This window comes from Cyprinodon tularosa, unplaced genomic scaffold (genome assembly GCF_016077235.1).
Source record: "Cyprinodon tularosa strain WSP-4 unplaced genomic scaffold, ASM1607723v1 ctg1000, whole genome shotgun sequence".
Taxonomy (NCBI): domain Eukaryota; kingdom Metazoa; phylum Chordata; class Actinopteri; order Cyprinodontiformes; family Cyprinodontidae; genus Cyprinodon; species Cyprinodon tularosa.
In genome coordinates, this window is record NW_024037784.1 from 179,250 (window position 1) to 321,367 (window position 142,118).

At 37.3% G+C, this 142,118-nt stretch overlaps 1 protein-coding gene and 1 long non-coding RNA gene across 2 annotated transcripts; one reads left to right on the top strand and one right to left on the bottom strand.

Annotated features, from left to right (window-relative positions):
• Window positions 1–24,829: 24,829 nt before the first annotated feature.
• On the bottom strand, window positions 24,830–101,397 carry glceb (glucuronic acid epimerase b). The gene is made up of 6 exons (XM_038275513.1): window positions 101,213–101,397; window positions 61,428–61,542; window positions 44,623–45,140; window positions 37,065–37,310; window positions 26,422–26,714; window positions 24,830–25,714 (listed from the first exon to the last, which is right to left on the bottom strand). The coding sequence occupies exons 3-6, from the start codon at window positions 45,125–45,127 to the stop codon at window positions 24,983–24,985; spliced, it is 1,776 nt and encodes a 591-aa protein (XP_038131441.1). The 5' UTR covers window positions 45,128–45,140; window positions 61,428–61,542; window positions 101,213–101,397; the 3' UTR covers window positions 24,830–24,982.
• A 29,436-nt stretch (window positions 101,398–130,833) lies between these two features.
• On the top strand, window positions 130,834–137,058 carry LOC119776200. Its single transcript, XR_005279754.1, has 3 exons — window positions 130,834–130,990; window positions 131,072–131,186; window positions 137,045–137,058. It is a non-coding gene; the product is annotated as an uncharacterized LOC119776200 (long non-coding RNA).
• Window positions 137,059–142,118: the final 5,060 nt, after the last annotated feature.

A 142,118-nucleotide genomic window follows, 5' to 3' on the forward strand; every position in this document is an offset into this window, starting at 1 on the left:
GGCTTCTAAGCAGTGTATTAACCTGCATTATGCATTGGGATCTTATTCCAGCCTCTTTCCTATTTGTGTAATATAGACCACAGGTGAGACAGAGCAGGCATGCTCCTTGCAGCTTATCATTATCTCACAATACAAAATAATTTCTTAAACAATTCCTAAAGATCACCACCAAAATTTTATGTGTTTTAAGTTGGGCTAAAATATTTCAGAGTGATCTATTTAGCTTTCTTCCGTAATCTCATTTCAAATATAGATCAAACACAGAATACAGCAGCAGGAGCATAAGACTGCTGTCTAATTAGCTGACACTTGGAAATAGGAGTCACAACCAGATGAAATTAGATCTCTGATAAAATGTACCTTTCTCGTTACATTTTGTTATTCTGTAAAAGAGCACTGTGGTTTCTGCACAGCTGCTGGTGAAAGTAAACTTGCACTTAAGGTTATTGACCTGAACTTATCTACACAGATTGAACAATTATGTCCTGTTTGAATATTAACCCTCAAATATCAATTTTATTGTCTATTACTTTTATATAACTGGATTTTTGGAGATATAACTAGTCAAAGTACTAGGTGTGACATAATACCTACATCAAAGATAGATTAGTTTCACAAATATGAAAGAAAATTGACCTTTCAGGCTGAATTAATGTACCATGTCTCAGTAGAACTGTTTAACTTTTAGTTTAACCTTATCAAATTGTCGAACTGCATCCTTGAGCGGATGCAAACAGGCTGTATTCAGGATTCAGAGGGTGGTCATTGTTAGAGATGATGCTATTAAATGATCTCATCCAACTATTTATGATTTTTTTCCAATGATCGGTCTTCAGTATTTTCATGTAATGAAGCAATTCAGATTTTTCAGCAATAGGCCAGGCTTTTATACTGTTTGGTATTTAAGTAATGCAAAACACTCATCACTGAGGCATTAAGAATGTGAAGGAATTTCATTACAATGTTTCGTGAAAATATTTATCATCAGATAAGATAGAAAAAGTATGCTGCAAGATGATACAACTAATTTGTTATCAAGAGGCAATGTGGTGAAATGCTGTGAAGTTTGTGCATTTAAATAGATTTTTAATTTTTTTTTGTTAGCCTGATTCAGAGAGCTTAGAGGAGGAATAGACATCAGGAGTTTAACCCAGCACAGAAATAGTACAACTTCTACAGTTTCCCTTTTCTACTTTTGGGCCTGATGGATCTTTGCTGTGCATCGCACACCATTAGGTGCACAAATCCTTGACACAATGTAGGATAACCTGTTTATTTCTCGGTCATTCCTGGAGTTGCTAAAAGCACGTGTTTTTTTTGCTTTTATGGGTTTTTAAGGAGTAGACTTCATTTTCTTTTGCATTGCTTCCTGCAGCCAAACAACATCAGCAGAAACATGCCAGCTTTTTTTGTTTATCTTCTACCGTTTTCTTTATCTTCCAAACTTGCTTGGTCACAAACAACATTGCTTATGATGGCTTAATTATTAGTGCGTGATACTAATGAGTTTGTCACTGAAAAAAATTCCTTATTCCCCACACACACCGTCCTGTATATGGGGGAGATCAGTGTTGGATGATCGATTATTTGTCGTCAAACTCATCATATCGGAGTCACAGGGCAATGTGAAATCATTTTTTACCTAAAACCTTTTCTTCCTCAGTTTTAAGCAAAAATTTGGGTGCTTAAATTCAATAATTTTTAGAATCTACTTTTATTTAGGTTTAATAAAAGCCATTTTATTTCCACATTTTACCTTTGGAAATGGTCCCTGCTGAAATATAATTACAAATATTTAATGGATTTGCACCATAATGGCAGAGCCTAGAGCAAAGTATTCTCTAACAGGGTTTAAAAAAAAAACAACAGAAAACTATCATTGAAATGAAGCCAAGAGGAAAGCATTTTTGAAATTGTTAAAGTGTTAAAGTCAAAGTGATGAAGACTCATTCATAGCTAGCTGCATAGTTTCAGGAGTTGGTATGTACTTCCTAAGTTAGGAAATCACTTTACTAGTTTAGTTTCAGTTTCATTTCAGTTGGCATGACTGAAAGCACTCCTACTGTTTATGCCAAATCTATCCCTTTCATATAAAACATAAAGGGATAACAAAGAAGGTAAAAATCTGCCTTATGTTTTTAATTATGTAAGTAATTTTCTAAAAATTGTATATTTTATCCACAAAAGGGCTATCGCTCTAAATAATATAATAATCCTATATCTATAAATTGTTTTTGTTTTTTCTTTATTCAGAGTTTATCTGGATAAAAGCCTAAATAATTTGATATAATCTGCAACCTCCCCCCACTACTTTTTTAGTATCCTTTATGTATCTGATACCAGTGTTATTCTGATACCAGTGTTATATACCAGTGATTCCTCTCTAATAGAAATAAACAGAAAGTAGATTTTAAGCCTTTCATAGCTGATGTTGAACTTTAAATGTTAAAACTTAAAAATTTTAAATTAAAAGACCTATTGAGAACAGGAAAAAATAAACTTTCAGACCAAATTAATGTGTAAATCCGTTGTTTGATGTGTCAAAAAATGTTTTCAATATGCCAAAGCTGAGTTACAGTTTGACCAACAACCAGATTAATTGAAGAAGCTAGAAATATTAAACTAATGGAATCTCGGTGTAGTATCCCATTTCACCACCAGATGTCAGTGTTTTCTAATGGATGCTTCCCATTGAGCAGCTGCTTGTAGAATTATGCAAAACTAACTATCCAGTTTAACATCATTTCTGACTAAAATACTTTCATCTCTCCTAACTTGGTGGTTTATTTAAAATAATATTACGGTAAATGTAGCTTATATTTATCTCTTATCTTCAAACTGGTGTTAGATAAGTTTGTGAAATAAGTAAAAAGCCTCGAAAGACTAATGATAATACTTTTAAAAAATTACCCCCCAAAAGGCTCCTTTTATTAAACGTTAATAAGACAATGTTTGCTTCAGGGAAACACTCACTCCATCTTCCAGTGGAAAACAAAATGAGTCTCATGAAGGGGGCTTCTAAATGTTCGTGTAATATCAGCACATCGAGGAAGCTTCTTGCATTAAGTATTTATCTAGTTGTTGCAGATGTTGTTTTCTGGGAAGGGGTTTTGTATTGCAGTTTTTGTTCTTGCAGCACAGTTGTCAGCATCAACCTCTTAAGGAGTTAAAACGCTACACAGTAAATGCATGTAAGTGTGCACTGATTTGCACTTATGGATTCATGCAAAAATATTTATGTGCAGATTGAACTATGAAAATAAGAGATTTATTATTAACTGAACATAATACTTGAATTTTTTTAAACATTTAATTATTAACTTTGTTTTTCATGACCAAGAGCACACACATTAGGAATGAAGAAAAACTAACAGTTTATTTTCACTATTTATGAAATATTCTTAATGATATTGCATTGATGAATATTAACAAATATGTTGAAATAAATTGTTTTTAATACAAATAAATGGGAATAAATCACAATGAACAAGACGCTATGTATCAATAGTGAAGAAAAATCAAATATAAACACTGAAAGATGAGGTGCTAAATGATTAATAATTGTTCAGTTACTCGTTTTTTAATAGCAGTTCTGCTGATGTTCTGCTGACTGCATGTCGTGTCTTTATGGGACTGAACAGGCTGCTGTGCTGCAGCTGCTCAAAGTCTTTGTGACTCCCTGGTGTTTTAGCTGATGAGGTGTAGTTGGTGTCTCCAAATGAGGAGCACGCGTGCTAGTCGGCCCCCTGATACATTATTAATAGTCGCTAGACTCCAGGCACTGCTGTTTTTCCTCCACTGAATTTCAGCCTTTCACGTTTTTTTCTTTTCTTTTTTATCTCCTGTGCTCATCTGCAAACGCCTCCACCGCAGACTTGCTTTGTCTCCCATACAGCTCTGTTTTATGTTTACTCTAACTCCCGCTGCTGCTCTGTCTCCTTGTTGTTCTCCTGCAGTACCATCATCATACCTGGTTTAGTGATTAGGTGACTGGTGAAGACTTTTGCTCTCTCCTTCCTTTAAAGTGCCAGCTGCTGCTCATAAATGAACACAAACCTGGTTTGGAAACTGGAACAATAAATCACTGTCTTTCATTTTAGTGCAGATATTGTTTTGCTGTCTCTGGCGTTCATTCACATGACAGGGTTGTCTATTCAGCAGCATAAAGGAAGAAAGAATGAGCTAAAAAATATTTTTGGCTGAGCAGGATGAGAAGCAGATTCTGTGATGGCAGATAGCTGCTAATGAGGTTGGATTTTCAAAAGAGTTCCTGAATGCAAGAACAGGCTCTACATCACTTTCTTGGAGGGACGAAATTGATACTTTCCTCATATCTGTCAGTTAAATGCAAATCGGCAGTGTCATCTGCTCCTCAAAGATTCAAAATTACACATACGTCTCGACAAATATTTGGTTAAATATCCTTTGACAATCTGCAGCGAAACCTTTGAGTGTCCATCCGGAATAAATCGGTCAGGTTATCTGTTGGAAATCCTGATTTACACAGTCAGACACATAAACAGAAAATCTATACAGATTATACAGCAATGCCTACATTTAACCTATCCATATTATTGTTGTTTTTTTTGCACATACTTGGCTTTTCGGCATTATCCAAAGTCTAGGGTTAAGGTAATGGTAACTTTAAAAGGTAAATATTAACCTGCTATATTCTTTCCAGAGCCAGTGCGTTTATTCAGGATCATTGTCCTGTTGTTGTTCCCCCTATAGAACAAGGTTCATTCTTTCAGCGGATTTCATTTTATGTTGAAGAATTTGCAGGTAATAATTTATCTTTCCCCCTATAATTCTGTATAATTCTATAATAATTCTATAGTAATTCTATAATAGTCCAATAATTTATCTTTCTGCTATCCCCCAATCTTAATCTGGGGATTTAAAGTTGGATGTCAGTCTTTCAGGTGATTTTCTCCCCCTAGATGCTGGAATACCTCACCTCATTCAAGACTGAGTCCAGCCACCCTCTGGAGGAACCTCAATCCAGTTTCTCGTTCTTTCAGCCATGATCTATATCTTATGACTAAAGGTGAGGGTCAGAGCATAGATAGACGAGTAAAGTTAAAGCTTTGCTTTTTGGCTAAATGTATCATACCAACACTTTTGAGAAAGACACTGAGATAATTAAACTTCTCCATTTGAGGCTGATACCTACCCTTAAACAAGAGGGTGCAATCCACCTTTCTCAGGTTTAGGAGCATGCCCTCAGATGTAAATCTTAACATGTATGGACAAAAAGCAGAGGAAAGCCATTACGGTTGACATAGCAATACCAAGCGACTGCAACATCAGGAAAACGGAACATGTAAAACTAGAGAAATACCAGGGGCTCAGAAAAGAGCTGGAGAAAACCTGGAAGGTCAAGGCATCAGTGGTACCCGTGGTCATTGGGGCACTCGGGGCAGTGACCCCCAAACTGGAGGAGTGGTTACAGCAGATCCCTGGAAATACATCAAACATCTCAGTCCAGCTAGGAACAGCAAAGATACTGAGCAGAACCCTCAAGCTCCCAGGCCTCTGGTCCGAGGACCCGAGCTTGGAGGAAAAAGACGGAAAGACCACCCGCGATGGGTGAGGAAGAGTTTTTTATTTTTTTGTACTACTATAGCCTTTAGCTACTGGAGGACATAGGGTTCGCTTTTCATCAATCTGCTTCATTCTACTCCTGTTCTCCAATTCCTCAGAATTTGTCAGTCCAAGCCTTCATTTTATGCTTTCTCTGCATTTTATTATCCTTGTAGCTCCATCTGGCCAGGTTCAGTTTGACTGAGACTCCACATTCTCCACACCCTAGAATGAGGCATTAGTTGGGCTGCTGTCTTCAATTTCTCTAATAGATGATTATGTTGAACCTTGCCCAGTGCTTAGTCCTGGTCCCTCCTAGACATAGCAATGTGCTCAGCTTTTACAGAGACTTACTTTAGCCACATATGGAGCAAGTTAACCACTATCTACCATATTTCTACCATAGAGAGTATTAATGGATCAGTACTTCGATGTTCCTTTTTCACATCTCCTTGAACCCCAGTCAGGCTCAAAGCAAAGCAGAGTTTTTTCTCTCCATTGTCGCTGCATGCATGCTGGGTGAGGGACTCCTATAGAGTCAATGACACAATGCAAGCGAATACTGTCAGCAAATACTAATCCGGGAGGAGCGAATCCTGAAAAGTTAATAACACTCAGCTGGGTTACCTTTGATAAAAAAAAAAAACTTTTTTTTATCAGTCTGACTGCAAGACTCAAATTGTCTTTGTGAAAAGCAGACTCTTCTCGATGTCTGATTTGTTTTAAGTGCCTTAAGATGACAGGTGTTGTGAACTGGTGCTATATAAATAAACAGAATTAAAACTGAATAGAATTTTAGGGCAAGGTTCTGAAAATACAACTTAGTAAAGGACTGATTCATAAATAAAGTTTTGCCCCAGTTGACAAATACCCACCACTGACTTCTCTTAAGGAACACAAAATAATGTTGCTGCCAACATTAAGAGTTTAATTAATATTTAACTCTAGGTGGGAATTCTGAAGCTCCATTTCAAATTCTTTAATGTTCTCGATGAAGGGGGAAGTTTGAGTCTTGTCTTTAGTGAATATAACTTTTAATTATAAATAAACTCCCTAAACTTGCATGGACTTTTAAACCCACTCATTAAGCTTCAGTTCATTAATGAGGATCAGTTTGGACTCATTCCTTCTCCAATCCTCTGTGGCAAAAATGGGCTTTCCTTTTATCTCTTCTGCTCTCTAATGATGCAAAATAATGTGACCCTCAACATCCCCATGTCTGCTCTCATTACTCTCTTTTTATTTCAATCAATGCAGATTCCTGTCTGAAGTCTTGTTGAAAGTTTGGTCTCCATGGCTTCTCGGATAGTTTGCCAAGTTCCCACTTATATCTTCTTTCTCTGTGCAGCATAAAAAAAAAATATCTTAAGTTTTAGTGTAACTGAACCAAATGTAAAACCCATTTCCCAGAGAAATTCTCTGATGGTCAGGGCTAATGGTAGATTCAAACTGATATGTAATTTGAGCATCAAGTCAAATTGTGTTCAACCAATCAGCTCAGTTCAGCTTTGCAGTGTAGTGACTGAAGGTGACCTTTACCTGTACTGGACGACTACATCCTCTTGTTCTAGTCAGCTTTCTTGATTGCATCTGCATGGCACACATGGGGCCGGTTCAAGAAAAGAACCAAGAGTACCTTCTCCCAACATATATCTGTAGACAGTTTGCATCTAGACTGATTTTAAAGCTCAATATTAAGCTCATCCATCCAATACGCTTAATCGTGAGGGGTGCTTGTGCCCATCTCCAGCTGTCAATGGGCGAGAGGCGGGGTACACCCTGGACAGGTCACCAGTCCATCGCAGTAGGGCAACACAGAGACAAATAGGACAAACAACCACTCATGCACACCTAAGGAGAATTTAGAGAAGCCAATTAACCTAACAGTCATGTTTTTGGACTGTGGGAGGAAGCCAGAGTACCCAGAGAGAACCCACACATGCTCAGGGAGAACATGCAACCTCCATGCAGAAGGACCCTGGGTCAGGAAACGAACCCAGAACCTTCTTGCTGCAAGGCAGCAGTGCTACCCACTGAGCAGCCCTCAACATTAAGCTCTTAAAACATTAAAAGCAAGTTCTATTTTAAAATGGATGTGTTTTATTTCATTGAGTACTGTTTATGAAGCAACCCTCTGATATACAATACAGGTGTACTCTAAAGAGTTGTATACATTTTACAGTAATAATCTCAGGCTTAAAGGAGCAAAGAGCAACAATACATTATTTTAGATATAAAGAAGCATAAAATAGGAATTTGAGGAACTAAAAAGGTATTTTTAAAAAGGATATGGAGTGATGTCAAACACCATCTCTATGCTGTTCTCCAGTCTCACGTTTACAAGCCAGTCTGGCCACGCTACATCAATGTTATTAGCTGCCACTCAAGGCTTAACCCCTCCCTAACTAAAGAGGACTGTGTAGCATCGGAGTAAAATGGCAGAGAGCTTTTCCAGCTGATCAAAACGTTCACCTGAATATTATTTTCCAAAATTAAGTCCTCAATGCAAACAACATTAAAAAGTTATGAGTTTCTTCTTTACTACACATGCTCCTTCGCAAAGTCTGTGTCGGACGTGTATTAAGCGGTGTCACGAGGTCCTACGGCACTTTTGAGTCATTTTGTAATTCCAGCATGAGACATAGCACACTGTGAGCTTTCAAAATTTGATGTACCTCAAGAATTTTCAAAGCAGGAGATGCTCGAACTGGAAAATTTGGTGATTCCAAGCGACATTTCACCTGCCCTTATGTGGGAGTCTACTACTTAGAACAGCTACAGTTTTTAAAAGTAGGATCACAATCCTGATAAACTGATAGATAAATTACATTTTGATGGGTCCTTTTTCCTCTTAAAACTCAAGGACATCAAAAACACACCTGACATGTGTCTGACTAGCATGCACAAGCGACCAAGATGAGGGAACGGACAGCAAATACGTTATGACATTAAAAAAAAACACGCAGTTGGCAGTGTTAATAGCTAGACCAGCGGACAGGAGTCTAAGGGGAACCCCACTAGGTTTTTCCATTCAATCGATAAAATCAACTGACTTCACCAAGGCAAGGCAAGGCAAATTTATTCGTATAGCACAATTCACTACGAAGACAATGGAAAGTGCTTTACATGATTAAAATATAGGAAAATAAAACAGAATCAAAGCAAGTAGGAAAAAATAAAAAATGCAAAAACAAAAAAAGCATTAAAAAGAGCATTAAAAACAGTTGGACTAAAGAAAATAAAAAGGTTGAACTAATGATGTTTCAGTCAGATATGATTTCTAAGTCTGTTAGATGTTTGTCAGAGGGATAAAATCTGAGGACTTTTATGGGTAAACCCCACCGATCCTCAAAAGCCAACATGCAAGACAAATAAGTAGAACTCTCACAGGAGTATAACACTGAGAGTCTTAGAACAAGCTTGGAGGGAATTGGAAACAAATATGATTATCAAATTATACCTGCTTGTGTCATGAAACGGGGACAGATGGACCCAGTATTCAAGGTGAGACAATCAGTAGGAAAGTTCAAAACGTTTATTAAATAAACAAAACAAAAGTGGAGCTGTGGCTCGCGGACACTGCAGGATGGGGAGCGGGGCACCGCCCAATCACAGACACTCTGCAGTGGGAGAAACACAGGTAAGTGACCACGATCATTTAACAGAAGATTATCTGAGTTGGTCACTTACCTGGTTTAACAGTCCAGACCAAGAATGTCCCCAGTGCTGCAGTCCCAGAGGTCATGCTGGAAGCCGATCCTGGTGAAGGATCCAGAACAGACAGGAACAGACAGAAACAGGCAGGATCCAGATCAGGCAGGAACAGAAACAGGTGGCAGGATCCAGACTTCCAGGCATCCACAGGCTCCCAGGAGGGTTCAGAGTCTGACTGGGACCGGAACTTGAAGCTGGACTTTAAACAGGTCTCCTCCCTGGAGCCAGGCTTACTGGGTAAAAACTGAACCTCCCCACATAATGAGCCAAAAACCCAGAGGACTCCGCGGTGGAGGAACAGTGGACGATCAGGAGACGACACAAACACAAAAACCCTCTTTCCACTGGCTGCACTGAACTGAATATAAACTAGAGGAAACAGGTGAAAGGAATAAATTATAATTGAGGCAGGGAGGGAAAACAACAGGTGAAAGGGATTACTAATTAAGGAGCAAACAGGCCAGATCATGACAGCTTGATGCTTTTCACATCCAGCTTCTTGTCCCTAACATCTTCTTTTACCTCAAGGGTTTAAGGAACTTGCATTTCTGGAAAGTTTGTACATTTATGTCCAAGATGAACTTAAAAGTATTTGTACACCAGACCAACATTTTCCTGAAATCCCACAGCATCTAACTGATAATAATTTGAGTTGGTATAAACACAAAGCCAAGCTTTCAGGTTCATGCAGGGCTGATTAGAAGACGCAGAAAGATACTTGCAGGCCGGATGGACTGGGACATCATTAAGACAAGACAATGAATGTGATGTGTGTTTGTGGCAAAAGAAAAAGATACCTGGATGGTAATTATGCCAGAAGGTAATGAAAAATGCAAGCATGTTGCAGAGGACAAAGTCCTTCTCGGGTGTCCATGCCCTTCACTGGATCAGGACGGCCTAATTAGGATAAATTATTTATCAGGATTGCTTTTCTTCTCAGCAGTTTTGAAAAGAGAATGTTCATTGCAAATAAGTTGAATGCCTCGCTCCTAGAGGAAACAATTTAAAGATGGGCAGAAAGATCTATCACTAAAACTACCTCTAAAGTAAACCAGCCTAAATAGATTCATGAAGAAGCAGCTGTCCAAAGACAGATTAAAAATAAAGGCATTTCTAGCCTTGCAGACATTTATTGGTCTGTGAGTATGGCAGCTCTGAGATTGGTTGTTTGTATAAAGCAGCACAAACAGGTTTAGTTTGATAGCTCTCTTCAGATTGAGCCCCTCTGGAAAAATGGGAGAGAAAACCCTGTTTAGAAACCATGAGGCTCAACTGAAATACTCTTCTGTCCATATAAAAAAATGAATGATTCCTGGAGAAAGGGTTTATACTTGAAAGTTACACAGACTGAGCCCTTTGGACACAGTGATGGAAAGAAATGTATGTGTTGTTATAAGACTGTCAAAACAGAAAAAAGACTCTACAGAATGATATGCATGGTGATGGAAACAGCATGACGTGGGGCCATTATACAGCTGCATCTGCAAAAGTTAGATGGAACTATGAAGAAGCTGACATTCCTCAACTTGAAATCAAAACCTGTGTAACATTGAAACCACAACTGGGTAATCCCCAACAAACATTAAAACTGTTTTTGGAACTGAGGAAAAATCTGCAAAGAAGATTAACAAATATCCATATTATATTGGTGGCTACAAAGGGGGTATAAAGCTGCTTAGGGACAGTTCTAGGGACTGACAATTCTTAGAAATACCAACACGTAGAGACAATGGCTTCAGAAAATGGATGAAAACATAAGAGTGAGCATGCATCATTTGTTTACCCATTTTAATAAGAGAATATCAACTTACATTAAAATCGGTGCACACACATTTCTGATACCTAATGGCAACCTAAGCTGTTTGTTTCTAAGCAGGACAACACAAGTTTATTTACTTACATGCATCCTTCAGATGTTTCTGCTCCTTCATTGGAGTCCAGCTGTGTTTAATTAAACTGATTTGACTTGATTAGGGAAGACACACCCTCCTGTCTATATAAGACTTTACTAGGGATTTTGCTCTAGAGAACTTACTGTCATAACTGTAACATTGTATCTAACTTTGGATAAATGCATCTTCTAAATGCATAAACATGAACCTTATAGCTCACAGTGCATGTCTTAACAAACGAGAATCATGAGGTTGAAGGAACTGCCCAAGATTGATTGAGAGACAGAATTGTGGCAGAGCACAGATCTGGCCAAGGTTACAAAATAATTTTTGCAGCACTCAAGGTTCCTAAGAGCACGGTGGCCTTCATAATCTTTAAATGAAAGAAGTTTGGGATGACAAGACCTCTTCCTAGACCTGACCATCCAACTAAACTGAACAATCATGGGAGAAGAGCCTTGGTGAGAGAGGTAAAGAAAAACCCAAAGATCATTGTGACTGAGCTCCAGAGATGCAGTAGGGAGATGAGGGAAAGTTTCACAAAGTAAACCAGCACTGCGGCCCTCCATCAGTCAGGGCTTTGTGGCAGAGTGGCCTGACGGAAGCTTCTCCTCTGTGCAAGACATATGAAAGTAAAAACATGAAGGACTCCCATAATATGAGAAACAGATTCTCTGGTGTGATGAGACCAAGATTGAACTTTCTGGCGTTAATTTTAAGTAGTATGTTTGGAGAAAACCAGGCACTGCTCATCACCTGCCCAATACAATCCCAATAGTGAAACATGGTGGTGGCAGCAGCATGCTTTGGGGATGTTTTTCAGCTGCAGGGACAAGAAAACTGGTTGCAAATGAAGGAAAGATGAATTTGGGCAAATACAAAGATATCCTGGAAGAAAACCTCTTCCAAAGTTCTCAGGACCTCAGACTGGGCCAAAGGTTCAACTTACAACAAGACACACAGCTTAAATAACAAAGACGTGGCTTGGGAACAACTCTGTGACCATTCTTGACTGACCCAATCAGAGCCCTGACCTAACCCAATGGAGCATCTCTGGAGAGACCTGAAAATGGCGGTCCAGCAACGCTCACCATCCAACCTGGCAGAACTGGAGAGGATCTGCAAGTAAGAATGGCAGCTCAAAAGGGGCTTCTCTCAATAATGAGCAAAGGGTCTGAATACGATGTGATATATCAGTTTTTCTTTTTTAATAAATTTGCAAAAAAAATATTTTTGTTTTTTCCTTTCAAGATGGGGTGCTGAGTGTTCATTAATGAGAAATAAAATGAACTTTATTGATTTTAGCAAATGGCTGATATGAAACAAGGAGTGAAAAATTTAGAGGGGTCTGAATACTATCCGTACCCATGGTACTGCATATTGCAGATTTCAAAAGCAAGTACAATTTTTTTTAAATCTTTTTTTAATATAATCGACATATTTCAATTATTTGTAATTAATTAAGATCGGTTCTTCCTTGCCCCTTACTGACTCTGCTTTTGATCGGATCCAGTGGGCCAAAATCTTGACCAAACTTGAGCTGTGCAACACGTACCTTTTGATTCGCATCAGCGAGGGAGACAAATATGAATAGCTTGTCATTCCATTCGCACTAACCAACGCTTCGGCGGTTTACCAAAAAAAGACCAAAGATGTTCTAGGAGGCATGGTAGGACAATATGTATTTGTGTATCGTGATGACATAATTGTTTACTCCAAAGACTTAAAAACACACCAGCACCACGTTAGATCAGTCCTGCTTATGTTATATCAGAATCAGCTATATGTTAAGGCAGAAAAGTGTGACTTCAATGTTTCCACCACTTAATTTCTTAGCTTCATTATGTCCCCGAACCAGATTAAAACGGATCCTGCCATGGATAAAGCAGTTTCAGAATGGCCTGAACCCTCTGACCGCAAACAGCTACAAAGATTTCTTGGATTCGTCAATTTCAACAGATGCTTTATCAGGAACTACAGTCAGGTTGCTGCTCCCTTACATCCTCTCACGTCATCAAAAATCATGTTTCTCTGGAGCGACCAAGCAGAGAAGGCATTCCGTGAACTATAAACTTTTACCATTTTATATACTGAAAGTATGTAAAGGATTAATAAATCCAACACCCCTGATGGCTGTGCCCACCATGGAAGCAGCGGAGGACCTGCTCCTGTAAAAACTATGGCAACACCACCTGCTCAACCTCCCGTAGGTTTGATTTTGGCTTTGGTGGGGATACTATTGGTTTCATTGGTCCTTTGCAAAAATATACATTGTTTTATGCTTGACATGAGCATCAGGGTGCATTTCACTGAAAGAGAAAAGCAGCATTTCTTGTCACATTTATACAGATTTTATAAGCACTACACACACTAGCTGCTGTTTATCAATGCTTTGAGCATAAATGGCTCTAATTAATGTGGAAATAGGACTTTTATCCACTTTGAAAAGGGTTGCATTTGAACTCACCAGAGACTAAGACAGAAGGTAAATACCCGCCTATTTAACCAAATATAGTCTAAATATGTCTGTTAGATTTATCCTGTATTTTCTTTTCAATATATAGAATTGTGCATTGGTAAACAGAGGTAAAACTCACTCTTATCTTTTTTATTCTCTCTTAGTATCATGAAACATAGCAAAATAATACATTCAAGGGACGGCAATCTATTGTATCTACATGTGCACAGGAACTAGAAGAGGAACTTATCCTGAGCATTTGAAATATAAATTTCACTAGACAAGTTGTACATCTCGGCTGTAGTTACTCTGTGTAGCCCATTTCATGTATTTTATCTAGGGCTGAAACAATTAATGGGATTAATCGTGATCGTAATTGTAATCTATTGTTGAATTAATGTCAACAAAGTTAGTTATCGATTCTTTGTTAACTGGAGCATAGAAACTCTAAAATATGCCTTTAGCTGACAGAGCAACCAACATAGAGCAGGAATTAAACCAAGATTGTAAAAAAAAATATATTAACATTTTAGATAAAGAGTTTTTTTTGTCTATCAATAGTGGAAACATTTAGGCTTCATCTGGTTAAATTTGTAAAAAATCTTCTCAAAGGAAGCTTACAGATTACAAAAAGTTATCAACAGATTAATTGATCTGCTAAATAATTATTAGTTGCAGCCCTAATTTTATGTTAACATTGCGAACACAATTCTTACATAATACATTTGTAGTGGCGATAACAGCCAACCAACGAACAAGGTATCAGGCAAACTATGCTGTAATTCATGTGGCATCATTTGTGAGCGCTAACAGAGACCACAGAATCCAATTACTGAACAATATTAAACTCTCACCTGAAGCCCCGAAGGTTCAGACACTTCTCTCTCTAACTGTGCTGCAACATCACCACTCATTGTTTGAGTTCCCTAAATTCAGCCATATCAAATAGAAATTTATATTTATATTGTATATAAATCAAAAGGTTGCTCCTTAATTTGTAATTAAAATCATTTAGACATCACCTGAAGCACTGAAGGGCCAGCTGCATCATTATTACTGGATATCTGTGTTTCCTTTAATCATATAATGTTACTATTATACAAGTGTGTCTTAATATTAAAGGATAAAATGTAACACAACTTTTTATATTATCCTATGTTACTTACTGTCTGACTGTAGCTCCATTCTTTTAAAATAGCTCTTTTCTTTTTTGCTGGCATAATCTACAAAGCACAACACTTAGAATGAGCCTAAGTTTATCCAAATAAAAAAAGAACTTTTAACAATTATAAAAGAAAATTTAACACTATCTTATCTGTAATGTAATAATATCCAAAATAAACAGCATGATTCAAGCATTTTTACCAGACTAATATTTGTATTAATCTACTTATGGACAGTGTGGAAATCTATGTAAAATAAAATTAATGTAAATAGTGTTCCTCTATTTTTACTTGTGTTTATCCTATTTTTAGAATTAGAAATAGTCAATTAAATAGCACTATTATTATGTGTAACCCTACTTATGCTTTCTGAACAAAAGATGTTGATGTTTAGGTGCCAACTTATGTTGTTATATTCTATAAAAGAAATAAAACCGGCTTATCTGGCTATTTATACCTGAACTGCCTCAAAGGGTCAACAAAAAAAGAAAGCAGTAATAGCTAAAAAGTATTGGTAAAAAGAAAATCCTCGTTTTTTCAGTCAGCTGTGGCTAAGAATCAGAATTTCTGACAGCTTACAGTCTTTGCTTGCCTATTTTTCCACCAATCTTCAGAACTCCTGTCTGACTCACCAAATTTAGCTTTATAAAAGAAAAATAAAGCTTTTGTTGATAAAATTTATTATACTTCAGAATTCAATACTATTTTGAGACACTAACATTGGTTCCCCAAATCAAAACACTCTCTCCTGCTTCTTTATAGAACAGCAAACTGCAGCTTTACTTGTTTTAGGGTAGATATAGCTTTTTAATTAGGACTAGTTTTGTACCCTTATATTATTGTAGTAACCGCAGTATTCTTGCAGATATAAAATTTTAATTTTGCACTCCAAGCATGCACACACATACGGACTAGAAACAGCCAGGAAGAGAGAAGGCACAATTTAAAGCAGAAAAAACAATGAGAGAGGAGTTAAACAGCGCAGCACAGTACTGACTTTAAGGGAAAGGAAAGACCAGGTATAACACTGCTCCGTCTGAGTGCCTGCACGGTGCATAACAGCAGCAGCAGCTACCAGGAGAGGAAAAGAAGTGACTGGTGCAACAACGCTATATTGTGAATTATAAACATGTTATTCACATAGAGTTATTGGTAGGGACAAGTAGGTTGGTCCAAAAAGTTTGGTAGGGACATGTCCCTATGCTAATCTATGCTCATGCTGCTGCCATCCCGTTGGTGGACACAACAAAAAGTATTGAGTTTCTCTGCCTGAGTCGGCCCCTCTAAAGAATAAATTCTCTGGTGCTTTTAGTAACTGCCTTCCCTTAGCATTTGGCATAATTCTCTTCTTCCAATTCTTCAAAAAACTACCTATGGTGAAATCCTGAGACGCTACATAGAGAGGCATAGAGAGATCAACCATATCTAGACCAGGGAATGCACTCACTTCTGCCTGGACTTCTGCCCTTTCACTCTCCAAAGGTAGATTGAGGCGGGACAGAACATCTGCATTTGGATTTTGAGAGCCAGGGCTGTACTTAATTTCTGCATCAAATGAAGCTAGTTCTGAAGTCCATCTCTATTCAGCTGCACCTAGTTTTGCTGTTTTCCAATGGCCTAGAGGGTATTTGTCTGTACAGATCCCTGAACTTGTCAGTAACAGTCCATTTAAAGGCGACCAGCTCAAGCGTCATTGATGTTTAGTTATTCGAATCATGCTCTGCAGGTTTAAAGGAAAAGTCCAATCAGCAAGGAATAACCAATGGATTATTATTTATACCTAAAACTAATACATTTGCTGTGATATAATGAATTTAGCGTTAATCAGTAAAAAAAGAAAAATAATAATTTTCGTTTCGATCACAAAGTCTGGGACCGGCCATTTTTGTCCATATACAGTAACACCTCACTCCTGACATCTTCCAGCAGTGATGTCACGGTGCGGTAAGCCTAGCGCCATTCTCCCCGCTTTACAAGCAAAATCAATGGGATCTACTAGACACATCTGCAATCAGCAACAATTATTGAAGATTTCCAGAGGACTTCACCATTGAAATTCACCAGAGCTATAGTTAAACTGACAATGCCCACATGCATGGCAGTTGGATGTTGGAATACATCGGGTAAAAGTGAAAAAAAAAATTTGTTATTTAACCTTTCCGATACATGATCCTCCACGGACGGGTTCGTCGTCGGATTGCCAACTTAAAGAGGGAGGATTTGCCATCGAACTTCTGGCCAGAGAAAAAACACGGAATATGTAGTCATCATTTGGAAGAAGAATGTTTTCAAGATGACTTGGATAATAGCGCGTTGTGACAAACACCAGATACAGCATTGGGACTTGATCAACAGCCGATACCGCACCATGACGTCACAAACCGGTAGGAGGCAGTAGTGTTCTTTGACAAACATGGATGCCTCCAGTGAAGCACATTTTAATAAAAATTACTCTTAATCAAAAACACTTATCATTTATTGAACAGTATGTAATAATATCATATTTAAAGTAATTTCAGAATTTTGAATTCTGAATTGACAGGACTTTTCCTTTAAAACTGCTGCTTGCGAAAGCAATGGTCTCAACTTACCCACTTGCTCTTGGAATAGAACTAAACACAAACCGCGATGGCTTGCGTACAGCTCCAAAGCAAACGGTTTCTGAAAGTCTTCATAAGCAAGAACAGGAGAGGTTATAAGAGCTGTTTTCAGTTTGACAAATCTTTCTCCACACTCTACACCGCAAAACTTAAGTAAAGGTTTCTTTTTGGGTTTTACCCATCCTACCAGGCGGCAAAAGCTTGGTAAGTAAGAAGCAAACCCTAAATATGATCTCAACTCAGCCAGTTCTTCAGTTTCCTTCCACTCTTTCACTCCAGAAACTTTATCTGGATCAGTGGAAAAACCTTCAGCTGAGATTACATGACCCAGGTACCTGAAACTTTTATGGGAAAAATACATTTGGAGAGCTTAACTTTTAATTCTTGGGCTTCTAGTCAAAAAAAGATTTAATCTTGTCTTTGCAGATGTTGCTACACACTAGAGGAAAAAAACAATCACATCTTCTAGCTATAGCAGAAAAGAGTGGCGGCGGCAATCCCCCAAAATATGCTCCATAAGCCGCTGAAATGCTCGGCATGTTACACAAACCAAAAGACATATGGTTTAACTCAAATAAACCAAAAGGATGCAAAATCCTGTCCTTGCCTTGTATTTTTCTGACATTTCAACTTGGATATAGCCACTTGCTAAATCTAATGTAGAGAACCACTGAGCTTCAGCCAAATCATCCAAAACTCTTCTATTCTGGGAAGAGGTTATGCATCTTTTTTGGTTTTAAAAACAACAACAAAAATATTTAAGTTTAGTTTGATCTAACCAAGGTAAGGGATATCTAGACCATCAGCAATGTTAGGACCCAACCACCCACAATCTCTTGAAACAGCTGTCAGGTTTAGTTTTACTTTTTTAGTTGTACTTTTAGGACCTTTTAAGAGCATACATTCCATTTAGGTTCAGCTAGGATTGCATATTTTTTCTAAATGTCGAAATAATGAAGGAGGGAAAAATATTCAGGTATTTCTAATTTGGAATTTTTTACTCCAAAACTTTCTATAGGACTGCAATGTGTGACCACCTGAGGCACTGACATTTGGGCCTCTTTTTTATCCAATTACTTCTGCCAAGGACATTATGTTTTTAGGAGAGCTTGTGTGTCTGTCTGTGTGCAGAATAACTTGAAAAATTATGGATGGATTTGAATGAATTTTTTTTTTATCAGGTGTCCCTCCTGCCAAGTACATACAAGACAATGTAACATTTTTGGTTTGTTAGCACGATCAATTGAAAACTTATGAATGGATCTTGTGGATTTTATTTATTTTTTTATTACCAGAGATGTGCATCATGTCAAGGAATTATTCATCTAAATATGGTGACTTTCAGATAATGTGCCAGTTTTAACTATAGCTGTAAGTCACAATTTAGAGGCAAATTAGCTACTGGGTGGAGGTCTGTGCTTTCTGAGAGCTTATCTAGTTTGTCTACAATTTTAGGCTCATCAATTTAGAAAATCCATTTGTGCCCAAGCTTCAATTTTCTGTTTAGCTTCAGGTGTTGCCTAAATATCACTGGATAAGGCTCTTCCCCTTTGATGACATCTATTTTGTGACATGCACAAAAAACCAAAATCATGATACTGCCACATCATATTTCTAAATCTGCATACAATGTCTCCAATAACCATAGCTGTAGTGCATTAATCTGTTAAAAGATAAAAACCTGACGTACTTTTCCAAATTTTCCAATTTTTTTTTAAAGGCATAGTAATCGTACTGGATATACTTCCAAATTTGAACAAAGTAAAAAAAAAAAACTGCTGTTTACTTTGGCTTTTAGTTCAATTTTCATATATCTAACCAAATAAAAGAAACCGATTGATTTCAGAAGGATTGTATTATTGTTGAACTAAATAAGAAATCCTTCTTTTGTGATTGGGTAAAATAGTCTTTGGATGATTTTTTAAGACCAAAATCAAGGAATATAGTTTATTTTTTTCCCCTTACATTTATTTATAGTTTAAAACACAACACCTTAGCCAAAATAAGGCTGCACAAAAATCCTGATCAACTATGAACCAGAAACTTAGATGAAAGTCACAATTGAAGACTTGGAAAAAAGAAAAATCACCAAAACATCAATTTAAGAAAAAGTTATTTTATTAATATTTTTACACCTTTAGAAAGCAACATTTTAAAGCACAAAGATTTACTTTGTATATAAACACCTCTTACCTGGACTAAAAAAAGGGAGCATTTGCACATTGTGCTTTGATAGCAAAGTCTGTACAACCGCTCTGGGTCTGTGGTGGAGCCACTAGTCCCAGTAAACACCTTATTGCATAAATCACACTGACCTTAAAAGGCCATTTGTTGACAATTTCTGTTAAATCAGAGTTTCTACTGAAGTAAGAAGAAAAGAAGTTCTCATACCCATTTGTACACAGTGAACAACAATAGCAGCTTCGTGAAGCCGTTGCACAATGTCCTTAAAAAAGAAAAATCAAAAAGAAATACAACAAATCAGGTGAAAATAACCTGCATTTGTGCTTTTATTAACCAAAGAAAAACTTGACCCACCGTTTATGATCCAACAAAGGCAAACCTTCGCCTCTCAGCTCGTTTCCCTCTAAAACCGGAGCAGACTAGACTCTAAAAACCACTAGTTGCACAAACCCTTGTTACTATAAGCAACTTCAGTTTGAGTTGTTCTTTTATTCATTTGCTATAATCTACTTAATTTACACCTAAAATCCAAAGGCAGTATGTCCCTCAGAATATTTTTCAAGGAGACACCAAACTCTGAAAGAAAGTCTGTTTAAAAAAAAATAGAGAAAAATAAATAAGTGACTTTGGTACAAAAAAAAAAAGTTCTGTTCATGTTTTGAAGAAGTAAACTTTGCGTTTCCTACTGAGAAGTGTAAATATGTAGAAAAAGAAGAACAAACGAGAAGCTGAATGCGTATAAGCTGATCCATATGCTTCTAGTGACCTCTGGTTATTTTAAAGAATATCTCATAATATCAAACAACCAGATAATAAAGTAAAAATACACAGGAACAGCTCGTTTTTCTGGCTTTTCTTAGTGATATTGTTGAAGTAAAACATGACATTTTGTGCAGGACAGACTAAACAGATTGAGCTGTCTTTGCTTGAAAATATCAAACCAATCCAATGCTGCAACAACAGCAACAAAGAGGAATCGGTCTTCTTTGATTTTGTAAGTTTAGGTGGCATTTAAATTTGAAAGCCGACTGTGGGAAAATTATCTGATCTCCGATTACACAATTTTAAAAAAAGAAAATCCCCTTCAGCTCCTTCAGAGGGATGAATCACCCTGAATGTCCAGGAGTTAATCTATAAAGCAGATCGATCAGAGCTTCATTGATGCTGAGGAGCTCCGCTTTGCTTAGAGAGGGCGCTGACTCATCCGCGACTACGGACTGCAACTGCGTGCGGCTCTCCACCCAATTAGTCCGGTGACTTTTGAGAGGGGGGGGGGGTGAGAGGGAGCAAAAAGAGTAAACAGCCGTGTCCACATTCAAGAATTTACTTCCAGCTGCTGCTAGCATTGTCTGGATCTAGACGCTACGGACTGACATGACAGCTGTGGCTCTGCTGCCCACGTCCATCTACACCACCTACATGTGTTCATGGTAATAACCAGACTCCAGTGAGACAAAGGAAATGCCTTTAAGATGGAAAAGGCCACAGAACACTCCTCAAGGTAAACGCAATTGTTTCAATTGTTAAAAATGTAATGAGATAATCTACCGGATTAAAAAAAAATTCCTGGATAAACATCAATATGTGATGGGAGCACTGTTTCCATCTGCAGTCAAATCCAATCTAGGTTCTACCTGCACCCTTAAAAAAACAAAAAGGTATCACACATTTTAGATTTAGATTAGATCTGTGCTTTTCCTGAGTTAAATCCCTCACACATTTAGAGACACCCCTAGTAAACACACACATAAAACATCCAAAATGAATCCCTCCTTATCTGCATGTTGCATAAATTCACACTGAAATTTTTAGGAGTAATCCAACCGTTATTTTGAGCCCATAGAATCAAGAAGATTTGCAATTTCTGGAATCCCTAGCAATAGAAAAACCATCTTTACTTTTTTTTTTAAGTTTAAACATATTTTAACATATTTAAACTTTAAATTAGAACATTATTACAATATTCTATTTGCTTCTCTACCAAACTGGAATCATTTAGTCCAGACCTACTGTATCTGTAAAATGTTCAACTTTACTGCAGCTGTGATGAAATGAAGGCAGAGATCATCTTGCAACCAAGCAAAGGGAGGAGGATGGAAAGAATGTATCACATATTTCTTCATTTCATTTGGTACAATCATTTTTGATACCATTAACAGAAAAATAACAGCTTAGAAAGACTGCCAAGAATAAACACTGCAGTCATTTTGTCTTAAAATGAGTTCAATTTTTTCCATGAATTGAGGAGGTAAGTGAGACACTTTGCCATGAAAACAAGACATTTTACATTTCAAATAAGAAAAAGCAACTGAATTATCTAATTATCTTATTTTAAGAGTTAAAAAATATAATTTCATTGGTTAATAATCTCATCTACTTGCTCAAATTAAGAGTAAATGCACTTTATTTAAGACATTTTTACTCATTTGTAGATTGTTTTTGCAGTGAACTTATTACAATTATTTTACCAAGTTAATAAAACTCCTTTAATGTAACTGTTTAGAAATTTTAGCTTTTAAAACAAAAAGGATAAAACCCAGACATCAATCAGTGACACAGGCTGTAATCATAGACTGTTATGTAAATTAAAATATTGTAAATGTCATGTCATCAGTAATAAATAAAGTTATATTGCAAGATCATAATGTTGAATAATTGTCCAACCCTACTAAAGGCCGATTTTAGGAAGATTTTTTAACACAAATTTAGTCGGTAAAAAAAAAAAAGCAGAAAAAGAATGGGATTATAAATGTAGAGCGGACAAATTTAAATGACTGCTTTTTTAGCCGGGGTGTATATAAAAGCGGAGGGTGCTGCGGTGCTCATTGATTGAAAAATGTTTCTTTCATATTTTTCCTCCTGATTTGTGATTAGTTGCAATCACATCGGTGCTCAAACTGATTCAGCACAGAGTCATTTAACTTTCCAAGGTAAACTCAAATTGATGCAGAGGGTGTTTTTTTTTTTTTTGTCTGCAATCTGGTTTGCCGTTTTTGTGGCATATTAAAACCAGGAAAAGCAGCTAAGAATGGTTTCCTGGTAACAACAGTGTCTACAAGCATGATTGAAGCTTGATGCATTTATCTCCAAGAAACCAGGCACACTTCTGCTGCCTCCATTGTCTTTAAGTGAGCTTCAACTCGATTATTAGAAGTCTATTCCATATCTTTATAAAAAAATAAAAAAATAATAATAAAAAAGAAAAATTGGGGAAAGAATATTGGAGATAATCCTTCCGTGGGATTGTTTATCATAATTGTGAAAAGCAGGTGAAATAATTCATGAGCAAACACAGATGCAGTGATTTTTAAGCGCCATCTTTTTTATGATGAACCTCTTTCAGCAAAACCTTTTTTTAGTTTATAACACTCTCAGATTTTCACAGTTTACTTCCGTAAACTTATCATAATGAAAGAAAAGTAGATGAATCAAAGCAAGTCAAAAACGTTCCTTTTCTGCGTATATCTTATATGAAAACACCCTTCACACTCTCGCACTGAAACTAGGTCTGTAATAATAATTACAGAGACGCAGAAACAGTTGAGCAGCAGTCAACATAGCAGAAAATGTCAAACCTGCAACAGTGCGCATAAAGTACAGGTGCTGGTCATAAAATTAGAATATCATGAAAAAGTAGATTGATTTCAGTAATTCCATTTAAAAAGTGAAACTTGTATATTATATTCATACATTACATACAAACTCATATATTTCAGATGTTTATTTTGTTTAATTTTGATGATTACAAATGACAACAAATGAAAATCTCAAATTCATCATATCAGAAAATTAGAATATTGTGAAAAGGTTCAAAATTGATGGCCCCTGGTGCCACACTCTAATCAGCTAATTAACTCAAACCACCTGCAAAAGCCTTTAAATGGTCTTTCAGTCTAGTTCTATAGGCTACACAATCATGGGGAAGACTGCTGACTTGACAGTTGTCCAAAAGACGACCATCGACACCTTGCACAAGGAGGGCAAGACACAAAAGGTCATCGCTAAAGAGGCTGGCTGTTCACAGAGCTCAGTGTCCAAGCACATTAATAGAGAGGCGAACGGAAGGAAAAGATGTGGTCGAAAAAAGTGTACAAGCAAGAGAGATAACCGCACCCTGGAGAGGATTGTGAAACAAAACCCATTCAAAAATGTGGGGGAGATTCACAAAGAGTGGACTGCAGCTGGAGTGAGTGCTTCAAGAACCACCACACACAGACGTATGAAAGACATGGGTTTCTGCTGTCGCATTCCTTGTGTCAAGCCACTCTTGAACCACAGACAGCGTCAGAAGCGTCTTGCCTGGGCTAAAGAGAAACAGGACTGGACTGCTGGTGAGTGGTCCAAAGTCATGTTCTCTGATGAAAGTAAATATTGCATTTCCTTTGGAAATCAAGGTCCCAGAGTCTGGAGGAAAAGAAGAGAGGCACTTCATCCACGTTGCTTGAAGTCCAGGGTAAAGTTTCCACAGTCAGTGATGGTTTGGGGTGCCATGTCATCTGCTGGTGTTGGTCCATTGTGTTTTCTGAGGTCCAGGGTCAACGCAGCCACATACCAGGAAGTTTTAGAGCACTTCATGCTTCCTGCAGCTGACCAACTTTTTGGAGATGCAGATTTCATTTTCCAACAGGACTTGGCACCTGCACACAGTGCCAAAGCTACCAGTACCTGGTTGAAGGACCATGGTATCCCTGTTCTTAATTGGCCAGCAAACTCTCCTGACCTTAACCCCATAGAAAATCTATGGGGTATTGTGAAGAAGAAGATGCAATACACCAGACCCAACAATTCAGAAGAGCTAAAAGCCACTATTAGAGCAACCTGGGCTATCATAACACCTGAGCAGTGCCACAGACTGATCGACTCCATGCCACGCCGCATTGCTGCAGTAATACAGGCCAAAGGAGGCCCAACTAAATACTGTGCTGTACATGCTCATACTTTTCATGTTCATACTTTTCAGTTGGCCAACATTTCTATAAATCCTTTGTTTTTATTGGTCTTCAGTAATATTCTAATTTTCTGATATGATGAATTTGAGATTTTCATTTGTTGTCATTTGTAATCATCAAAATTAAACAAAATAAACATCTGAAATATATGAGTTTGTATGTAATGTATGAATATAATATACAAGTTTCACTTTTTAAATGGAATTACTGAAATCAATCTACTTTTTCATGATATTCTAATTTTATGACCAGCACCTGTATAGCAACTCATCTTTCAGGCCGTCAAACAGTAGTGATTCACTCATACACACACTCACACTCACACACACACACACACACACACGTGTGCACGCGCCTCTTTATGAAATCTTCTGATTTGTTCTTACTTTCTAAACACTGATTCTCTTCTAAACACGGAGGTAAAATCTGCTGACTTCCACTAGTTGTGCTTGGCACGAATCCCTTTTAAGTAGTTTTTCCAGCGCTTCACCACATCCCTGAAGATGGGAGCGTTGTCTATGGATGCCAGCAGCTGCAGCTGGTTAATGTGCGTGGTGTGATAGTCCCAGCGGGCCAGGTTGGGCGCCGTGCCCAACATGAAGTGACGCAGATCGTAGATGCTCCCGGACCCCGTGTCAAAGAGGGGCAGCATGGCCTTTAGAGACTCCATGCCGCGGCTGAACAGCTGACCTGCCTCTCTGCCCAGAATCTCCCCTGCTGTCTCAGCGACGTCGTAAAGCCCCAACAGGGAGTAGATGAAGCCGTTGAGGACGAACGAGCTGGGGGTGGTGGGGTACTCTTCATACCAGTCGTACTTGTTCATGAACACCGCTTTGACTCCGTGCTGCGCTGAAGGCACCTTATATGGTCCTACTGCCTTGAGGGCAGCGTTGAGGTAAGCATGGTTCTTGGTGAGGAGGTAGGCTCTCACCAGGGTGGACATGGCCTGGCCCTGAGCCATGGCCGAGTACCAGCCAGGTTCCAGGGGCCGGAAGCCCTCGCCCAGTTTTCGGGTGACCATGATGGGCCAGCCGCCTCGCTCGTCCTGGTTGCGCACCAGCCAGTCGCTGGCAGCGAAGAAGGCAGCCATGTGGGCAGTGGTGGAGATGGTAACGTTGTCGACAAAGCCCCGTCCATGCAGGACTAACCGCAACACCCGTCTGGGCATGATCTGAGAGGAAAAGCAGACAAAAAGTCATGAAAGAGTCAAGTGCTAATTTAATCATCCTATCCTGCATCTCTTATATATATAAAATAGGTGTAAACAACTTCATTATTTATAACTGTACTATTATCAAAGTCAAATTAGAAATTAATGCTTAGTAAAAACTAATTTTATTAACAACACATGTTCACTGAGTTTTTTCTTTTATAGTATCCTTCAAAGAAAGAAGGGATTTCTTTACATTTTTAGAAAAGAAAAGGAGAAAATCGCAGTTGACTTTATTATCATTATTAATAATATTTACTCTCTGACAAATTAGGTAATCCATACTTATAAAAAAACATTCAACTTTATTTTCCCATTATTACATTTAAACTAAAAGCTGTTTTAGAAAAAAATTATAATTTCTCTGACTTAACTGAGACCTGCTTTTGTTTACTGTCCCATTGTTTTCTTATTTAATGTACTCAATACTCAGACTTTGTTGCTACAAATTCACAAATAAGGGCTTCCTACAATGTAAAATATTATGCATATATTCCACACTTTAAAGTTTTGAAAACTTACATTCATTCATACTTTTGTATTCTGTAAGTTATTAAAAAATACTTATACAACAAAGTTTCTCTTTTTGTAAAACAAAAGATTGTGGATTATAATAATAACTTAAGTTTTCATCATTTAAGTGATGAAGTTTGGGTAAAAAAAACAACCTTTGTAGCTCTGACAGCCTTAGTGTTTGACAATCCGACTCCCTTCCTGAGATCGGTCATCAGGTCTCTGGTCAACGTGCTCCAGGAGGAGCGAGGCCCGATGCCGTAGGTAATGTCATGGTCTTTAAAGGCGATGAGCTGCGTACTGGTCTGGTAGTGGATGGTGTAGGGCGGCCCCTTCTCTGTGGTTTCTAGGACGACGGACACGCTGCCATTGGAGGTGAACTTTAAGTCCAGGCTGAGGATGAAGTCTTTCAAGTTGCCCAGCTGCAGAGAAATGCCCTCTGAGGACTCTGTGAGAAGTGTTGGGGAGTGATACAGAAAGGGTGTCAAAGACAGACAGAATTAGCTGAGATTTTACTAAACACACACACACTAACCTCACTTGACTTATGTAAAAAGGCTTCTAACAAATTCTAAAAGGCTATTTTCAGCAGACTGACTCCAAGCTCTTTTATCTGCATCTTTTAATGCACTCTCCTTTCTTGGTTTATTTATATGATCTTTCTTCTAGTGGAGCAAATACTCCTCCCACTAGCAGAAGATAAAAAAAGAAATTCAGCAGGTTTAGAAATAATTTATGGTCAAAACCTTTCCGTCTTTACCAGCAGGTGTCTTGTACTATTATCCCCCATATCAAGTGCTTTGCTGTGTGTGTGGGACATAAAAGGAGGTAAAGCCCAGCGTGCACACGCACGCAGACAAGCTTCTTAAGGGATATGAACTACAGATGTGTCCCTGCACACTGAGATCAATTAAGAGTATGTGAGAAAAAGGGCTGAAGAGCAAAAAAGAAACACATAAAATCTGCTGGAGTGAATGCGAGGCAGTGTTGTAACTTTTCCAGCTGCATTTTTACATTTCTTCCCTGCAGAGCCCACAGTTCAGTTTTCATGCTCATGCTCCGGCTCTGCGCCGAGCGAATTGCTTTAAAGTCGGTTTAGTTCAGGCGGATAAGTTGGCGCCAACTTCCCTTCAAGCCCCTAAAGCTCAAACTTTTTCTAGAGGCAGCCCTCTGTTGGCCGAGCTCCTTGGTCTTCAAGGAGAAAATGAAAAAGATTCTTCTGCCTAATCAGGGCTCCCCAGACGATAAAAGATGAGAGGATTCAAAAGTGAAGGAGAAGGAGGCTAATGGAATGATGGGTCACACAAACACTGCTGAAGCCAGCCAAAGTCTGGAGAAGGTGAAAATGAGGCAACAGAGAGCAGACAATTGGGAATCAGAAGACAGAGGGATCTCGCATGACAGAAGCTGGGAGGGCAGAAGCTTATGAGTCCGACCGAGACACAAAGACAGTCGATCAGCAAGAGAATGAGCACAGAGACAGTCTGGCAGGGGCCTCTGGATGACTACGGCTCTTTAATGCACTCATAAATCCATTACTTAAGGCAAAGCAGAGGGTAAGTGGATTTGTACTCTGGCCCTGTGATTACTCTGCCATCAATAAAGGATGGGCAGGGAATACAGACGAGATTCCACCTCCACCGCTCAGCTCTGTGGCTGTTTAGCAATCAGTTGGGAAACAGAAATGACACGCTGCTGGGAATACGTCAGCGCAAACTGGGCAGGGGTACGTTGGTGATAAAGAGATCTTAAAACATACGCAGAGTTAGGACCGGCTGTGCACATCACGTGGCCAAAAAGCGTGATAAATAAACTGGTGATGAAAACGTTCATGTGATCATTTATTCACGACCTCTGCTTTTTTCACATCTTCACAGTTCTTAGAAATTCTTCATCAAAGAAATGATCTTTTATCCTTTTATTTTTAAGGTTTCAATCTGTCTTTTGGTTTAAGTATTTTCTAGGACGTTACATGAGACTGCTTGTTTTCTACAGATAATCCAAGTGTTATTTCATTTGTTGCATTATTTCAATCAGTTCAAAGCAACAATGAGTACTTGAAATAGTTTCTTTTATTTTATTTAGAGTAAATACAAATATCTGTTCAACTAGTGACATGTCAAGGATATACTCTTTTTCTGCCTCTTACCCTTAAACCAATGGAGATGGTTGGTACAGAAAATAATCTACCAATGGAATGAAAACTTTTTTCCTCTTAAAAGAAGATAATTAGATATTGCACATTTAACATAAGATGATGGGACACCCTACTCATAACAGACGAAGAATAGAAGCAGATCTGTAAATTAGAGTGGAGAAGCACCAAATCCAACACTTGGAGAAAATATTGTTGGAAAAATGTCAAAAATGCCCAAAAAGTTCAAAAATATTGGAAAGAGATTATTTAAGTAATGCTATTAGGTTTTAAAACCCCAATTTTGCTTGATTTAAAAATTTAAATTATGCATTTAGGATACAAAACTTTCATAACTTTAACAAATAAATGGGATACTTGTGGAATATTACGACAGAGTACTAGGACCGGGCTTTTTCTTTTTAATTTGCAAATTGAAATCGCTACGAGAATAAAGACTTAAAATTACGAGAATAAAGTCGTAAAATTATGAGAATAGAGTCGTAATATTATGAGAATACAGTTGTAAAATCATGAGAGTAATATTAAAATTATATTACGTTTATTACATCATCGTAAAATGCTTTTCATGTTAAGTTATACATTGGCATTGTTTTGACAAATAGGGAAATCTTTCAGCACCAGCATCAAATTGGGCAGTATGTCAAAGTGAACTCAGGTTGCTGTTTGGTGGTGATGGTCAGCCATGATATGCTGGTTGATTCTCACCGCTTTCCTTCTGAATTGGGTTGCGGTATGATGACTTTATTCTCTTAGTTTTTCAACTTTATTCTCATAATTTTATGACTTTATTCTCGTAATTTTAGGACTTTATTCTCGTAATGTTACGATTTTATTCTTGTAATATTACAACCATATTCTCATAATGTTAAGACTTTATTCTCGCTTTAAAAAAAAAATTCTCTAGCCTGCCCATAATACTCGGTTTTAGAATATACTACTGTCAGTAGTGAGGAAAACTATCCTAAACAAGGAAGATGAAGCATGAACTGACCGTTAAGGAGTTGAATAAGATGAGCACAGATGGAAGATGAAAAAACTGATTATGATTGTAGATGGGTGTATTATTTAAACACTGGTAGAATGGGAAAAATATGCTAGAGCTAAGAGAGTCTAAAGTATTTTTTACTATTTCTAAAATCCATTAATCTGTCTCAACTTTAGCTATTAAGTAATTCTACATGTGTTGCCTATCTGTTTTCTACGGTGGCCCAGAGGTGTAAGGTCAAAAACACAAGCCCCAACACAAAAACTTAAGCAACAAAGGACGTCCCACAACCTGCAACAGAAGTAACAGTGCCTGCTGTTCATCTTGTAATTAAGGATCTAAAGATCATACTTGTTAGCAGCGTTATGAATGGTTAGCCCCACTCCGGTGTCTGAATCAGTGGTCCGGACCATAATCATGTATATAAATAAATCCCACACTGACAGGATACAGTGACACAATCTTGGGGCGGTTGACCGCTCCCCTCAGTGTAATTATATACGGTAGGATCAATGAAGTATCAAAGTATTTAATCCAGTGGTTCTCAAAGTGTGGGGCGCGCCCCCAATGCCATTGCAGGGGTGGCGCGGGAAGCGGTATGGATGAGTGAAGAAAAAAAAAAAACAGTGCTTGCTTGACTGAGCATAATGGACAGTTGTGACACTGAAACCCAGATTTGAGAAGATCTGCAGCAACAAGCAGGCTCACTACAGCCACTGAAAAGATGGGAGGATTAAAGTACAAAGAAAAAACTCTCAGGGAGCTGTTCAATGTTTTCACTCCATTTTGGACAGAGGCTTTTTTAATGTATTGATGATAGCAAAGTTAAATATTGTTACAAATAAAAAACAAACAAATATGTTTAAAATAACACAGACAACAAAGAATCCTCTTCTAATCTACAGTATAGAACTATGAAAAAAATACAGTTACACAAAAGTGTTCCACTGTAAAGATGGTGTGTAGTTTGTTTTGTTGCAACCTGAAGTGTGAAATGAACTTCAGTGGAGTTTGAAAACAAAATATGTATATAGGTTTATTATATCTGGTTGAACGATGTGTGTGCCCAGTTGATTTTTTTTTTTTTTTTTGGGGGGCGTGGACATTGTATTGTAATCCAAAGGGGGGCCCAGAAGAAAATCTTTGGGAACCACTGATTTAATCAATCGTAACTCGCTGAATACCATCCATCACGCATTTGTGTTACAAATCTTATAAATACGGCTCTTAAAGCATGGTCCAGTGTATTTTTATATTTTACTGGAGTTAATAATAAAATATTATATGATGTATATATTTTGCAGAACACTCACCATATTTGTAATATTTGTAACATGAAATATCTGGTCTACCTGGAAAGGGGAGTTTTTGACTTGCTCCCATTGCTTTGTCTCCGGCAACAAACGTCCAATTGTGCATGCAACAACAACAGGGTTCAGTTTGTCCTGTATCTGTGAACCATTCACAAACTCAAAGCCCAAGTAGTACAAGAAGCCATAGGGAAGATTGTCTCCCATTGACAAGTTACAGCAGGTTGCCATGGAAACTCTGGATCCAGGCTGTTGGGAGAAACCCTGCTGACCATTTCTTAGGCAATTCCCCCGTTCTACTTTGGAGTCAAGCAATGAATCCAGTTTTATTTGATCTCATTACATTGCAACAAAGATAAAACTTCACTGATGTCACACAGGAGAAAATCACATTTTTATAGTATTTTATAGCATATCAAATTATAGGACAAAAATAAAAATACTTGATTTTGCAGTTAAAAACTTAAAGCCCATTAATCAAATGGTGTATAAGTTATCTCAAAGGGGAAAGAAAAGAGTATTGTGATCTGAATCAAATCAAGAGCATTTGTTAGTAGAGTGTTGGTTCAGCAGCTTTGATTAAATTCCCCTTATGTTTCCTATTCGGGGCCAAACAACAACACTTTTTTTGCTGCTTTGGCAAATAGATAAAAAATTTTAACTCCATCTCTTTCCTATAAAGCTCGTATTTTCCCACAGTGATTTAATGTTTATTGATAGCGGCAGCCTGCATCATTCCTGTGCTGGATTCAGATTGCTTAATGACGCACAAGGGATCTGATACACGCATGTAACCCAGTATTACAGTTTTTGATGTCATCTTCACTGTAAACTGTTCATCCAGCTACAGAGCTGTCAGGGTTGTATAAACAAACTGTTTTTACACCCGCTGCCTCACATTTAGCGGTCCACCAAGTGGGACAAAGCAGGGTTTAGTACTGAGAAGCACACAAACCTACCATTGTACTTAGAATATCCGTAAAAGTTTGTCAACATAAGCCATAAGACCCCTTTGAAAAATTGTATCTGTTTTAGATTAGTCAATTTTCTATGCACAGCCATAAACCAGAAAATTAGTAAGGCAGATTTTCCTTTGTTAATGCATAAACCTTAGAATAAGATCATCCATGAACCAAAGAGTTCAGACCGTAGGGCTAAAGTGGTGTTAAGAGTGAGTAGCTATTCAAAACTGGGCCACACCAGCCAAAGCCGTTGGTAGATTAGCAGCATATTCCTGTATTTAACTGATCGCTGCTCTGAAGACCTGGATGCTGCACCTGCTTTCTGGGACTTTATTTGGCCCAGAGCAGATTTTTTCTATATTCCGGACAGAAATGAACAATAATGCAGAGTTTGCAAGCAGCATGGACATACTGGTAGAGTACCTTCATACACAAGCAGGGGTAAAAGCTGTTTTTCTGCAACTGTATGAATACACTTGATCAAGATTGGCACAAAATGTTACTCTGAAGCATCAACCAAGCACACTGGGTGAGAAAATAAGAGGGGCTCAATGGTAGAGAGCATTTGTGAAGGAATGTGTGGATGGTAGATGGCAGGTTATTATCAGGGGACAGACAATTGATCCACTTGTCAGAGGCTTTGAGAGATTGTTCAACAGCCGTGTCCTAGATACAGCGAAGAGGAAAGAAAAAAAAAGGACTCAAATTGGAAAGGGAGGGAGGTGAAGGGACTGAAAGAAAAACTGACGGCACAGGAAGAAAACCAGAAAGTTTTGACGAAGGAGGAGAAAAGGGCATCAGTATGATTCGATGAAGTAAAAGGGTACAGAGGGACGGTAAGTGGGTGGAAATGCGTAAACAGCAGAGGAAGACTGACAGAAATCTGGGGTAGATGGGGAAGATTAATGACGAACGGGGGGAGGATGTGGGGGGCGAGCTGAGAAGTGATGAAAACAAGATGATCTTGAGGAAAGAATGCCACGAGGACGACTTGACCTGAGAGGGGAACTGGGGCGGGGGGGGGAGGTGAGGTGAGGAGATACTGAGTGGTGAAATGAAAAGAAAGTGGTGATGATGAGCAGCCGAAATCTCGAGAATAAGGACAAGGGAGGGAATATAATAGAGATGGCAGCTCAACAGAAAGAGAGAGCGAGAGAGAGAGCGTGTCCTGGAAATATCAGCAGGAGATAAGAGGAGAATAAAGCCTGCTCACAGTCAGCTCTGGGTAAAAAGATTTTGACTTTCTCCCACTTCCAGAAATAACTCTGTCTCATGGCTTTGGTCACGTTACAGCTGTAAAACTGAGCTACACTCCAAATCTCTACAGTAAATAGCCAGTCAAGTCCTATTTATTGATAGCAAGCCCAACCAGGGATAAACCAGACATTGTAGACTTTATTTGTGACAACATAATAACTGAATAGTGTATGACTGGAGGCAAGAGGAAAAACGATTAATTGAATTGTTGGGGTGGAAGAATCTATTATCATAGATGCATACTTAACTTAATTTTAGTCCAAGAATTAAAAAGGAATACAAAATATAAATATTTCATAATGTAGTATATCAAATTAAAATCCAGGCTAACATATTGAACAATGTCATGAGTTAGGCAATAGCCATAGCGCCATAAATGATTACTAGTGACCAAAGATAAGTCCTAATCTGTATCGTTTTCCTTTTTATTGAGGATGGAACATGCAGTTTTTTTTGTTCTGTCAAAAGTCAAACCGATGTAAAAATGTACTTAAAATGTGAAGGAGAAAAGAATAGTTTTTTGGCAAAACAATTTTCTTTTTTTTTTAAAGATTTTAAATTTCAACTAAATATTTTAATATTCTTTTGTAGGTAATTTTTTTCTTTTGAATAAATAGTTTCAATTCCCAAATACATTGCTTAAGCCGGTCATACACTGTATGATTCTTTGCCCTTTTTGGGGCGATTTTCCGATCGTACGGAAATTTTTTGATCTTTAACTTTCAGCCTGATTGTGCGTTGTGTAGTATACAAAGGGTAAGAGGGGTGATCCGCCTCTCACAACTTCCTCCCGATCAGGAATCGTGAGGTCGGCAAAAAAATCAAACATGTCTTAAATTCAGTCGGCATTTGTGGGCAAACAGCTGTGGGCATGCACAAACAAGCATTCTTCTTCCTCTCAGACATGGCGGGGGTTTGAATGAAATGGAGTTCTTTCTGTATAATTGACAGACCGTAGTAGTCACATTTACTCAGCCATGTTTTCGTCCAAATACGTCGTCGCCTTTTCTTTTTAGGGCTTTCAGCACAAAATTGCACAAATTGCCGAGGCAGCACGTTTCACTCTAGTGAGCTTGATATTCCTACTACTCATTTGGCTCCCGGATAGAGGAATCTAAGTAGCTCCATCTCACTGCGGAGCTGAGTCCGACGTGGTTTTTAGACGTACAGTGTGAGCAGGTAGATCGCATCAGAGTGTCGGGTCGCACAGTGTGAGAACATACATAGTGAACTGTGAACTTTTAAACCCTGCGGTTTCGTCGTACAGTGTGAGCTGTAACTGCGTGCAGCTATTGAAAATATTGCAGTGTATGCCCGGCTTAAAGGAGGCTGTAATGACCCAAGTCTCAATGTAATACACATGAACAACATATTGATAATCCCTTTATCAGTTTATAATCTCAGCTAAAACCACAAATGCAGCATAAACAAAGGTGTTCCAATTAGTCCCTAAGAAGGATTTTTTGGTAAATGTACAGTGTTGGATGTTGTAACAGTAAAGTACAGTCTAAGCCCTTTTATCGGCATGGTATTCAGATATTTATACTAGTCTGAATCTCTATTAGGCAGGTTTAAACTCCTAAAAGTCTAGCTTTGCAACATTCAAATTTCAACATCGATTCAGAAAGCTGTGTAGTGAAAGTTAGAAGACACCCTACAACAAAGAAAATAGTCTGCCAGAGGCTTAGCGCCCAGGTTAGTCAGTTCCATATGAGCCATGATGTGAAGAAAAGCTGCTGAATTATATTAGATTCCTCAGGGTTGAAACATTCTGAAATGGCTTCAAGGATGATGCAATGCTCCGGTCAGTTTTATTATAAGAGATGAAACTTTCCTTCTTCTAAAAGTGCATTACTGCTGTACTTAGGGAGAGACACTATTATATACTTTTTAATATTCATTGCCCAGGAAGATGTTTTAAAGCTCAAGCAGGAATAGTCAAGCATTTTATTTATAACTGCTGTGCTGGCCTTAAAGTGGCTATGAAGCGGAAACTTAGATCCCATTAGATGAGATGTTATTTAATTTTCAGAAAACAAATTCCTCTGAAGCTTAAGATACCAACTGAGCCACAGACTAAAGTAATTGAAAAACTTCAATTTAGTTATTTTTGTCATTTATTTTAATTTTTCTATTTAGTTATATATCCATTCTATGATTAAAAAAATAACACCATTTCCATTAAGTACATGTATAGGCTGGTAACCAGCATCAAGATATAGGTTGATTTAAAAAAACTAAAATTGTTCAAATTTCAGACTAACACACTTTTCTCATGATCTATATATATATATTTTTTTCCATGCCATTAACGGCCTTTTCAAAAGCTAATTAAGAACACATTTGTCAAGTAAGGCTATGAATGTTTCATATCACATTCTTTTTTAACTAATTTATCGTTTGATGTTTGAATGTTTTTATAATTCTATTACATGCTTTGGTTTCCTTATTCTTCTATTTATTGGCTTCCTGTAGGACCATTGATAGATTTTAAAATCCTCCTTCTCACATTTAATGCCTAAAATTACAAAGCTTTATCTTATATTAGAGATCCGGTTATTTCTTATATTCCTAACAGACGACCTCACTTTCAATCTGCAGGTTTACTAGTGGTTCCTAAAATTTCTAAAAGTAGAATGGGAGGCAGATCTTTTAGTTATCAGGCTCCTTTTCTGTGGAACCAACTACCAGTTTTAGTTCGTGAGGCAGACACCCTGTCTACTTTTAAGGGTAGGCTTAAAACTCTTTTTGATAATGCTTATAGTTAGAGAGGCTCAGGTTATCTCTCTAGTTATGCTTCTATAGGCTTAGGCTGCTGGAGGACAGGAAACCCTTTTGCCTCCTTCTGCTTAATTCTAGCTCTATTCTGCCATTCTGTAGTATTTGAAAATCAACCATTAACAATGTTCTTTCAGCTCTTCCCATCATAGTTGCTTCATAAGGTACACCATCCTGGAGAGAAATAACAGCTGGGGTCCTTCATCTACACCTTAGATTATAGATGATAGAGTTGGGTCTGTTTTCAGTGCTTGGTCATATTTCTCCCCTGTGCAAAGCTCAGCTTCTACTGTGACTAACTGTATGGGCTCCCTTTCGTCCCGTTGACATGAAAACTGGTTCAGAGCTCATCAGCTCAACCGTTTCTCTCCCAGACAGAGCCCACTATTTTACCATTAACTTTTCCAACATAAAAAGGATTCATAGTTCAGTGGTTTTATATTAGATTTGCATGTCTTCATCTGTCTACTTTTGTCTCCTCTGTAAAGTGCCTTGAGATGACATGTTTTGAAGGGGCTCTATATAAGTGAACTATCCCTAAATATAAATAAACTGAATTGAAATTGAACTGAAGATGGTCGCTCACATTGATCCTGGTTCTGCTGGAGGTTTCTTCCTGTTAAAAGGGAGTTTTTCCTCTCCACTGTCTCTTCAAGCATGCTTAGTGTGAGGGATTGCTTTTGAGTCGATGAAATCAACTGGTTTTCCTCGATAGAAAACTTTGTATCAATCTGACTGTATGATCTGGTGAACTGTAAAGTGCCTTGAGATGATATGTGTTGTGAATTGGCGCTATATAAATAAACTGAATTGAACTGAATTGGATATGAAAGAAGCTGTAATTAACATAAGTTTGCTTGAAATATTAAAATTCGCAACAACTATTATACTTTAAAAAAAAACTAAAATAACATTTTTAAAAATCGTTAAAAATCATGTTGCAGCATTGCCCTCATATATTGGCAGTTTTATTCATCTAGCTTCTGGAGCCCTAATTTCAGCCACTTATATTCATGTATTCATGCTCTGATTGAACAATGTTAACTAGAGGTATTACAGCCTGTCCCATCAGGTGGATATTTCCCTCTGATTAAGTGAACAAAGCATGATTAATATGTGAAATAGAGCCTGCTGATGATTAAATCATTAAAGATTCTAGGAATGTCATTATGCAGCAGCTCTTCTGTCAACCATAACAGGCAGAGTTCTCCCACTATGGCCATTGTTCACTGCAGAGCATCAGTCTATCCTAAGGGTACAGTTGCAAATCGAGCGGACTGCAGCCACAGTTAACCAGAGATAAGCTGCTTGCCCTGAGGCCATCTTGTCAAATAGATGGATGACATACCTGGAGCGCTGAACTGACGCACAGAGGTAGATCTTGTCTTGTCATGAACACGACTCAGGCTGCAACCTTTGGGCACACCCCAGGACGCTGTGCTGACCCTGCTGTCCTTCTCCTCGGCTGTGTCATAGACCTCCACGTGGGGAGCACGCTCGGTCAGGTTTTTGCTGTAATGGCTCAAACCGTACTGGGCAATCTGGATGGCATAGAAGTAACCCTGAGGGCCCCACTGAGTGGAGAGAGGCACACCTGTGTGGAAAATTAGGAAGCATGAAAGGATTGTTTTAAAACTGAGCCTGAGAATGTAGCTTAAAAAAAGAAATCCCTTTTAAAAATCCTACGTTTTATTTCAGTTCATTTGAAAACATTCAAATTGTTCTTAGATAAATTTATAAACACAATTAAAAAAACTACCCCATCAATAATGCATTCTAAAAGAGAAAAAGAAAGCACTAAATAGGAAAGCATAAAAAAAGCAATAAAATGACACACCAGTGATGGCAAACTATTGGATAATGCTGTGAAATTTCAGCTAATCTGCACTATTTCTCTGCAGGCTGTCCCCCAGCAAAGTGAAATAGCTCAAGCAGGAGAATTACTGATGAACAGATAGCTCTCTAAAACCTTATGACAAGCGGGATGCATGTTCCCCATAAAATCCATCCATTTAAGAAGAAGATAATAAACTTCGCCTGAAAATGTGCCACCTCTTTTAGAGCAAATGAAAACTACACTGATCATTGATTGTATCATATCGCTATATTTATAAAAACAAAACAGAAAAAAACAGATGTCGCAACTCATGCACTATATTACATATTTTCCTTAAAAACGCGATGCTAATGCTGATTAAAAAAACAACCCAAAACATTCACCTGTTAAGATAATTATCATTGATGATGTGTGAGTTTATTACACCCTAATATTAGCTGCATGCTGCATGTCAGAAGTAATGTTTTCCCCAGTAGTTTATCTAATTAGGACAGGTCCTCTGTCTGGATATACAGTTATCATCTTCATTTTCTACGTGGCAAAAATTGGGAATGGAATGAGAGCAGTGTCCTTCAGCCAAGAACAAAGTGTAATATTGTGATAAGGCTGGAGCCTTGGAGGTCTCCTCATCTGCAAACTTGTATGATGTAATGATGTGATGATGTGGCAGACTGGAGTTGTATAAAATGCTTCTTTAACTGTTTATCTGAGCTGCTTCCCGAGAAGTGAGCCCGGTTGGTAAGCAGCTGCCTTCTGTAACTCTAAGCAACTTCTCTGATCTGTGATGGATTACAATTTCTATCAAAATCAGTTGTCATGTCTCATAAATAACTCTTCATATACATTATTAAGTGTTATTTAAAGAGTCTGTCCTGAGTGATCTCTTTTCAGGAAAAAGAACCAGAGAGAGAAAGCTTCAAGGTGTAAACACAGAGCTTACCTTTAACATACTTTTTAAGCTTTCTGGTGACTAACGCAGAAAAAACAAACAAATTTAAATTAAACTTTAGAATATTCAGTTTGGGCTATGCTTGTTTAGATTAATTATAAAACAAAAAGGAGGAAAAAAAAACAAAAAAACCCCCCTAAAGTTAAAATAACCTGCAAAATGTACTGCCTGCAATAAAACAGATAATTATTATGAACTCTGGGGTGAAACGTAAGTGAGATGTTCTGAATCAGTTCCTTAAATGCAAACAGTCAGCAGCATTTTAAAGCAGCATTGAATGAGTCCACACAGTTTTCTGCTGCTTTCAGCTGCCTTTCTGTTTCTGACCTCTATTCACATTTCCTTCAATCCAAATAACTAGTTATGTGCAGGAAAATGTTTTCTTTGGTCCTTTTAATAGTCATAATGATATTTCTGTCAAACTGTTACATCAGCTGTATATCATCAGATCAGATGGAGCGACATCGTTCCACTGCACCACTCAGTTATACTGCTTCCTGAATAATCCATCTGTGTTTTCACATTTATGAAGAAAGAAAATTAAAATTAAATTGATATAATATGATACATTTATGCCTTTCTGCAGTATGAGCTTTGTTACTTAGCATACATTGATTGTAACCTTACTTTTAAACACAAACACACATCAGACACCAATGCAGCACATCAGAAGTGAACATTCTGGTGTAAATTTTCTGTAGTGAAGTTATCTGAAACCTGACTGAGTATTTCTTCATTTGAGCGATGCTGACAAGAAAGAGGATAAACTCATATGCATGCAGATCCACAAACATTTATTTCAATGCTCCTGGAAGACTTTTCTCTCCGCCTGTCTTGTTACTTGCATCTCCCTCAACAATTTAAGTTGTGGCTGTCATATTCCAACACGGCGGCAAAGCAGAGCTGCACTGAAGTAAAGTAATACATGTTAAACTGACTACAAAGTCTGCAGATATTCTCCTGTCTTTTTGGAAAATAAGCTGACATTAGGATTAAGGTGGGATTAATGTAGCAGCAAAGTCTCAATGTAGTGTCTTAACCAAATGTGAGTAGCAGAAACTTATGTACTCAAGAGTATCATTACTTCATCGTATTTTTACTCAAGTAAGAGTAAAAAGTAGCCACTGAAGACATTACTCAAGTATTTGGTGAAAAGGCTACTCAAGTAGTAAGTAACTCATCAAAAGGCTGATATTAGAGATCGTGTAATAAAGACAGAACAAAATGTAAAGCTATGTGCAAATTCTGGTATTTAAAAAAATATTAAAATTATTTTAATAACTAAAAAATAAGTCAATGCAGGGAGAAAAAAAATCTAAACCAGTCCTTTTTTTTTTTTAACATAAAACATATAAAACCTATTACCTCCAAAAGCAATATTTACTTCTTGCTGTATATGTCCTTGACCTTTAAATGTCAAGGTAGGTTCAAGTAAGCTTGTGTATTGAAAAAAAAAAAAAAAAAAAACTTTGTGTTTGGAGCCCCTTTTTTTTTTAACATGCTTCAGTCAAGTTATTCACAATAGACAGTGTAGCCCAATATTTTAATCAAGAGTAGAGATATTCTATAAAGGTATCGCTAAACCAAAAATAAAAAGTCTGGTTCAGTAGAATTAGTCCTAAAAGTGTATTTTTTTTTTCAAAAAGTCACTCAAGTAAATCTGACTAAGTAAATGTAACTAGATACTGCCCACTTCTGTTCTTAACTAGTCAACATTTTTTTTGTCATTTTGTCAACCTTAAGTAAGGTAGGAAACTCAGTTCTGCAGAAAATTAAAATATGAAAAAACCTATGTAAAAACCCTTCAATAAAGAAATCATCTGTTAGGGTCTGCAAAAATATGTTAAAGACAGCTGACTCAAGAGTTGTCCAGCAAACAGACACCAGCAGCCTGCAAAAGAAAGATAAGCCGCAAAAGGTCATTACTAAGGAATGTGGTTGTTCACAGAGTGCTGTATCCAAGCATGTTAATGAAAAGTGGAGAAGAAAAAGGTAGACGAGCTTAAGGGATCATACACGAACAAAGAATAAAAGGACTAAATTGCTGCTTAGTGGTATATAGTTAACTTCATGGATTTAAAAAAAAATAATAGCATTTTATTTTATAATGTTTCTACAGCAAGCCTGAAGTTGGTGCAGCCATCTACCAGGAACAGAGGACTCCAAGCTCTTGCATTAGTTGTTAAGCCTCATTGAGATGCTAATTGTATTTTTCTATAAGACCTTCACACCTGCCATTCTGGCCAAAAGTGCCAAAACCTGGTTTCCACACCACAATATCACTATGCTTAATTATCCTACTAAGTCATATCCCCTGACCTCCACAGAGAATTTATGCAAATGACCTACATACTGCTATTCAATCAACCATGGCTTCATCAACACCTCGATGGAATCGTCTGTGGGCCACATCGTATTGATGCAACAATTGATGCAAAATAAGCCCAGATCAAGAATTAAATGCATATCTTGTACAGTGGCCATACTTTTCAGCAATCTGAATTATTTTTTCTCATAAAAAATACATTGTTCTTACAGGATGTTTTGACAGATGTTATCAAACTGACAACAAATGTTGTTTTAAGAGAATTTTAACAGCTTTGATAATAAAGCTTTAAATCACCTAAAAATACTCTATTTCTACATTTATTATGATTATCAGTATATAATTCATAGAAAAATAAAAAAGAACTGCTGAGAACATTCTAAAACATTAAATGAAATATAATTTAATTTTAATTACTTAAGCTTGAAATATTTATACCATCTGGGAGAATATCCAGTGCCAGATGCTGACTGGTCATTACAATAATTAATGTGTCTGGCTGAAGGTTTTGTTAAATAACTTTTCAGGAAGTTGTGAAGCACATTGGGGGAAAAAAAACTCCCTTGACCTTCATTAAGCCCTGTGGTACCTCTGTGACAAGTTAATTAATAGACTGCTCTTTCCACCTCTAAAATTAAACTAAGTTAGGAAGAAGTGTGTACACCTGAACATTTGAACGTTAAACAGAAAATCAGCCTTAGGCACTGTTTATAGATATTGAAACAGATATATTATAGAAATACAAATGTGTCTCCTCTATTTCAAACGGGTGAAATAATAGGGAAAAGGGATTCAACGTTGAACCCAGAGATTTGCTTTAATTCCTCTTTGACCCATTTTCCATCATACACACACATGTTCTCATCTTCCTGCAGGAAAGGAAAGGGTTTACTAATTTTTTCCAGAAAAAAGCTATGTAGTGCAACTCTGGTAAAAATGCAGGAAGTTTTATAACAGACCAATAGCAAATCTGTTAAAAGTATGCAACGTTATCTGCTAAGCTAACAAACACCTCTTGCTTATCTGAACTACACATTCACAATTAACACTTTTTCTCTAAATTCTCTACATCAATTAGGAAATTTGCTAAAAAGTCAGTGACTCAATATTTTTATGTATAGAAACACTTTTACCAATTTGGATTTAAATAAAAAATAAATAAAAATTCATTGTTTTCTAACTAGCAATATATTGGAAAGTGTGTGAGTTAATTATTCTGTCTATACAATTAGACTGAACTTAAATTATATTTCTCAGATTTTTGTGGATCACTTAATTTTGTAAAATTTCTTAAGAGATTGTTATGAATCATAGCTCTCATTGCATCCACTGAATGCAGAGGCTAGCATTAGCTCAAAAACTGCAAAGAGACGCCAGTTAAAAGTTGTTAGTACCATTTCTTATGCTACGTTCACACCTAAAGCAGCAGGCGCAGCAGAAGTAGCTAGTTTACATGCAAAGTCAATGGTTGACGCGCATCAAGGCGGAGCAAAAGGTCCTGCAGCCTATTTTGAGCATCTGAAGCAGTGAAGCATCAGCTGCTGTAGTTAGAAAAATTTAACTTTAGGTGCACGATATGCTACCTCAATCAGAGAAGCTGATCTGGGAGCTGGCAGGGAGACTGACACAGCACTGCTGATGCAGATTGATATAAGCACTCCTCTGAAACAGTTTATGAATGCCTAAATTAACTTAAAATTTCAAAACCTGCCGACAAAATATGTTCAATCTTAATATTCTGGTGCCTGCAGTTTGGATTACGAAAATGAAAAACGCCTTCCAGCCGCAGCAAACAGTAGTGGAAAACTGCAAAGAGGCGACCAGGCCAGAGGCTGCAGTTGAAGGGGATTTCAAGTGACAGAGCACTGCTGGTGTATGGGGGGTCTGAGAGGCTCTGACAGTGAAATAACATTCAAAGGCAGGATCATAATCTTGATAAACTGATTGCAGAGATAAGGTTTTCAGGTGGACTTTCTCACTTAAAAACATATTAAAACTACCTTTTACCCACTTATGACAGCAAATATAGCTGCCATTGTTACAGGCAAAGAAAGGATAGGGTAGCTCCGCCCAACGCGCATCAGAGCCACTTTTCGACCACGCAGCTAGAGCAGCAAAGATGCTTCAGCCGCGCATCAGAACTAAACTTGACAAGCATCAAAAATGAAGCAACACAAGCATTTTTGCTGCTCCTGCTGCGTGCGGTCTGAACGTAGCATTATGCTGACTACAACTGGGATTCATAACTGCTAACTTTAGCTAAACCGTTGATTTTATATAAGAGATGAATGGAAAACAACTTTATTGCTAGTATTGGTTAGTATACTTTAACTGCCTAACAAGCTACTATTGGCAAACCAAACAAATTTGCTGTCAATATCTTATCTTGCTATAATATATATATATATATATATATATATATATATATATATATATATATATATATATATATATATATATATATATATATATATATATATATAAAATATATTTAGATTATACAATATAATAAATGTCTTTAAGACCAACTGTTTCCACATGTTCTGGCTCTTTCATCACAAAAAACATTGATGATCAGAGGTCAAAAAAACCGTCCCAGAATTTCAGCCTCAGTGGTTTGTCAGATATTTGTGAAAAGGTGACCCTAAAATGACTCATTTAGAAACTGCATGTTGATTCTTTAAGTAGCTCATAAAAACGGGAGGGACATACTGTTGGATGCAAGTTTAGCAGCATTTAATTTCATCCCTGTGTGCAGACCTCTATGAAAATAGTTCTTTTTGATGGCTTCAGTGTCATCCACTGTCTAATTCCACTGTGCCAGCAGTTAAAAGAATAAAGCCAAGGAAAAAGAATAATGCATCTCAGGAGAATTAAAAACCCATTCAGGAAAGTTAAATAGCTTAAAAAGAAACCAAATACAGTTTGTAGTGAAAGAAACCTTTAGCATTTTTTTAATTAAACAAAAGCGTATATTTTCTCCAACTACAAACTTCAAAAATGTAGCATGTATGAGGCTGTAGTTCAACATTGTGTCTATCTTCAGTTGCTTCACTGATCTTAAGATAAAAGAATAATAATGAATAACTGTTTTGCACCTAAGTTATTGGGCCACTTATTTATACAAGCAAGAAGCAGAGCTATATTGATGACCGTATAGCTTCAACTAGCCTTTGAAAATGAGTTATTGATCCTTCCTGGCAATTATTTCAGATGGAAACTTAGAAAAAAACAACACTTCTCTGATAAGAAACTGAGGGCATTCTCACAGGCTTACACACAGGTGTTTGTCAGAAGATAAAAACAGATAGAGTACAGATAATGAAAATTTTGAATGGATTTGAACTCATTTCTATTTGGCAATTTTGAGGTTTTTCAATTTAAAAAAAAAGAGCTACAAAGGTAAAACAAAGGTAATCACCAAGGTAAAACTTGATTAGAGAATGTAAAGTTTGTAAATCTTGTAATAGATTAGACAACATAAAGTTTGTAAATCTTGTAATAGTTTAGACAACATAAAGTTTGTAAATCTTGTAATAGATTAGACAACATAAAGTTTGTAAATCTTGTAATAGATTAGACAACATAAAGTTTGTAAATCTTGTAATAGATTAGACAACATAAAGTTTGTAAATCTTGTAATAGATTAGACAACATAAAGTTTGTAAATCTTGTAATAGATTAGACAACATAAAGTTTGTAAATCTTGTAATAGATTAGACAACATAAAGTTTGTAAATCTTGTATATCAAAGAGAGAAACAGATCAGGACCAGGTAATTAAAATCTCCGTACCCTCTACTCCACTGATGCACTTTACACGGTCGCGGACCTCGACATTGTATCCTTCGAAAGACATGAAGACTCCTTCTGGGTGGTAGGGCTCCCGCTGGGCATAGACCTTGGAGTAGCTGTGCTGGAACTCAAAGCGATCGTAGCCATCATACTGCACAATCTTTCCGTATACTTCAAAGTATTTCTCCACCCAGCTGAAGGGAAGGTAGACCTCCGCTCCTTCTCGTCTGCCTTTGATGGTGGATTCATCGTTGATCAGGCAGTCGATTTCTTCATATTTGATTCCACCAACCACGCCAACAACAGGTGGGGGCTCTGGAGGCTGTGGCGGTTGTTGCTGGCTGCTACTGATCTTTGCACTCGGAGCCACAAATGCCGCCCGAGGGAGGAACCGAAGGGAGATGTCACTGGAGCAGCGGTTCCATAACAGCACCGTTATGAGTGTGAAGAGGGCACATATAACTATGAGGGTCTTGTAGTTCACCCGAGCAGCCAGGCAGCGCATTGTCACAACCAGCCTACAAAACATAAGCAAAACATCAGAAGCATGCAAAATGTACATTCACTCAAGTCTGCATTAGGAGAGGTAAACTTTCTTGTGACCTGTAGAGAAAAGCAGAACTTTTTGGGTGAAATTAGTAAGAGTTTTAAAATGCAGGTCATTAAAACTTAACAGTAAACACAAGAAAGTGGATGCATAAGTTTGAATTTACTGTGGGTAAAAAAAAAATTACCAAAAGAAAATAAAACATACAAGGAGACTGAAGAAAAATGCCTTCTATGCAAACATTTTAAGGTCAGATCAAAGAAAAGAATCAAACCGTTTGGCCACAATACAATTTAGGTATGCTTCCAGGGTCATGTTGTTGCTTTCCAACAAAAGACAGCCTTGGGATGTTTGACTTGTTCTGTTTGATAGCTTATCCTTTCCTAGATTTTTAATGTGGATTGATTCCAGGAAGAAGAGCTGGGAGGGTCATAGATGCAAAGTCTGTTCTATAAATAATATTTTAATCTAGCAAAATGTATTTATTTTCTTTTTTACCTGGCAGTGTGCTTAATGTCACATGACAGCATCTGAATGATAAGCATCTCTTGGTTTTACAAAACCTTCAGAATTCCCTGCTTGGTCTCTTTAATTTTGCAAGCCATGGATTTTAAGCATCACACCACAGCCACCCTGTTTGACTGTTGATTCGATCCTGCTTTATATATATATATATATATATATATATATATATATATATATATATATATATATATATATATATATATAAAAAACGACATTTGTTTATTTTAGTGCTGTCAATCGATTTAATTTTTTTAATCGCGATTAATCGCATCAATGCCTGAGTTAACTCGCGATTAATCGCATTTTAATCGCAAATTTTTTTTCAGATTGAAAATCATTTAAATACTCTCGATGACATACAAAAAATACATACAGGCTAGGTTTGTGCCAATGTTCTTTTTTTAAAATGAGAACAGGTCACAGACACTGATTTATGCCATAGAAACATATGGCAAGAAGATGGGGAGGCATATAGCAAAAAATAACAAATATGTAGGCAAAAAAAAAGGCCCTGAAAACAGGCTGATGTAAAAGACAGTCTTTACAGTTAATACAGTCTTTTGAACAAAGACAAGCATTTTACCCTACTGCTATAAAATGTAGTACAGTTAACATTAGATGTTAATTAACCAAGATAATAATGAACAATTTTCAATCAATACATCAAAATCAATAGACCGACATCACTAGATGGAGGTAGTCTATGCTCTAGAAAGTTACTTTTCAGCCTCTTAACAAAAATGAGAACACACACACACCCACTCACCCACACACAGACACACCCACCCACACGCACACACACACACACACCCACCCACACGCACACACACACACACACACACACACACACACACACACACGATACCGACCTGTGGCGAGCACAGACAGCAAGAGTGCCGTAGCAGATTCCATTTCACCTCAGTAATCAGTTTTCTCAGCGTATTTCAGGTTGCTACTAGTTACCAGACACTCAACTTGTTTGTTGGTGGTGGGGCTTAAAGAAAAGGCACTAGCATCACCCAGTGTATGAGCGTCTTTTTTCCTTGAGGAGCTCCGCTCTAGAAGCCTATGAAAAATGCATACACTGGGGGGAAATAGCCCCGCCTTCCCGCAGGCTGCAGCGGGATGTACTTGGAAAATTGTACCATAAAACCACATAGCGTTAATCTCACGTTAAAAAAATTATCGCCGTTAAAATGGCCTCGTGTTAACGCGATAATAACGCGATAATTTTGACAGCACTAGTTTATTTAATGCAATCATCTCAGATAGCAATTAAATGTTTATATTTACAAATAGAGATCTTTCCAGTTTTTATTTTATGAAATATGCGGCACATTTAGCTTTCCATATGCCCCAGTCACATTTGATCCCATTTATAGATTTTTACTTGTGTGATTTCTACTTGTCACACGTTTAAATTAGACTACAAAATGCTCTGTTCAAAATCTTTCCTAAGCAGTTAAGGCTGTACAGTAGGATGGTCAATTTATTCACTTCCACTGCAGCCTTTTTTCAGCAGTGGACGCGCCCTCATTGGTCTGTTCTTAATTATAACTTAATCTAGCAAAGATTGGGAACAAAACCTCGACAGAAAAGGCTGAGTTGTTCCATCAGAGCGCTTTAAGCAATGACCGCCTTCTCGGGCTTCTGCAGGTGAGGTCTTTCTAAAGTTCTGTTTGATCTAAAGCTGATCCTGCGGCTTGAGGCGGCTTCTTCAGGTGAGAACCGCTGTACCTTTCCATTTAAAGTGATGGAGCAACTGACTGGCCATGTACAGAGGGGGAGATTAAGGTTTGTATTTTCTTGTCTCCTCCTGCAGCGCAGCCAGCCTTATGTATGTATAGCAGCTTCACAAACTTCAGAGAAACTGCGTCGACAGCATAACCAGTTAGAAGGAATGGATGGTGGGGGTCTTCCCCAATACCGCAGTAGGTAATCAATAGAAAGTATTTATAGAAAAGGCTAAATTAAAGCTTCAATTTCCTTGCAAACATCTTTAAAAAATAATATTTGTGGCAAAAGATGTAGGAGGCTGATTCAGCCCCCCCCCCGCCGCCCCCCCCCCCCTACCCTGGGCAACTAATCTGGTTGCCCCCCCTGTCGGCAGTTGTGGATGGAATATCATTAATGTTCCCCACAATAGGGAAATTCATGCGTATCAACAACAAAGTAAAAACCAAAAACAGCAACTAGTTTCACACATTTCACTAAGAAACTATAAAATGTTTCACACCTAAAAAAAAGAAACAAAAATCTGAATTAAAAACAGGAATTAAAAATTAGAACAGACTGGAAATGTGCATTACAACAAAAACCTGGTTCAGTATCCAAAGGGATACTGGGTTACTTGGATTATATTAAGTGGACAACATAGCCTGGTGACTGAAACCCATAAATGGTGCATCTTTAGTCAGCATGAGAAAAAGAACCATTCATCCCCCCAAAATAGAAAACTTTTCAAATATTAACACAGCTACAGATATATATATATATATATATTTTTTTTTTTATCTTATTGGCGTTCACTTTTCTATAGTTATCCGTCTCCTACTCCGCTTACCGAGTCAGGCCTTAATCCAAGGACAATGTAGCCTTCCTAATGAGTTTGTCTAAAGTCACTCCCTCTCTGCTATGGATAACCTGCTGCTATAACAAGCTAGTTTATAAATGGCTGATGCCACAAGCGCAGTTTTAACAACTTGAAAATATATATATTAGTCTCTGTCTCCAGGATCAAATTATTTACAGTCAGTTTAAAAATGAGAAACAACTTTTAAGCTTGTATTTCACAGCAATTAGTGTGCTAATAGGGACACCTTTTAAACTGTAAAACTATTTCCACAGAGAGTTAATCATTATGGTTTAGATTGCTATATAAATTTCCCAAATGGACTCTGATGTGAACTGGTGATATATTTTTATTCTAAGGTTGTCGTTTAACTTTAGAGCACTACGCCTCCGACCTGGTCACTTGATACTGCACCTGCAGATCAAACTGAGTCTAAACTCAATTACCCTTTCTAAAAGGTTTACCCCATCACTCATGTCTTGCAATGACAGTTTTGAGTCCACCCATAAGACTTTATTTCAAATGAGCTGCATTAATGTCGCCACTGGGCTATCATTAGTATTGTCTATCCTATATCCACTGCTTAATAAAAAGACCATGCAAAGGTTTTCTTTTCGCAATTATTCAGCGGGTTACCATTTTCTATTGAAAAAGCTTTAATTGCACCACATAAAGCAGACATTTTTCTTCCCCTATTGTGAGTCAGGATTCATGTTTTTCTTTGACATTTCCACCAAGCAAACAAGAAATCAATGCACAACCTTTAGCTTCCTCCTCCACACTAATTACAGCTTACTGCCCACAGAATTTACTGCTAAAGTGAAGACCGAGCAGGGAGAGGGGAAAATCATTACTATCCAAGTTTATTTCACTACCTCATCCTAAATGGGCCCAAGCTAAAAGTAGGAGTGATTAATGTACAATAATTTCAGTGATAGTAATCTACTTCTACAATGCAAAGTCAAATCATTGAGCAAGAGGCATCCAGAACATTGCTGATCTATCAAATAGTTCCAATCAACAAGGATGGTGTACTAAGTGCTTTGAACGGCAAACTTGGAAAGAATGCAAATCATACAATAAGTCATATCGGATTATACTTGCACAATTTGCTGCCCTGTACCGCAGTGTAACATCACAGTCTGATCAATCACTGGGACACTCTTTACCGATATCAGGAGATACGACAGACCAGTAAGGGGATGCAACACCAAACTGACTGAAGCTCCAACTATTGTAGAAAGAAATGCAAGTAATAAAATAAAAATCCCACAGACTGCCCCCTGAAAGATAAGTAGGACTGGTCCTGACAAGGAACTCGGTATAAATGATTGTCTCTTTTTATAGCTCAGTCCTGCTGCTGTTGAGCTTATAGCCTCAGTTGATATACATGGAGGCTTAGGTACAAAAGCATAAACCAATGCCCTCTTTCACAAATGCAACATAGATGTTTTCTTTAGAAAATTAAAAATCTATATATTTTATCACTGCAATTGTGTGAAGTATTTTTTAAAACTTAAAAATTCATATATTGTCTCAAAAAAAAAAAAAAAAGAAATTAAGCATTGGAATAAAAACTTGCAGACTAAGGGCTAGAAGAACACCTTGCACCCAGGTGTTCATGATATCAGCCGCTTAATAATTTTAGGTAGTATGTGGAAAAATGTTAACCTACCAGCAAAAAAAGGGGAAAAAAATAAAAAATAAAACTTCTGATAACACACCGGGGTCAAAGAAAAAACAAAACATAAACAGACGTCCCTTAATCTTCTTTTAAACTGCCAACGACCCTGAATAAGTTGACCTAAAACTCTAAATTCAGCAATTCACTGCCCTCATGGTCAGTCAGGCTGAAGAGCTGCTAAACATTTATCAGAAGACGACTGGGTCAAGAGCAGAGACACGGATTCAAGGTGAAGATGGAAGCAGTAAGACCATGAGGATACACCTAAAGTCAGAGATTACAGAGTTTTTGAGATAGATTAAATAAGAGAGACACCTTGACTGAGTAAACGACCGTACCTGAGTGTGCAGGGTCACCAACACAGGAAAAGACTAAAAAGAGCTTGAGATGTGTGGGTGATGTACTGGTGTGAGCTTGTTTTGATGAGTTAGACCATTTTTAAACGTGGATGAGCTGAAAACATTGCTTAAGCCGTTTCTAAAAGACGTCTGTTAAAACTGCATTTTTCACTTGGAACGTACTAACATATCTGACAGATCCTTGAATCCATCGGACATACAACGATTTCCACAACATATCAGAAGTCAGATTTATTTTTGGAGAATTATTTGTCTTGTTGTGCTTTACAATGTGCAGGATCTTCATTTTAATTCTGACATAGTGTTGTCAATATGGCCAAGGACTGTTATGATCACTATATTTTATGACCAATTTATTCCCAATTTTATGATATTTAGGATTTGTGTAGCAAAATAATGCATTTTTTTATGGAGCCTTCCAAGCATTGATGCTAGAGGATGTTTGGTTCAAAAATATTAAAGATCAATGAAAGTATAACATGCAAAGTAAACATGCTGATTTATTGCATCAAATATCCAATATTCAACTGTAAGGTCTCCATTGCATGATTTCCTAATGCCATGCAACCTTTGGGGAAAGCCTGGAACAAATAATGTAGTTTCTGTAGTTGAATTCTCTCCATGTACCATTTAACAAAATTTTTTGTAAAACAATACAAGAGAGGATGATGGATTTACAGAGTGTTTGCAGTGCTGCAATACATTGGATAGAGATGAGATGGTACTGGTTTTAGTTTCTTACAGTTTGGGTTAGAACTGCTAAACCAGAGGAGCTGATGCTAAGTATAAAACAGAGCGGGTTTGGCACCAGAATCCTTTATTGTAACTTCTGGCACCCCCAGCCAGCCCTCCGTCCTGCTATGTGAATCCTTCCTGAAGCTGATCTAGGTCATCTCTGCCTTTAAATAAGTGCTGACCTCATATTGGCAAGTTAAATCCAGCTTAAACTGGGATTCTCACAGCTACTTTGATGCCATTTACAGCAAAGTAAAAGGCTTATTAGGCTTTGGGAAGGTATGTTTCCGTTGTATTAAGGGTGTTTAATGTGTGATAATAACATTTTAAAAGATGATAAACACAATTAACAAATTGCTTCATGCCTGGGAAAATTACAGACCCTGATATTTTGGCACAAATCCCATACATTTGTTTGTGATTCAAAAGGATTAATTCTAAGTAATTTGTCAAAACCAAAGCTGTCTACTGCATTGCAACACAAGATTGTGTTTAAATACTTATCGCTAAGAGGAAAATTTAATTTTCCCAAAAGACTAAAAACTGAAAAATGTGTGTTGCTTTACAGCATACATATAACAAACTGTTCTATTATTAATGTCCTCTAGATTCAATTTTCACAAATTAAGTCATTTGTAAATCACATTTGCTGCTGAGTAGTAGTTAATTACAAAGCAAACAGCATTTGTGCAGCTTGTTACACACAGTGCTGCATTGTCCCTGATGTATTTTGACCCAGATTTATGTGCATCTATTGGGAGGATGTTCTCTTCAGAAAAACAAGAGCCTTGGCGGTTTCCTAAAAGTCTCAGAATGATTTGTGTTTGTCTTGAAAACTTGAAAACAAATGACCGCCCTTGCTGAGCAGCAAGGACACTAGTTCTGCATTTTAGTCATGTTAAGTAAGAAGACCAAGGTCCTAATGAATACAGATTACAAAAATATTTCTATTTAAAAAAATGTCCTGTGCCAAGGGCAAAAATAAATAAATTTGTTTATAAACAAGTCCCCACAGTCTGTCAATCTATTTGTGTTTGAAATAAACATCACCACTAATGAGCAAGAGCAAAAGGTTAATAAAGTCTTTTCACCAGCTTATTTTGATGTTTATATTTAAAGTATTCAAAGCAAGCTTTTTAGAGATTGTGCTGTACCATGAGGAAAAACTGATGTCTGCCATCACATGAAAATCAAGGAGCTTTACCAGAACATAATCTTTATTTTTGCAACACCTTTGAATTGTGCTGCTTTGGGGAACTCACTTTTTAGCATAGTCCACGTATAGTGGGATCAGAGGTGTGGAATTTGGTACTCTTCATTAATTGATGGCATAAGTTATAACAGGGCTGGTCAAAAGAACTGATTTTTACTGTTACAGTCATTCACTACGATAACAGGCGAAGAATTTCCCATGTAGATAAAGGAAATAAACTTAACTCTACCGTTTTTTGCTGGTGGCTGGCATTTCCTTCCCCTTTTAGACACTGAAGTATGTGTGTAATCACATGACTCCACCGATCCAGTCCGATCAGAAGTGTCAAAAATGGCGGATAAGCCCAGTAAAGAAGTGTCTAAAATTGCTGTAAATTAAATTACATCAGTTAATCCTGGAGAGCCGAGCGAGGCAGAGATGCAGCTGAGCATGCAGAGAAGAAGTCGAGAGCACATTGTCGGAGGTGAGCGGGAGGCAGACTGGTTTTTAGCAAGGGTGTATGAGTTTAAACAATGTGCATTGTTCTGCACACTCGAAATTTAATTTAAAGAAAACTCCAACCTCTTCCAGCATCTACAGCACAACCACGCTGTTGAGTTCAAAGATGTGCAAAAGGCTCCATTGAGCAAAAATGTTTGCTAGAGGTAACATTTTTCTCTTGTTCAGTGAGACATTGTTAAATGTTTAACCCTGAATGGGTACAAGACTGTAAAATGTATTTGAAAGTAATGTGTTAGCCGATTTATTAAATAAATAAATGATGAATAGATCAGTTGCATTTCCTGCACATGCTTTTATTCTTGATAGAGGAGCCGGAGCATTTATTGTGCATTTATCATTATCGAGTTAAACCTGCCAAATTTATTGTGATATTAATTTGAGATCATATCACCAAGTCCTAAGTTATACTTCAGGTTGCATGCGTCCACATAGCAGCGTCATATTAAACAATGTGATCATCTGGTGATGTGCTTGACTTAAGGGTATAGTGGGGGATTTTTTTTTTTAATTCGCAAAAATCTTAGGGAAAAAAATGCACATGCACAGCCCTGTACCCATCCCAGAGGGAACATCTATTAAACGCGTGCGAGAGCATGCACAAACCCATCTCTCCTTGTGCATGCTCTATTCGTAGAACCTTTTTCTCTTATGACCCTTGGCCATTTTCAAAGAACTGCGGTGAAAAAGGTGAGCTTCAATGACTGTCTGAAAACCGTAGTTCACCACAGATATACGCCTGAAAGTGCGCATGCACAGAAAAACTGGACAAGCATGTAGGACAACCTTACGTAAACATATCACCAGAATGATTGACAATTAGGAGGACCACTGATTTAGATGATCCACTAGAAATAAAAGATTATCCACTATACCTTTTACTTACCTAAAAGTTATTCTGATAGCAGAGTTAGAATATCATTATATATTATGGTATTTCTTAACTTAACAATAGCATAATATGAAATGCACCAACTGTTTCTGCACCATCAAATGCCAAACTGTATCCCTGCAAACATGCACATAGGTTTAAGGTTCTTTTCTTAGAGGTGAAATTTTAATAATGTTTTCTGCAGTAACCCATTTCCCCAAATTAGAGCAATGACTATTATACTAACGAAATTTTAAATTTCAGGTATATAAATAAAAACTAAAATTGTCTAGCTGCAGGTTCTTGAAAATTGTAACATCACTCATTGGGGGAAAAAATGAAGTTTATATTAGATGACATTACGATAACCCGTCATCACATTTCTCTCCTGTTGAAATGAGGTTTGAGTTCCGCTTGCAATGTGTCAGGCACGCTTTGAACAAAATACAATAGGATTACAGTTAAATGATTCTGCTGACCACTCTGTTAACCCAGTCAGCCTGATCTGTGGCCCTCCATTCACTGTTCCTGTTCAATCCCCAAGGCACGCTTTAGGGAACAAATGTGCTTTCCGAGCTCTTTATCAACATTAACAAGATTATTTGATCTAAAAACAAATGATGGGCAGTAAAATCCTACCATAGAATTTAATAAATGCTTGCTTTCATAGCTGAATATAAGAAAAAGCACAGGGATATTTTTAGCGGAGTTCATAATATTTTCCCGAAGAATCATTGCTCTCATGATATTAAAGTCCAATATCAAGAGTTCTGCACCATTTGGTAATCTCTATGCCTTTGAACAGAGTGGTTTACCCCTATACCAAATTGATGCCTTTTATTTATTTTCACAATACACCAGCTGTTCTCCACATAGCAGGTTAAGCTGGTTTATAAATACTATAAGTCGGATTGTGAGAGGTGGCAAATCAAAGCTGTGCTAAAATATAATTTAGCCACAGAAGAAAAGGATCAGTTAGCCCCTTGTTTCCCTCAACTTCTTTTAATAAAAAAGGTATATTACATGTAGAATCCATGGAACACGAAAAAGAAACAAGGGGGTTTATTTTTTTGGAATGGTGGTATATCTGGCAATATTTTTTCTGTTTGACTTTCAGTTCTTTTAAATAAATTACCATTAGTTTGCTATAAAACATTTAGCTTACTTGATAAAAATGTATTATGATAGAAGCTTATGATAGAAGGTATGTGTGATAATAAAAAAAAGATCCATTAAAAAGGTGAGCTTCTTTTTTAATTGTAGGTCGAGCCCCAAACTATGCAAGCATCAGCCTCGCAAAACTTTTAACACTGGGAAACATTGTCCTTTTTGATGTGCCATGGTTTGCAATCAATCATTTGGACTGTTTTTCCCTAAGGAGTTATGTTCACAAAATAAAACAAACCAAAAAAAATCTACTTAAGCAAGAACACTTAAGAGTTGTATCACACCTAACTTTGCTAAAGCTAATGATCTGCAGCTCACGCACAGAAATGCTGACAAGTTCACACTGAAGCAGAAAGTGGAAAAAGCTTCACCAAGGTTCAGCAACTTCACCTCCCCGATGAATCCCTGAGGTCCTATCACAGCCGCGCCTAGTAATACAAAGCATCTTTGCTGTTACCAAAGAAGCTTTAAACTTTTTATGGAAATTCTTTGTAACTGTTCATAAAATAGATCCCTAAATAGTCAAAAGCAGCATGCTTTTAGGCTAATCACATGCGCCTATGTGGAGATCATCAGACCATCTTCTAATAAGCCCAAAGAGAATAAGCAACAGATTGTATAATAATGAGCCTATAAACCCTAACAAATGTACTGAAAAGAAAATGCATGTTAAACTAACTGGTGATTTATGTCAATACCAAAAACATCATTTTTTTAAATAGTTTATGGAGTGTTGTTCATGGGGTTGGGTGAGAGTGGAGACCTGACAAAAGGAAATGTAAAACTCAGCTCTCACTCTGCATAATGAGCTATCTGCGACAGAAAATTCATTCTTTAAAAATAGCAAAGGAAGCAATAGCTTCACCAAACATAGTTACAGCAGAATCTTGAAACATATTCACAAGCAAACAGTCGTAACGGTGTATTAAAAATCCATTAAAGCCATGCATAGTGAATAATGAACAGTGCACACGTCTTCCAAAGTTCATCTTGAGTCCAAATCTTCATAGCCTCTTCAGACTGTGCTGAATGGAGGGATACTTGAATATCAGTGCAAGAAGCTATACTATGTATAAACTTCATATTGGCTTAACTTGAAACTCCAGCTAAATCCTGTAAGCCACAGAACCCTAGCAGGAAACTCCTGAGATTAGACATTTAGGGTGAAGGCAGCTGAAAGAGATGGATGAGGATAGGATGGAGAAACTCCAAGGTGAAATGAGCTGTGAAACCACAGACTTGTAACCATGATCTCAATGATTGGCACGTTATGGGTTAATGAGAATGTACTGAGGCACTTTCTGCTGCGTGCTGGTTTAGATGGTGGTGTCATTTATCTTAGATGAGCAGCTTTTCCTTTGTAAAGGAGTGTGCGTTGGAGACATAAGGGAGGTGTGTTGGTGGAGGCATAGGTTGTCACAAAGTGAAGTGTGAAAAGGCACTGGTGTTGAAGTTGTGAGACAGGACACTTTTTTCCTTTATACTAGTCAGCGTTAAATTGTGGAATGCATGCAAAGTTCTCTTTGACTGAATTGGAACAGATGAGACGTGCATTTCTACTTAAGAGTTTTGTCTTTTTTGCAGACTTTCCAGACATTTAAGCGTGTTCCTCCCATTAAAGGAGTTAGGTACCAGTCTGAGACAGCTAGTAAGTAATCAGCTTATTCCGCAGCTAAGAGGCATTTTAGCTCATTTGAAGGCTGTGTGTGTGAACAGGTTGGTATTATGGATTTATGGACAACAGAAATGCTTAATAAACTTAATTCTGGAGGACACCAAGGCTGCTTGAATCTTTATTACAAACATAAACTTGTTCTTTTTTATGTGTTTCACAAATGCAAGTCTAATGCAGATAGATTTAGCTTAAAAGATAATGTGCTTTGTTTTATGGTCCTTAACTATAAGAGGTATTTCCTAATTTATTTCTTACACTGTAGTTTTTAAAATTAGTTTATTTTTTACTATAGAGATTTCTAATAAAAAACTAAAATGATGTTTCAATTTATCCATTTCTTTTGGAGTTTTGCAATAACAAAATTAACAGTCACTCAGTTGGGTGTTGTTGTTTTTTGCATGCAAGCTACAGCAAATGTAGAGAAATCATGTAGGTCAGCATAGTGCTTTAGGTTATAATGGTTTGATCAGGGGTTCATATTTGTTATATAAATAAGTGCAATTAAAGACATTTCTATCTTTGAAACTTTCCACATAAAATGCAAAACCTTTGTCTTTCAGTCTAAGGAAGATTTTCTCTTTGCATGTGATTTACGATAAACTAAAGAACACAAATAAAAATGGGTTTGGTTTGATTAACCAGAGTTATCTGAAGATAAATAAAAAGTGTCAAATTGTTGATAATTTTTTTTACAAAAGTTCAGAGTCTGAAAAAAATCCTAACTTATAAACAGTTTTCTGCATAAATACAAACTCAATTTTGATTTGGCCAGAGTGACAAACAAGCACATTCAATGATTATTAACAGCAGCATTTCCTCTATTGTTTGTTAAGACTGATGTAGTATAAACTGGAAGTAAGATTTAACAATAATTAGAGACTTCACACTCAGATTTTTCTAACCATTATACATTTTTAGCATGTCTATTTCTTCTTTTTTTATTTAAAACGGAGCAAAGTCACCATGGTTGACCAAACCGATTATTTCCATGGACATATATTTAGGTTTCGAATTTAAATAATAAGCAAAATCATTGGTCAACTTTCAAAGACCGCTGTCTTGTCTTGATTGCTGAGAAGAGATGATTTATAATTACTTTAGTGTTTCAATGGCTGATTAAAAAAATAATAATAATAAAATAACAGAAAACAAAACAAACAAAAACAGTGTTTGGTGGTTTAGAAGGTGTTGCATTGAGTCATAACAAAACTTAACCTCCCACTCAAAAAAAACACATCTTGCTTAAAGCTGTAAATAATGTGTGATTATCTTTCCTCCTACGTTACTTAAAAGACAGGAAAATGCACAATTAGGGAGACCTTCACCAAGCAGTCCCACCGACACAAATCTGTAACACAAACAACAATCCTGCTTTGTTCGAAAGCAGTCAGTAAGTGAGTAAACTGCTTTGAGGTTAATACGTGAGTGTGTTTTACTGAAGAGGATTAGGCAAGGCATTACCACAAAGCTTATAGCCAGAGTCTGTAGGGGGATTAAAACATCCAAGACTCAAATGAAGGGGTTAGAAAAGAAAAATCACAGGATTGTTTGAGAAGGAGGTCAAGCAAAGTGCTTGTCCTACAAAGACAAAGTAAACCTGGAAAAAGCAGGGAAGAAAATGATGTCAAACGCTGCAGTAGGATTTGAGAGCAACTGCATTTATTAGGCCAAATCTGAAGTAATAGAAATAGAAAGACTGAAATAGCTTTTAGCACTGTTTTCTGAACTCACTAAACTCCATACTCACATTAGACCAGGGGTAACCAATTAAAAATTAGCGGGGTCCGAATAAAGAAAATCAACAACCAGTAAAGTTCCGGAGACATTTTTAACTATAATCCCTTACTTTAAAAAGAATTTAACACTTAAATAAAATGAGCGTTTATGCATCCATGTTATACATTGAATTTTGAATAAAAAAATATAAAAAATAGAACCTTTTTTTTCCATTTTAAAATCTAAATTGTTTTTGTAGTAGAGAACAACAACCAATCTTTTAGTTTGGTATAAAGACAATTTCCTGAGTCACTTTTTTTTTTTTTTCATAAAACACCTGAACTGACCGTTTATTATTATTTTTCCTTTCTTTTTTTCTGGCTTAATGAGAGCAGTGGGCTTTAGGTTGACATGAAAGGCTTTAAACCTGGGTTTGAATGCCATTCTCAATTAAATATCAAGGTGCTCGTTTTGAGCCTGGATCTATATTTATTTTTGATTATGTTCATGGTGGAGAATCCTGCTTCACAGCAGCACGTTGAGCCAAACATACTAAAAATGTGCAGGGTCATTTTTTCCTCATAGTCTTCTCCTTCTTTCCCATCGCCCGGCTGGCCACAGGTTTTCCTGCTGTGTCTAAAAGTAGCAGCAGCAGCAGCAACTCAGACTGACAGCAGCTCATTGGCTAATTTGCATCATGTGTAGCCTGGTCCCGGACACTCTGGGGGGCTTTACGGTACAAAACGGGAGAAGCGGCACAAGTGACGTTTAGACACCGTCGTCGGACAACATGCAGTAATTTATAAATGTTTTAAATCAGGTTGGGTCCGGATTAGCCAGCAGGTGTTTACAGATCCGGACCGCTAATCTGTGATCTCTGCATTAGACCATTCTACATTTCTAGAGGGCCTTAATCATAACTTTGTGAAAACTATTCCAAACTGGTGGGAAGCCAGAGGTCAGCCATATTAGTTTTTTAATAAGGTAATATAATCTAAAATTAGATTAGATTAATGCTGTCTCTTTGCATATATGCCCCCTGTGAACATTCATCCATACTAGACATAAATGAGGTAAAACTACATACTCAATGAGCAGAATCGTCCTACTTTGAAATCGTCTGCATATAGCAAATTTATATTGTGACTAGGGCTGCAACAACGAATCGATAAAATCGATAAAAATCAAATTTTAAAAGCGTTGGCAACGAATTTCATCATCGATTAGTTGTGTCGCACGATTAATGCGTCATCCGCCGCTGTCGTCATCACATCCACTTGACTGAAACGGGGGAAGAAAAAAAAAATACGGCAGCGCCGCAGGTGCAGTGTTGCCAACTCAGCGATATTTAGCGACTTTTCAGAGCCCTCCAGTGACTATTTTTCAAAAAAGCGACTAGCGACAAATCTGGCGACTTTATCGTGTCACTGGCGACTTTTGGAGACTCTTAGTTAAAGCATGTATCGTTCCTCCAGCGGCAGCTGCTGCCATGGGGCGCCTCCCCCATTCCAACCCCGGTCTACCGCTCCTGCAGGAGTCCCTCTCAGCGCTGCAGTCAGAGCGGCAGGATGTTTACCCTCAGCGTCCAGACTGCAAATGAAGCGCGCATGCGCCGGGATTGACGGCGCAGATTGATCACAATAATTAAAATAGCCTGCGCTTTGTAAAGTGAAAAAAGTCGTAACATGCAACTTTTGTCAAAACAAATTAACATGGCACGGAAGCACCACTGTTATGATGCAGCACCCGAAATAGAAACACGTTGGAGCCTTCTATGGCAGTGAAGAGAGCTGATCAGCAGGATGAGTAACCATGTTTGTTTTGTTTTAAAGTGGGGAAACGTAACGTTAGTTTCTCAGGTAGCTCATCTGATGCTTTCCTTACCTTGTTAGTAGGTTACAGACAGTGATAAGGTTGGCTACTTATTTTACTTTAAATTTCATTTGAATTAGCTTAAGCAGCGTTTATATTTTCTTTATAAATAAATTAACTTGCAAATTATGAGGGCAAGGCTTTTAAAGTTTAAATCTTCTGGCAAAGATAAAGAAGATCCTGCAATTTATGGAAGTAAAGCAGAATAAAATCCAGCAAGATCAGTAATATGTCAATTAATTATATGCCACATTCCCATTTAAATATCTGTCTTTGGAGGATGTGTTTTTTAGCACCCCTAGTTCTCTCATTTTTATTCCAAATACAATTTATAATTTGAATCACAGGGCTATTTTTATCTCTATGGTAAAGTATTTTCTCAAGTAGCAACTTTAACTGCTATACTTTCCTGTCTTAAAAGGCAGAACTCTTCTAGTCTAAAAGAAACTCATTTGTTGAAATGGGGGGACCTATTGTTTGAGCCCCTTAGGAGCTTTTAAAAACAAAAATGTCTTTTTTTGCGCTTTATGAAACAAAGTAGCCTATATTTTGTGGATGTACAGCTACATTTCTCATGTAAGTTTGCATAGTTTTAACACAAACATTTATTTTTCATATTGCACCAGTACAGTTAATGAGCAACCTGTACTTGTGTGCTTGTTTGTTCTGTCTAAAATGTTTATTTTGGAATAAAGAGGTTAATATGAAAAATATTTTTTGTCCGATTCATCGATTAATCGAAAAAATAATAGGCCGATTCATCGATTTTTAAAATAATCGTTAGTTGCAGCCCTAATTGTGACATAACAAAAACAGACTGGTCTGCAGAATGAGAAAAAATTTTCATTCTAGTCTGCAAAGAATTAAAACAAAGCTGGGCAAAACATTATTATTAAACAGTGAGTGTAAAACGAGGTTTGGCTCTAAAAAGAGTTTAATATGTTTGCATGGTGACATTTTTAAGCCTTCCACAGCAGACACAATTATCTTTGTTATACAAGCTAATGAACCTTGTCCAAGTTGAAAGATCCAGAGTTTCTTATACTATCATAACTGATTCAAAGGAGGAACATAAAGGGCTTAGGGGTCCTAGTAACAGACATGCTTATGTATTTCATCATACAGACAAGACTGCAGTTTCCATGCAGTTTGAAGATACAAGAATTAATTTGTATAATGAAGTCAAGATGATATCTGCATGTAAAGGAGGCTGTAGTAGATAAAGTGTTACTTCATTAAAACGACAAAAACAATGAATGTTAGAACAAGGTCACAGTCAAAAGGCATACTTCTATTCTCTGAACTAGTCGGTCCTGGAGAACCTTGAAGATATTCCTGATTTGTGACAAAGACAGCTATATGGTGACTGACCTCTCCAGTTGCTTCAAAAATAAACAAACAGCTGGATCAACATGCCGTCCAACTTCATCATAGTCTGCCAACAGTTCGATCCTCTGCTTCTTCCAACCTGCAGCTTCTTCAGCACCTAAACATAAAAGAAGAAATGTGAACCCCACTTTCAAGATTTTTGAAAATGCATGACGTACAAATATGGAATTTTAGATGCATGACATGCAAGGACATGGCTACAAAGACTAACTGTTTGCCTCCTCTCTCATGCTCTTGTTTGGAATATTAAACAAAATTAAATAGGAAGAGTGAGATTTTTTGCGCTGATTAACTGCTCTGGATGTTTTCAAACGAATGATAATTTGGAACAAACTAATTGGGGAAAAATCCTCTGCAGTTTCACAGTCTCTGGGACTCCAGTCTAAGTGACAACTAAGTGACAACAATGCTGTCATCACTACTCAAAAGAAGAAGGTCCTAAGCATAGTCAAAGCAGTACTGAGCTAAAATGAGATTATTCCTAACAAAAATTGCACCTTACATTTTCTTTGATATGCTTTACATTTTCCTCAGATTAAAAATGTCTTAAGCTTGCATTTGACATTTAAGTAAATATTAAAATGAAAAAATCCGAAGAAGCAAGACGTATAAGAAAAATATGACCAATTAAAGTAAAACATTGCATTTTATGTATTAATTACGTAATTGGCAGTTTAGCACAGATTCCGGGAAAAAAAATAATAACTTTGTACCGCAGTTGCTTTTATGAATAGCAAAAGGGTAGATATTGTTTGGTAAAGCATGAGTCATGTATTTGGTTACACAAATTGCTGGAAAATATACCTCTAAAGCACAAAGACGGATCTGAACCATGCAAAATTTGTGCTCAGTTTGGAAAAAAAAAAAAAAAGTTAAATGTTCCAAGAAACTACAGCACTAGAGGGAACATAGGGTTACCATTCCATATGCTTATACTCATATCTTGGGGGAATGGCGGCTTAGTGGTTAGGGCATAGAGTTCTGAGTTGGAGCCCCATTCCCACAGACCGCCACTCTGGGTCTTAACCCCACACTGGTCCCTGGGCGCCGCACAATGGCAGCCCACTGCTTCCCAAGGGGATGGGTTAAAGGCAGAGAATTTATTTCTCATTGGGAGATCAATAAAGTTCAATTTTTTTTCTCTTTACATGTGCTCTGATAGTAAAGGACCACATACTAGCATAATTTCCCCTCTAATAGCCTGTATAATTATGCACATGAATATTCCAGCTCAGTAAGCAGCAGTGATGCCCCATAAAATAAGACATGAAGCAGAAGAAGGAGCAGTGGTAGCAGCAGCATGCTAACTGGTCAAATGCTCAATAACTTTAAGCAGCCAGACTATTAAGGAGCCATGTCAGTGGTGTGGAGGTACTCCCAAGTGAAAAAGCCCCTGCACATTTATAGGGATATCCCTTAGCTTAGCTCAGCATCCAGACTCTGGTCTGTAAGCAGTTTTTGATGCTCTGAAAACTTTGAAAGCAAAACTCAAGGTAGACTTAATCTCGTGGAAGACTGACTGCAAGTTATGTAAAGAAATGTTATAGGTAGTAAGAAGAAAACAAGCTCAACGTCTCAACTTTATTCAATTCAAGGTAAATTTCCACCTTTGCCTGCTTAGCACATCAGAGAATATGATCAGATAGATGCAACAGCGAAGCCATGTACAAAAGGGAAAGAGCAAACTGTTCTTCTTAAGGCAGTTAAGGTCCTTCAGTGTTTGCAGCAAAATGCTGCATATCTTCTATAAGTCTGTTGAGCAGAGTGTGATCTCTTCTGCCACCATCTGCGGCTAATACAGAAGGCTGGCTCTGTTCGGAGAGAATATCAGAGAATATTTCTTCATAAAGTGAAGAACATCATGGGAACCAGTGAGTATCCTCTTCAGAAAATTGTTAAACAACAACAAAGTGTCTTCAGTGAGAGGCTTCTCTAGATGATCCTTCCTGCCTACAGCTAACAACAACCATAATAACTTATTGAAAACCTGCCCTTGGGTTATTGCTGCATTTAATTATAATTCAATAACATATTGTTGATTTGAATTAAATGTAATTATGATTAACCTTCCATCAGTAATCTATGTAGGCAAGTACTACAATGTCATTGCTTGTAGAAAGCAATGACATTGATAGAAGTCTTTGAACCAATTTTACTGTATGATCTGGTTGAATCGTTTCTGTGAAGTGCCGGCAGAGGACATACACTATATTGCCAAAAGTATTTGCTCACCTGCCTTGACTCACATATGAGCTTAAGTGACATCCCGTTCCTAATCCATAGGGTTCAATATGACGTCGGTCCACCCTTTGCAGCTAGAACAGCTTCAACTCTTCTGGGAAGGCTGTCCACAAGGTTTAGGAGTGTGTTTATGGGAATTTTTGACCATTCTTCCAGAAGCGCATTTGTGAGGTCGCACACTGATGTTGGACGAGAAGGCCTGGCTCTCAGTCTCCGCTCTAATTCATCCCAAAGGTGTTCTATCGGGTTGAGGTCAGGACTCTGTGCAGGCCAGTCAAGTTCATCCACACCAGACTCTGTCATCCATGTCTTTATGGACCTTGCTTTGTGCACTGGTGCACAGTCATGTTGGAAGAGGAAGGGGCCAGCTCCAAACTGTTCCCACAAAGTTGGGAGCATGGAATTGTCCAAAATGTCTTGGTATGCTGAAGCATTCAGAGTTCCTTTCACTGGAACTAAGGGGCCAAGCCCAGCTCCTGAAAAACAACCCCACACCATAATCCCCCCTCCACCAAACTTTACACTTGGCACAATGCAGTCAGACAAGTACCGTTCTCCTGGCAACCGCCAAACCCAGACCCGTCCATCAGATTGCCAGATGGAGAAGCGCGATTCGTCACTCCAGAGAACGCGTCTCCACTGCTCTAGAGTCCAGTGGCGGCGTGCTTTACACCACCGCATCCGACGCTTTGCATTGCACTTGGTGATGTATGGCTTGGATGCAGCTGCTCGACCATGGAAACCCATTCCATGAAGCTCTCTGCGCACTGTTCTTGAGCTAATCTGAAGGCCACATGAAGTTTGGAGGTCTGTAGTGATTGACTCTGCAGAAAGTTGGCGACCTCTTCGCACTATGCGCTTCAGCATCCGCTGACCCCGCTCCGTCAGTTTACGTGGCCTACCACTTCGTGGCTGAGTTGCTGTCGTTCCCAAACACTTCCATTTCTTTTAATACAGCTGACAGTTGACTGTGGAATATTTAGGAAAGAGGAAATTTCACGACTGGATTTGTTGCACAGGTGGCATCCTATCACAGTTCCACGCTGGAATTCACTGAGCTCCTGAGAGCGACCCATTCTTTCACAAATGTTTGTAAAAACAGTCTGCATGCCTAGGTGCTTGAATTTATACACCTGTGGCCATGGAAGTGATTGGAACACCTGATTCCAATAATTTGGATGGGTGAGCAAATACTTTTGGCAATATAGTGTATGTTGTGAATTGACGCTATACAACTAAATAGAAATTGAATTGCACTGGAGTTGGATAAATATTGCACTGGTTTATCCATAAGTGCAATAAATTATCTTTATTTTTGACAAATGTTTTTTGCAAGAATTAATACTTTGTAAGTTTTTAAAGACGTTAACCAATAATGACCATTTTATTTTTCCATTGCTGGGTATTTCTAATTTAATGCTTTTCCTCTATAGTTGTTTTTATTCACAAGTTTTTGATTCAACAAGTATTTTGAAACAATGATGTTCAAGAAATGGGTCAGCCCTGGAATTGAGTCATTTATTTGAACTGATTGTCTAGCCAGCATGAGAGTGTCATAATTGAGGCTGGCTACATGCACTAAAAGAAATCAAGATAAATTACTTTTGAATTATTGAAGCTAAGCAGCCTTTTAGTTCAATTCATAAACAAACACAATTAACAAGTGTATTATTGAACTCTTAGATTTTGACACTGATGCACTATAAATTAATACCAGAAGGCAAATGCATATTTTTAATTGCACCTATGATTAATTTATAGGCTTTTCAATAGCAGGGTCATTAATGTACAGCCAATCCATCAGTGTTTATGTGCAAGGTTTGACGTGGATGGTTTCCTCTGCAATTTATGTAACTGAGTCATTTCCATCCCCACGGGAAAGACATTATTAAATTAAAGACGCTGATAAATCACCAGATCAAAGACGGCATATTGATCACTTCATAAAATGTGGTCATTAACTACGCACTTTAAATAGATGCTGTAGAAAAGAAACCAGCAGGACTTCCTTCTGTTACTGCATGGTTCAACTTGACACAATTTAAAGGGGGAAAAAATTCCTGAAGCTAACAAAATCTAACACTGACATGTTCTTGATTTCTCAAAAGCCAGCAAATGCATTATGACTAATATTAAACCTTGAATGTTTCACATTTTTGAAAAGGAAATAGCAACTCATTTTCTATAACAGGAATTCAGCCTAAAGAAACTTAAAAGCAAAGCCAATCTGGAGGCGAAACCTGTTTTTTTTTTTCTGAAAAGACTACATCACCACCCAATTAGAGAATCCAGGAACTGGTAATGTCAGCAGCAATGCTAATAAATAATCTCTGGCTGTTCTGTAACAGCACTAAGGATCTTTGAGGCAGGTATACGACTTGAAGAAGGTAGATTTGTAAAAAAAAAAAAAATAAATAATAATAATAATTAAATAAAATACAAAATCAAAGCCAATGTCTCTCATGTGTAGTTCCATCTTCCTGAATCTCATCCTGCATCCCTTCTGGTATCCTTTCAAAGCATGAGCATGTGTCGCCTGAACGCTGGGGGAGAGCATTAAGCAGGGCCTCCTACTGAGATCTATAAGCATAATACTTTCTTCTAAGTTCTTGGGATTTTTGTGCACCAAGTTGTTTCTTACCCAAATGAATCTGTGGAGAAAACATGTTTGTTCACATTACATAAAAACACAATATAAGCCAGATGGCAATAATACAGGCTTCTTGTTAAAAATATTCAGAATTATTTTTAATATAATTCACTATAATTATCTTCAGATACTGGTCCAACACATATATGTATTTCAAAGCATTTCATGAATGTCACAGAGTTTCTTCAGTACTTTCTGAAACCAAATCGAAAATACAAAGCATTATGGTCTTGACAAATTAATACTAGTGATTAAAAAAAAAATAAAAAAATCAGTAACCAATGGAAATGACTGTTTATTTGCTAAAACTAATGTCAAGCAATTCAAAATGAAATATTTAATGAATGTATCATAAAGAAAAGGTTTGAAAAGGTTGCTTAAAAAGAGACATGAGCAATAGTTGGCGGAAATACTTTGTTAAACTTTTGATTTTATATCGTACTTTTAACAACAAGATCAATAAAGAAATCTGCATCAGATTAGATTGTGGTTCTTATCATAAATATAGACGTTTACATGGACATAAGTAATCATAGTAAAGGGCCCAGTGGAACAAAACATCCCTGTATTTCATTTGGATTCACCTTGATAGGAATGAAAAGGGTTTCTGCAGAATGCACCCTAAAAAACTAGAAACCATGGATTCTTTTAGTAATCAGTTGATTGATTAATCAATTAATCTAAAAATAAATACTTTCAGTACATTAACATTTCTAATTTAATAAAAATTTGGAATTTAAAAATAAAGAACCTTTAATTGTGCAATGGGTTATATATATATATATATATATATATATATATATATATATATATATATATATATATATATATATATATATATATATATATATATATATATTTTTTTTTTTTTTTTTTTATATATATTATATATATATTTTTTTTCTTCATCTTAAATGAAAAAATGCTTATATTTTTAGAGTTATGTTTTATCTGCTGTGCTAGGTAGGTTATTCTTTAAGCAAATTTCCTGTTTAAGAGTCTGTGTACTATTACTCTAGATAATGATTTGATTGCCCAATTAGTTTATGATTATTTTAATAATCAAACACAATTAATACAAATTATTGTTTCAGATTCATTTCAAACTAGGACTAACTCGGCCGTCTACCAAAATTGAGGTTCAGAGCTGTGAAATTTAGCAGCAGGAGGGAAAGTGTGTTATGACTTTTATCATTTTACTTCATCAGTCTCTTTGGATCTCTAGACAAATCACTACAGCACAGAGGAAAGAAAAACTCCATCTAAAAATAGTATTAGATCTTAAAATTTGATGTGAAGTAGATAAAGAAAAGATTTAAAAAAATGAATCACTCTCTAAAATGTAATCGAAGGCAGTGAAGGTGAAGCAGCTTAGCTTCTCCTCAAGGTTGCCTTAGCATATCAATTAGCATGGCACTGACGCACATTATTGCCTTCACATATTGTCCAATCCTACCAGCATGTCTGAAGTAAAAGGTTGACATCACTGATATGAATCAAGGCCAACTTTATGGCTCCCTCTTGTGAAAACATCTTACACATTAGCCGCAGGGTATTTCTTATAGCTGCTTGACTGGGTGGAAATTCTCTCATTAATTATTATAGATGCTCCACATTTGCTGCCCTCTGACACATGCAGTCATCTATCATGACTTCTTGTGAGGGTAGAAAGAGGGATGATGACCCATCCTGTTGAGCATCCATAATGCATTCATTTTCTCTGAAGAGTCAGTGGCTGGCCAAACATTTAATGATGACACCACTGATATCATGATGGAGCTAACCACCAGCCACTATATGATGCCCAGAGAATCATCAAAGAACTCTGACTCTGCAGACTACAGAACAAAATTAGCTGAGATCTGAGATGTGAAGCCAAAGCAACCTGATTAAATGTAAATCCCTTCTCATCTGGTGCAAAGACAACCAGAACAAAAATGACCTCTAAGCAGATGATATTAAAACCATCCAAATGTCTATTCCACATCTCGAACAGGGTAAATCCCCTTCTTATGTTGCTTAATGTCCAGTGGGACGTTTCATCCATCTGAGATGATTTGGGGAGTCATGTCATCTGCTAGTATTGTTCTGCTGTTTTTTGTTAAGTTCAACGTAAGTAAAGAGTGCAAATTACTTGGGCATACACTGCAAAGTCATTTTTTCTTAAAATAAGTGCGTTTGTTCTTGAATTGAGGTGGTAAGTGAAACACTTTGCCATTGGAACAACACAATTTACATTTAACATAACAAAAAAATTATTGTATTGTCTTGTTTCAAGTGCATATTATCTTATTTTAAGAGTACAAATACTAATTTCATAGGCAAATCATCTTATTTCCCCACTCAAATTAAGGGTTAATACACTTAATTTAAGAATGATTTACTTATTTCAAGATAGTTTTTTCAGTGAGAAGTCAGGAATTTTTCCTTGGGGGTATGCCCACAGTGTCAAAGGTAACAGCTACAAAGGACTTGAAAGACCAAATTTTGATCATGTAAATAACTTTCATTTTTTTATGGAATACTGGTGAGAGGAATACGAGAAAAAAAAAAGATTCAGCAATGAGGACGAGCTAATGTTGCTATCAAAGCAACCTGGGCTTCCTTAGCACGGCTGCAGCCACAGGTGGATCACCTCCAAACGTTGTCATACTGAGGTGGTAATACATGCAAATAGAGCCTTGACCAAGTATGAAGTGCATGTACTGTACATCAAATAGGCATGCATCTCAGAAGACCCAAAATGTTTTAAGTATATTTCGTTAGTTTCCATTTTTCTCAGTGACTGAACATCACAATATAAATACTTTTCCTTAGCTAAAGGCAAAAGAAAATTTTCAACAATTTTTTTTCATTTCAGCTCCCAAAAAAAATTCAAATTCTAACATGAAACGCACCTGTTTTCTTGTGGAGAAACTTAACCTTAATTAATGAGAGGTTAAAACTTTAAATTACTATTCCAACTGACAGAAAAACAAACAAACAAAATGTTCTTTAAATGATTGCAGACGACTTAAGATATATTCAAAGCAGAATTCCTTGATATTTAGGACAACCTCTAAAACTTCATGTCTTTTCAAATTTACCAGCTCCATTTTGCTGTCCCAAAGCAACCTCCTGTCCTTGCAGTATTGTCCTGAAGCACCATTCCCATGCAACCTCCTCCAGCTCTCGAAACATTAGGGTCATTTTCACAGTGGATTAAGCAAAACAAAGAGGGTTTTAGAGGGTCTGGGTCCCAAGCTGTGAGAAACATTATGGCTGTCACAAGCATTTAGGTATATAGTTAGTAAATCTGATGGTTTTTAGGGGTGCTTTATTTATAATAAGGGCTCCTGTTGCATATTTTTAGGGGCAGGTCTAACACTACAATTGATACCTGAAAGCAGACGCCTAATGCACAATGCTTTTATGCCTTTTACCTCTAATGTAGAAACTATTTCATTCAAAATACAGTAATTCATTAAATCTATTCTCTTAAAAAAGGTCACCGGGGGCCTTATTAGACAGAGCCCTGTTGAGTAAGAGTTAAACTCAGGCTTTAACATGCATTCATTACAACCTCAGATACTGGCAACATTAGAGACATGCGCAACAAGAATAAACATGCTCTGGGGAGGCAGGTGAAGTGAAGGCAAAACAAGATCAAAACAGAACCTTGGAAACTAAAGTTCTTTAGAGAGGATTAAGTTGAAAAACCATACCATACAAACTGTGATAGGAAACTAAGTTCAAAGTAAATAAGAAGAACATTTTGGAGCTGAGCAAATACCCAGGGTGCCTGTCAGTATTCTGTGGTACTTCATGTGCTAAAAACCTTATTTGCAGACAAAAGCTGGCTCTCAGAGTCATGCAGTAAGTCAACAAAAGAGAAAACAGCTTAAAACCAACATTTAGCAACAGAAATAAATGAGTTAAAGCTTAGAGATCTTTAAATGTCTAACTGAACTTTTAAGAAGTTTAAAACTGCAGATGTATACTGTAACTACTAATGGTTATTTGTATGTCTGTAAAATACAATGAAAAATGTTGTTAAGATGGACATAGCAAATCCAATTCACCCATTAGTCACCTCTGGTAAGTAACAACAGATTTCTGAACCATCAGTTTAGGTTATTTTAAAAAAGCTTAATTTCTGTAAAATAGTAGTACCCCAAGCTGCAATAGCTGGGTAGGAAAAAAAATAAATAAATAAAAAAGGCGAAACAAATTCTTAACTTTGAAAATACATGTGACGTTATTTATGGCTTTTTATCTCAACATTTTATTTTAGAAAAAAAAGGTTGAGAAAAATCCCAAAATTATTTGGGGCATCACTTTTACTTATTTCCTAAAACAACATTTTTTCCCATTATCTCTGTGAAGCTAAGACTTTGGTTAAGCCGTTTCAAATACAAAAACAGTTTGGTGGGTTTAAATTAGTAATGGGCCATTATCGGCGTTAAAACGCTGCATTAACAGCAGACTCTTATCGGGTGATAAAAAAATAGCGCTGTTAATCTATTCTCACAGTTGGGTTGGGAGCTGGGTCTATACTAATGATGAGAAGCACATATATAAACACAACTCCATCAGCCAAGCCAACCAATCTCCTCACTCAGTGGATAGTCCCAAGCTGCCAACCCATCAGCATGGATAAGGCGCTCCAGCTCATTCTATCATGAGGAGAATACATGACCAGCACGCCGTGGATAAAGCTGCGAAAGATAAGAAGTTGGTCAAGGCGACGCGCGTGTCACATTTTTGGAGACACTATATTGTTAAAGTGGGACATCTATAACTGGAAGTGGGACACTATTTTTGCAGCTAAAACACAGTAACAAATTAGCAAGAAAAAATGTATAACTGCGTCTTCTTTTTTCAACACTCTTCTTGCGCCCTTGTTGGCTATTTTCCATGAACTGTTTGATTTTGCGATGATTCCGCTTCAAAAGCTTGGCAATTCCCAAACTGCTGCACCCCTCTGGAAGACATCTGACAATTCTTGACTTTTCAGAGTCTGTCAGATCTCTTTTCTGACCCATTTTATCAAAGCAAAGGAAGTTGGCTAATAAATAAGCACACCTTATATAGGGTGTTGATGTCATTAGGCCACACCGCTTCTCATTACAGAGATGCACACCACCTGATTTACTTAATTGGTAGTTGGCTTATACAGCCTAGAGTAGAACAACATATATGAAAAGGATGATGTGGTCGAAATACTAATTTGTCTAATAATTCTGCACACAGTGTATTTTGCAAAACCATAACAGTAGTTTTGATTATGCAATCTAAGCTAGGTCTTTCATTTTCTGCTAAACTTGATTTTTTTTTTTTTTTGCAGATAACTTTTAAAATTATTTAGTAATATTTTAAATTATTTCATAATGAAGCAATAACCAGCTCAATGATAATATATCCAGCACAAAGGTTGTTTTTCTATCCAATATCCAATGTATGAAATAATACTAAAGCTGAGCAAGTTAAGCCAGAGCTAAACAACTATAAGTGGTATTTTCACCTGAAAATATTCCATCACAAATAAGAAATAAATAATGAAAAATCCAAATACCAGTAGGATTACATCCTACCTGCTGTTGTGTCTGAGAGCTGCTCTGAACTTGTTAGCAGCACAGACACTGCGGCAGGAGCTCTGAAAAAAGAAGAGGGCTGTGCCCCAGCTGTCTTTCATATGAAGACAAGACTTGTATCTTCAGAACCTTGTTAGTTCTGAAAAAAGGCCAAAGACTGCAAAGGAATATTAAACAGCTAAAACTGCTAAAAAAATAAAAAAATAAATAAAAAAGGATTTGGGGAAAGAGTGGGAAACCTCTAAAAGTCTTTGATGGTATGTTTTGCTCCATCTTCAGCAGATATGATGGAATGGAAAAAATGAAGACAGTTGAATAAAGAAAATCTGATGGCAGAAGAGAGGCGAGGGGTTATTCTTCTCCCTTCACAGTTCTGCATATCCATATATTGTTATTCGTCAATCAGAGAGGCTTGTTCTTGAAATGTCATGAATTCTATCTGAAAGGAGAACAGTCAGCCAGAAATAGAAATTAAAAAGGGAGAAGTATACAATAGAGAGACTTGGGTCATTGTTTGGACGCACTCTGCTTCTCCCTTCAAGCAACTAAAGATGTAAAAAGACACATTTGAGTTGTTGATATAAAAGCCTAAACTCTGCTATGCATCATATTAAAAAAAAACAACAACTCATATTTAAAGGAATCAGTTAAAGATAAACTGAACCAGAATCTAACTTGGTGATGCAAAGATGAGCCTTAGAAAATGTCTCGACTTAGTATTAACTAGTATTATTAGTATCATTATAGTATTCCATAGAATTCCTTGGCTCCTTCCATATTATAAAAATAAAAAGCTAGACCATTGTTTTATTAGGTGTTAAGTATTATTTTTTCGATTAATCGATGAATCGGACAAAAAATATTTTTTATATTAACCTCTTTATTCCAAAATAAACATTTTAGACAGAAATAACAAGCACACAAGTACAGGTTGCTCATTAACTGTACTGGTGCAATATGAAAAATTAATGTTTGTGTTAAAACTACGCAAACTTACATGAGAAATGTAGCTGTACATCCACAAAATATAGGCTACTTTGTTTCATAAAGTGCAAAAAATACATTTTTGTTTTTAAAAGCCCCTAAGGGGTTCAAACAATAGGCCCCCCCATTTCAACAAATGAGGTTTTTTTTATACTAGAAGAGTTCTGCCTTTTAAGACAGAAAAGTATAGCAGTTAAAGTTGCTACTTGAGAAAATACTGAACCATAGAGATAAAAAATAGCCCTGTGATTCAAATTATAAATTGTATTTGGAATAAAAATGAGAGAACTAGGGGTGCTAAAACACACATCCTCCAAAGACAGATATTTACATGGGAATGTGGCAGATAATTAATTGACATATTACTGATCTTGCTGGATTTTATTCTGCTTTACTTCCATAAATTGCAGGATCTTCTTTACTTTATCTTTGCCAGAAGATTTAAATTTTAAAAGCCTTGCCCTCATAATTTGCAAGTTAATTTATTTATAAAGAAAATATAAACGCTGCTTAAGCTAATTCAAATGAAATTAAAAGCAAAATAAGTAGCCAACCTTATCACTGTCTGTAACCTACTAACACGGTAAGTAAAGCATCAGATGAGCTACCTGAGAAACTAACGTTACGTTTCCCCACTTTAAAACGAAACAAGCATGGTGGTTCCGTGCCATGTTAATTTCTTTTGAAAAAAGTTGCATGTTATCACTTTTTTCGCTTTACAAAGCGCAGGCTATTTTAATTATTGTGATCAATTTGCGCCGTCAATCCCGGTGCATGCGCGCTTCATTTGCAATCTGGACGCTGAGGCTCTGACTGCAGCGCTGAGAGGGACTCCTGCGGGAAAACGCGGTTGGGGTGGGGGAGGCGCCCCACGGCAGAGTAGGAATGATACATGCTTTCACTAAGAGTCTCCAAAAGCCGCCAGTGACACAGAAAAAAGTCGGCAGATTTGTCGCTAGTCGCCTTTTTGAAAAATAGTCGCTGGAGGGGTCTGAAAAGTTGCTGAGTTGGCAACACTGCACCTCCGGCGCTGACTCGCTCTGCCATATTTTTTTTTCTTCCTCTTTCAGTCAAGAGGCAGTGATGACGGCGCGGCGGATGACGCAATAAGCGCGCGACACAACTAATCGATGATGAAATTCGTTGCCAACGCTTTTAAAAGTCGATTTTTATCGATTTTATCGATTCGTTGTTGCAGCCCTAGTGTTAAGTTTTTTAATTAGATTGCGCTAAACACATTTTTAGTAGCACACCTTTAAAGCATTTTTTATACCAAAATAAACGCACAGTAAGGCCTACTCACAAACAACAGAACTGAGTCAGGGAGCGGATTAGAAAGTCTTGATGTAGTTTTTGGTTTGTTTTAAATTTAGCCTCCAACATTGTAACTAATAATATTTGCAAAAAGAGTAGCACAAAACAGCTGTCAACAGCTGTACAAGTTATCAGTAGTCTGATAACTTGTACTCTACTTTAATAACATCTGTCGTTTTCAAAAGAGACATTTCTAATTTAGTCTATAGGGAAAAAAAGACATCTCTGAAAGAATCGTAGTTATAAAATGAAAAGGCGGACACATTGAGATTTCATATTTTAAGCACCTCAACACGCCCAGCAAAAGAATTCAGGAGAAATGTCAGAAATCTTTAGGTCGTTTTGCAACAAGGATGAACATGTGGAGAAACTGGGCTGGGAGCTGTTCAGAAGAAGCGCCCTAAAGGGTTTTTTTTTTTTTTTGAGGGGTAGGAGGGATCCCTCCTTCAAACTGACCTCATTCTTACTTTATTCTACATTTACTGCCATCTGCCAATCAGCAGCTTTCTGTCCGGAGTCTAAGTGCTGTTTGTCTTGCTGCAGCTCACAGACCTTTTCCTTCACTTTGACTCACATGAAAAGCATAATTTCATTGCAATACATACCTCACAATATTAATTGGTTTTGAACTCTATGCAATATATAATCCTCCTGCTTTCTACATTTATATTAAAGAATTGCTGTTTGATAAAGTCTATCAATTTGTAATTGAGCTTACAATATAACTCAGAAGGGAGCTTGGCTGTCACACCTCTGTCACTGTCCACCTAAACCATTTCAGAATTGAGAAACCTAACGGTCTGTTTTTAATGCTAAGATTAGATGCAGATCTAATTGCTTACCAAATAAACTTTAAACAGAGGCTGGTAGAACCAGTGTGATTGCTTCCATCATTTTTAAAACAGGCAGAGAAAAAGTTAGCAAACAATGACCTTATTATATGCTTGAGAAAAAAAAAAAATTACGTACCAGAAAATCTTTCAGATGTTAAAGGACTGGAAGACCATCAAACAGTAGTGTCCTGGCTGGCGTTTCCATCAAGCAATGTGGCTGATTATTCTTTTAATTAAATATGCAATGACCCAGCTTCTCATGGCCAAAATAACAGTTTGCTGTTGGGGTGAACTGCTTATTTAAAAAACGTCCAATTTAATGACTAATCTACATCCAACAAAAAAAAAAAAAAAAAAAAAAAAAAAAAAAAAGAAATGTGCTGCTGACTCCTGGAAACCTGTAGTGTTTTAAACCAAGAGGAAAGAATTTGAATGTCAATTTTTTTCATTAAAGCACAATTTGTCTGAAAAAAGAATAACTGACCCCCCACTGTCACTTCCAGAAGCGGCTCTGCAGCACTATCTGCCAGAGTGGCAATGCAGAGGTAGCCCATTCTCCCTCATTGTTTAAAGGTAAAAATGTTAAGTTTTTCTAAAATAGATATTAGGAACTGAAAGATCAATATTATATCGGGCAGTCAAATATCACAATATATCACCAAATTGATTTCCCCCCACACCCCAGCCGGTGACAGGACAAACTCCTGTAACCCAGACAGGCAGGTTTGACCAAGGAGCTTGGATTCATAGACCCCAGCTCTATCTAACTACAGGTGCTGGTCATAAAATTAGAATATCATGAAAAAGTAGATTGATTTCAGTAATTCCATTTAAAAAGTGAAACTTGTATATTATATTCATACATTACATACAAACTCATATATTTCAGATGTTTATTTTGTTTAATTTTGATGATTACAAATGACAACAAATGAAAATCTCAAATTCATCATATCAGAAAATTAGAATATTGTGAAAAGGTTCAAAATTGATGGCCCCTGGTGCCACACTCTAATCAGCTAATTAACTCAAACCACCTGCAAAAGCCTTTAAATGGTCTTTCAGTCTAGTTCTATAGGCTACACAATCATGGGGAAGACTGCTGACTTGACAGTTGTCCAAAAGACGACCATCGACACCTTGAACAAGGAGGGCAAGACACAAAAGGTCATCGCTAAAGAGGCTGGCTGTTCACAGAGCTCAGTGTCCAAGCACATTAATAGAGAGGCGAAGGGAAGGAAAAGATGTGGTCGAAAAAAGTGTACAAGCAAGAGAGATAACCGCACCCTGGAGAGGATTGTGAAACAAAACCTTTAAAAAATTTCGGGGAGATTCACAAAGAGTGGACTGCAGCTGGAGTGAGTGCTTCAAGAACCACCACACACAGACGTATGAAAGACATGGGTTTCTGCTGTCGCATTCCTTGTGTCAAGCCACTCTTGAACCACAGACAGCGTCAGAAGCGTCTTGCCTGGGCTAAAGAGAAACAGGACTGGACTGCTGGTGAGTGGTCCAAAGTCATGTTCTCTGATGAAAGTAAATTTTGCATTTCCTTTGGAAATCAAAGTCCCAGAGTCTGGAGGAAAAGAAGAGAGGCACTTCATCCACGTTGCTTGAAGTCCAGTGTAAAGTTTCCACAGTCAGTGATGGTTTGGGGTGCCATGTCATCTGCTGGTGTTGGTCCATTGTGTTTTCTGAGGTCCAGGGTCAACGCAGCCACATACCAGGAAGTTTTAGAGCACTTCATGCTTCCTGCAGCTGACCAACTTTTTGGAGATGCAGATTTCATTTTCCAACAGGACTTGGCACCTGCACACAGTGCCAAAGCTACCAGTACCTGGTTGAAGGACCATGGTATCCCTGTTCTTAATTGGCCAGCAAACTCTCCTGACCTTAACCCCATAGAAAATCTATGGGGTATTGTGAAGAAGAAGATGCAATACACCAGACCCAACAATTCAGAAGAGCTAAAAGCCACTATTAGAGCAACCTGGGCTATCATAACACCTGAGCAGTGCCACAGACTGATCGACTCCATGCCACGCCGCATTGCTGCAGTAATACAGGCCAAAGGAGGCCCAACTAAATACTGAGTGCTGTACATGCTCATACTTTTCATGTTCATACTTTTCAGTTGGCCAACATTTCTATAAATCCTTTGTTTTTATTGGTCTTCAGTAATATTCTAATTTTCTGATATGATGAATTTGAGATTTTCATTAGTTGTCATTTGTAATCATCAAAATTAAACAAAATAAACATCTGAAATATATGAGTTTGTATGTAATGTATGAATATAATATACAAGTTTCACTTTTTAAATGGAATTACTGAAATCAATCTACTTTTTCATGATATTCTAATTTTATGACCAGCACCTGTACTTTGTTTTGTCCTTTGGCAAGACACTCTGCCCACACTGCCTATTGATAGTGGTTAGAGGGCCTGGTGGCGCCTGTGTACAGCAGCCTTAGTTCTGCTAAAGTGTCCCAGGGCAGCTGTGGCAACAACAGAGCCTGCCAACATCAGAATATGTGTGAATGGGTGAATGTAGCGTAAAGCACTTTGAAGTGCCCTGACTTGATAAGGAGCCACCTAACTTCAGGCCATTTACCATACAAAATGGCTCAAAACATCACACTTTAAACTTGAAGTTAAGGAAGAGGTGTCTTTTCAACCTACTGTTATCTCTGGGAAAAAGAAACATGATGTCTCTAACCTTGAAATAACCGTTCAACAAACAAACAAAACAAAAAAAATGCTGTTTAACAGACTGTTGCTTTATGTGTTTAAAATCAAAAACTGTTTTTTTTTTTTATTGGATTGAATTTAATGGATGTTTTTTTTAAAGACTCTTCCGTTTGTGACCTGATGATCACCCGAGTTGATCAAAGGAAAATCTGCAATGCCAAGTGGAAAAATCTCTACATTATATCATCCACAAATCATACCCTATAATTTCCAGTAATATATACATATTCACCTCAATTGGTTTTGTTTTCTTATGCCAAAAAGAAAATGTTAATATATTCAGACCAGTTCAAGATATGGCGATAAGCATTTCCTGTAAAATTATTCAATGTTAAGAGGTCTTTGAAAGCTAGGGTCAAAGGTGAATCTATGCAGGGCAGTGAACCAGATGACAATGTGAGGAAAAGCAAAGATGGGAAGATGTTTCTACTTGAATAAGAGGGCAAAATGTATTTATTTGGTTGCATATCCATTTAAAATCTCTCAAAGAAGCAAGTTTCCTTCTTTTTCCAAACATGGCCCTAAAAAACTGAAGCAATTTCACAAATAATTTAAGATTAGGTACTAATTAAACAGAACATGAGATAATGCATCTAACAGTTGGAGAGGCAAGATGATTCATGAATTAACCGAAAGTGGATTGAGCTTATTGGTCAGCTAATCATTAAAACCTGAGTTTTCTCTTTTAACAAGATTAATCTTTCAATAATATGAAGGGCTAAATATTTTGTTTTTGCAATATACAGAGTAAACAAAAAAAGAAAGTTAAAAGTTATTTATATTTTAACAATTTGTTGTACCAATTCTATCAAATAGTGGCTGAATACAGAAAAAAAAAGTTCTTACATTTTATTAAACTTATTTATAAGATATAACAAAACAGAAACCTATTAGAAAACTGAAAAGAATTATATAAAACATTTGATTTTCAATGCACAGAGATGTAAAGTTAAAAATAAAATATTGTATTTTTTACTTTGACTTGTTATGAGATTATATACCCCTTTGTTTAAATGAAATCAACGCTAACTGTTATATAGCTCTCCACTTTTAGTGTAATGCAGCATTCAGTGCTGGGAAAGACTATAAGCTGTTAGCAGGGCTTTTAGACAACTGCTTCCTGTTGCTCTCAGAGGAGAGTTAAAACTTTATAAAGTGCATAAACGCTCAAAAGCCTTCTCCATCTACCGTGCTTATTGCTAGCAAGTTTTTGTCTATCATGTTACAAATATTTAGCATATTGCCCTCCATTTTTCTATCACTTCCTTACATCTGAAGCACATAAGAGAAGATGATGCTGCATAGTCATGCAGCAAGGCTAAATGGGCGCTACCTAGGGGTGTAAATAATAATCGTTTTGTATCGATGCATCGATCCAACAGCCGACGATCCAATGCATCGATACATCCGCAAGAGAATCGATTCATGTTTTTTTTTCCTCCGGTTTTTTTTTTTTTCATTTTGCTCCTGGATGTAATTCTCCCTCCTGTGCTGCGGTGGCGCTAAACCTATTTTGCCCTCCTAGCTCACTTCCTGGTTATACTCTTACAGCAGTGTGTTGCAGCAAGCTTGACACAGACATTTTTGATCTGTGCTCAATATTGAAGCGTGGTCTGAGCTACACGCTGTGGGTCTAGATACAGCCAGGGTGGTGAGGAAGTGGGGGCGAGTTTAGTCCGATGGCGGAGGGAAATGAGGGCCAAAAAGAGCGGAGATCCAGGTGGAAAAAGGGTCTCAGCGTTCTCACGCACCTCGCTCTTCTAGCGGGTCAAACTTCACGAGTTGTTTTCTGCAATTTCGGTCATAAAAACAAAACAAGCCGGCCTCCTGTCTGCGGCACTGTCAGTGGTCAGCAATTTGGGAGAGGTGCAGCGGAGCATCTGTGGAGGGGGCGGGGACGTCTGGAGCCGAGGTATTGAATTGTACTCATTGCATTGATTTTGTGCAGTATTTTCTGAGGCAAGGCCTTTCAGAATCTATAACGCAGGGGTATTATTATTTTTCTTCAGTGGATGAGATTTTAATAGGAATAGGTGGAGTACAACTTTTATACTTCTGTTATTTGCTGTTGTTTCTCAAAAATGCATAACGATATTACAGCAAATATGATGTTACAGTCTATCCTGTAAGGTAAAAAAATAAAATAAAATGAACCAATTAATTTAATCGAATCGTGGTGCATTCTTGAATATCCAAAATAATCAAGTCGTTGGGTCAGGAAATCTATACTGAATCGAATCGCCATGATGGATGTGATTTACACCCCTAGCGCCATAGGTGATAATTTTAGGAGTTTATTGATTGTTTATATTTACAAACAGAACTGCATATGGTGTGTTGCAAAGTCTGTTACCATCAAAGTTTGTAAATGCTGCTGATCCGGATTCTCAATGGATTAATTTTTCTGCTTTAGCATAACTCTGCCCAGCATTATCTCTTCTGCACATACCAGTGAGCAAAGATCAGCGGCGCCCAATAGTGGACGGCAATAACGCTCCAACACCAAGAAGGATTCCTTTTAAAAGGATGTTATCAATTATTCAGGTGGACATTTTTTTTTCTGATAAACCATCCTTCAAAAAGTAATCACAAGTCATTTGAACTCAAACCACTATTGATAAACTGGTACTGCAGTAGAAACACTTAATAATCCCTAACTAACATGGAAGGACAACACAAAATGGAAAGCTTTGAAATTAAAAGTTTATAATTGGATGTTTGTGTCCAATCAACAGGAAGAAATACAACATTTCCAGCTTTTACCAGCAAGAATTGATTTACAGTTTTTTTGTGCCATTGTTCTGCAGTTCACATAATCAGCATCTTATGCAAGATAGAATCTAAAGTAGCCAAAGGCAGGCTGTGTTGGAAAGACAATTTAAAGCTTCAGTAGAGAGGCCAGTAGATTTTAATATCCTCGTTCTCATCCAGCAGTGTTCAATGCTAAGCAATATAACTGTATTGTGTTATTGCAAATGGCTTTCTAATATTGCGGTAATAATAGAATGAGTGAATCAGTGAAATAATGAGTGGGAAGACATAAGCTGACCAGTAAAAGAGGGCCTAAATCCTCTCTGGTCTGCCAGTTTGAGCTGAAGCTCATTAGCAGAGAGGTTGCTGAAATGACCAAAAAAAATGTACTGCTCATTTGTTTGGAAAATAGGAATAGAAAGACTGAGAGCTTTGCTCAGGGAAACATAGTTTAAAGCCTCCAAATTCACGGTATGAACTAGCATCTGTATGTCCTTCCATTCAGCAAGCTTCAGGATGTCCAAGAAGGGAGCAGAGTGCTTCTTTAGAGAGCACAATTCAACAAGGAAAATATTTGAAAGCAAAAAGAAGGTTCTCGTTGGAGCATAACTCTTCATGTTTTAAAAAAAAAAAAAGGTCTGTTATTTTTTCATGTCAGCTTGTCATGACATGAGCAGGTTTAGTGCAACTTCCCTAAACGGATGGGTGTTTTGATAGGGGATTAAACCTCTTAGAAACCAAACAACCAAAATGTTTCATGATGTTTCAATCAGAAAAAAGTAGGCATGTGACAAGACAAGAGTATTAGAGATCTGCAGTTTTTTTTAGCGGATTATGTTTCCAAATCGCCAGAGATGGGAAGTAACGAAGTACAAATACTTCGTTACTGTACTCAAGTAGATTTTTCTGATAATTTTACTTTACTTTACTACTTCTTTTTATGGCGACTTTTTACTTCTACTCCTTACATTTTTACACAAATATCTGTACTTTCTACTCCTTACATTTTAAAAAATTGGCTCGTTACTTTAGTTTTGAATCATTTCAATGGAGTTACCGTTATTATTTTTCACGTCATCAATACCAAATTCAATCTAATTGGATGGGAATCTACGTTGCATTTGACGCACCACTGCAAGATGAATCGACAGATTCGGCGGTATTCATTCGCAGCAAATCATTGCAGCTTGGTGGCGGTGGCGTTAGCATAGTAGTATGGACGACGAGATGATTGAAAATGAACACAACAGAGATCTAGTCCTATTGGCAGACATCCATTTAAAATGTAGGCAACGGCATGAAAAAAGTGGTTTCTACTTTTACTTTTATACTTCAAGTAAATTTACAAGCCTGTACTTTGTTACTTTTACTTGAGTAAAGAAGTTTAATCAGCACTTCCACTTTTACCAGAGTATTTTTTAACACAAGTATCTGTACTTTTACTCAAGTACGGAAAGTGAGTACTTTTGCCATCTCTGCAAATCGCAAATATAAATAGTAATCTCTGCACTGTTACATTTACTTTCTTATTGCTTTAGGCATAAGATCATCAATAAGTACCAGGGACTGAGGTCTTGAGATCGGTCTCAAGCTGTTTTTTCCTCGTCTTGGCCTCAGACTTTGTTCTTTATGCCTTGGTTGTGGTCTTGGTCTCATTTTGTTTGTTCTCGACAAATTGAATCATTGCAGGTTTGAGGCTTTGTAATTTAGTAAGAAAAATAAATTATGATGAGACAAAACAGCTCCGTTTGATCTTTACCTGCATAAACAGATAGCACTGCATGTGAATTAGAAACGTCAGTAATCAGAGCACTACTGGATCCCGCCAGTTCAGACTAAATTCAATGCTATTATTCATGATTACCCTGAAATCTTTATTGTGGATTTGATCCATTGCTTTAGAAAAGCTATCATTTACCTTCAGTCTTGCTTTCACTGAGAACACACCTTCTGTCTCACCAATGAACACGTCCTCAGTTTTAAAAAATTATTAAATGTGGTTTTCAGAAGCATTTGTTGAAATGAACAACAAATTATGTTCACCTTTAGGATTTAGCATACATAACTGGTATATAAAATAAAATAGTTTTACTATGTTCTACTTTATACAGGGTAAAAACTTTACAACAGACACAAAAGAAAGTAAGGGCCTAATTTACTCAACCTTCGGGTAAATGTGACAAGTGCTGTGTTATTTAACTCAGTAGGAGGGATTCAACACATCCGCCAAGGAAACTAATGAAAACAGATGCAGAACAACCATTTGAACACTAAGCAAACAGAGGCTATAAACTGAAAACAACACACCAATGCTAGTATAACACTGTTCTATTAGCCACACAAGCAATCTTTTCAAATAGGGGCAGAAAAGAATTGGGATAAACATGTTTGCGCTTTTACAGCTGGCTTTAAGTCAGGTATTATTTATCAGTAATATGGCAATAACTTGCTCTTTCAGTGTTTATAATCATGTAAAAATATAAAAGTGTCTTTAAAAAGACACATTAAGCAACTTTATTATTGTAAAATATGACAAATATACAAAATGCAAACTAATTAAGCTCACAGAATGTGTATCTGTATGTTACTGCATTTTCTAACATTAATATTAGTTTATTATGGCAGTTGTTGGTTTAAAATGCAAGAAGAAATTTTTCTGGGATTAATTAACCATTGTTCCATTATTTTTTGCATTTTATGGTAAACCAATATAATGTCTTAAATTATTTGATGAAATTCTAAGCATTCAGTCATGGTCTTGGTCTCGGAAGGTCTGGTCTTAGTCTTGAAGGGGGGTGGTGTAGGTACCAGATCTGATCGGGTGGTCAGATCTTCTTGGGGTCCTGCCCCATTTTATGACGTAAATATATGGCAACTCCTCTCGACAAACACTGCACCCGTTACTTAAGGATGAAATCTCTTTTGGAGTCTCAACATAGTACATATTATTTTTTCATAGGTCTAAAGTAGCAAAAAGTAGAAAACAATCACTCTTAGTCTTGAAGGAAAGTATTGCTTTCTAAGACTGAGCTCTGCCATTTACCAAGGTGACTAAAAAGGCTTGGCTTATTTAAATTTTTTATTAAGATCTGAGGGCAGTGGAGGACAAATGGGATATCTTAAAAAAATATTTTGATAGAGATTTTAGACAAATAAAACTGAAATTGAACGGTTGTTGTTGGCACGAAGTTAAAAGTAGTGTAGCTTAATATGGCTAACCTGTTAGCTACTGAACACTGCTAGCCAAAGCGCTACACAACTCTGCCCCTTTATATCATGGTCTTGCAGTTACTTTCTTCACCATAAACAGATTTTTTCAGTTTTGTTATCGATCAGGTAAAACTTTATCAGTCAGTAGACACGCTAACACTACAGATGCTTCCCACTCGGAGCATATATTGGACGCTGTTTGATGTTATTATCGTTATCAGGGCACCAAAATGTTTTACATCAATGTTCAGCCAATCATGTAGCGTAACGTCACTGGCATGGGTAGGGTCCGAGCAGATCTGATCACCCGAGCAAATCTGGTACTTACACCGGTTGACTTGACCCCAGCCATGATGGGTACCAATGCATCTGAAAATTTGATTGAATCCAGTAAAAGCGTTTTAATTATGGTAAAATTGAACTGAAGGAGCATGAGTCCATGATTGGAAGGCCACTGACTCATACATAGAAAAAGTTAGACCTATTAGCCACAGATTTTTTGGAAGTTTCCGTTATTAGTTATTCTCACTCTAGCTTTATTTTTTAAATTAATTTACATAATATTTCAGCAAACAGTTTCTCCATATTTGCACACAAGCAGATATGCTTATAAATAAACCTGAACCTTATTTTTACGTTTCTAAATACATTCTAGATGGACTGAAAAAGGAAAACTTGGCTAATAATTGTGCTCAACGTATAAAACAAAATAAGTATTGCAATGACTGGCAACTACGAACATGATATAAATCAGCCTTAGTGTCAAGGTGATTTGAGACTCTTAAAGCCGTAAAATGTTTTGACCCTTAATAAAGTGGAACAGAGGTAATTTAGTATTTCAATAAAGTTATAATAACCTACATTGTCAGCAACAATTAATAATTACAGTATGGCAATTAGACTCTGACAGAAGATGTTCACTGAAGATAGATCCTCTGACAGTTTTTCAATTGGTTGCTGTTGGGTTGGGTTTTTTTTTTGTCCATTATATTCCAAGAGATTAGTCCCAGGGCACAGAGAAAGATGCACAGTCAACTATCTGTAGAAGATTTAAGGAAAAGGAAGAAGAGCTGTTCAAGCAAGTGTATTAGTTAAAGATAATACTGCTGGGACATAATATTCCCAGCTTAGTTGCTAAACCAAAATATATATATAAATATATACTTTGAGTTTAGTATGTCCAGCAAATCCAATAAGACTTAACAGGTCTCTTGAGCCAAGGTCGCAGCTCATGCCCTGAACTAGGGAATACTTCATTTGCAAACCTAATCAAGTGAGAATGTCACAGGGGCATTGAAAACGAGGGTCGTAGAAGGATAATTTTGTTCAGGGAAGAGGGATGAGACATCTTGAGACTGCCAGTTTTGCAATATCGAATGCTGCTGGGCTGTAATGATGGCTATTAAAACAATTATCCAAGAAAGCTTTCGTTCACACTGGGTAGTAAGAGCGGGTGGCTGTTATAAGTGTGAATACAAAATGGTAGCCGAGGGGCCACTACGCCAACTTTAATGCACCAAGCGATTCAATTACCAAATCGACTGAAAATAAATATACATGCTAAATCTTTTTTAAGGTTAAATTATTTCAGCTTTTGTGGTCTAGTTTTTAAAACAATTCAATTAAAAGCATCACCACAGACACAGTTTCTATTAGAGACGCTTTGCTAAAGACATTTACATAAAGTATTTAGCTGGCATAAATGTTTAAAGATGTTTATTTCACAGTTTGTAGTGTTGGCTGTCAAACACGAGAAGTTACCTATGCTGAAGATGGATTGATAACAGTCAGCTTTAATATAACATGCACAAACTGAGTGAAAGCAGGGAAAAAAGCAGAAACGTGTCATAGGTGATGTGTTACTCCTGAGTGAGCAGGGAGCAGCAATAATGGATACCTTGCAGCCCTGACTGAAGAAGCTGAATTTAAAATTACCATATAAGGTTATGATGAGATCTGTCAAATCCCAACCATCATCCCAATCTCTATGTGAGGACATTTTGTATTAGAATAGTACAATAAAATATTAAAATGCCAGATACGCCACATTCAAACCACTTGTCCAAAAATAAATAAATACTAAATTCTATAAAGCAAACACGAAAAGCTAGATAGCACCTGATAGAATTGAATTTAACTGAATAATGCTTGATTATTCCCCGAAGGGAAATTCAGTTGCTGTATTAATCATTGAGTCTCGGATAATACTGCTGCTGTGAATGGCTAAAAGCTCAGCGTAGGAGGCATGTGCCACTTTGTGCTTAAGAATTGTGATAAAAGTCCCTTCTTTTTGCTAAAACTTCCTAGAGGAGCCTTTCCAGATGGTTAATGCGCAGAATTCAAATTGAACTGCACGTATTAATCTGGCTTATGCCAGCTTGCCTTGACAGTATTTCAGTCATGTAAATTCTGATTTTTTTTTTAAGGCCAATGGTCAGGGTATTTTTTAACAACTTGAAAAAACACTATTTTTTAAACAGTCACTTTTAGGAAGAAACGGATTAATTTCTGCAAAATGAATTCTTCAAATGCTTTACCAATGCAGTATTTAAATGGGTCTGCTCTATCATATTTTACTCTCAGTTAAATAAAGCAGCAAAGCAGTAAAATCAAGGTTAACTTTACAGATTTTTAGAGCACTGCAATCACAAACAGGGTTCATACAGGAATGAGTAAATCTAATTTAATGCTCTTTAATGCTCTTAGAAATCATTTTAATGCCATCAACAAGTACCTATGACTCTCGTGTATATATATATATATATATATATATATATGTATATATATATATTTTTTTTTTTTTTTTTTTTTTTAAATAAAGCATTTTAAATGCCATGATAATCACATTTAATTAATTTTAATGCCAACTAAGCCCTTAATTTAAAAAATAATAATTTAATCAACCGCAGAAACCCTGAATAAGATTTTATAAGAAAGTCTCTATGTAAAGATCATAATACAGTTCTTCCTCTGGTATCTTTCTCTTTCCAAAAGCTGTTGCTCAAAAACAGCACAAACACAGTAAATTAGGTAAATACCACAGAACAAAATATACTATGCAGATGCATTATGAGAAAAAGTCAGGTGACAGATTTCTAAATTATGGTCTGGTTTAATGGGGATACCTTAGTCTAATGTAATTCTGGTTTTTGAATGTTATGCAGTCGCCTTATAGCTAACTGCACTGTCAGGCTAATTTCTCCCTTAAGTACATTTATGCCTTCCATATATATTCTGCCCATGTTCCCAAACCTATTTAACTGTGGTGATAACAGTTGAGTAGGCAAAACCTAGAGTAATAACAGCTTTTTTTGAAAATAGGAAAAAGATGGTAGACACAAAAAAAACCTCAATGTAAATGAAAACAAAAGATCTGTTATATCTACTTGCAAAAAGGGTTGTTAGTATCAGTTTTGCTGTATCAGTTTTGCTGTAAACTGAAATAATTAAAATAAGCAAAAACAATAAAAGAACCACAATGCAAATGAAAGAACACAAAAATCCCTCTTTATGCACAGCTAGTGAAGTGACACAAGTTAGACATTGACAAAGAACGATGCCCCATAGCTTTATCGGATGTGTGTTTAATCCAGGAAGCTGGTTGGTGTAGGACAAAAGCCAAAGTCAAAAGTGCTTCAAACATAATCATGAGCCAGCCAAGCAGAGCAACTCCCTTCAGAGCTTTTCAAATTCTTTGAAATCCTGCTGGGAGCTTCCTGTTTTTAAACTTTAGCTACATATGTAATCCAAAATTCTTATCTGACATAATTTTTTACAAACAGTTGTTTCTTTGAAAACCCAAGAGCAAAGTGGATAAGGAATCAGCACCATTACCCTCGCCTGAGAGCAACTAAGGCCACTTCCTTTGTTGTAAGTGGTGGTTGGTATTTAATAGTGAAGAGGGGTTTAGCAGGGAAGGCCTGGGGGAGGGCTGCGGCTCCAAAGTATGCAAACATAAGCCGTTTGTGTGCTTGCCTTTGAGGAAGGCTGTGTTAGCTATACTGTGGGGGTCAGAGGACAAGAGCAACATTTATATTGCACAGAAAAAGTGCTCAAACTGCCGCTGTAAGGTGCTCAAACTGCAAAAGAGCATATAAACTAAGACACAATCACAGGACAATAAAACTACAAGTGGGATTGTATCAAACATATCCATGAAAGATGTTAAAAATGCCCAACGCCACAACATTTTGCTTTCAGAGAAAAAAAACAAGAAAAACATATACACAACATATCCATCCATTTTCCATCACGCTTGGAAAATGGTCCTTCTCTCCCCTGGAAGGAAAAAAACGAGTTACACTGAGCAGAGGAAAACCTCCACATGTTCCATTCAAGTACCCATCGGAAATCCAAGTGACAGTCCACTCCATTACTCCTCCGGGTCCAACGCTTGTCAAACATGTCCGCCCTCCAACGTGTGCTCTATTCTCTGGATTTGCCACACAGACTGGATTCAAGCTCGAACAAGGATTTTAAATTGTATTCTGGATTTAATAGGAAGCCAATAAAGAGCAACTAAGACAGGAGAGATATGATCTCTATTTTTAATTGTCATGAAAACTCTGGCTGCAGCATTTTGGATCAGCTGATGGCTTTTAAGTACAGTTTGTTGACATGTTGCTAGGAATTGACTCTAGAGCAGGCAAATTCAGTGGCAGCCAGGGGTGGCCACAGCCACCCTGTACTATGCCCTGGCCATCCCACTCGCCAGTGTAAATTGTAGTAGCATCAGTTTATCATTGCATCCCATTCTGCACAGCCAGTCACATAAAAAAATCGCACAATAAACCAAGATATTAGTAGGTGTGTTTACTTAAGTCTTTATATTTTCTAAAGGCAGGTTAACCACAATTCTAGATTCAAACCCTGAAATTATGGCTTTAAGTTTCAGTGTGCCACCCCAAGATTTTTAGTTTAGATTTTAGTCCAAAGACTCTGTCATCCATGTTTTTAGGTCTTCAGACATGCCCGTAGTCTTGGGTTGCGAGTGCTGCAGGTGCCCCGGTGAGAGGCGGGGTCCACCCTGGACAGGTCACATTCCATCGCAGGGCAACACAGACACAAACAGGACAAACAACCATTCACACACACTCATAGCTAAGGAGAATTTAGAGAAACCAATTAACCTCACATTCATGTTTTTGGACTCTGGGAGGAAGCCGGAGTACCCAGAGAGAACCCATGCATGCTCAGGGAGAACATGAAAACCCCATGCAGAAAGACCCCGGGCCGGAATCAAACCTGGCATCCCAAAGCATCTATATAAACAGAAATTGCTTATCAAAATTACTTTTCAGGAAAATCACTGAATGCTTCAAAAGTTTAGATAACTAGAGTTATTTTGTGTATGCCAAACAAGGAAAAGAGCTGTGTCATGCCGCTGGAAGGAACAATGCATGGTGGACATACTGGTCATCAGGCTATAGCCTGCAGCACAGTATTATATATAATAACAGCAAGCGTGTTAGCTATTCAGAACTGAGGTTTTCTCCCAGACTGGAACCTTATTCATTGTTTTATGTCGCTTTGAAACATCAACGCCTTCAAACTTCAAGGATGGTGTTATTTCGGTGGGGGGGCACCAAAGCCTGGCCACCCTCCAAGGCCTATAATAAGCTTGATGAAACCCTGCATGGCTGTTAAAAGATGAAACTCTCCACCTGTTTTTAACCAGCATCAGAGGCATTGTCCACGTGTCTAAATGAAAAATAAACGTAAAACAATCATTTAACCATAAAAACTGTTAAAGAGGCAATCGTTGCAAATTTTGCTAGTTGTAGCTCAATACCAGCTTGGTCTCTTCAGGGCATCAGCCTATCTTGCTTGCCTTTCTGTGTCATCGAGGAACCGGTAAAATTACATGCTGTCCTTCCTTTCTTGTCGGTGGTACAGCCATATGCTGAGCATACACCATGTCTTTGTATGAGTTTTCAAGGCCATGTGGAGAAAAACTGCAATTACTGCTAATAGCTTCCTATTTAAGCAAGGTTTGTTTTACCGTCCAAAGAGGTGGAGTCGCGTGTCACGTGATTAGCAGATGTTAGCAGCAGGTCCTCTAAAGGTTTTTATTTTTAGGGCGACCCCAACTATCAGTGGTGGGAACAGGCTGGTTAGCTGTTCTTCTTAACAAATCTGGATCGCAATAATCATCATAAATCTATTGTTTCTTTGCATCCCTAATCCAAGCCAAATCCCAAAGGAACGTACAAGTACTAGTGTCTATAAATGTTAAATGGGCAAGAGCAATAAGATCAATAATTCAATTACAAACTATTTAAATTCCGAAATGATTAAACTATCTAGAAAATTAAGTAATCACTCCAAGGATGCAGTGAAAAGCAATTTTCATTTTTAAGAATGGATTATATAAAGTTATTAAAGACCAAACAAATACCAAGAAGTAGCCAATCTCTCCGGAGCCTTAAGAAAGCTAAAATTTAAGATTTAATGGAAAAACTGAACTTGGCATGCATGAGAATATTGGATGTCTGTTAATATTCTAACGACAATATCAGTTGCAATGTGTGGCCATTTTCTTCTTTCTTCCCTCTCTAGTCTGTGCTTCTATCACTTTGTGACCTTAAGCATATTGGACAACATCAATTGTGTCTAGTTTTTGCATCTGCTGCCCTGAAACCCTGTCCAACTGGCTAAATATGAAATTAGCATGTAAAATAGAAGATAAATGGAAGAAAAAAAATAACACCTGGAATGCATTAGCCAACAGTAATTGCACACCAGAGAGTCCTTTGAATCTTGCACACACACTGATTCTGCAATTTATTCTATAGCCCAACTCTGAACCGATGGTGGACGGAAAGAATGGAGATTAGATAAGAAGTCTCCGAGGCGCCAGCTGGATCCATCTGCTTTTAGCTCAAGAAAGACAATTGCCAAAAAAAATACTTTTACTGAGGTCTTAAATTGTCTCATCACAAAACTGACCTGACTTTTTTCCCCCAAACATTTTAACATTCTTCTTCCTCTAGACAGGAAGAAGAATGTTATGAGTGCTAACTCATGATTAGGGTATTCACATGATAATGTAAAAAAAAAGAAAAAATGAATAATTTCTATTGAATAAAAGCTTACATTCAAAGTTTCATTCAACTTTGATAATCAATATATCATTTCTTTTAAAGATTTCTGAATGAGAAAAATAATATTTTACTTGTTAGTGTTTTTTATACAAACAACCAGCAAAGTTTTGCATTCTTTATCTTTTTTGCTATTCTGGGACAGCAAGGACATTTTGAAAGAACCATGACAGAAGCTGTTCTTGCAGATGAAAGGTCTAATCTGGGTTTCTAATGTCTTGAAAGGACTTACAAAAATATATAAATAACAAAATAAAAAAGCTTAACTGATAGCTTTAAGCCTAAAGCTACAGACACGGGCGCCGGCTTTATTGTCCAACCCCAGCTTTCAGTGACTCTGTACTATAAAAAAGGACAAACCTACCTCAGCAACTCTAAAACAGTCAAATTTGGGATGTGACTATACACGCTGAGACACACACAGAGAGGAATACATTTTCTTTAAAAGCAGCTGTGCTCTACAAAGTGAACACCTAACAAAGACAGATGTATTCAGATAGAGACAGAAATAGGGAGCAGAGGAATGAAACTGCAAATCTGATTGCCTCTTCTCTCACATTTTATCCCACTAATGGCATATAAGAGCAGAAAAATGAGAGGGATTCAGAACAAAACATTGTTACCACCCTGACAGATTTCTTGACAAGCTCCTCAATGTTTCAAGCTCTCGTGTTTCAAAAAAGAAAAAAAGAAATCGAAAAAAAAAAAAAAGGAGACAGCTTCAACCACAAGGACGCTTGACTGTCCATGCGGAGTGGAAAAATGTTTTGATTAAAGGCACTCAGAAGTCACTGAAAAACCTTTGGGAAGGACATATGTCAACAGCAAGCCAAAGCACAACCCCACAAAATAAAAAAAATGGCAAAAATTTAATTTTATACTAAGTTGAAAAAAAAAAAAAAAATGTAAATCCACATCTACAACAAAGTGCAGAAATAATCAAGTCTTGGTTGTGCTTTGCATCTAATTAAGGAAAAAAGAAAAGTAATTTATTTTCAGTAGCGGTAGATCGATACGCTGGCTGGTATCTTGGGGTGATACTAAGCTAAGTGTTACTAAGTGATACTAAGCTTGTTACTAAGTGTTACGGCTGGGCGATAAACCGCATTTTTATCGTTATCGTCATTCACTTCAATAACCAGTGACAATTTCCCCATGTCGGTAAAAGAAATCAACTTCATTCTGCCATTTTTCCTGTGTGAGGAAATCATCATGAAGGGAATCAGGCGAATCCACCGATCCAGTAAGAAGCGTAAACAAAGAGAATGGCGTATGACCCCAGTGAAGAACATTTTGTGTGCTTTGTAAAGAATCGTTCCTTTTTTGTTTAAATTGAGAGTAAGGGTTGGGAATTGATAAGGTTTTCACGATTCCGATTCCCTTATCAGTTCTGTGAAACGATTCGATTCCTTATCGATTCTCTTATCGTGAAACCTGGGACATTCTATTTCTGACTGCCTCGATGAAAACAGAAGGCAGTAAACGGGAGCTGCCAGCCTCTGAGCCAGCCAGGCTACTCATCTTGTCACAGTCATCTAAATCTAATGGAGAAGGCATCCATTTAATGAAAAAGCATTAATGTACAATTTCGGGAAATAAACTCATCTCCCCCTGATTTAAATAAACGAGCGTCACCTTTCTCTCGCTCCCTAAACTGCAGAGCAACTTCGTAGAATGTTTCGTTAAATCCGTTGCAATAGCTAAAATCATGTAAGAATTCCAGCTACCAGTAGTTATAACTAAACATGCTACCAATGAAGGCCTGGATTAACGAGAAAGGCACACTCCCTTAATAAGCCCAAAGAGAGGTAGGAAATGGGTTTATTTCCAGAAATGGCATATGATGCACTGTGAACCACATTAAGCACAGCCAGTGATACAAAACTAGCTACTTACCACAACAGTTGCCTTCCATGCTGGTCGTGACTTTAGCTTCTGTCCAGAAGCATCAAAAACACGACATTCATTAAAATGTATGCCATGTTGTGTGCGCAGGTGTTTCTGCATGTTGGATGTTTTTTCTCCTGAGGATGTAATTGCCACTTTGCAATGATTTCAAAGCGCCTTGTTGCCATCTTTCTCTTTCTTAAAATGAAGCCTAACTTTTGATCGCTTTACCTGATGGGACGCCATTTTTTTTTTTTTTGCTTCTCTAGTCTTACGCCTGGTCATGTCGTACTTGATTACTGATTGACATGTGCGTAACTTGCTTAAAAAACGTGACTTATATTGTGCTGCCCAGAGCCCTAAACTCTGGTGCTGCCTGGAATCGATAAGAGAATCGCTAAACGAGCAGCCAAACAGTGCCGTGGAACAGGAACCGGTTTTCGATTCCCAACCCTATTGAGAGTCATATAAATTGTGTTATCATTGTGTCATTTTCAGCAGCTGGCTACCTCAAGTGGTACTGTAAGTCACCTGTCTTTCACACAGGACGCTCTGATTCTAAACACCTATGGGGGATATGCTGCCAGTGTGGGTCCTTAGGCAAGATCTTTCCCGCTATACATTATTGTAACATCAAGTCCACTTTGTAATTCGCTCTGGTTAAAAGCATCTGCTAAGTGCATAAACATTTTTACAGTTTCTTGAAGCCGTCACCCTTCCCACATGCATGTTTGTGCAGTTAATAGGATTTTTTGTGCTCCTTTTGTTTCAGAGATATAAAGATAATCTTTTAGGTAATATAGGAGTCACCATTCTCCCATTAAGCTAACCAAAGATGTCTCCTTTTCTGTGCTATGTTAATGCAGATTTGGGCAGTTAAAACTGTTGTTTTTGCCACTTTGGTTTTCAAGTTTTGCCGTGATTAATAAAGCTTACTTGTCCATTGGTTAAGACTGTACTGTAACCTCCTTGTGTGGAAAAAAACTGCTTACTTATAATTGCATGCATCCAGTTTAAGTGTTTTATCAAAGGGTTGTAGTAAGAAATTTAGAGTCTTACTCTTGTATAATGTAATGTGACCAAAAATGAGTGCCTCTGGCATTAAAAAATGTTATGTTTTGTTAAATTGAGATTATATTGCAAACACAAATAATTGCCTGACCCTAATCAATATTTCTGATGAGTTCAATGAGTTTAAGGAGCTGCAAAGGTCAAGATTAAGCACTTTGATAATAATATTCTTGTCACCTGCTTAATTAATTTCTTGAAACAATTAAAATATAGAGGTTCATCAATTTAGGCAATAAAATAAATGAATGGTTAATTGGGTTTATTTCAGCGCTTCTGGCTTAACCAGAAATAAAGTCTAAAATTCTGGTGCCACACCCGATCAGTCAGTTCTCATACCTCCCACTGTGGGCATGTTTACCTTATTTAGTGGGTGTAATGATAGTTTTACAAAATGTATTACTCCATTAGCCATTCATATGATGTAATTTTGATCTGCCGTCATCACTGGCAACCCTATATCAAAATCTCAACATTGTCACTTCATAACGAAAGGACATGTGAGATGTAACATTAGACTGTTGCTAAATAGTGATCAACCTTTGAATCGGCTTGGTAAGACGATCAATTTTTGGAAAAGCACCGGCATCACAACAGCTTAAAAAAGCCTTTGCTTTTTATTTAGACATTAGTAGAAAAAAAATAAACATTATGCATGTTTTTATTTCTTTTGCCGTCATTAGTGAGGCCACACAGTACAAACTGGATAGGGAAAAAAAATGGCTTTAGTGATAAGTTCTTTAAATAAGACATTCCTTTCTTTTTTTTTTTTATCTTAAGGAATCAAGTAAAAGACACTTATATCACAACAGCAAACATTTAAAACTGAATTTTAAAACTGTAATGTGGACTAATGGTGAAATCTTTTTGCTCTAATGGTGGGGTTGACACCAGATCTTACTACAGATGGAATCAATTTGGGTGATTTCTAGAAAGTATAAAGCGTATAACTTAGAAACCAGAGCAGCACAAATTAAAGCTTAACCTGCACAAAGAAGGCACAAAAAAAGTAGACCCTCCTTGGCTTGTAAGGGACCACTATTGTCAGATGGCAATGTCATCCACTGAAAATTTAAAATGATTACGGTATATTAAAAACAAAATAAGAAAAAAATGACAGTTTTAACTGCACAAATCTGCACTAATAAAGTGCTTAAAAAAGGACAACTTTAATTCAATTTAGAGCTTTATGGCCGAAACCTCTGCATGACCTAAAAAAATATCTTAATATTTCTCCAGATAAAGTATCAAGCAATAATTTCAACTATAAAAACCTGCACTAGGGAAGTCGTAACCATTCAGTTTATTTGATAAGTTTTTTCTTTTGGGTCGGGTGTCGGCTTCAGGCAGATCATTTTGATCATGCAAATAGAGAAAGAAAAAGCAATTTCAGTATTAAAAGAATGGCCCGAAAGACTGGGCATCACATATCAGGGATCAGTTAGACTGAAAATAAACCTACATCAGAATCAAAACTTGCAGCATTTGGTTTGTTCCTTTTTCTTTTACTCCAACATCTAGCATTTATGATTTCCAGTTAAGTTTTAACACTAAAGTCTATGCATTCATTAAGCTTTTAGCATTTTTGTTTGAGGACTTTGTTTGCAATCACAATAAAAATCTGTTCCAAACCATTCACCTACACAGACAAAGATTTTGTACTGAGACATACTCCGTTCTGCCTTCTATAAGGATTTCTCATTAACTTCCTGCCTAATTAGCAAGATGCCAGCTTCTGTCAGCGTTGCTGCAATCTGCCATCGCTCTGGAGTAGTACAAATACCCACTCTGTGGGATGAGGGCTTTTTATCATTTTATCTTTGTTTAACAAACCTCTGAACATTATAATAAAACCACAAAAAACACAAACTCTTCATTTCCTACGACTGTAACTAATCAACTGTTCAATTTCTTAAATCTGCCTGCTGTCACAAATGGTTGCACCTCATGGTTACAAAATGTTCCTGTCAGAAGATATATTACAAAAGTCAAATGAATGCATCTTTTCTATTAAAACATTTAACATGGGGACATAAACAAAGAGACATTATTTTATTTTCTTTACTTCAATTAGTTCAATCCTAGCTTTATATCTATGGAGCTGCTGCTGCTTTCAGCAAATATCTTCAAAAAAGCAGCAATGAATAAATTGTCTTGCGTCTTTTCCCAAGGAGTGCTTACGGGAATTAGAGTCTTGTCTTACTGGGTTTTGGCTCAGTGATCTGCTTAGTAAACAGGGTACAAATCACTGTACTGATTAGGTCTTGTTTAATTAAGGAAACATAATACAGCAGTAATGTTGTAGAACATTATAATGCTGATATCAACTGTGGTTTAAATAAAATGTTCTATCATAAACTATATAAAATTATTTTCTTTCATCTCTCCAATAAGGTCTTATTGGAAAAGTTGCTTCTGCTGGTTTTATGTAATAAACAACTTGATTAAACTTTCCTAATTTTGACCCCCTAACCATACGTTTGCTTTAAAAGATCAAAAATAGAAGCTATAAGGAAGCTGCAGTGCATGGTAATAAATTAATAACAATTGCAGTTTAGACAGTTCTTCACATTAAAGATAGAACATACAGTAGCAGTCATTCAAAATGGCCCTTCCCAGTCAAACGCCAGCCAAATGGCAGCCCACTGGAGCTCCCAGCAAAATCCCTTCTAGCATATTTTTTTACTCTGACTCCACCCTTTCCCTGAATTACAGGGTCTGACCAGGAGATGACTCTTCTCTTTAGAACTTAATGTTCACAAATCATGACAGAAAGAATATTTTAGTACAAAGATTGATGTTTAAAAAGGAATTGTAGGGAACCAGCCAATGACCCATCAAGGAAAGCGGGGAAATTTTGAATGGCCACTACCGTCCAGTGATGCTGATCATTTGGTGTCCTTTGGACTTCTCTCTTCCAATCTCTGAAACCATTTTTTTTAAATAGGGGGCTCACAGTGCCAGTCAATTAGAAATACACGCCTGCCCGGATTTTAGAACAGGGTCATTTTTGCAACAGGGCCATCTATAAATAAGTTCCTAATGTTGACATGCTTCTTATTCTTGTATGTCCTGAAAAAGGGTTGCTGTTTGGCAGATTAACTCAAGGAACTGTGGTTTTGACACCTTTAATCTAATTCAGGTCTATTATTTCAGAGTCACCTCTATAGTTTGTCAGTATAATAGTTAAGCATTTGTGTAAAAAAAATAAATAAATCAATCAATAAATAAATTAGCTGTCATACGCTAGTAGCCTTTGAATGAATATAATTCAATTCAATTAAATTCAGTTTATTTATATAGCGCCAAATTCACAACACATGTCATCTCAAGGCACTTTACAGTTCAACCAGATCATACATGACACAACACACATATAGGACACAACCAACGTGTATTTACATCTGCTGTTAAGGGTTAAACTATAGAACATTGTGAAATATTCATATTCTTCGGGGCTGTGGCACTTTTATGAAAAGCAATGTATTTACCCAGATGGACAGAAGAGGTGGCGTTTCTCAACATATACCAAAATAAGAGCAAAAGATTCTACAGAACAAATAATATAAAGATGTGTTGGTTACACTGAGTGCTCCCTGATAGGGATGCCATTTATGAGGATTTCTATGAGACGTCTGAATGATGAATTTTTAAGCATAAATGAAGTTCTTAAAGTCAATTAATAATCACTTAATTTTAAGTATATTGACACCCTGTGTGTTTGTATATAAATGTCCCCTTCTTAAAAAAATCAATATGGACCCACCACTATAAAGTCTTTTCAGAACAGGTAAAACTGGAAAATGGGTCATTATTTTGCTTGCATGCTTTAGAGCTGCCAAGAGTTGAGTACTCCTGTGACAATGTAGAAAATATGATATATCCCTAAACTTCCAATTCGTCTAAGTTAAGAGGGCTTTTTTTGACAAGGCTGATTTTGAGGCTGCAGAGATGCCGATTCAAAATCCTTTGACTAGTTTATTCTAAACCTGCTCAACAAGCACCATTTGTAAGATCTCAACTACTGCTTTTTATTGTTTAGATAATAAGACTGGATTTTCCCCCTCTAAAGTCCAGATGTCTATACGTGACATTAATGGACATAAATAAAGATTATAATTTATGAAGAAACTATTTTTATTTTCAGAAATCCACAAACACTGAGTTCTTCTTTTTGCTGGCTTAGTGTAAGGTTAAAGAAGAGCTGACCGGCTATGACACAAGCAAGTCATCATGGCTAGATAAATGTGTTCGAATGTCCTTCAAATAACAGAGCAAGTGGATTGTTACCAGTAAGCAGCGTTGAGTGGCTCCCAGCGCTGGTCTGCCGCTGGATAAATGAACCAGACATCGTGTCAGGTCTGATCTGCTCTTGCTACAACTCCAAACTCACAGAGCTTTAAGGATCTGTTGATAACGCCTTGATTCCAGATAATGATGCTTTACGGCTGTCTAGCTGCACAGGACAAGAACCCTTTAAGTGGGAATTAACCCACGTCTCACTGGTGCACATGATGACCAAGCATAAAAAAATAAAATGATTACGAAAACATCTTAAAGGGAGAAGATTTCCCCTCTTGCCATCATAACTATGGCTGGATATCTGTACTAGATAAATATAGTTTATCAAATTAATCTTTCATTTATTTTCAAGTTTTCCTTTAGTTATTAACATGTTTTATATAAAATTTGTAAACTTTATAAGTCACTGTGTATTTAGTAACTGCAGGGACATACCATATTAAATGGTTTATTGGTTATGATGAAAAAAGGTCAGATGCTGCAGCTCTGTGGCTGCACAGTGATACTTAAGATTAATAGCTGCTTTTAGAGAAAAAACAAATTTCTCTTTATTTTACTGAAAAAGTTCAAATGAAAACCATTTCTAAAATCATAAGGCTTGACTGATTCACATACCTACAGTTTGAAATGATTTCTGTTTGTTGCACAATACAATATTATTTTATGATAGCCCTCAAAACAATTGAAATCTTAATAATATTTAAATGCTTTATAAAAGGTGAATGTAGCAGCCGTCACAATGGTTCAAGTCCACTTTCTTTTGCTTCTAAGTTACAGGCAAATTTATTAGGAGAGCTAAGCAGTATTTTTTTCCCTTTTCAGGGAAAAAATACACTATTTTTACAAATATGACTGCAACCCTACAAATCAGAACAATATCATGAGGTGCTAAGAGATTTTAAAGCTACAGTGTGTAATAATTACAGGCATATAAATTCAGAAATTTAATATATTATACATAACTATGTTATTTATCATCACCTATGAGCTCAGCCTTTTAACCATAACATTTGCGTTGCCTTAGAATTCGTTATTTATAATTACATAGGAGCGGGTCTCGCAGCCATGGAGGCTGACATCTTTGCGCTACGGCAGCGCAGAGGCAACAAACTAGCGATTGCGAGATCTCCCATGACGCTCGAAAATAACTACGGCAAGTTGAGAGAGATGAACTGAGACGGTACTGAACAGTAGATGGCAGTATTATGCCTGAGAAGCGTTTAGTCTGCCTGAAACCAAAGAAGAAGAAGAAGCAGGTATACTGCGCCTCGGTAACAAGAAAGGTAAACAAGGCGGCAGGCGTGAGTGACTTTGCAAACTGTTTGGCACTGTGTGGCCAAACATCAGACGAATGGAGGATCATGCCTACTCTGTATCACAACGAAAAGCGGCGGACACCGAACCCCCGTCATCTAAGAAGCGGAAACACGACGAGAATAAACGCAAGAGTGACAAGAAACGACAAAAAACACGGATCAACATTGGCACGGCATTTACACGATGGAAGTCACTGATGGAGGAAAAAGGTTTTCAAAGTGACGCTCAAGTTGCCAGTTTTCTCTTGGACAGGTAATTAATCCTACACACACAATTGTCTAATATCACTGCAGTTTTTGGAGTACAGGATGCTCAGACCTGTCTAAAACAATAACATGCTGCGTGATGATGCTGTTACTCTCCAGTATACTTATTCAGCAACGTCCCTGACGTTTCACAGGTAATGATTCAGTAATTTTCTGTAAAATAATTTTCTGGATATATACCTCGGTTACTTCTCTCCGGCTCCTTTGGAGATCTTCAAGCCTTTCCTCCTCTGCTCTCACCCCGCTGGCTCCCCTCTCTCGCCTGGCCCCAGCTGCACGCTCACCCTGGCCTCTCTGCCCTCTTCCTTGCCTTGTAACCCCCGTGCCACAAACAAGACTTGGACTCTGTAAACGGGGAATATATATTCTTCCAGCGAACACAATCTCGCTGTTAAACTAATGACTACAATTACTTCGTCTGTTTATATCACCATGCAAAGCAGCTCACCAAAACGTCACAACGACGTAGAAAAAATAGCGGGTATATTTATTATCTTAAGTCTACATGAAATCTATACCCTACACAGACTAATGAAATACTATCTGTAAAATTATCTATGTAAACAAACCTCATCACTTGAGAAGGTAGGTGATGCGGACGTCGTGGAAGACATTTTGTCCCGTAACGCTCGCCGTACTGTTGGGGGGGAGAAGCGGTGGGGGGGAGACGTTCATGTTGCTGCAGTCTGCAGTCTGACTGCTAGATGTCGCTGAAAATTACACACTGTAGCTTTAATTTATTCAATTATTATTATCATTATTTTTAATGTAAGATAAGGAGTTTAGACTAGGTTTAAACACAAAAACCCAAATATAAATCTCAGTGGTGTATTGTAAGGTCTTCCTAGAAGCATAGTTGCACAGATTTTAGACACTTTATAAGAAATGAGATGAAAGCTGCTTTAACGTTTGGTTAGTCGGGGATTTTTTTTAAGGATTTGGATTATGATGGACAGGAGAAAGAGATCATGAAAATGAACAACAATTAAAGTACATAGGTTCTGTTTGCAAAGGTTTGCAGATTGAAACATCTCTCTACTCAACTGCTAACGTGCAGAAACCTGCCTGTAGACCAAGGAGTGTAAGCTAACTAGAGGTAAAAGTTAAGCTGCCACCTCATCACCGCCTGTCTAACACAACAACACAGGGAAACTGATATTTACTGTGATGAGCTGCAAGGCAACACGGGCAGCTAGCTAGAGCCGAAGCAGCCAGGCTACTTTTATCTAAGCAGATGTATCGTTAGCATACAAGCTAACTGGGAATTTCATCCCAGAGACAGAGTCAACAGAGAGCTTTGAAGTTCCTGCATCCCCCCTCAGGTTCACTGAAAGCCACCCCGAGTGATTAAAGAGACACTGTTAGAGCTAAAACTGTTCAACCAGCGCAACTAAAACGTGTGAGACAAGAAAACAAGCGGAGACAAGTTAAATGATGCTTTAGTGGTGTTAAACTGCATAAACGAGTGTCTGGAGGAGAAAAGAAACGGAGCCAACAGGACATAACAACAGCAATTTTACCTGCAGGATTAGCGGAGAGACCCGGAGTTTCTCCAAAGGCGCCCCTGGGGGCTGGTTCGGTTAGTCGGATAAATTGGAGCAGTGTCGCTGAGCCTCCGGGTGAATCACAGTAAACCTAACAGGCAGCCCGACCACTCTTCTTGGCTCCCACAACAGCGACTGAAACAGTTGAGGGTTGCCTCTCACTGGGAAGAATGTTCGATATCGCGATAGAATACGAGATCTTGGGGGAATTGTGTTGACCAATTAAATAAGGTGGTTGGATTATGGCAACCTCATATGTCATATATTAGTAAAACGGATTTTCAACGCTGATGTTTTTCGTTTTTATTAAAAACATTTCAGACTCACAGAATTGTTCCCCCCATCAACCAGAGAAACTTGTTGACTCTTTAGACCCAGATATGATAGACCTATTTTTTCTGATGTAAAAAGATTAACATAAAAAAAACGTTTTGTTTTTTTTTATTACCTAAAAGATTTTGTTCCTAAAAATAAAAACATTTAGTCTGTGTAGAAACACTCCAGGCGTCAAAAACTAAATCATTGAAACTGCTGCGGTTTTAAAAAATTTTCTAATGATGGTTTTTGTTACCAGCTGACGGGCTCTTTGCTTTGTATCTTTCAGCAGAGTACAAATCAAATCCAAAACCTGTAAACAAAAGCACAGCCGTAAATGATTTAACCAGCGTGCTATGTTTTTTTGTTTTGTTTTGTTTTTTTGTTTTTTTACACTGCAATAAAAAAAAAAACATTGCTAAAATTCTCAAGAGTGTTACATAAACACTTTCAGATGCACTCCTTTCCAATATTTCTTCATGGCAATACATAATACCACAATATCGTTAGGAGTTAAAATATGTTACAAGTTTGCTCATTTCAATTTGTTTGTTCTGATAGCAAGTCCTACAAAATACTTATTTATAACACAGGAGAACGGTGGGGACCTTACAGACAAAAAGAAAAAGAGCCAAGGGGTGGGGGCAAACAAAAAACCTAAACTAAATGCTCTGTTAAACTAAATACTATATCAAAATTAAGTTCAGTTTTCAGCCAAAAATGAGATAAAAATAAATAGTCCAGATGCAGTCAACAAAAATTCAAGACAAAAAAATATTATAGTGTCAAATTAGCAGTAAGAGATCTTTTGATGACCTGGATCAGTCTACTACGCTCATAACTTTCATTTATGTTTGGGTTGAATGCCTACTTAACTGATAAAGCAGAGTCCTAGAATTTGGCCAAAACGATGTATTTTTACTTTTTATTTTATTTTATATGGTTATTTCCCTGTTAACAATAATTTCACTTAATTTTCTTTCTATGTAATCTGAACAAGAATGACAGCTCAGGCCTGGCAGAACCATTAAAGAGAGATAATAATAATAATTCACCTTTATTGATCTCAGCCTGGAGAAAGTCACCTCTGCATTTAACCCATCCCCTTGGGGAGTAGTTGGCTGCCATTGTGTGGCACCTGGGGAGCAGTGTGGGGTTAAGGGTCTTGCTCAGGAACCAAGAGTTGCAGTAGCGCTCAAACTCAGAACTTCAACCTAAGGGTCTTGCTCAGAGACCCAGAGTGGAGGCTGTGCGGAACAAACCAGGTACTTGCAATCTTCTCAGAGCACAAGCGCACTGCTCTAGCCCACTTATTGGAATCACCCAACAAAAAGAGGATAAAAAAAAGAAACAAAACAGCACTAATCTTCATTTTGTCTCACACAGAATATATACATGCAGAACAAAATCATAAGCGACACAAACACCCTTTGGTCTTTTTTTATTTCATTTTGTGAAAACTCTCGGCTGTAATGTAGACCAGCCCCTGCAATTTAATATCACCATAGATATTGCTTAAATGACTATACTTGACATGCCTTTGCGGGCTCCAAAAAATGACTCATCTCATTTTAGTATTCACCACCTGTCCTTTGGTGTAACCACTGAATCAAACTTTTCATTTCTTCAATTAACATAATCTATTTAGTAGACTGGACATAAAATTCCCTCCTACCTTTATTCCTGGCTTATAAAATAGTTTCATCTACTGCCATAATGGTATTGAATTTCTATTATATATTGACTGAATTTTGAATAGACTGCTATGAAGAAATGTGTGTGACTCCCTCACATCCATGCTTTTACCTTTGAACTGAGATGAAAGATGAGCCTTTCGCCTTAGCATTTTCCTCATTAAGTGTGTATTACATTTAAAAGTGGACCATATTATATATTACAGAAGTCCCAGAAAGGTTTTAGATTATTAGTTTTTTTTTTTTTTAAAGAAAACCCTCAGGTATAAAAAGGCTGATATCACTGTTATCTCTTTTCCCTTTCTTTGCCTCGCTCCCCAGGGATTCTGCTGCTTCTGCTGGTCGTCCTATGAGGGCAGAGCCAGCTTCCTGCACTGCAGTCACCCACTGCAGCTCAACAATTTAAGGATCAGTATGGGGCCATATTGCTTTGCCAGATTGAATATCTTTTGTTGCATCAAATAAGCTCAAAATCCTGTTGAGGTGTGTGGAAGGTTTTGTTACTCAGGTGCTGGTTTCTCTGAGTCTCTGAAACCTGGATGTCCTCTCCTGTCTGCTGAGTCTTTCCTCCATTCTCTGGCCTTCTACTCTGACCAACAGCTAATATTCACCATATGATGAAAAGGTAAATCACCATCAAACCGGCCTGCCCTGTTCTGCAGCATCTTGCTGCAAACACAGTTTATGATACCGCCACTGGATTTGAGAGGTAAGGCTAATATTATTTCAAGTCTTACTCGACCAGCTTCAACTTATCTTTTCTTACCACAGACCAAGCATATGCTAATCCTTGAAAACCTGAGCCCCTATCTTTTAATAGTTATCTGCTTATGACAAAAAAAAATGTAAAGGTCAAAAATAAGGTCAAATTAGGTAAAGTGTTTTTAGAAAAGTAAGTGACCAAAATGGTTTTCAAATGACCAGAGAAACAAATAATGTTATGAGGTTTTAACAAGACAAAATTATTTTAATGAGTATATAATGGGAATTTAAAGATAAAAAAATACTAGCATATTTAAAAGAGTAGCTTAAGTTGAGTTCAATTTGAGCCCTAATAATATGAATATAGTCAAAATAAATGCATGGAACCGATGGTACAAAGAATTAAGCACTACGGGAGTAGTTTGAACAGGAGGATTTTAAGGCCACAGTTTCAACAATCTAATTAGATTTTCTGCCGTAAATCTAACATTATTGCTTTATCAAAGGCCCACACAAGCTCAAGGCAATTTCATTTCTGACTGCGGTAGTTAATTTTCACCAACAAGTGAAAATATACAGCTTAATTATAAACAGTTTGGGTTTAGTTTTTCAGTTTCTGTACAGAGAAGAGCACCACTCTCTACACTGTGTTAAATAAATCACAAAAAAATTACCAAGCTGTGCCAGAAAACATTGAAATAATTAGATTTTGTGTTTTTTCGGTGATGGTTTAGCGTTAGCATGAAATGATTGACTGTAGGCTATAAGAATAACAAGACATATATCTTTGACAGAAAGGCAGTTTAAATGATTTTTGTGAGTGATTAAAGTTTATTTTTTCAGTTAAACCATCAAAATCGCAAAAAAAAAAAAATGCAAAAAAATACATAAATGCAGGACAAATTTTAAACTTTAAACATTCATATATTATAGGGAAACTATTAAGCTATGATACAAAACCAACAGAACTTGCTCAAATTCAGGGCTATAGTTTATTACCTTAACTTCGTTCAAGGTTTTTCTCCACAAATATTGTTAAAAGTGAGTGAAGCAAATCTGATAAAAATATATATATCTTTTTGATTTATTCCTTCTGCGGAGGTTATTTTGGTGAATTCTATTCCCCAAATCTTTAATCACCTCAGATTTGAATGGTGTGCTCTCTGAAGCTTCAAACGGCAGTCCTAATTCTAATACAAGAAACCCTTCCAGAGCAAAAGCTGCAGGAAAAAAGGGATTAGTCGACTTACTTGGCTGTCTTAAAAATCAAACTAAAAAATACTTCACAAACCTTGCCAGTTATAAGAATTATTCATTATCTTCAGTAGCAAAGAGGAGAAATATCTTAAAAATACGCAGAAATATGTTTTGTTTTTTTCAAATATAAAAATAAGAAAAAAAAAATATTGGAGGCACTTTAATCTGATGTGTGCATGAGTGACATACCTGTTTGCCATGTAGCCAAAGGGCTGTCTGCGAGGATCTCTTGGTATCTCTGGGCTTTTGTAAACCGTGCCGACTCCAAACTGACTGACAGACTGAGATAAGGTCCTCAAACCTGTGCCACTTATTTGAACTGAGGTTATTTGTATTCTAAAAGTGTTTTTCATTTTAACTTCTGGGAAAGCAGAGTAGATGTGCCACTTTAATGTAATGCTCTTTGCATCTGATTTTAACCCCAGGCACCAGATGGAGAAATAAACAGACTTCAGCTCTGTACGGACAGAGATTGAAGAAGAACAGGAGCTGATAGAGGGATGCAAAATAAACTTCTTAGTTATACAGCTACATCTTCCCAGTGATGTAAAGCCAGGATTGTTGTCACTACTTATTTAGTATTAGTCACAGCCAAGGGAAATGTAACCACAAAGAACAATCCTAATGCAAACAATGTTGTATTGACAATTCTGAGTTTTATTGAACATCAAGAACAGCAGAACGTTAACGCTGCTAGCAGAAAGCAGGTGAGCAACGGAAAAGAACAAACAATCATACCCAGGATGAACAGTGTACAGCTGATAATCATACCTCCAAACTCCTTTACATTTCTTCATTTTAAAACACAATTTTTTTGCACAAATTAGATAAGTAAACCATTTTTCCCTAATCCTGCTTTGCCTTTTAGTTAGATTATAACAAGCTTCAACCAGTACTTCATGTTTCTCTATTAATTATAACTTGTTTCTTGCTATACCTCCATGTCGGTCGGACTAATTGACCAATTATGTCTGTCAATAGATTCCTGCAGCTCATCCACAGTTACCATGGGCCTCTTGGCTGCTTATTGGCTGATTAATTACTCTGCCTGTAAGGTCAATGACGAGGTCTTTCTGGATTTGCACTTGTTCCATACTCTTTGCTTTGCCAGAGAAAAATTGAGCAGGGGTCTCTGTCAGATCCACTAAACAAAACAGAAGGTATTCTCCAAGATAAGACACACTGTGGAATCCCAAAATCATGAAGATTTTTAAAATGCTGAAAAGTGAAAGCACCATGTTAATAAACAGTGAGTCATGTCATGTTGTGTAAAGTAAGATTTAAAAGATGCTGGATGAGTTGTTGTTGCAGCAACTTTCCGGCAGCGATAATGGTGTAACAGTGATATTGGTTTAACAGTATAATTTTTAGAAAGAGATGTAAGATGAGACAGCCTGTAAAGCGGGCCACACTGGAAATGATTTCTGATATTGTTTTCTTTTGTGTGGTTGCAGGAGCAGGAAATAAGCTCTGACTGAGGTTGAAGACACCTGAAACAAGCTCAGATCTTAGTTTTGATTTTATTTTCAGTTTTTTCTCACAGTTGGAGGTTCCTCGGCTATCTGTTATTAAAAAGATAAAAAAAAAATATGTACGGTTACTGACATGCAATCAGTTATACGCAGATTAGTATGCAACTTGGGGTCAAGTACAATATCCATAGACACATTGAAACATGACCCATATGATTGAATTAAACCTCTAATTCCTTTGTGAAACAGCTGTGTTAACCACTGAGCAGCCACCATGGTATCAGTCTATTGTAATAATCTTAGACCAAATGTTTCATTTTTGCATTACCTGTTGATAAGAAATCACCAAAATATACAGAAATAAAGGAAACCATTAGTCTGTTGGATATATCAGCATAACTAAATTAGAAAGGTTTATAAAAGAATCCAGATAAACCTCAAGAAAATGAAAGCAGAAGGCTTCTAAAGGACTAGATTTGTAGTCTAAACTGGAATCAGTCAGCATTCTTTGCATTATAAGTTCTGTCGCTAGATTAAAAGAGGCATTGTGGAGTTTTCTAATGATACTGCCACCTGTGGCCGAAACACAGAACTGCATCAGTTTGTTCTCATGTTCGCACTTGACAAGTTTTTTTTTTTTATTCATTTCCTTTTTTCACCTTACATGGAATACATCGGTTTGATTGAGTCCTGGTTTTGGTTTTGTTTAAGTTTTCTTTTTGAGCTTTCATTTATTTCATTTTCATTTTGTGTTATTCTAGTTTTTTTTTTTTTTTGTATTTCAGTTGTTATGTACTTCTTGTTTACCCCCTGTTGCCCCCTTGTGTCAGTCTCTTTCCCCTAGTTCTCTTCAAGATGCTCCCATCCACACCTGCTCCTTGTCAGCTCATTAGCCCAGTCTTTGTTCAGTCTCCTATTTATACTCCTCTTGTTCAGTTCCTCAGTGCTGATTCCTCTTTGTGTCTTTGCTCCTGTGTGTTTTCCCTGATGTCTTCTGGTTTTTGATATTCTGTATTCTGTCATTTTTGGATTTTTTGCTTCAGTTGCCTCCTCTTGGTTATTAAATATGCAAGAAAACGCCTCAGCTTCTGCCTCTGCAATTGAGTCCTATGAAAACCTCCACACAACCTGACAGACTGTTTGCTAGGTCGGACCCATTTAACACGGATGTGCTAGACGTCGCATCCGCAGAACAGCGCGGGAACTTCAGACTTAGAGTTTGTTCAGGGGAAATAGGGTACAGGCTCATAGATGCAACTACTGAGTTGTCAGTCTGTTCATCAAATGATGTTTTAGTCAGAATGGTTTAAATAAAAGGAATATTGTAAGGTTATCTTCAACTTAAACCTATACAATGTCTCTTTAAATCCAAAAAAAAAAAAAAGGCACGGAAAGAAAAGTTTTGTTATCTGTCAGTCAACCACAACGACAGATGGGCAACTGCCATTTTTGCTATAAATTGGGATATTTAATATCCTATAAATAAGCAATAACTTTAGTCTTTCAAGTGGATTTAAACAAAATCAACCTATTTAACAACTGATGATGAGTAACTTCTTTATCTCTGGTAACCTTGGTTACCTTTGCAGGATTTCAGCTCTTTAATCTCCTGAATGCCGTATGTGTGTCTCTCGTTATAGCATGCACACTATGCATAAAGCAACCACAGTGAAAGATTTCAAGTCATTTTCCCTTGGCACCTCAATAAGGATCAAATTATTCAACACTATAACTTTATGAAAACAGTTTAGTGCTACTTTATATACACATAATGTGGTAGTAATAATAATAATACTAATATGGAATGGCAATGTTGCAGTAAATTGTTTTGGAACGTGCCTCATCACAAAATTCTTCAACATAAGTCTGCACCACTTTTGTACTATAAGCTCTCCTCAGGCTCCCTGAGTCACTGTCGATTAGGATTCAATATGAAGGTGTGTCTGTCTGACTTTTGATTGATTTTAGTGTCCTGACAGACTACGCCAGGAGAACTGCTTCCTTTGTTTCTCCTTTTTATGTGCTGTCCCAGCGCCAAAAAGATTTATGCTGTTTTATGTCGAGGCAGTTCATAAAGCAGCTAAGATTGACTTCCTATTTAACGAAAAACAAAAGCACTGCATAGACAAAGAATGATCGACCACCTAATTAGGAACATCTTGCTAGTACTGCCTTTGTTTTCTTTTCTATTTTTATATTTCAGTACAGGGTAAACAGAAGCTCTGAAAAATTCCTTTGAGATCCTGGTCCATATTGATATGATTGGATCACAAACCTGATGCAAATTCATCATCTGTACATCCGTGACCTCCAGTCGTTACATCTCGTACGTCTTCTATTGGATTCAGAACAGGCATTAGTAGGGAACAATACCAAAGGATACCAAAGAGCTACTAAGAGGCCCAAAGCATACAGAGGAAATGCCCTCACACTTTTGATCAAACAATCAAAATGAAAATACATTCAGAAAATAAACAGCTGATAACTCACATTTTAGTTATTGAAAGGTGCACAGAATAACAATTTAATTGTTAAGTTCAACATTTTTATGATACAGTTGACCGTCAGAAGGCTTCAAGTAAGACCCAGAATTCAGACGAAACAGACAGTGATACTTAAAAGAAGTTTAATTGAAAAGACTGTGTGCGGCTGCTCGTCAGCTCTGGCGGGCTCACTGGATACACTGCGGGGATGGAGACTCAGGTCAGTGACTTCTGAAACCCAAATGGGGAACCACAATGAACTTTGAAAGTCACCAAACAGGCAAAGTTTGGTCTGAGCCCAGAAGAAGGATTGAAACTGAGCTGGTACCAGAGATCCAGGAGAGAAGAGGAGCAGGGACCAGCAGCAGCTAGAACATGCAGAGGAACCGAGGGATCACGAAGGATAATCCAAGCCGTAGTCAGAAGACAGGTCCAAGGTCAACAACAGGTGAAATCCAGGTAACAGGAAACACTGGACAGGCAAAAACAGGTTTTCGAACGACAGGAGTCCGGGGGCAGAAACAGGTCAGGATCAGGCAGAACAATACATACTAGAATTAGACTCACTGGAAGCTCGAATAATCTGGCACCATTGGCTGGGATCCCGTAGAATAAATAGCAAAAGGAACAGGTGGATCTGATAAGAGATAATGGGCGCAGGGTGGTAAATGTAAAACCCAGCCTTTGGTGCCAAGATCATGACATTGACAGCAGAAAAAAACTCTGTATTAATCAGTTTTTCAGAAAATAAACAACAGATCAAAACATGAGCCAAATATCTACTATCATTACTAAATGTTTTGGCAGGGTTATATAAATGTGGTGTTTTGCTAACTTTACAGATTTGGTTTTGTATTCACTGTGCAGAATCTTATTCTTATCGTTATTCTTTTACTACATCACATTTAGTAGGGGCGGCAGGGAGGCTGCGTTTACCAACACACTTGAGCAGCAGCAGCAGCTGGTTTACATGCAAAGTCTATGGTTAAAGCACATGAAGCGCATGAATGATCAGAACAGATGGACCCAGAATTCAAACCAGACAACCAGTGTGAAAGCTGAACACAGTTTATTTAAACAAAACTGCTTTAGGTAGTGTCAGCATATAGTGCAGGAACCTCTGGAAATGAAGACAGAAGATTGGCGACCAGGTTAGCTTTATGATGTGCATCAATCACAAACGTAATGGTCACTAACCTTCTCTTAGTCCTCAGTCTGGGAAGAACCACAAGGTTAGGTTTGAGCTCGTTAACAGCAGCGCTGATGTTGCTATCACTGGTCAGGAAGTCTCACAGAACTCCAGCCAAGTTTCGATGATCCTTGTTCAGGAAGAGGGTCAGAAAAGTGAAGACAATAGTAGGCAGGAGGAACAGGAATCTTAGTCAGGGACGAAGTCCGGGGTCGGCGACAGTGACCAGCAGTCCAATGAAGCTCCAGAGGGAAACCCTGGCCAAGGTCGAGAAACAGTTTCGGATTAGGCAACGGGCAGGCAGACAAACAGATCAGGGTCAGACAGAACAAGCAGGCAGTCGAGTCAAACATGGATCAGACAGGCTCAGAAACAGGGATCAGTTCAAGCAAACATGTAAGAAGTCAGGAATCAGAATGCTGGAATAGATCTCACCAATGGATGACTTCAAATAATCTGGCACTGATGTTTGGTCAGAAGGCTGGTTATATACTGATAGGTGCAGGTGGTTGGGATGAGTTGTAATAAGAATGGGACGGCGCTGAGCAGATGTCTCTCACGAGGAATCAGACCAGCATCAGTACTGAGATCATGACATGAACAGGCATCAAGACGTCCTGCAGAGCATTTTGAGCAGCGAGAGCAGCAGCTCATGAGCATTTAAGAATCTGAGGCGCGTCACGTTCCTTGCAAACACCCGAGTCTTGAGTTAGAAAATCTAAACTTCTGCTGCTGGACAAAAACCAATCAGAGAGAGGCTCTGCTATGTGTTGGTCCTCTGGTAGGAGATGCAGGCACCTATGCAGCGTGACAGGTTGTTAAACTGGGCTAAGATTAGACAACAAGAGCTCTGGGAGCGAGTCTCAACAGCACACAGCTCTTACAACAGGTGGAGAAACTTAACTGAGCAGAAACGCATCTGAAGTATCTGCTTTTGTTTAGTTTATTTATTTCATTCAATAAAACAAAACATAACTCGTTCATTTATAACTCATTTATGTAAAAAAAACAGAACTGTTAATAAAAGGGATTAGAAAAAAGTAAAAAATTATGATATCTATCCTTATTTATATAAAAGTAATAAAATAAAAATAAATGTGACTCTGTGTTGCTCCTGCTGGAGGGATGGCCAATTGGACTTCGGTTATGTCAGAAGGCCAAGAGCAAATGATGGCCTCAGCTAGTTTGTCCATTAAGGTGCCACTCAGGGGGGTCGGCAGTCCTGCTAAACTGCCCTCCATGTGAGGAAGAAACAGACATTAAGAAAGCTCCAGCAGATCCAGGCTCGATGTGGGCGACCTTCTGCCTATATAGACTGGGAATACATCTGAAAGAATACAGATAATAGAGTCAAGTTTTCTAATTTGAATAACAATCTAACAGATCTGAATTAAATTAACACTAATTCAGAAATAGATTGCTACAAAGAAGAGGAAGTTAGAGAGGCGAGCTATAGCAGAGCATTAGAAAACCAACTTTCTATGTCCAAGAGTATCAACAAGCTACAGGACCGTCTATCACGCATGTTCATTGTAGAATTGTTCTGCCACTGGAGCCAAGCTAGATCAATATTAGCTGAGAAAGTTGCAAGAAGATTTGAGTGAATTGGCTAACGGCAAAGACCCTGGACAATGGTTGTTAAAATAAGACTCAAAACAGGCACTTCTATCAAAGTTTAGACTCACGTTCTGCAACAAGCACAAAAATTGACAGTGGAGGATTATGGTAAAAGCCTTTCTCTGGACAATTTTTCTTCCTTATTATTGGGATATTTGGACAGTTATTTAAATTGAATTGTATCCTAATATTCCATTTATTTTCAAACATGATAGGGAACCTTGTCAAAGGACAAAAGTCATTGGAAACCTTAGAATATTAACAATTTGGACAGATGGTGAGGAAGCTGTCCAGATTGTAAGTTCTTTGAGAAGCCGTGGTAAGCTGTCCAACAATGGCCATAAACTAATTGATGATCAAGACCAAGCATGGATTGATTTATTATTGCCATTTTTCAATAACTTAAGTCAGACTTTGGTCCAGATGTGCAAGTCCAGCATTGAGCTTAAAAGGATAGAATTAAAGGAGCTATGGAGATAGGTAAACACCCCAAAGGCAGAGATGTACTCCAATGTTGAGCTGCCAAGTGTGTAAGCCCATAGAATCCCTGTTTATAGGTGCAATATTCACAAAAAACACAGTCCTCAACATACTGTAACTAGGGGCAAGGCAGAAAAGAGAAAAGGAACAGTTGATGTCCCACTTCTGAAAAGGCGGAGTGCTGTATTGCATATTCAAGTGTATAGGATTATTGAAGTATGTGTTTTTATATGGGAGCTACAGAGAAAAAAACGTATGCTAGAGAGGTAGGATAAGGTTTAACTGTAGCACACAGAAGGACTTAAAGATGAGGAAAGTAGCCTACCTGTAAAGCCTAGATGGATATTTCTTTAAATGAAAGAGAAAAAAAAACTTTACTAATAAACAACTGGATGCTTCACATACTGTGGATAGTTGTTTTATTATGTATTTATGCTGTAGGTGATGGAAACAAATGAAAATCCCTGTTTGTACCCACAAACTAGGTCAATAACCTCGCCCATGTAAGTAGGCCAGTGCTTCATGTAGGCTGTTTTTGGTCATAGAATAAAAAGTAACTACACATAATGCAACAAAACTGTGCAACTTGATGTTTCTGGACCATGTGATGTCAGTGCAGGCAAACTTATTTGAAGAGGGAACCTTGGAATCCATTTGGAAAGAGGGTGGTGTGCAGAATTGTTACAAATATTCAGAGATGCATGACCTATAGTTGAGGCAATGTGTTCTGTGGGGTGTGGAGAATATGAATGAGTCACTCCTTGATTCTTAGTATTTGGTGATCTCATTTTAAGAAACCTTTGACTCGCTTTCTTGTTTTTCTCTCCTCTCAGATTATCTGCTGATATCTCCAGTCTGCATCTTGGCTGTCTTGATTTCCTACAAAAAAAAGTGTGACCCCTGGTCTGTTTCATGCCTTGTAGCCCTTGCTTCTCCCTCTTGCTTCACTGCAACCTCCTCATAACTTGTCCGCCCCCCCTCAGATACAATTCCTGACGCTATAAGGCTCCTTTAGGTCTTAACTGGTCTCCATCTGCAATCATCTCCCATTTTTGGTTTCCCTGTGTTCATCTCTCTTCCTTCTTTCTTTAGAGCAACAGTCCACCCGGTCACTTTTTCTCTCCTCAGATCAGAGATCGTACCTTGCAAAAACGTTTATGATTTCTTCGTAATTAAACCTTTAATTAAATTAAATTAAACCTTACTTTCATCTTAGTCCTGAGAATGTTTATTTTTGTACCCACCTAAAACCATGACACGGAGGTTCACATATCTGTAGAATTACACAGAAAAAACAATGATTTGATCTGGCTTTTCATGGTCAATATAAAGATTTTCCATAAGGGCTGACCTTTCAACTCTAGTTTTAACCTATTTTAGCTTGTATATACATAAAAAAGGGAAAGGAAGCTGTGCTGCAGGACACTAAAGGAATTTGTTGGTTTGAATACAACACAAAAAAAGGAATAACAGCATTATCATAGCATAAACATCGAATATGAGGTTTAGGGTCAAAACAAAGGTTGATGCATCAATTACAGTCTTCAAAAGTCAATTTATCCCCGTCCAATCTTTGGATAATTGTGTTGATAATTAACAAGAACACAAACCAAAATCACATTCGGCAATGTTATTTTAAATGATGCCTCTTTTACTTGAAGCATTGGACAGCCTAGATTTTGAGAGCTTAGTTAGTTTTACAATATTTTTTTTTAATTCAGATTTTCTTTTCTTTTTTTTCTCCAAAGGAAGCCACTTTATTAAAACAAAGCAAAATATAGCCAATTTCAAAGTTTCTGAATATTGTTTTAAACATAGACATCTAAAGAATACTCTCTGCTTTGTCTCTGGGCATGCTAATCGGCTCGTTTCCTCTTTCTAAATCAGTAAAATTAAAAGCGCTTGCTGTGAAAATGACAATTCAGCATGTGTTCTTTCCTATCAAAAGGTTAGATCAAAGAACAGTAATTAGCTAAATTAAAATTAACTATAATTATGTCTCTGTAAGACCCACATGTGAAAAGTAAAGAAAAAGGAAGTCATTAGTCATATACATTACTACAGCTACATCTCACTTAACTGCAATGTGATTCAGCTGCTACACTAGCCAGTACAAATACAGAGTAATTACCAGCTATGGTCAAAAACACTTGCAACATTTCACTTCTGTTATTTATCACCCTAACACTTTTGCAGCGATTACCATAAAGCTGCTCATTTTTTAAGAGCTTATAGAAGTGCTGAAGCTGGCAGCTCCTCTCGATAGCCAAACGAAAACTCAGCCTTTTCACTCGCAATCCATCACCGAGCTAAAGCGTGCTTTGACAAATCTGAGCCCTGAGCATTTCTCAGAGGGTAGATTTGCTGTATCGTCCACCAAGGGCGTAGGTTTGATTTGAACTTTGGTAGGGACACTATTGGTCGGGTGTCATTGGTGCTATGCAATTTGCATGCCCTTTTTTATGCTCGAAGTGAGCATCTGTACTGATGGAATTTATTGTTAAAAGAGAAAAGCATCATTTTGCTACATAAAAAAAAAAAAAAATTAAGCACTACACTCATTAGATGCTGTTTATCAATGTTTGAAGTATCACCGGCTCTGATCAATGTGGGATTAGGACTTTTTTCCACTTTGAAAATGGTTTCATTTGAACCACTAAGAGAGAAGGTAAATACAGTATTTTCTTTTGAAGATGTAGAATTGTGCAGAGTTAAACCCCACTCTTATATTTTACCTACTATGCTCTCTCTGTATCAAGTAAAATAATACATTCATTAAGATATTAACTTCACTATAAAAGTTAAACATCTGGGCTGTAGTTACTCTTTGTAGCCCAATTCATGTATTATATCTGGGGCTGAAAAAATGAATCGTATTAATTGATTATTTCAATAATCGTCAACTAATTTAGTATGTAATTTATCTAATTAACTGGAGAATAGAGACTCTAAAACATACAGTAATATAAATGTAAAATGTGTGCTGCTTCACCTACAAGCTGCTCAGCTTTTATATTACTGGATATCTGTCTTTCCTATCATATAATGTATAAGTGCGTTTTTTAATAGTAAAGGATTAAATGTAACATAACCTTTCATCATCATCCTATATTGCTACTGTCTGACTGTTTAAATAGCTCCTTATATCTATTTAATTTTTTTTGTGACATCTTCTACAAACACAACACTGAGAATGAGCCTAAGTGTATTAAAATATAAAATCACTTTTAACAATTATAAAAGACAATATAACACTATCTTATCTGTAATTTGATAATATCCAAAATAAACAGCCAGATTCAAGCATTTTTACCAGACATTAATGTTTGTACTAATTTACTTATAGACTGTGTGGAAATCTATGTAAGATAAAATCAATGTTTATATTCTTCCTCTGTTTGTTCTTGCCTTATCCTATTTCTAGAAGTATAAATAGTCAATTAAATTACTATTTTTATGTGGAACCCTAATTATGCTTTTTAAACGAAAAATAACAGATGTTTAGATGCCATTTCTTGTTGTTATACTTTATAAGAAAAATAAAACCTGCTAATAGTTATGCCTTAACTTCCTCAAAGAGTCACAGGCGGACTAGAAAACAGCCAATCAGAGAGAGAGAAGGCGGAACCTAAGGCAGAACAACCAATGAGAGTAGAGTTAAACAGCGCAGCACAGTTCCATGCGCTGCTACGTGAAAGGGACAGGAGAGAGCAGGCAGAGGAGTTGCGAGAGGAAAAGAAGCCTCTGCTGCTATAACTACTGCTGTAAATTATAAACATGTTGTTCACATCCAATTATTGGTCGGGACAATTAGGTCGGTTCAAAACTTTGGTAGGGACATGTCCCTATGGTCCCTATGCAAACCTACGCCCATGTCGTCCACATTTCTACTTGAAGAGAAACCTGCCATGATCTGGCTTTCATGAGGAAGTTGAGTCAGCAAAGACAACTTGTTTTTAAACTGTCTGTAATGTGCATGTTTCATTCTAGGTGTGACATGGCATGCTGTCGCCACAGGTTGATCCTTAGGGCAGTAGTTGATGCACTCAGGTAGGTGCACATAAAACAGAAGGTAAAACCCATAAGGCAGGGGTACTCCAGTGCAGTCCTCAAGAGCTAACATCCTGTAGCTTTTTGATGCATCTCTTCTCTAGCACACCTTAATCTAAAGCCTCAATCCCCTAATTTAGCTCAGCAGAGGCGTGGTAATGAGCCACTAATTTGATTCAGATGTGTTGAAAATTATAGCATCAAAAAGTTGCAGGATAGTAGCTCTTGAGGACTGGACCTGAGCACCCCTGCCATAAGGGGTTGGATAGATTCCTCTAAGATTCCTATACAGGCCAAACAGACAAACTTTTCCAACTTCATTTTAAACAAACTTCCATTTATTTTCTTTGGCTTTTATGTAATGCACAAACAGTGACACAATATGAGTTAGAAAGTAAAGCATAGAAGAGTTTTCACATGTTTTTAACATGCATCTATCAGCTCTGCATATCTGGATCCTGTCAGGGTTTGGTTGAGATTTATTAGGACCTAAATGCAGATATCAGGAGGCTGGGGTTAATCTTGTAGAATGCATGAGCAACTGAGGTAAAATCCAAACAAATCCAAAGATGTAAATGACTAGAAAACATAAAGGGAAACTCATGTGGTGAGCCAGAGATGAGGAAGCAACAAACAACAACAAGGAAATAGCACTAAGTGACTGTAGAGGGGTAGTATATAAGGGGAACAGAACAAAGGATGGACTAATGAGCTGAATATGGAGCAGGTGTGAGGGGAACTAACTAGAAGGAAGCCAAGGAGAAATGTAACAAGCACAAGATCAACAAAACAGAACAACTGATAACTGAAAACTAAAAACTCTCCCAAATGGAGAGAATTATAAAATATCCAGTTTTTTCCATTCCTTTTTTTTAACTGAGTGTCTAAAATACAGATACAGAGTGTCTAAAATGAACGGCAAGGTTTTAGCGACGATTTTACACTTTTACACTGGCATTTACTTAATCATATTTAGTTACTTTAACACAATTGTTTTATGTCCTACCCTGCTAACATGAAACAATTCTGTTAAAGTAACTAAAAATGATTACGTAAATTCCAAAAACAGTTGCATTATTTTTTTCAGTGTAGACACAGCTAAAATGGGGGAAGTGGTGGAGCGGTAGGGCATAGATCTTAGAATCCTGAGGTTCTGAGTTCAAGCCCCACTCCCACAAACTGCCACTCTGGGTCCCTGAGCAAAGACCCTTTATGCCCCACTATGGCAGGCCACTGCTCCCTAAGGGGATGGGTTTAATGCAGAGGTAAATTTCTCCAATGTGAGATCAATAAAGTTAAATTATTAATCTTTATCTGAAAATAAATGTGACAGAATGTGGAAAATTTAAAACCTAGGTTGGACCAAGTTCTTCTCCCTTTTGTTATGTTTGAAATTTTTGTCTTTTTGCTCTTCAGTTTTCTAGGCAAAAAAGAGTTGTCAGCAAAAGAAAATAGTTTGGGGGAAATTCATTGTCACAACAAGCAAGATGTGACAATGTAGAAAAAAGGGAAACATCTGTGTGAGTAGTGTTGGAGGAGGGAGTCTCACTCACTCCTAAAGAAAGAAAACAAACCCCAACTCATCTTTTTCTGCAAATAAAGCATATAAATAGGTCCTTTAGAATGCTATGTTTTTGTTACTGTTTATATATTTTTGGAGAAAATTTTAATTCTGCGATATGTGGCATAAACACATCTTAGTGCTCATCTTTATGAGATAAAATTAACCTGTCGTAGTTGTTTTTTCCTACTGTTTAAATGGTGCAAATATGCAAAGGTTGGTACATGTCTTCATCACAGCCCTATGTTTGTAAACCCTTTGGAACTGGAAATCTGAGTGCCTACTAGTTCACCAGCCTCCCAAATCTTTCAATTTAGGTCTACTGTTACCCCTGGCAACCCCATATCATTTCCTGTCAAAATCTTGCTATCGGCACTTCACAATAAAAACATAGGTGAAATGTAGCATTACTGCTGCTAAATTGTTCTCTTGTGAAATGGCTTGGGAAGATCATAAATCTTTGGAAAACCCCGGAAGCACTGAAAATGTAGTCCAGATTGGTTCATCTAGAGCTGCTTCATGATTGGATTAGGTGGAACTAATATTTTACTGATTTTTGCAAAAACATTTTGTTTTTAACTTGTCTCACTGTATAAATTTAGATGCTATTTTCTTTGTAAACATTAAAAAAATATTTTATATGCGACATAATTAAAGAAAAAAACAACCCATCTAATTATCCCCACACCCGGCCATGTCCATGGTGCTTTGCCCATTTTTGTGGTATTTTCAATGATCATTTCAGGCATTTTAATGATTTATCCTCTATTTAGAGACAGCATTGATGCACCTGAACATTGGTGATTTTTTTAACAACATTTTAGTACAGCAGGTGCTCGTTACTTCGTGCTGCATTGAGTGTCTTCACTCCCTAAAATGGTTGCCTGTTAGGTTCTTTTAGGTCATTTAAATTAGAACATTTATTTCTCCCTCCCTTGCTTCTGACCACCTGCTTGCTGTTTGTTAGTATCACACCTGCCTCCAATAATCGCATTTATCTTAATTCCAGACAGATTGCAATTAGTAGCATCTAGTATCTTACTTCCAAAAAAGCAAATTTTTCCTTCTCTCTCTGACGTTGTTCTGCAGGGCATTAGCTCCTGCCACCAGAGAGTGAAGCAGAGGATGTGAGGACCTTCATGAGGAGAGGGGAGATGAGCTAATAAGCATTTAGCGAAATGAGACGTACTTGCATATGAGCTGTCATTTTCAACCAATGTCAATTAAACAGGCAGCATGATGCAGTAATACCCTATCACCATTTCTGAATTTTACTGGGATTTAAATTTGCTTGCTATAGAGCTGGTATATTTATTGCAAAATCAATGTACAATGTAGGAGAAATGCATTTAATCTCGACATTCAGTCAATAAAAGATAAGAAAAAATCTCTTTGGTATATCCTCCATCAAAGCTCGAGACTCATCTCTCCTCATTCATTTCCCTCTGAGGGAATTTTTGAATTGAAGACACACCTAATGACATTTGTCTGCATATCGTCACAAGCATTAGAATGAAGGAGACCAGAGACGGAAAACCATAAAAAATGCCTGCATGATCTTATGTTTAATTATTATGCTTTCTTTCAGGTTTTCATTCATTTGCTTTTGGATCGCAGCAGGGGGCAGGAATCCATATTTTCTTGCAAACTGTAATTGTTCTTAGCAGGCGAACGGTAGCAGGTTTTAAAGGAATAGAGCTCAGGGCTAAACCAGGACGCAACTAAATACAAACACACACTACCACAATAAAATGTATTCTCTTTCAACAAAAAGTCATTATGCAAGTAAACAGAAATCCGATATATCATTAGATTCCCATGGATAGATAATTCTGTCTTTTTAAATAGAGATGGTGAAATGCAGCTCAGACAAAAAACACAGAAACAATGTTTTAATTTAAAACCAAAGACTACGAGCTATGAAACAGATACTAAGTTTACTTAGACTGAGACTTAGCAAACTTTGTCATTTTTTATACACCGAGTGTATACAAAAGGAAATTATGTTGTTTACAGCATACAACAATGAAATGAGCATTATAATGATTAAGTGCAGCAGTGATCAGCATGTAAACTGTATAGGAGAAAAGGAAACAGTAAAAAAAATAGTGGTGCAAAAGGGCATTAATATGGAAAGGTTCAGTGCAGTGCAAAATAAACATGGTTCAAAATGCAGTAGGATAGTGAATTGTGTCCTATTTAAAAGGGTTATAAAAATTTCAGCCACAATGGTGCTGCAAATTAATGTTGCAAGTGGGATGCAGATTCCAGTTTAGAGCTTAACAGTTAAACAGTCTGATGGCAGCGGGAAAAAGCTGTTGCAGAACCTACTAGACCGGCAGCGGATGCTGCAAAGCCTCTTCCCAGAGGGCAGCAGGGAGAACAGTCCATTGTGGGGGTGTGATGGGTCATTTATGGTGTTACGGGCTCGGGACATGCAGTGCTGGGACTAAATGTCCTTAATGGAGGGAAGAGGAGCCCTGATGATACTGTTCTCACCACTCTTCTCACGTTCTGCCAGTCGGTGGTGCTGCAGCCTCCACATCACACAGTTAAACCTCATCAGCCATACATGCTCTCTAACCAAATGTATATCTCTTAGTCTACTTTGCTGTCCACAAAGCCTGTGTAAATGCATGTTTCCTCATTTGTACCCTCTGGATGCTCAAGTATGTGAGAACAATAATACTCCCGTTATCAGTTAGTGCTGTTAGGAATAATGTTTATCATCCACCATAAAAATGGGTTAAATCCTAAAATTCCTAAATTGTCAAATAGACATGTATAATTCTCCATTAAATATATATTTTCCTAGTCAAGCAGAAATGCTTTTAGGTAATAATTATGGTGTTTTGATGTATCTCCATCACAAGTTAAATTTTTTCACCTTTTTTCAGCAAAAAATTTATCATCTTCATTGTGGAAATCAAAAGATTTAGAAAATTAATGTGAAGATTCGGAACAGCCTATATAAATAACACAGTTACTCTTCTCAACGGCTAGGTTTAATAAAATGGAATAGCTGGTGCATTAAAGGGAAACATCGTTTTTTTTACATTGGGCCCTTGATTTTACATTATTACATCATGTTCTACTCACCCATATGAGTTTTGTGTCATTTGGGGCTGTTCTGAAGATATTCCGTTAGGTTATATCCAAGTAACGTCTTCCTATGGGCAACGAGTTGAAGTCACAAAATAAATTGTTCATAATGTATTCATAATGGTACACCAGCATTCATAACATGTAGGCGAATCACTGTCCCCCAGACCTCCGCGGTTATATTAACCGTTTATCTGTTTTGTCTAATTTTTGTTCCTCTAGTATACTGAATAATTTAATAATGCAATTAAGTGGGAAAGTGAATTGTCTTTTTTTCGTAAGAGGAATGAAAGATACTTTGTTGCCATGAAGAAGCAGATTGCAATATTTTGGTAATGAATGTCTGATGATCGCTAACCCCACTGGCTCTCTCTTTATGACATCGCCTGTCATATAGAGAACCCAGAATGGGCCAGAAGGGAGAACTTATACAGGCGTACTGAGCATATGAAGAAGAGAACCTAAGGACAGGTAATGTTTTATTTTACTCAGTTAATGTACCGTCTGCATTTCAAACTTTATTGACTGTATGGTGAGCAAGCTTCGAGCTGTACTAGTTTCACCAGCATTTATTTTCCAAGATAGAACCAGTTTTCCCCTGTTAAACTTGACAAGAAATACATTGAGAGATTAATATGTACAATTTAGAACAGGTTTATGTAGTTAAAACTGCTTTTCATGGGATAAAGTAAATTATGTAAATGGGGGATTTAAAACCCAGAAAAGAATGATGTGGTAGAACATTTTTATTATAACAACTTATCTGTTTATTTTTAACTCCAAGCTTTTCCTTACATGAATAAGCCCAACTTTATTATTTCCCATTAGGCCTGAGGAATATCTGTCTGTGAGGATCAAATGTTTGCTTTATAAAAGAACAACAGATAATAAGAAGTAGACCCAAAGCTTGGTGAGGAAACTTTTATATACAAGTCCTCTCAGAAAATAAATTTTGATGTTGTGATTGAAATGGCCAACAAAGCTGATAATGTGGACATCACCGACAGACAAAGAGAGGGGTAAAAAAACCGTCAATAAAGACACAAAACACTGTACAGGCCCAATTAGTAAATAAAGTAGGTGGGAACAGCTTAGTTAATAGAGTCAGATACTCCTTTTTTTCTGGGAAATATATGTTGAAATACTTTCCAGCTGAGCTCAGACAGCCAATTTTTTGGGGGGTTATTCTTATTTCTAGCTGGGACAGTTACCTGATTGACAGAAGGCAGATCAAAACCTCTGAGCATTGTGTCGTCATATTTCAGAGCTCTATGTGTATGTGTACTTATGTTATTGTTTTTGTTCATCCCTGGATTTACTGTTGCAATTTAGGTCTTGCAGTATGAGCTCATTTCTGTGCTAAATATGTTAGGGTTTTACCATATGGGTTAACTATGATCCTAACTTAATTCCCCTGCTCGTCTGTGCATTTTGAATTTGTTCTCATGTGTCAGTGTTGCTTTTTTCCTTTTTTGATCTGAAGTTCTGTTTTTTTCTAGTTAAGCTCCCTGTATATTTTTGGCCAAGCCATGGTAGTAAACAAAAAACTGAGGAGTGATCCATTAAACTTATTTTTAAATCCTGGCTGTTTCAATGGGACCTTGCAAAACTTGGCAGTGTTGTATAAATTCTCTGTAAATTCTGTGTTTGTGCACGTATAAGACCATGTGCTGTAGCAAGGAAACTTCTCATTCTTATGGAAACAAGAGCTATATTAAACAAAATGGTAATCTTAATAAATTTTAATATGGAGCCTAGGCGGAAGTTCAGCTGAAGAAATTGATTGCTCTGCTATATCCACCTGCTACACAGCCAATCAGCTTTGAACCACACCTCCATTAAAGACAATCAGCATCTAAAGTTCATCTTAAAAGGCCTCCAATATGCACCTGTCTGCTCCTGTGCGCTGGCTGTGGATACACTGTGTGACTTAATTCAGATGACTGCGTTTCAACCCACCTCCAGCCCCTCCTCCACCATCGTAGCTAAAGCTTCATCAGAGTGTCATTCTTCCTGGACTCTTACTGCATGTTGCGTCTCATTTCAACCGGTCCGCCATGTTGAGCCTGGTTCTGCCAGAGGTTTCTTCCCAATGGGGAGTTTTTCCTCTCCACTGTCGCTTCATGCTTGTTCATAATGGACAGGTTTTCTCAACCTGTGTTATCCAACTAGACTTCCACCTTTCAGGTCCCTAAGCGAAGCTCTAGTATCAGCTCACGCAGTCCACTGGATCTCCCCATAAAGCTCAGCATACTGTGTCACTAACCAGCAGTCTACAGACTGACCAACTTCATCTATCTCTACTCCACCAGTTTCAGGCCTGGGGGGAAACAGCCATATTATTTGCTACTGTTCATGCATATCTATCAAAATTAAGCGCTATGTTTTCTGCCGAGGCCTGAGCGCCAAAGACAAAGTAATTGTATTTATAAATTTCTCCTAATTTTCTCTTCGTGTGAGATTTTCAGATTGAAGTTTAGTTAGCAAATGGCTAAAATGAGCTCTGGCTCACATCTTCATATGTAAGTCTCTAGTTGTCTCAATTTAAAACTAAATCTATTGTTATTGTTCACTTGTCAAATTATATAGCTAATAAATATAATAATAATAATGATAGTAATATCTTTAGTATGTGTGCTGGATGACCACCTGAGTCTTCCAAACATACACAAGGAGGAAAACCAAAAAGCCCTGCCCCTGACACCCAAACAGTGCCAGATGGTAACTGAAGGAACTCTGCAGTGCCATTAAAACCATCTCTTCATAGAAAAAAATCTGCAGCATAAAATTAGAATATTATCATAAGTTTTATCTTTCAGAAGCAAAGTTTGACTTTTCAAAGTTTTAATTTTCTGCGTTTACATCTTAAATGTTTTATTTTAGAATGCAAAATCTCTTTTTCAATAGATGTCCTCTGTACACCAAAGTATTGTAGAACCAAATGGTAGAAGCCTGTATAGCAGCATGGATATTTCTACATATTTGTACAAAAAGGGTAATGTCCAGTTTGCTCAGGTTGAAATAACATTTTGTTCAGAGAATATTTTTTTTTTCTATTTGTACGAAACGTTCCATATAAGGATCAGTAGTAGCAATGAATTGCACCTGGGGGAGATGATTCACATAGACTCAGCAACAATAAAGAAAGTAAAAAGCTCAAACCCTTCTTGTGAAATATCAGCTTATAAGTTAAGAAACTGATAAGTTAAACCTGTCCAATTAAAAGTCTCAAAAGTATTAATGACGTTTATGGGAAAACTGTTTTGTGAATCTTTAAACAACTGTTGCTTGAAGGTCCATTATGGGTTATTATGGGTTACAGGCTACGACTGTCAAAAGACAAATTCACTGGATATAAAAAAAAAAATCATGGTCTCTCCACAGATTCTACCTTGGAATATTCAAATCTTTTCTTGCATTTTGGCTTCATTGAAACATCATTAGATCATAAAGGGCAAAAGAATATCATAAAATTAATTCTAAAGAGGGATTTGTGCAATTAACACAGATAGAATGGGGGTATGGTATCAAACCAATTTCAAGACTTCACTTAAATCAAGCAAAATATGAAGGCATCAACTTTGATCAAAGAAGTCGTAAGATTTGATTTTTTTTTCATATGTTTGTTTATAAAATGCACAACTGAGGGAAGAAAGCTCTGCAGAAGGCTGAGGAAGCGGGTGAAGAGTGCACAGCAACATCTGACTGCTTTGGCTGGTGCAGAATGAAGAGGCCTCATTAAAATTTAATTGCAGCAAGATGCTGAGTGCAATGCCATCCTCAACATGCACGTGACCTTTTTTTCTGTGCATCTTATTCACCCTATTTACCAGGTGGTAAAATGTGGATAAAACTACAGAGGTAGTGATGTTTTTCCTAATATATTCTTTTGATAGCAAATATAAAAGGCACTCCAGTCCAGCTACAAATGGTAAACTAATGTGAATATATGTAAGCAGTAATATTATGAATCCCACTCAAACACAGGAATGACTATCCTTTCTGTTTCTAGTTTGTGTCACAAGGACGAGTTGCAGAAGCAGCCTTTTAAGCGTTCATTTTGGAAGCGAGATGCGTGTTTATTATCCTCCTGTTCTCCATGGGTGTTGCATTACAAGGTACTGTCTTCAAACTGCCAACATCAATTAACATCAATAATGGATGCCTGCTGATATTACTGGTCCTGATTGTTCATTTTGTTCTTGGTTTCATTGTTCTCACACATGTGGAGCAGTTTAATTTTGCAGCAGGTACAAGACACAAAGTGTTTTATAAAAGGCAGATCTGACCTGAGATGTTATTTTTGCGGTGAAAGGACCTGCCTTTTCCAGACAGCAAGAGCTCGGTACTGGACTGCACCCTTAGTGAGAACTGTCAAGACTCTTAAAAATAGAAGAGCGCTAATAGATCAAGTCACATTAATGACATCAATAGGATTATTGTTCATTGTTCAAACTGGTTGATGTTGTCTTAAGGAAACCTGGTTCCAACGAGATGATTACGTTAGCATTAATGAAGCAACTTCCTCCAGCTAAATTCTGGGAGAGGAATAGAAACAATCTATCAGTCTGACTTACTGATTAGTCCAAAGTCATTTAATAGTTAAGGTTCTTTTGAACGTTTAATCCTTAGTTTCCCCCATCCAAATTGTAAAGCAATAAAACCGCTTGTTTGTCACTTTATATCGTCCACCAAGTCCTTACTATTTTTAGATCAGTCAGTTTTAGTATGAAATACCTACAAGCTCATTATAGTGGGGGATTTTAACATTCATGCTGACATTTAATTGCATCTTAGAATTGATTGACTGTGTCCAAAATGCATCTAGTCCCATGCATTCTCATTTCATACTTTGGACCTTGTGCTGAGTCTGACATGTGGCATTAAAGGTATACTATGCAACCGGTGTTGATTTTCCAGCGAGGCTCCCCCCAGAGGGCGAAAGTAAAAGTGCACTGTCGTAAATATGCGCAGCTGTTCTCCTGGTTTCTCCGTCAAGCCAGGCGCAGTTGTTTTGAGCTTAGCAGACAGGCGAACGCAACGAATGACTAACACAGTGAAAGTATGAACATGCACACAGAGAGAGAGAAACCATTCCAATGTTACATACAATCGCATCAGCAGAAACGCGAGGTCCGCGTCAGCCTTGCAGCCTTCTTTTTCTTTTAGCTCTCGCCATTCGGAAAAAGCTTGCCCGATGTTCACCCGTGTACGACTCCTCTCTCTGTCCGGAGCCCTTTTCCTCTTTCTTGCCTGCTCCGACATGGGCTTTCGCTGTTTTCACGCTGGTTCCGCCATGATAACTGCACAAAGATCGCCACTGTGCTAGCAACGAGCATGCTTTTAACTGGGGGCGTGTAGCAGTTCTCGTCGTAAAGCAAGACCGACTCTCGCGAGACTTCTGAGCCTGTGGGTGCGGGCCGAGGGCTCCTGCAATTGCAAGTGCGGTATTTCCCCCACAGACCACCAGGGCGGCCGAGAAAACCTTTGTTCAACCTGAAATGACTCATTTAATCATCCAAAACGTTATGGAACACATTAATTAACTGAAAAATGTTGCATAGTGTGCCTCTAACTGTAAAAATGTAGGTGTATTTTATCACAACCCTTTCCTATGTAAGCACTTTTTTGCAACCTTTAACAAAGTTCTCTTCCATAAAAGAGCGTTTTACATATGCAGATTATTTAAAAATGTAGTGATACCTTTTAAAGAATCTGTTCCATTTTTTATCTGTACTGAAACTGTACCACTGAGCAATACCGCAGAAGTTTTAATTTGAACAAAAATGAAAGAGTTGGTTTCTGTTTTTCAAAACTTAGTCCTGTTTCTCTCCGGGACATCGCTATACGCTTAGCTTTTACTGTGATTAACTGATTTAGCTGTCTTCCTTCCCTTTGAAATTAGAACTGGCTCAGACTTCGTCTAACACCAGCAAACATAATAAACCACAAATATAATAAAAATATGTTGCATTTAATGTGATAATCATTGCATAGATTTATTAGATATATTAAGTATTATATAACTTCCAGCAAATGTAATAATGCAACAAATAATTGGCTTGTATTTGTTGTTTTAATTCTTCAGGACCACAGTGAGCATTATCTGATGTACAATTTCTAATACTTTAATATTAATATAGGTGATTTGACCCACTTAAAAAAAAGTAGGAGTAAATAGATTAATTGAATAAATAAACAAAAATCTTGTTTTTCAAGATTTTTGTTTATTTATTTATTATTAGTCGTTTAGTGGCCAGGGTGAGAGTCCAGCACTGTGAGAAATGAGACATTACACCTTTCAAAGATAACATTCATATGAAGAACATTCACATTTTGCTCAATGGAATGTGTGCTACAGCTTATAATACAGTATAAATTATTTCACTCTTTAACTGTAGAATATTAAATTACAAATAAGATAGCAAAATAATTAATTAATTATTCATTCATTTGTTTTCAATTTAAAACCAACAATGAAAATACCCCAATATTTTTGTTTCAGATTTCGCTTCGTAAAATAGGCCTAATACTGAAAAGCAGAGAGCAGTTCTTTTTAAACTTAAACTAAGAGCCACCCGTGGACATATTTATTGAGCAGTGCTTCCATGTTCCTTTTGTGTTTCTGCTTCTGTCTCCTTGAACCCCAGTCAGCCTCAGCAGAAAGGCCGCCCACACTGAACCTGGTTCTGTTAAAGGTTTCTTCTTGTTAAAAGGGAGTTTTTTCTGTCCACTGTTGCTGCATGGATGCTCATTGTGAGGGATTGCTGTAGTCAACAACAAAAATGCTGCTGTGGCCACATGCTGATCCAGGAGGAGCGTATCCTGCAAAGTCAGAGCCGATGCAATTAGCTGGAAATCCTTAGATAGAAGACTTTTAATGGACTGCATTAACGGTTTTGAGTTATTTTTCTAAAGTGCCTTGAGATTATACGTATTGTGAATTGACTCTGTATAAACTTATTGGGATTGAATTACCTCTGTGATTAATTTAAACACATGAAAGTAATGCGTTCCTTTTTACCTTGTTTGCTTCTGCCGTTTTTTTCCCCCTGTTCCCCCACCTTAATCAATCAGCCACATATCCCACATGAAATGCAAATGCAAACATTTGGGGAAGTCTGCTAAAGGCATGTGTTACAAAAAAACGCTTCCAGGAGTTAATGGCTGTCAAGAACACCAAAAAAAGTTAAGGAATAAACAGAGGAACAGTTTGTTTTAGCTTAACACTTTTTGAGGATCTTTATTTGTGAAATGAGGAATAATTTACATGGTAAACTGGGAGTTTTTAAAAACGTTTAGCTGATGAAATACGATAAAAACCTTGATACAGGTGATACAGGTTACTGGTTATATCATAAATAGTTGCTTTATTTAATTGGTTTGAGGCTTTTATACATTGAGTTATGGAGATAAAAAAAACTTCAGATGAAGGATTTGTCAGTTATTGGACAGAAAATAAATAGTTAGACTTGCTTTCCGTAATTAAACCCTTACTGTATACCAGCAATATGGTATAAAAAGTGCTCTACATTATTTCAGTTTCTAACTATCCAATAAACAATAAACAAAATGTTAATATAGAGGATGTGTAAAAAATAAAATAAAAAACCTAACTTTGCTCTCCTGGCTTTGCAGTATATACAAAAAATGAATTTCTTTCGGTAGTAAGTCCAGAGTTTGACCAACCATAGACGTCTATTCTGCCATATGTTTCAGCCCAGATTTATTTTGTGAATTAAATTATGTCTAGACAGCCAACAGCTGCTTCGACTGCCCATAAGATTAAACACATTTTCCTGAACTTTCTGCCTTAAGGGAAGGTCTGAGAATTCTTTCAAACTACATAAGGAGAAAACTTTTTGACTTTAACAAGGTTTGTTTGCGATTTCAGTGAAATCTTCAGCTGGCGGGAGAATATTTTATAAAGACTGGGGAACATTGTGAAATTGAATGCAACATCTAATATGCTCACTCTTTACCTGGGGTTTGTGAGGAGGTGGGAACAAGAAAAGGAAAATGTGACAACTATCTCTGCTATTATAAATACTGAAGCTAAAGTAAAGCTCGTTAAATTAGTCCTAGAAGTCATCTAGAATGATTATTGATACTGAATTTATCTATGAAGTCCCTTGTTAACATCTTCTGATGGTTGTTTTTCCTTTTTGAGCAGTAAAACTAATTAGACCGTCTTTTTTCTAACTTCACCTTTTGTCAAATGTTGCCCTCTTGTGGTGGAATGTTTGTATTGCAAGATAATTCCCTATTTAATTTGCAGGAAGCAGAAGTTATTTCCCCCTTATCTTTATGGTAATACAGGGAATAGATTTAAACTGTTTATATTATCTTGCAAACTTTAAAGTTAAAAGATTTAAATGAATCTATGCTACGCTGGTGCACAGGTGTTTCTCCCTCTGCAGTGTGATTACACTGCTGTGGAACTGGAAGCATTTCTATGGCAGCACAGATGTGGCTAATTATATTAAAGCATTCTTGGCTGAATTACAGTGTCCGATGAGGAAATGTAACTCATTTAATCTGGTGAATAAATGAAAACATTAGTGCTTCTTGGAAGACAGAACACGACACTTAGATAAAGGGAAGATAAATAATGGCTTTAGAGAACATAGACATAGCTCAGAGACTTGATGTCCTTGATGCAGTCACATATGCGGGAAAGAAAAAGTAAATAATGCGTGCACTCTGAATGGCCTAAGCTTCAGTGAATAATTTATTTATTAAACACACATACTCTCTGTATCCTCTGAACTCTGCTTAAGAGGATGTACAGAGACACAAACAGAACAGGTGAAAATCTAAAGCTTCTTATGCATCAATGTTTATGTTACTGTTAGAGGTTTCACTCCGTACCTGGACATATGATGTTAAAGTGAATGCACCGTTTGCACCATATGCAGTTCTTAAATATCTATATTATTGTTCTACTGTAAAGCACAAGAATACAAGAACCATATTACCATTAAGTATCAGTTTTATCCATTTGTGTTTTTAAGTAATTAAATACTTTTCTAAACAGCACATAAAATCTTTAATTTACAAGTGCAGAAAAAAGATTTCTCAGTATTTAGGAAAAAAGATTTTTTCCACATAATATATCCTAACACAAGTGCACTAGTGCAGAGGTCATCTGACTGTCTTTTTGTATTTTACATCTATGAAAAAATTAGGTCAAATATATGGGAGATTTAATGTAAAACCGATCATCATATGAATGAAGAAACAAACAAAAAGTATCAAAAGTATGTTGTTCATTAACTTTTCATATTAGAAATAGTTCAGAAGATGTTTGAGGAAGAGGTGAACTGTTTGATATTAACATGCAAAATAAATCTGATTTGTAGTTTGTATTCTACGGAGCCCGGGAGAGCTCACTTTAAGTTATATTTATTTTCAGGTCGTGATAATTTGTGAGCACGTTTCCTTTAATTGAGCCCTCGAATTAATAAAACGTGACCACGTTTTCATTTAATTGAGCTCTCGAATTAATAAAACGTGAGCACGTTTTATTTTAATTGAGTCCTCGAATTAATAAAACGTGAGCACGTTTTATTTTAATTGAGCCCTCGAATTGATAAAACGTGACCACGTTTTCATTTAATTGAGCACTCGAATTGATAAAACGTGAACACGTTTTCATTTAATTGAGCACTCGAATTAATAAAACGTGAGCACATTTTCTTTTAATTGAGTCCTAAATCTCGCTCACATTTAGTCATTTCCGACATGCTCTCACCGCTGCTGCCTGTCGTAACTTCTGTTACTCAAGCTGTTGAGATTCGGCTATTGTCTGCAACATTACAGTTCAACATTGGTAAGTGATACCGTGGTTAATTAAAGCCTTTTTAGTTTTCATCGGTAGGTGATGACGATAGCGAACTTTTACTCTTTGTAGCAGGGTCACCTGTGGTGTCCCGCCAGCTATGGAGCCGACTGCTGATAGCCTGAGGGACTTCTTGAAAGATAGAGGTGTCAGCGAAGAGTTTATTCAGAAACTCGAAAACGAAAAGGTAGGCTATGTGATGTGGGCTGCAAGAATATGTTTAACTTCATTAATGTTATTTGTATTCGAGTAACAGGTGGTCTGACTGACTGGGTTAGAAATAGGCTAACCCTGCTAATGTGTTTCGTTGATGTCATGTCGTTTGCAGTGTTAACGTAGATCAATGCAACATGTTTATGCCATTACAGTAGCCTATGATAGCCTATTTTAGTGCATGAACCTCATCCAAAGCCATGCAGAGAGGGGATGCAATGAGCTATATTATACATTGGAGTGCTAATCGCCAGCTGTTAGAACGAGTTGCTTTGAAGCCACCAGCTGCCCTATTGGTACTCCATATTTCCCCCCAGTAACTAGGGAATATGTGCGCTACAGCATCGAATAACGAGGATTTTCTCGTGTTCAGGGGGGGTGTTGTGCGAAAAAGTGAATGTCTGCGAGAATCTGATTACGCTCGCGGGAGCGCGCACCGCAGCCTGCTGAGCGATAGCGTAAACCTGCTTTTCTCTGGATTAAACGGTCCTGACATGCAGATACACACAGTTGCTTTATAATATAGGCCTAATTAAATTATAATATAGGCCTAATTAAAGATTCGAAAGCTTAACGTTTGTCACATAGCGGCAGTTACGTGATAGACATGTTTCTATACTCGGTCTGATGACTTTGTGTAGCCCTGACATTGGAGACTACACTACAATAAATATGATTTACTGGAGGGTTTTCAATAAAGATATGACAACTTTTGCAACGATCCTCGTGACTCTGCATTGTGTTTTTTATCTGATCTGGCCGTATATAGCACGAGTTTCCCATGTTTCTATGTGTTTTTGCAGTTTTCAATCGGTTTTCACCTGTCAAAAATTGATTGAAGGCACAGTATAGTCACTCAAAGGTTATTTCTACCTAAATATGACTAGATTTCCTTCAGGAGATGCATGATTTAAAGATCTGAGCTCACAAAACAGCTTGGAACTCTTTTAAAGGACCATTACAACACAAAATAGCCATTTTGACTTGCAAAAAATGTATTAAAGCCCAAATACTGTCACTCAAAGGGGATATCTGCCCAAATATGACTTGATTTCATTCAGAAGCATCTTATTTTAAATAGAACAAGTCCTTTTTAGGCAAAAATCACCTTTCTTCAACCACATTTGGCCTTTAATCAATTTCTAGCAGGGTGTTTTGACCTCAGCCGACTTGCTAGAAACTGATTAAAGCCCAAATACTTTCATTTAAAGGGGATATCTGCCCAAATATGACTTGATTTCATTCAGAACCTCCATAATTTAGAGATCTGAGCTCACAAAATAGCTTGGAACTCTTTACCATACCACACTAAAAAGCCATTTTGACTTGCAAAATGGTTTTTTCTTATAGGTTTTTCATTTCAAGAAATGCGGGGGAAAAGGGCATGAAATAAAGGGAAGTTTTTCAATCTCTTAAAAATACAAACTTTATTTAAGCCAAAAATGAAAAGGGCCAAGAAAAAAAAGCCCAATTCATAAGTGTTGGTGCAAAAAAATTGAAATTTTTTTTAATCAAAGAGATTTAAATAGACAAATGAATGAACATGAAATATGAAAATTTGAAAAACAAAGTTTAAACTATTTACATATCAGGGGGACAATAGCAACACATCTACTGGCGGGCCTTTTTAAATGAAGTTTTTGGGTTTTTAAAATAAATTTTCTAGAAAGGGCCCGGCTGGAAAAAAAACCCCCCCTGCTAAAAAAATTGTTTAAAAGGGCCCAAAAAGGGTTTTTTTGAAAAAAAGTGTTTTTTTTGGCCTAAAAAGGACTTGTTCTATTTAAAATAAATGCTTCTGAAAAAATCAATTTATTTGGGCAAAATTTTCCCCATTGAATACATTATTTGGGCTTTAATTTACTTTTTTTTGCAAAGTCAAAAGGTTTATTTTGTTTTGGAAAATTTGGTCCGAAAAAAAGATTTAACCAAAGGCTGTTTTGTGAGCTCAGATCTTTAAATTTTTGGGGGTTTCTAAATTGAAAAAAGGGGTTCTTTTTTGGGCAGAAATAACCTTTAAAGTACAACTTGGTTGCCTTAAAATCAATTTTTAAAACGGGTTAAAAAACCGATTAAAAAACTGCAAAAAAAACATAAAAAACCTGGGAAACTCGTGCTATAAAAAAATTAAAAAAGCCAGTTTTTTACCCAAAAAAAAAACACAATGCAGGGGCACAGGATCTTTGCAAAATTAAATCAAAATTTTTTTTATTTGAAAACCCTCCATAAATCATATTTTATTTAGTGAAAGGTCCCCCAATGCCCAGGGCACACAAATTCATCAGACCGAGAAATAGAAACATGTCTATCCCCGTAACTGCCTTTTATGTGACAAACGTTAAGCTTTCGAATTTTTTAATTTAAAAGGCCCTTTATATTATAATGCAACGGGTTTTGTATTTTCAGGCCCAGGGCCCTTTTAAAAAAAAATAGAAAAAAAAACCCAAAAACATAAATTAAAACCCTTTCTTTTTTCCCTACTAAACCCCCCATGCGGGAACCCAACACTCGGGAGATTTTTTTTTGATATCCCAAAATTGCATCTGGAAAAATCTGGGAGGTTTCTTGCTGCCCTTGCTGCTTTCAAATAATGGGGGCCAGGGCGCCCAAAAGGGCGAAAGGTCCATAAAAGTCCCCCAAAAAACTTTGCAAAAAACCCCTCCATACTGGTTTTGTTCCCCAAATGAAATTCCAAGTGTCCTGAGTGGTAGCATCCAAAATTTTACTCGAAAAAAAAGTCTTTTAGAATTTTTTTAAGAGCAAAAAAACAGAAGTGTAAGGATTTCCTGAAAGCGCCCCAAAAAGCCCCGATTCCCGGACCTAGGGAAAACCGGGCAACCAAACCAGATGAAAGTCCGCTTTTCGGGCGTCTTCTTTTTTCCCAATAATGCAAGCGTAAAAAGAAGAAATTTTTTGGCCTTTTTCCCCGGGGCAAAGAAAGAAACAAACAAAAGGGAAAAATGTCTAAAGGGACTTCAGGGGTTGAAAAAGAGCATAGTTCTTTGCCGAGCGAATGCGCGGGTTTTGGGTCCCCTCCCGGTCCGAAAGCGCGTGAGCGCCATTTTCCGGGGTTTTTTCGGGGAAATCCTATACACATACTTTTTTAAGCTCAAAAACCCAATAAATGACTTTTTTTCCGAGAAAATTCGGGATGCTACCCACTCGGGAAAACTTGGAATACATTGGACGAGCAGTATGGAGGAATATTGAAACGTTTTTTGTGGGACTTTTATGGACCTTTTCACCTCGGGGGCCCAGGGACCCCATTTTTTGAATGTCAGCAGACAGCAAGAAGCCCCCCAGATCTCCAGATGCATTTGAATATCAAAAAAGTACTCCAGAGTGTTGTTCAGCATGGGGGTGATAAAAATGAAGGCTAAAAATTTTTTGGGGGGTACTTTCCTTTAATCCAGAGAAAAACACGTTTCGCACCCAAAAGGGGCTTAAAACTTTAAAATGTCAAATGCCATATCCTTTTTTTGTTTTTGTTTTTTAAAACTATCAAGTACTTTAGAAATTCAAGTGCTGAAATAAAAATTTTGATATATATATATAAATAAATATATATATATAAAATATAAAAATAAACACCACTGGGAAACTTAATGCAGGATACATTTCAATAACATCACTTATTTTAAAAAAAAAAAAAAAACCTTTTACCCCCTTTAAATTTAAAAAATAAGTTATTTTCCCCAAAAAAAAAAAAAGAACAAAAAATAATAAATAAAATAAATTCATTTTAAATTTTAAAAAGGTATTTTTAAGTTTAATTTTAAAAAAAACCGGCCCCGGCTGGGAGCCACCAAAAAGGGGTCAGTAAACCTGGGATCGCTCGGGAAGCCTATGGGAGACAGCCGGGGCTGTCATTAAAGGGGGGTTTGCTGCCAATATGCCCCCAACGGTGGTGCCCCTGCCGGGAGATGCGGGGTTTGGGGAGGCTTTTATTTGGTTTTTTCATCATGGGCGGTTCCCAGACAGGGGGCCAAAGGGGAGCCCGTCCCCCTTTTAAAACATGGGCCTGGCCCCTTTCGAAAAAAATAAAGCTTATAAAAATTATAATGATATATGCCCCTGGGAAAAGACTTGGAACCCAAAGGGCCCTTTGGAACTATTTTTTTTTTTTTCCTTTACAAAAATTTTTTTAAAAAACAGGGAAAAGGTTTAAGCTTTAGTCGAAATTAGATAGGATCCCATTTTTCACTGCTAAATGTTTTTTTTAAAACAAATTAAAAAGGGGGCTAAATGATTTAATAAATAAAGTTAAAAATTCCTTTTTTAAAGGGGGGGGAATGGGGGTTATTTGGGGCCTCATTTTAAGAAATAAAAGGGGGGGGGGGGGGGGGTTTTTTATTGGGGTTTTTGGGAAAAGAAATTTCAATTATAAAAGGGGGTTTAATAAAATTAAATTTGTTTTTTTTATTTAAAAAGGGGGGGGGGATGGGGGGAAAAAAAGTGGTTTTGGGGTCCCCGGGGATTTGGGGGGGGCTATTTCCGGGGGGCCCCTGCGGCGGGGGGCCGGGGGGAGGGGCTTTTTCCATGGGGGAGGGGTTTTTTTGGAGTTGGGGCCCGGAGGGGGGACTTAAATTGGGGGGGGTTTAAAAAACTTGATTAAAAAAGGGGGGAAAAAAGGGGGGAAATATTATGTGGGGGGTGGGGGGGGGGGGTGGGTTGGGGGGGGTTTCAGGGGGTTTTAAAAAATTTTTAAAAAACTTTAGGGGGGGAATTGGGGGGGGTTTTTTAAAAAAACAGCAGATGGATTTTTAAACCCAAATTTTGAGATTTAAAAGGGGAAATCTTTTTTAAAGGGTAAAAAATTTTTTTTTTTTTTTTTTTTTTTGAATCTCCACAGGCCGGGGTCAAACATTAAATTTTAAAGTGAAGGGGGGTATTTTGCTGAACCTTTTTGGCAACCCCAAAACACCATTGGGAAGGGAATCACACGGGCCCACCCCCGGCAACCCTCCTGTGACAGAAATTCTCGTCCAGGGGTTTTGGCAAGAGGAAAAGTCCCGGGGAAAGGTTTTTCTAGACCCAGCCCAAATAAAACGGTTTTCCTTCCCAAAACATTATTTGGGTTTTAAAAGAGTATATTTTTGGAATCCCCAAAAAAGTTTTAGGGGAAAAATCACACGTCTTATCCCCTTGGGCCAAAATTTTTTCTCTGTTTGTATCCCGGCGCGCCGTTTTTCGGAACACGAGCTCAACAAAACCAATCATTGGCTCCCTCCGCCTAGCCCTAGCTGGGGGGAGGGGGACATGCATCTTTGGGGTTGTATTATAGGGGGCCCAACTGTCTGAAAACGGCCCTGCACTGATAGAACAAAGAGAAAATAGGAAAAAAATGATAACGATGTGACTTTACCCCAACCCTAATTAAATTGGGAAAAATTCCCCTTAATTTTTTTTCTTTTTCATTACACAACTTTTTTTAGCATTTGATTTTCCCCCATCCCAATTTTTTTTTGAAAACCGGCGTTGCTTTGGAAACAAATTCACAATTTTAAAATAATTTTCCAATTTAAATTGGGGCAAAAATTTGGGCATTTTTCAACATTTCCCGTTTCCCAAAATTTTTGCAGCTAAAGATTGACCTTAAATTTTGCAGAAAATTAAAATTTTGGTTTTTTTTTCGCATTTTCACAACGTCCCAATTTTTTTTCCTGAATTTGGAGGGGGTAGGCCCATAGCCTACCCAAAAGGGCTGGTTGTTTTGTCCGGGGCAGCCCGTTTCTGAAAAACCCCAAAAAGTTGAAGTAGCATCGAAGGGTATGATTTTTTTTTAGTTTAATATTCAAAGTAAATTTTTTTCCATGTTCTTTTTTTTTCTCACAGATTGATCCATCTGTTTATACCACTAATTAGTGATGGTGACTTGGCAGAGTAAAATTTCCCAAATCAGGGGGCCGAATTTTTCTGTGGGGGCCCTTTTTTAGGCGATCCCAGCCCCCCAACCATAAATTTAAGAAAAAGACCATATACTGAATCGACCTTTCCCCGAAGACTTACAGCACCAGGTGGAAGCCCTTTAAAAAAATTCAACTTGGATTGGGGGGAAAAAGAATGGGAAAAAAAAAGAGAGATGGGGGATTTTTAATTAGGAAAGGATGGATTTTGATTCAAAACAAAACAGGACAACAGGTGAAGGCCATTTTAAAGGGGGAGAACCAACAAAATTTTGGGCCTTTTAAAAAAAACCTAACAGTGGAGGAAAGTAAGGGGTCATGGGAGAAAATAATTTTTTTTCCGAAGTGGAAGGGGTCAAGAACAAAAAGCCTCATGTTTCCAAATTTTAAATCTATTTTGTCACAGATTGAAGTGGAGATATCAAGGGACTATTGAGCAACTGTACAAACCTAAACGTTTCGAAAACTACGACTGTATCCTGCAAAACCCCAAAATTAAAAAGGGGGTTTCAGAAAAGAAGAAGACATCCAACCCAAAACCCCGCAGAGCTCAAATTCAGTTTCAGATGTTTTTTGAAAAATTCTTTTGAAGTCAGGCAGTACTTTCCCCGAACCAGATGACGACTATGGGGTTTTTCACATCGAGATTCCCACAGACAATAACATGGACGACACAGGGGGTTTTACTTGGGCCCGTAAACCCTTTGCAGGGAAAAGAAGCTTCCCCCCGTTAAAATTTTCTCTTTTGGGAGATAATATTACCCCTTCTGATTCATCTCCATTTGGGAAAAGCCTGGGCAGTGGATCCTTAAACCGCCCTTTAAAACCAACCATTTTTTACAGGGGTGGAACCCACAGTTTGGGAGGGAAATTTGGGCCAAATGGGACACATCCCTTCAACCCGCCGTGAATCCTTGCCCGTAAAATTTTGGTATCCTCAGGGGGGGTTTTTGACCCGACCACCTTTCTTAATCTTTCCTTTCCCCAAGGGCCTTGGTTTTGCAGCCCTTTCCTGTTTCAGAACTCTTTTCCCGAAATCGAAAATTTTTACCAAGGTTTCCCCAGTGGGCACGTTAACATACGTAGGGACACTGTCTCGCTGAACTTATCAAGGGATTTAAAGATCCCCTTGTTTTAGAGTTTGAGATCTTTTCAAAAATTTTATCGATTGCCTTTTTTGGGCACTTGAAGAGTGGGGAAAGGGGGTAGGATGCTCCCGAAGGTTTCCTCACATTTCTGGAACAGAATTTTATTGGGGGGGAAAAACAATGGGCCGTGGGTGGCCCAAAGGCCTTTAACGGCACGTTTTCAAATTGAAGAATTGGGAAAGGGGTGTTGCTAGGGTGCTTTTTTTGGGGGTTGAAACTTTCTGGGTACTTCCCAAATGCAGCTAGCACCCCCATTTTTTAGGAGGTGCTGTAAGGGTCGCATTAGCAGCTGCCCCAAGGGTTTGGGTTTCTACATTTTGTGTCAATCAGGGGAGACAGAATTTTTTCTCAGGGCCTTGGATGACTTTGATTCAGGGCGAAATGGAGACTCTGCTTTTATCTCCTTGATGTCCCTGAGGGGTCACCAGGTGCCAAAAAAAGATAAAACCCGGCCATTTCTCTCCCCAATGGGTTCCCTAAAATCTATAGTCCAAGCACCAATGTTCCCTCAAATTTAAAGCTGGCGCCCCGTAGTTAAAACCTTAGCCCGCAACCCCCCGATCGAATGAGCGCATAAACTGTTAAGCAAAAAAAAAAAAAAACTTCGAAGGCCCCTGAAGGAGCTTCTCCAGTTCCCCGATTTTGATTACCGCAACACAGCAGGGAGTTGCCCCGCCACCCGAAACGTTTTTTCATTGGGGGAAGCTGACCATCAAACTTTTTCAAAACTTCCTGAGGTTTTGAAATGGGGTCAAATTTTGGGTTGGGGCATTCCATTAAGGTTAGTTTTTCTGAAACATTTTGATTTTCGCGCAGGCCTCAGGCTCAAAAACATTGGGTGCATTTTTAAATTTTCCTGTTTGGGGTTAAATTTTTTAATTTCCCAGGACCTCCCGGGGAAAGATTTTTTAAAATGTCTACTATTTCCCGTTTTTGGGGTTTTAAAGGATAATTTTTTGGTAAATTGTCTCATCACAAAATAAATTTTCCCGTTTTGGGATTCCCCAATAGTTTTTGGGTTTGCTTTATGAAAAAAAATTTTTCCAAGCTCAAAAAAGGTGACAATTTTGGGAAGGCTTTTCCCGGAAAACAAAAAAACTCAGGTTTTTTTATTTTGTTTAAATATAAAAAGTAAAAAATGAATATGTGCAAAACATTTTATTTTTGAATGACACATTTTGTAAAATTCCTTTTATAAAAAAGGTGTCAACTTTCTTAAATTTTTTGCACAAAGGGTTTAAAAAAAAGCAGTTGTGAATAACAAAATTTTTCCCGGTTTTAGTCTATAAAAAAACAACAAAAACCTTTTTTTTGTTTTTTATGCCTAAAAAAATTTTTTTTTTTTTTGAACCCCTGGGCAAATTTTTTTAAAATTGGGCAATTTTTTTTCAATTAAGAGCAAACATTTTTAACAGGGTTCTTTTTTAAAATTTTTTTAAAGCCCTGTATTCCCCTTTTCATGAGAGGAAAATTTTTACTTGTTTTAAATAAAAAAAAGCATGCGTTTTTAAAAAAAAATAAATGTTGTTTTTGCAGAAGCAACTTATGTGTACTGTGGGGTTTTTTTACTTTATTTAAAAACGGGGATTCAAATTTTGTTTTTTCAAATTTTAGATTTTAATTTCCCAGGCAAATTTTTCTTCCCGAATTTTCTTTTAAAAAAAACAGGTGAAAAAAGAAATTTGTCTCTCTCTAAAAGCCCCCTACTCAATTTTGTAAATGGACGAACAAAGTTTCCCTCAAAGTAATGTACAAATTTCCCGTGGGCCGTGGACAAATTTGAAGAAAACTCCCAATCCCCTCTCCAACATTTTAACCTTTCGCAAAAATTTAAAAATTTCAGGATTTGCATGGAACAGAACTTTAAAAATTTTGGGAGTTTTCCTTTCTACACTAAAATCGTCTGCATTTTAAAAGGCACAGAAAAAATCATTTTAGTCCCCACCCAAATTTTTGATGCCACAAACATCCCGATCAGGTATGCCAGAAAGGCACACTCGGTTTTGTTTGAGGGGCGGATGCGAAATTTTCGTTTCCCGATGTTCCAAGAAGCTGTTTAAAATCTTTTCCCGAAAAAAAGGGAAAAATACATAGGGCAGTGAAATTTAAAAATCCCAAGAAAAAAAAGTTTGGGTGAAAGAAATGTGGGCCCTATTTTTCAAAAACTATAAGGCCCCACAACAACTAAAGGGGGGGCCAATTTTTCATTGGGAAAACCAGGGCACCCCTTTTGGGGGGGGGGGGTTTTAAAAGAAAGGGAAAAAATTCTCATCATTTTGGGGTTTCTCCCTGAAAGAGAGGAAATTTATACTTGTTACAGTTGTTTTTAAAGGTTTTTTAAAAGTCAGATTTTGGGGCGGGAATGTTTGGTTTATCTAAAAAGGTTTTTTTCTGTTACGTGTAAATGGGTTTTTGGGTGTAATTTTAAAGGGCACATTCCCAAGGGAAACTGCAGAGTGGGGGAAATTTTAAATCTGAAAGTTTAATTTTTTTTTTTGTTTTGCACAATAAGCCTTTTAAATTTTGTTTTTTTTTGTTTTGGGTATTTGAGAATTTGCAGATTAATTTTTTTAGATACATTGTTTAGATTTTGTTTATTCTCTTTTACCCTTTACACAAAAGAGGACCTTAGAAAAAAAGTATAAGAATAAAAATAATAGGGGGAAGGGTTAAAAATAAAAAATAAAATTCGTAAAGTTTTTTTAAAAATATAAAACTGGAGAATAAATAACCCCCTATGCCAACTATGGACATTTTTACAGTAAAGGAATATTTTTTTAAAAAAGCAGCAACATCAAGATGTGCAGAATGACAGCAGCAAAGGGTTTTTAAATGGGCTAAAGGGTTTTTATCATTACATTTGTTTTTATTTTTTCCTTTTCCCCCCCGGTTTGGTTTTGGGAAACCTTTTTTCCCCCTCTGGATTTTTTGTGGGGTTGTCTTTGTTCAAATTTTTCTTTTTAAAAAATAAAAATAAACAAACATTTTGAAAAACTTTGGTAAATTTATTCTTTTTCCCGGGTTTGTGGGTCACCTTTCACGGTTGCTTTAAACCAAAAGAACAAACCCCCGGTTTAAAAACCCGCCCCAAGGGTGGACTCTGTTTTGAAATTTTCACCAAAAAATCTTCCCCGTTCCCCCCTTTTTTTCAAGGGCTTCAAAGGATCCCCGTTTTAAATAGACCGGGGGTCCGGGGGGAAGGCAGACCCAGGTTTTTTGGGAAAGAGCCCCCTGAAAAAGAGGGAGGCTGCCGGTGTCGGGGCCAAAAGGTTAAACCCCCGGGCAGAAAAATTTTTTAAAACCCCTGCTTTGGGGAAACGCGCAAACCCCGCTCCGCCCAATTTCCCAAAACTTTAAACGTTGGGGAAAAAAAATAAAAAATTTTTTACTTTTTTAGTGCTATCCCTAAGGGGTTCACTTAAAACAGACTAATCCAAATAAGTAAAAACAATTCTGAGAAAGCAAACGGGTCGTGGGTTTTTTTCCAATTGGGGTAACGAAAATATAGGGTTTATTTATTCGATTTTTCGCATGAAAAGTCGCAAAGGTCCCGTCTGTTTTGAAAAAAAAAACCGGGCCCTTTTTTTAATTCCCCTCACAGCGGTTTTCTTTTTCGTTGGGGTTTTTTTTTTTTTGTGTGGATAGAACCGGGATGAATGTATTTTATAAAAAGGGTTTAAATTTACAAAATTTGAATAAATGAATTTGTGAAGGAAAATTTTTCTCCCAAAATATAGAAACAAAAAGGGGATTTTAATTCAAGGGCCAAGAACCTATGAAGAAAACAAGATGTTCACTTAAAAAAAAACAATAAATGAAGTTTTTTAAAAAAATACTTTATTTTCAATTTTTTTT

Excerpts from the sequence above, each read along its gene's own strand:
- glceb (XM_038275513.1), bottom strand. The coding sequence starts at position 45,127 with ATGCGCTGCCTGGCTGCTCGGGTGAACTACAAGACCCTCATAGTTATA. Across the intron at positions 26,715-37,064 it reads GCGTCAGTTCAGCGCTCCAG|AGTCCTCAGAGGGCATTTCT; the intron begins GTATGTCATCCA and ends CACTTCTCACAG. Across the intron at positions 25,715-26,421 it reads AGGCTGTCAGAGCTACAAAG|ATCATGCCCAGACGGGTGTT; the intron begins GTTGTTTTTTTT and ends TTTTCCTCTCAG.